Raw genomic sequence first — 144,179 nt, 5'->3', positions numbered from 1 at the left:
TGATTTAGGTAAGAAGTACAATTAAAACACTAGTGTGGTCTTTGATTATTTGCTTGAGACAAATCCTTTCTCATGTATTATTATACTATTTGTTGGTGAAATGAGATTTATTGTTCCAATCGTTAGTTATCACAATCTGTGAGTATTTGATTTCTTATTAGCTAGAAGACGAAATTATGGGTGTCTATCATTGGTTAATGATTACATAGTAATGATGAAGGAGAATGTTTTATGCAATTTCTACGTAAATCTTAGGTTCTTAGCTGCTGTTTCGTACCTTGGCTCCGTATTTCAAAAATTCTCTATTACCATGTTACAAATTCGGTTTATGTAAATTTGTATTAGACATATTGGGTTTATGAAATTGAATAATTGATGTATTGGATTATACGAACTCCTTCAAATTTATGGTATTTGAGTTGTGGAAAGTGAGATTTTTATTATAAGTGGGTAATTGAAGGTTTAGAGCCCTAGTCTTAAGAGATGAGAATTTATGATTTGAGAGTCCATATATGGATGAAATTGACTAATTTTCTGAATATATGACCCTTAGGTTGTGAGTGGATTGATTTTTCAATAAAATTCCAATTTTGTCCTTGTGGGCCAGGGTTCTCTTTTAAAGGATGTTTTTCGATTCAAATCGTATTGTGGCAATATGGGCATCATTAGCTTCGTAATCTAATGTAGATTAATTAATTGATATACTTTGATCGTTTGGAAGCTATTCAGAGGGGAAAGGCTCAAGTTGGTTAGTTCATGGCGCCCGTTCGGCTTCGAGGTAGGTTACGGGTTACTTTATGTCTAGACTCCGGTTAGCGAAACATATGTAGATAGTAGTGATTGTTGAGAAAAGCATGATAGGTCTTCAGGTATGGTGTGGAGGTGAACTCCATCTAGGTTGGTATTGTCAGCTGTTATGTGGGCTTGTCGCCATTATTGTAATACTGTTATGTGGGCCTGTCGCCATCATTGTGATATTGTTATGTGGGATTGTTTCCATGGTTGTGATTTCATGTACTTGATATAATTCTCTCTCTCTCTCTCTCTCTCTCTCTCTCTCTCTCTCTTATTATCTCACTTGTCATATGGAAGAGGGAGGTTATTACTGAGAAATTGAATATTGAATTGCATTTCATAGCATGAATCTGTGGAACCTATGATTAGGATGATTATTGAGGTTGATTTCATGCGTGGCATGCATCTCATATTCCATGTGTTATTTGATGTGATTATCACCTAGTTGTATCTCTGTCACATACTAGCTCACTCATCTCATGAAAAGGAAGGGTAATATTGATAATTGAACCGTGGACAATAATATGACTTGTACTTGTTGTTTTCATATTGGTGATATTGTTAAGACTGATATCATGCATGACATGCTTCCATATTACTCTTATGTTGTCCTGATGGTGAGGTAAGTGATTGAGAGACTTTGAGGTCTTTGCCAGAGATTTAGACACTCCGAGGTCTTTGCCGGAGATTAAAAGCAATTGATAGCCTCCAAGGTTTCTGCCGGAGAACACGAGTGGTACATGGACTTCGCGGGTCCCCCATGAGTCATGACTATGAAGCATTGCCATAGCATGTATGTACGAGAGTGGAGCGTGAGAGGTGACTACTGCATTTGCATAGCACGGCATTGCATTGCACTCTATTTGAATTGTTATTTATGTCATCGCATGGCACATTCTCTGATTGATTCTTGATTTGTGAATTATGGAGTTGTTATTTGTAAGTATTTATTTTAGAGGCTTGATGGGCTCGAGGTTTAGAGATTTCCTCCTAGGCTTATAACCTGAGATATTGAAATCCCTTGTGACTATCGTTACTATAAGACTTCCATATTTGCTAGAGTTGTGATTGTGTTTGATTACTTATCAGCGTACTTGTTAGTTGCTTCCTGTTTATATGCGTGAACTAATCATTGTCGGCCTATGATACCTACGAGCCTGGTGTTGTGCTCATACTACTCTTCTACACTCCTTGTGGAGTGTAGAGTTATTTTCAGGTGATGTTCGGAGTCTCACGACCATTTCGAGGCATTCGTTAAAGGAGTTTGGGTGAGCTATTTGAGATCTTGCAACCCAGAGTCTCTCCTTAGATTTCTGTTGTTCTCTATCCTTAAACAGAAGTCGTATCCTGTTTGAGTCTATTATCTACTTCCAATTGTAAACTCCTTAGAAGCTCTTGTACGAGTCTAGACCAGGTTTTGGGAATTTATTATAATGAAAGTATTTCTTCCACATTGGTTTAATATTTAAGCTGTTGGATTGTGTTTACATATTGTTATTCCGCGTGTTGTATCAAATTAAGGTAGTTATAGGAAGGGTTCGCCCACCAGAGGGGGTTAGTGTGGGTGCCCGCATGATCCAAGATTTGGGTCGTGACAAGTATAGGAATATGAGTTTTACACATATAAGGTATAAGTTAGTAAATATAGCATTTGACGAAGCGGTTAATTTTTAAATAAAACATAGCGGTTAATTGAATAAGTGAATTTGGCAGGCTATTCCGGTAAAGAAGTGGGCCAAGCCCATTGCCTATTCTGGCTGAAACCACGTTATAGTGGTTGTGGGAATAAAATATCAAGGTAATTGATTTTCTTAATTTGTGAAAGAAAGAAGCAGTTAGTAGAAAACTTACTGGGCATAACAATAGACAGAAAGAATGAGGATTTGCTAAGAATTGAAAAAATAATAGAGCGAATGTTGTTGTGTACAATTTTCTGTGTACCATTTTGGTTCTACTGTTTGGACTTTACGGAGGGAGTAATAAATTTGTTAGGTAGGTAGTAATGATGAGGATAAAGGAAAGTTATAGGTTAAAGTTTTGCTACAATACTATTGTCACTATTTTCGTTCCATTCTTTCTTTTTTATCCGTATGTTGGCTCAATTTATTATTAATAATTATGGTAGTGGTTAGGATCAGTAATGATGATGGCAATCATGAGTTCAATAGTATTCTTTTTTAGAGTTAGATTAGGCTATTAGAAGCCACTGTTTCATCCTTTTCTTCGTTTACTGTTGGGATATTTTACTTTGGAACTAGAATGTTAATATATTGGTAAATACCAATTGAATATTTAGTTATGGGTAAATCGAATTTCCACTAAAATTCAACTTTTTCCCTTGTGGGCCTGAGGTCACTTTTCGGGATGCGTTTTTGAGTGTCTAATATAAGCATAGCAATATGGGTGTCCTTAGTTTCGTATTCTAACGTAGATTGCATATTTGATAGACTTCGATCGTTCAGAGGCTCTACGCAAAGGGAAGGCATTGGCTTGATCGTTCGTGGCACCCACTCGGCATTGAGGTAGGTTACAGTCTACTTTAGTTATACTCTGATTAGAGAATCATATGTAGTTGTAGAAAGTGACGGGGATAGCATGATAAGCCTTCGAGCATGAAGTGGAGGCGAACTCCAATTAAGTTGGTTCTGTCAGCTGTTATGTGGGCTTGTCTCCGTATGTGTTATTTTCGGTGATTATCACCTGTTTGTATCTCCGTCACATACTAGCTCACTCATCACATGAAAAGGAATGGTAATATTGATAATTGAATAGTGGACAGTAATATGACTTGTACCTGTTAATTTTATATTGGTGATATTGTTGAGACTGATATCATGCATGACATTCTTTCCATATTATTGTTGTGATGATTGGTGAGGTGAGTGATTGAGAGACTCCGAGGTCTTTGCCGAAGATTGAGAGTGACAGAGAGACTCCGAGGTCTTTGCCGGAGATTGAGAGTGATTGATAGCCTCCGAGGTTTCTGCCGGAGAACACGAGTGGCACATGGACTTCCGTGGGTCCCCCATGGGTCATGGTTTTGAGGCACTGCCCTTAGCATGTGTGTACAAGAGTGGAGTGAGAGAGGTGAAGGTTGCACTGTATTGCATTCATCCACTCATATATTTGACTATTCATTGGTGAACTATATCTGTCTTGGTTGATTTCATGATTCCTTTTGCACTTTACTTGTATATGATATGTGACCATACCTGTTTGCTCTATGTGCTACGTGTTAGTTTCCACTTCGTCATGCATTATCTAATCATTGTCGGCCTATGATGCTTACCGGTACTAGTGTTGTACTTAAACTACTCTTGCTGCACTTTTTGTTGAGTGCAGAGTACGATCCAGGTTCCAGTTTTACACCTCGTGGCTGATACGCGAGGGTGACATCTTTCAGTCATTCAGGGTGAGCTACTTGGTCATCCGTGGCCCCTGAAGGACCTCCTCTACTTATTTCTGTTTTTGTATTCGACAAACAATATGTAGTCTTCGGGTATTTTCAAACTTATATTCCATACTATGTTAGCGCTCTTTTACCCTTTGACCAGATTTTGGGGTTGTCGTGACATTTCTAGGTATGATAAGTATTTAAGACTTGATAACTTATTCTTATTTAATTTTCAGCTTAGTTTTATTTAAAAATTAACCACTTCGTCAAATACTATATTTACCAACTTATACCTTATATGTGTAAAACTCGTATTCCTATAAATAAACTATTCACACATATTAAATAAATATTTTTCAAAAAAAGTACTTGCCAATTAAATCACCGTGCCACCAATTCCCGCAAGTCAAGAATACTCTTTAAAACTACGAAAAGGGTATTTTAGCGAAAACGAGTTAAAAAGTGCTAAACGATCAAACGGGTCGTTACAGCGTACATCCTACCTTCCTGACCCCACGTGTGGGGTTACATTGGGTATGTTGTTGTTGTTGTTGTTGAATAAGTCTCATAATATAGAATAAGTACTACAAATACCCAAAACATGGCGTCTCTAGTACAAGAACTACAAGAATAGGAATACAAGTCTGGGATAACACCCGAATACATTGTCTGGGCTAGAGAAAGACAAAAATAAAGATAGAAGAAGAATCCAGTGCCATAGATCAACTAGTAGCTCAACTCAAATCCTCAAAAGCAACCCAATAATGGGCGGTGAAGTCTCGAGCTCCACTAGTTCTAAAAACCAGATCTACACCCAAAACAGTGCAGCAAGTGTAGAGTGAGTACGTTTTAGCTTTGCATGTCCTTAGTGTCTTTCCCAATGTGTAGCTACTCTTTACCTATGGACAGAACATGTTACCTAACCTGTTCTATAAGCGTGTTTGCAGAATAATAACAAATGGTAAGGTAAAGGACACAAGATTTTTACATGGAAACCACCCAGCTATAATGTTATAAAAATCACGACCTACAGACCTATAGGATTTCCCCCACTAACTCCACTACAACTGAGCCAACGGCAGATTAAGTTGCACACTCTGCAACCTAATCCCTACAACAACATTGCTAACCAAACTCTGAATAGCAAGCTATCTTCAAGTAGTAAACTTCCTACTTGGAGTTACAATTGTTTGTATCTATTTTAATGATTCTACCTAAGCTGATAAACATAAAACTCGATAAACCAACCTAATACACAAATCTAGACTTCAAAACTGGGAAACATTATTCAGTAAAACAGCTCTATCGATCCTTCTCTATGTAATAGGGACGCAACCTTGAATTCGTGAATATGCTGGATATATCTTTAGATGGAAACATATTTTGAACTCTCTCTTTGTGTGCGCGCAAACTTCTTATTGGAAAGACCTGGTTATTTATAACATTATAGCTCCGCATGTCGGTTGAACACAAAACCATTTCCTACTCGGTCAACGACACACATGTAGGGTTTGTTTTGTACTTGGATTCTTGCCTTGTTGAGCCAGCTTCTTTTCCTTGTAGAAGGCTTGCTAATCCCTACAAATATAGAAAGGAGTCTTTCATACTTGACGGCCAAGTTCTTTCCATAATTATGAAAAACCTAGTTGCTATAGGTCTTACCCTAGAACATGTTCACGAACCTATTTCATTCACTTGGTTCATCTGCCTCTAAAGCTCTGCACTGTCTGAGAGAGAAATGTTCACAAACCTGTTTCATCATCCCTTTGTCATTCATACTTCTGACTTCTTCTTGAGTCTTCTTTTAGCATGGAGAATAAAACATATTGACAGAATTGTTTCTATAACTGTAAGCTCTGTGTCTGTCTTCTTCACATGCATTTATTAATTGCTGGAACAAATCATGTGTTCAAGCTTGACTCACTCTTTGACTTCTTATTTTTTTCTTGCTTTGTGATGGAACGTGTTTGCAGACCTTGTTCTTCGGTTAACCTCATACACATGCTTTGTCGGCAAACTCTTTAGTTGAATAATTTCTTCCTTCTAAACATTATTTTTTAAGTCTGAGTCACTTCACCTCTCATCTTCTTCATTATCTCACCACTGATCACTGCTGGTTCACATCCAATGCACCTGATGACCTGTGTCCATTCATTCCTTGAATAAGATGACTCATTTGTATAGAACAACTTGCATACTTGTTCTATTTCTTCAATGAACTGCTTCTTCCACTGAATCATCTTGTCCCCCTTTGCTGCTTTGTTCAGTTGTCTTATTCATAAATCATTCATGCTATACACTGAACATCTCTGTGCCCGACTAGGACATATTCTTCACCTCTATGATTGTCCGTACCTGATGGAATATGTTTGTGAACCTGATTCATGTCTATTACTTGCAACTGTCTCTAAACTATTACTATGATCAGGTTTTTGGACTTGTTCGATGTGCACTGCATTCTAACTCATTTAGACAACTAGTCTCTTGTTGTTTGGAACTTCTGCTTCATTCATCAAGCTGTCTAGATTTATTCAATAATTCTTGTGCATTCTCATATGTATCTAGACCTGGTTTGTCTTCTTCATGGTACCAATCAATGTGATCTTTTGTTAATCCTTATTTGCTCATTTGTCAATCATCAAAACTTATATGCATCAGTCTAGCTGATGTCAACAGTATGGGAAATCAACATGTACTCAGTGGCATCGTCGTCCAACCCTAAACTAAAACAGAGACGAGGGTTTCCAAATGCTTACTTCCACACTTAACCGCCGTTAGGTCAACGTAACAATAATTATGAGTTACAATCCTAAGCATGAGAATCCTCTAAATCCACAGGTTATTCAAATAATTATTTATGCATGATAAGTACATTTCAATCAACAATTTAAGAAAGTCATCCCATAAGAAGTTCATAGATGATATGATATGGAAATGCAATGGAATGCAAGGCCTTTCAATCACCGGTACACACGCTCCGCAATATGGAATAAGTGACCCATGGGGGACTCCTGAGGTCCATGCACCACCTAGAATCATTTTCCATTGGGTTCTTAGCCACCTTAGGCTTCCAATCTCATTACTTAGCCAATTAAGCTCACATTACCAGTCTCTAGCCAATTAGGCTCATATCACATATACTTAGCCAATTAGGCTCACATTACATGTCTTTAGCCAATTTGGCTCTTTACCATTCACATCACTCCGTCTGGAATATTTCCTATCGGACACCACATATGTATCTTCAAGTGTAATATGCATGAAATACCATATGAAAGCATGAATATGACATGCTTGACAATAAGAAATAAGGCTATATAAATAAAGGCTCATTCTTAGCTCTTTTCTACTTTTAAACGAGAGTGATGAAAACACATAATCACAATCAAGATAGGTATTAAACATAGAAGTAATAAATGAGGGATCTCATGTCCCGATCACATTTCACGTAAGAAATCTACGCTATCAGCTAATTCTCAAAGCATGGCATTCAGACCGGACTATATAACTCGATACTATACGAATACCCAATACAAGTGCTCGTCACCTCACAAGTAGTGGGAGCCCCTTAGTTACCCTATTACTCCCTCTTTATTAGTCCATTTTAATCAACCATAACATTTTACATAGAGTCAAGTAAGGTCTTAACTTGCCTTTTTTGGAGTTTGAAGTCCACACTAAAGCCTTGCCCTTTTGTAGAGCCTCTAAAAAATCCCAATCTGTTCAAATACAGATTCTATATTAGAACAGGAGTCCGTCAACAACGATATTGCTTTATTAAAGTTTCAGACCAAAAAAGTCACCCAAAATGGAAATCCTGAGCCCCAAAGGGAAAAATGTAAATTCGGCTCATAATTAGTCTACCCATGGTTTATGAAGTTTAAATATAAAAAATGAACCAAAGCCGACCTCTATTAGCTAATCAATTGAAGAAATTCCCAATTTCAACCTAGGGGTCTTAAATCCCAATTCCTTATCTCAAATCATGATCCCAAAGATGGAATTCCGTTATAATCAAAGGTATAATGATGAAAGGAGGATTAGAAACTTAACCACAAGAGAAAATCTTTTCAAATCCCTCCAAAATCTCTCTAAATCGAGGTCTCAAGCTCTAAATATGAGATAGAAATGTCTAAGTTCGAAAAGGGGAATGATCGATAAAATCTGTCAAGTGACGTCGCAGGTGCGGACAATTTCCCGCATTTGTGAGCCCGCTTCCATGCCCAAAATCTCACAAGTGGAGGTTCACTTAAGAGGGGCAGGTGCGCAGGTATGGAATCCACCCATAGGTGTGGCCTTCTGCCCATTTCCCATTCCTCGCACCTGCAGCCCACCTTGCGCAGGTGTAGCTTCGCAAGTGCACTTCTTTTTACGCAGTTGCAATGCACCATAAACCAACAAAATCAACCAATCTCCAAACTTTTAATCAACACCTGAAACTCATCTGAAACCCCTAGGACACAAATCAAATATACAAATCAGCAATAAAACATACAACGAACCTGCTCATGGACTCAAAATAGTCACAGGGGGTCGTCTTCACCCGGTGTTGATCGTGGTTAAATCCAAAATACTTCTAATGCCAAAACCTAGTTTAAAGGTCAAAAATACCCCTGAGTACCTCAAGATCCGAATCAACGGCTCGACTAGGTCAAAAATGATATTCCAAACATAATGGAATCCACAAAACTTCAAAATGATGCTTTTACCCATGATGTTGACTTTGGTCAACTAACTCTATTTCTTCAACTTAGAAAACTTTAATTTCACCAAAACCTATTTGAAGAATTCCCCACAAAAGGTAGCCGAATGATTCTACAAAGGGCTCAAGCAGAATTAAAGAAGTACTTGCATTATGAGGAGGTATTTCAGAGACAGAAGTCTAGTTTTGACTGTTTTGTTGAAGGAGACAGAAATACAAGATTTTCCATAACATTGTAAAGGGTAGAAGGAAGAGGATTCAGATCAAAATAATTCCAAATGCTAAAAGAAGTTGGGTAGAAGGAACATATAATCTATCAGCTAAGGCTATCTCTTTTTACCAGATGCAATTCTCTCAAGAGGCTGAGCAGGCTGATTCTTCTTTGTTAGATCATATTCTTGCAATGGTGACTGTAGAGGATAATGAATTCATTTGTGGCATCCTAAGCGTTGAAGAGGTTAAAAAATTTATATTTGAACTATCAGGAGACAGTGCAGGGGGTCCTGATGGGCTAACAGGTGTTTTCTATCAGTCTTGCTAGGAGACTGTTGGTGTTGATGTTTATAACGTGGTTAAAACTTTTTTTTAAGGTCATATTCTGCATAAATCTATAAATCACATAAATCTTGTATTATTGACAAAGAAGAATGAGGTTGAGACGTTTGTTTTTATATGAGGCCTATAAGTCTCAGTAATTTTATCAACAAGAAAAATTTCTAAAGTCTTGCATGACAAGATAGATAAACCAGCCTAGGCTGAATTCTGTTAATCAATTTTGTTTTGTTAAAGGGCGGAGTAACATTGAAAATGTGTTGTTGACTCAAGAAGTTGTTACTAATATCAGGTTAAGGGGAAAACCTACAAATGTAGTCTGAAAGCTTGACATAACCAAGGCTTATGATAGAGTATCATGGTTGTTTTTAACTAAGGTACTCAGAAATATGGGGTTTGCTGAAGGATGTATTGACTTAATATGGAGATTTTTGGCTAATAACGGGTATCCTGTACTTGTTAATGGTCAAGTTCATGGTTTGTTCCAATCTACTAGGTGTGTTAAACAAGGGGACCCTTTTTCACCCGCTCTTTTCATTCTGTCAGCAGGAGTGTTCACAAGAGCTTTAAATTCTATTTTTGAAGATAAGGATTTTAAAGGCTATGGGATGGTTAAATGGAGTGCCTATCTCAATGTCACGCCCCAAAACCCACCCTAGACGTGTCTGGCATCCGATGTCATGAACAACATCGGAAGAACCTTATAGATCAATAACCGTCAAGTCCATTTTTAATAATCTTTCATTAATAGTTTAAGAGATGTTATATATAACTAATTAAAGATCATGGTCATAATTTATGAAATAAAAATTAGTGGAAGTCTTATTCAACATTTAAATTAAAACCTGGCAACATGCCTTCATAAAGCATAAGAGACATCCAAGACATTAACCACAAGTTTATAACTATCTATGTAGCTTCTAAGAAAATAAACTAACTTAGGACATAGCCTGAAACTGCTAAGAAGTAATAATTGACTCAAGGAAAGCCCACGAACAAAGATGTGGGCTCACCAACAATCTGGAAAGCAACAAGTACTCCTAATCCGTGAGATCTGTCTGTACATGCTCTTATTCGTTACCTAACATACCATCAAACACAATAATGGTATGCCTTAGTACTGGGTACTTAGTGAGTGTCTTGAGACAATAAGTGATATAAGGAAATAATACAATAATGATTAATGAAATAGTTCCAATAGAATAATTTGAAATCAAATACAAGATCAATCGTACAACTCAGAATCATCAATAGAAAACCATCAAGACAAGTATGTATTTTTTCCAATTCAGTATCTATTTATTACCATTTGAGTATTTTCCATTCGAGACCAATATCATTAACACGCCACTCACAGGCGAACAAATTTGTTATCATCAATAAGGCACTCACAGACAACAAGATATGAAATAAGCCACTCACATGCAACCGAGATATGAAACAAGCCGCTCACTAGCAGATCAAACCATTTGTTACACTCCAAACCGAGGGGCATGACCGGCACCCAGCTTTACCGGCCGAATACCACCTGGTGTACATTCAACATACTCTACTTATAACAACTACAAGGAATCATATGACATATGTGTAACAGAAAGGGATCACCTGCATGCAGAAAAGGCCCAAAACAGTAATTATATATATATATATATATATATATATATATATATATATATATATATATATATATACACACACACACAAGCCGACCAAGCTGCTACTAATGTCTGCAAAAGATCACACGGCCGACAAGGCCACAACAATAGTACCAGTACCAAACTAAAGCCGCCAAGACCGCATATAATACCTATATATATAATACATGTCGACGAGCCTCTAAGAGTAAGCATAAACGTGACATAGCGATCAGGACAGTGCCCCGCCATACCTAAAAGATATAGAAAAAGCATGTATATCGTAGCATACCAAAACTGGGTAAGTTCGGAACAAGTGGAGTATGCAGACTGTCCGCTGAACTGTGCAAGCCTAATCAGATGGTCCTCAAACTACATGTTAGGACCTGCAGCACAAAATGCAGTGTCCTGTGCAATAGGTCGTCAGTACGGATGAAAGTACTGAGTAAGTAAGGCAAGAGTATAACAACTAACAAGGAAATGTAGTAGAAGAAGAACCATATGCAATGCATGCTGGAGTTTAAAATCATGAATATATATATATATATACATATATATATATATATATATATATATATATATATATATATATACATAAGTAAAAGTAACATCATTATGATCATAACGTACCTGGCCTTAACAGGACTGGGTATGAAACGTACCCCGCCATAATAAGGCTCAATGTTATCGTAACCAACTGATCAGTGGTGGCAATACATATATATAGCGCACAATAGGTGTCGTACCCAATCGATTATAGCTCAGTGGTGTTGGATTATAGCTCACAATGGAACGTTCATTAATAGTTATAGTTGGATTCGTGCCAAAGAATAAGTAGTACGAAAACCTTACATACCTTGTTAGCTTCCTGTACAATCCTACCCCGTAGCTCGACTAGTGTTACAACCTTATACGTCAAGAACTTCTCTTCTTCCACCTTACATCACTTTGAAGATAGCCCGAATTCAATAACGCATCAAACAAAATAACGAGATTTAAGCGGTCCGCAAAACTAGTATGCTGTTCTTGAGAAAAAAAGTATACTTTGCTTCCTTGAAATTAAGAAGAAGTGCTGCCACAGTTATACAAGAAATAACGTTGCTCATTCTTAGAGAAAATTGATGCTTATAATTCTCCTTAAACAAAAAAGATGACTATTCAAAGATAAAACGATACAAAAGATTACATGACACTTTCTTGTTTCACACGTGGGCCACCTAAATACATCTCTCTTTTGGAATCATAATATAAGTTGCCACTTGTTACACCTCAAAAAGTTTTCGCGTCGTTTGCGTTCTAAGTAACTAACGTAAGCTCGAAGAGGTCATGGAACCCTTATAAGGTCAATGAATACTCTTAACAAGGGTTAAGAAAGTGTCTAAAGATTCCGGGACTAAGCAAATCGAAAAAAAATAAGTTTGTCAAAAATTTGGAAAAAAATTGATAGAATTTTGGACAGATTTTTGATCAACTTTAGAGGGGTATATCTCCAGGTATATCAGGAGTTTTGAGGTGTTTCAAGAACCTAAAATGAAGTTCTTCCAGTCTAGTTTCCAACGCAACAAACCATTCGTCAATTTTGCATAGTCAATACGACATCGGAGTAGGGAGTTATGGGTGTTTTAAAACAAACAGCCAGAGGAATACAGACCTGGGCGGAAAATCCAGAAAACTCACTTAAAATCCCATTTATAGGGTGACCCGGACCAACCCGAGCTTGGCACTTATAAAAGGAGATCTACACTTCATTTTATTCATTTTTCTTCAACTCCACAACCCTCTAGAAATCTCCTAACATCTCCACACCTCTCTAGAATTTCCCACACTTCTCTCTCTATTATAAGAGTGCTCATGAAGGTTCTCCACCATTCCAAAACATTCTATACCATCACAAAAGATGATCAAACTCCAAAACCCCAAGCTAATTCAGGGAGAAGGATTGTTCTTGTCTCTACTTAATGTTGTGATGAATTTGGTCTTGGAAGAAGTTGAGTGGGGTGAAGTTCTTCTAGTGTAAGGTATGACCTCTATCCAATTTCTCATGATTAAGTTAATTTGAAGGTTTAGAAAGTCCTATAAAATAAGAGAATCATAGTAGAGAAGTTGGAAAGTATTTAAGTGAAGATGATGACTATGGAATGAATTGGAAAGGAGATTTTGGATCATTTTGAGATTAAATTGAATATAATTCATTCATTATGGTATTGTGGATATTGTTATGGTTGGTTGAGAAATTAGGAAAAATATCGTGTGGGATGTTTTATGAAGTATATTGGTGTTGATGATGATGTTGTTGATATTAGGATTGTTATTGTTGTTGTTTTGTTAGTATTGTGATTCCGGGCTAGGGATATAAACAAGGGAGATGTTGCCCGAGTTTTGGAAAATTCTAAAGAAGTTTAAGTTAAAGACTTAAGATAGGAATATGACAATAAGTCTAACAGTAGTATGATTTCTCTTGAATATAAAATTACGAGCTCGGGAGAATAAGCGATAAGTAGTAGGGGATCAATCAGGTATGTTAAGGCTAGTCCCTTTCTTTCAAAAGGCATGATTCATATGTTATGATTCCATACATGTTTTCATAACCTCCTTACTTCCAAAAGTTAGAAGTTCATGATTCCTAAAAGCATCTTATGATACTAAAGATGAGATGTTTTCTATGATGAACATGATGACGATGATCCTATTTCTAGATATTCCAAAGCTTATGGATTTGATGCTATTATGAGATTATTGAGTTTATTCTAAGATTTTCTTGATTTTATTCATTGTTGTTGATCTCACCTTATGATCATTATTCCTTCAATGTGGGATATAACGATGATGATTGTTCCATAATATAATCGGAGGTTACCGACCTTACGTCACTGTGATAGAGTTGTAGCTTTTAATTGGGCTCTCATGCATGCTTTGTAAATATGTATGTATTTTAATAACACCGTGCCTACATGGCCGATCAGTATAACACCGCGCTGCCCTATTGGCGACCGGGTAGACACACCACTGCAATGGGCAGCTTACGCCCCAGACGCGGGCTAATGATGATAACACCGTGCCTATATGGCCGGGCAGTTTACTTGTATATATTTAAATTGTTGATTTAAAAAGTTAAAGATAGCATGCATGGTATCCGCCTCAAGAGGTAATCAGATGTACAGGTTATCTTTATCTCATGTTATGTTCCATATTTCTTGATATGTTATTATTCATGCCTTACATACTCAGTACATTATTTGTACTGACGTCCTTTCTTGTGGATATTGCGTTCATGCCCGCAGATAGACAGGTAGACAGACCTGATTCTTAGGAGCTTTATCAGCGGAGTGTCAGAAAGGCTCCAACTGTCCCGGAGCTGCAGCTTATTGGTACTACTCTTTTGTACGTATATACACTTGGGCATGACGGAGTCCTGCCCCGTCCTTATGGCTTCATAGACCGGTGCATGAATCTAGATATTCTATATTCTTAACAATACGTATTGATGTACAGTACATAGACAATCTTGTTGGCTTATGTTTAAGGGCATGGTTGTTGATGATTACATGAAGACGTGCCATTATTTTTTGATACATGTTCTTACAGAGTATGATGCATATGCGCTAGTTTATGGCCCACCTAAATATGATTATGAGGTGTATGTTTAGAGGTACTCGGTAGGTTAGCTCCGGATGCTCATCATGGCCCTCTAGTTGGGTCATGACACCACCACAACATGTACAGGTGTCAAGTCATTTGTACAGTTATCCTCATAGATCCACGTGTAGGACAAAATACTTATTATCCACCTAATTCTAATTAATACCATAATTAATTCCTTACTCTCCCACTTTATTCCAACATTTAATCAATTATCCACATATTGAATTTCATGATCTCAATTCACTTAAATAGTAATCATTTTTAATACACTTCATATAGTCATTGTCATGATCATGTGACATAGCACTAGTCCATAGCCCCTTTTGGTACACACAAAATATTATTTCCAATCACCGTCATTCCACTTTCGATCTTAAATAATTTTGGGACGTCATCCTAACCACCTGTAAGCTTGGGGGTAACCTTGTTTTCTCTTACTTATGTCTTTTAACTTGCAAGTTTTCTAACACATGAAAACACGAGATGTAACACAATCGATACTCCGAGCTCGAAAACCACGGAGGCTAATCATCCTCTTGAATAGCACAACAATGGATGAACAAGGATATTCACCTCGGAGGTCAATCATCCTCTAGACTGACACAATAATAGATGCACGGGGCTATACGCCTCAGAGGTCAATCGTCCTCTGGACTGACACATTAATACTCATATCGATATGTTATGATCCATAACGGCTAATCATCCTCTAGACTAGCATAACTTGCCCATACAGACCCAAACACAAACAAGATACAAATTATAGCATATTAGCCTAATCATCAATCATGGCATAGAAGCCGAATCACAAGTCATATCATGATAACCAAATTATTCCTCATGGATTATGTTCGTCTTCCCATTATAGGGTTACATCAATTCATTTCAATTTTAGAAAACAGAATCACTTCTTTAAACAAGTTTCACGTTCAACACATTCCATTTATAGAGCATTCACATGAGATAATTAAGCTTTCCAAATATCAAGTTTAAACATCCCTTAAGGGTAATTCGAGTACAAATACCAAAGTTTTATATCTCAATATTTGAACATCCCTTAGAGAGGAAAACAATCATGAATATGTATATATAGTATAGTAAAAACAATGTTTAATGTGGGCTTGTCCCTCACGCACAAACCAAAGTCACACAAATCATTTTAAAAGAGTATGTTCAAAATGAGACATACCTCAATTCCCGCTATATCTTTACCAAACGGATTTTTTGAGCTTTAAAAATGATGCTACAATTGATTTAGATGGGAAAGATTAGAGCTTTACACTTTTCTCTTGACCTACCCTCTTTGAAAGCTAGGGTTTTAAAGCCGATTTCTTGTTCTTCCTTTCATGCAATTCACTCATGGATTCTGACGATATATAAATGATGTATATTCCCCAAACAACCCCCATAACCATACTTGAATTTCAAAAACTTACCTCTGATACGCTCAAATTATACCTATTAATGGCATAACGCGGACGTTGTCAAATATAGTAACCCAACAAGGTTGGGGTCGAATCCCACAGAGAACAATATGTAGGCGATTTAAGCAGATTAGGAATTATCACTAACAATAGCTAGACCGAACGCATCAATGGTGGTTTTTTGATAGGGTTTTGATAAAATACGGAAATATAAATTCTAATCTAGAAAGCAAGTAAATTGATCAATGGCAACAAGAATGGAATAAAGGAAACTACTTCTCAAGTAATGATCCAATATATTTCACGAATTATAAATAATAGCAAGTTTATGTTATTTAGCCTCGGATAATGACTCTAAATTAACTTCTCCCGAAGATTAACTAGACTACCCAAGTGAAGATCCCTCAAGCAATTAGGAGCATTAAGAACACCCGAATATGGCTACAAGTGGTATCGCCTATTCCTAGGTCAATTTCCATTAGATGAGGGTTAACGTCCCAAATTCATGTTAATTAGTCTATCCCAATCCCGTTTTTCCTCTTTCGAGTTTCAAACAAAATAAATGTGTGAGTCCTAGGGTAAGCTACTCCCTTGAGAAATGTTGAAGAACAAGAATAATTAAAATAATAAGAACTTACTTGACTATAAATAATGTCGATGAATAAATAAGAACAACAAGAGTATCAATCTTAATTGTCACCAAGAAATTCCCATAAACAAGGATTAAATCAAAGAAAGAATATTTACGTAGGAACCCTAGCCTCCAAACTTGTGTTTTATGCCAAAGATAATTTTACAATGCTCCCAGTTGGCTCTTTAAACGAACTAGAATAGCAAAAATCGTCAAAATCCAAGTTCTGTTCGGACTGGGCCAAAAAACCTTCAACGCGAACGCGCCACCTACTAGCGCGAACACGTGGATGACGTCAGCACCCCCTTCTCGTTCGTCCGCGCGAACGCGAGACCTACTAGCGCAAACGCGTAGAGTCACTCCCGCGGGTGGGCGCGAACGCGCAGAGTAATTTTCCACCAAAATTTCCAGAATCTGCATTAGTTTCAAGTGATCAACTTTTTTTTTCTATTTTTCGCTTGTTTTCCACACATAGGCTCTAGGGACCTCGTATTACCTGAAACATAACAAAAGCCACGTAAAATCACATAGACTTGCTTAAAAACAAGTAAAACTTATAGCCGAAAAGCGTCGATTGTGGCGTAAAATCACGCCACATCAACACCCCCAACTTAAAGTATTTACTTGTCCTCAACCAAACCATATAAAACAACGACTCAATCTAACACCTAGATATCATAGAATAACAATGTCTACATTGGTTTTGACTCTGAACTACCGGCATGCATGTTTTTCTTCCAACGACCACCCAATTTTCTATTTCAAAGCGATATACACAACTCAAGAAAGCTATGCCTAACAATGAAGCTTCACTACATGACATTACGTTATCGAGCATATTATGATGCACACAAACGCTACTTTCGGCGGTCACTTTATTTTGCTCAATCCTCATCCTTATGCCCTCACATAGACCAAAGAATGTCCCAACACACATATATAAAACAAGAATGGGACGAAGATGAAAGAGAAGAGAAAACACTCACACTCACAAAGAATTCATATCTACACATGCAAATACCATAGACTTGCCCTTATTTTCTCTGTTCTCATTCTAGGCTCGTTCAGTTGTGATCACACTAGGACTTGTTCTGGCTTGTAATGTAGGCTTAGGGATGGGTAGGATACTTTTTGGATATTAGTGACTCACCCTCCTTGAACACTACAACATCTCGTCACCTTAATTCGCCTCTTTTCTTTCCACCCCTTTATTTTCTTTCAAGTTTTCGACCTCGATGTGGTTTCATTCCTACTTAACTTGCAATTCTTTTTTTGTGACAATTTTCTGATTTTTTTTTCTTATATGCAACTACCACATCGAATCTCCACTAGCAAACTCCACCACCCCCAACTTATCTTTTTAACATCTACTCCACATTTAATTCACCCCCAACGTAGGCGTTTTGCCTCATTTATCTTGTAGCATCAAGGAGGGAACGGGTGCGAAGATGGATAAATTGCACAATGGGTGAGGTTTCATTCGGCTAGCCAAGAAAAAGGTCAAAAGGCTTAAAAAGGAAAACTAGTGATACTTTCAGCTTTTGGTACTGCTTATTTAGGCAAACTGACTATTTACACAAAGAAAGCCTAAGATCATCTCACAACCAAACTAACTTTCGGATATCAAACAAGACCAACCAGGCAAGTTCTAGATTATACATACATAAACAGAATTAAACTAACAACTCACACACACATTGGCATAAGGACAATTATTTGTACACTTGCGACCTTTCAAGCAGTCATTCATCACCACAATACCCCAATAATTATAATGTCATATAAAGAATCAATCATGTCAACCAATAGCTGTTCTAAATATGCATTTTTCAAAATTTTGAGTTGTCCAAAATTTCCAACAAACCATATCAACATGCCATCAGTTACAGAGTAACACCAAATAAGTTAAAACTACTCTATTCAACGTAAGTAACATCCTAATCATGCCAGTTTCAACAAAAAAATATAAAACCCCTCAGGAAAGGAACTCTGGCAAAGAAAAGCCGAGGGGGGTCCTAAACACATATGTACAATACAACAATACAAGATAGCCAAAAATTTGATACGCTAAAATTACACCTATTAATGGCATAACGCGGACGTTGTCAAATATAGTAACCCAACAAGGTTGGGGTCGAATCCCACAGATAACAATATGTAGGCGATTTAAGCAGATTAGGAATTATCACTAACAATAGCTAGACCGAACGCATCAATGGTGGTTTTTTGATAGGGTTTTGATAAAATACGGAAATATAAATTCTAATCTAGAAAGCAAGTAAATTGATCAATGGCAACAAGAATGGAATAAAGGAAACTACTTCTCAAGTAATGATCCAATATATTTCACGAATTATAAATAATAGCAAGTTTATGTTATTTAGCCTCGGATAATGACTAAATTAACTTCTCCCGAAGATTAACTAGACTACCCAAGTGAAGATCCCTCAAGCAATTAGGAGCATTAAGAACACCCGAATATGGCTACAAGTTGTATCGCCTATTCCTAGGTCAATTTCCATTTGATGAGGGTTAACGCCCCAAATTCATGTTAATTATTTTATCCCAATCCCGTTTTTCCTCTTTCGAGTTTCAAACAAAATAAATGGGTGAGTCCTAGGGTTAGCTACTCCCTTGAGAAACGTTGAAGAACAAGAATAATTAAAATAACAAGAACTTACTTGAATATAAATAATGTCGATGAATAAATAGGCACAACAAGAGTATCAATCTTAATTGTCACCAAGAAATTCCCATAAACAAGGATTAAATCAAAGAAAGAATATTTACGTAGGAACCCTAGCCTCCAAACTTGTGTTTTATGCCAAGGATAATTTTACAATGCTCCCAGTTGGCTTTTTAAAAGAACTGGAATTGCAAAAATCGTCAAAATCCAAGTTCTGTTCGGACTGGGCCGAAAAACCTTCAACGCGAACGCGCCACCTACTAGCGCGAACGTGTGGATGACGTCAGCACCCCTTCTCGTTCTTCAGCGCGAACGCGTGACCTACTAGCGTGAACGCGTAGAGTCACTCCCGCGCGTGGGCGGGAACGCGTGGATTACCTGCACAAACGCGCAGAGTAATTTTCCACCAAAATTTCCAAAATCTCCATTAGTTTCCAGTGATCAACGTTTTTCCTCTTTTTCGTTTGTTTTCCACACTTAGGCTCTAGGGACCTCGTATTACCTGAAACATAATAAAAACCACGTAAAATAACATAGACTTGCTTAAAAATAAGTAAAACTTATAGTCGAAAAGCATCGATTGTGGCGTAAAATCACGCCACATCAACACCCCCAACTTAAAGTATTTGCTTGTCCTCAAGCAAGCCATACAAAACAACGACTCAATCTAACGCCTAGATATCATAGAATACCAATGTCTACATTGGTTTTGACTCTGAACTACCGGCATACATGTTTTTCTTCCAACGACCACCCAATTTTCTATTTCAAAGCGATATACACAACTCAAGAAAGCTAGGCCTAACAATGAAGCTTTACTACATGACATTACGTTATTGAGCATATTATGCTGCACACAAACGCTACTTTCGGCGGTCAATTTATTTTGCTCAATCCTCATCCTTATGCCTTCACATAGACCAAAGAATGTCCCAACCCACATATATACAACAAGAATGGGACGAAGATGAAAGAGAAGAGAAAAACACTCACACTCACAAAGAATTCATATATATACATGCAAATACCATAGACTTGCCCTTATTTTCTCTGTTTTCATTCTAGGCTCGTTCGGTTGTGATCACACTAGGACTTGTTCTGGCTTGTAATGTAGGCTTAGGGACGGGTAGGATACTTTTTGGATATTAGTGACTCACCCTTCTTGAACACTACAACATCTCGTCACCTTAATTCGCCTCTTTTCTTTCCACTCCTTTATTTTCTTTCAAGTTTTCGACCTCGATGTGGTTTCATTCCTACTTAACTTGCAATTCTTTTTGTGTGACAATTTTCTGATTTTTTTTTCTTTTTTTTTCTTATATGCAACTACCACATCGAATCTCCACTAGCAAACTCCACCACCCCCAACTTATCTTTTTAACATCTACTCCACATTTAATTCACCCCCAACGTAGGTGTTTTGCCTCATCTATCTAGTAGCATCAAGGAGGGAACGGGTGCGAAGATGGATAAATTGCAATATGGGTGAGGTTTCATTCGGCTAGCCAAGAAGAAGGTCAAAAGGCTCAAAAAGGAAAACTAGTGATACTTTCAGCTTTTGGTACGGCTTATTTTGGCAAACTGACTATTTACACCAACAAAGCCTAAGATCATCTCACAACCAAACTAACTTTCGGATATCAAACAAGACCAACTAGGCAAGTTCTAGATTATACATGCATAAACAGAATTAAACTAACAACTCACACACACATTGGCATAAGGACAATTATTTGTACACTTGTGACGTCTCAAGCAGTCATTCATCACCACAATACCCCAATAATTATAATGTCATAGAAAGAATCAATCATGTCAACCAATAGCTGTTCTAAATATGCATTTTTCAATATTTCGAGGGGTCCAAAATTTCCAACAAACCATAACAACATTCCATCAGTTACAGAGTAACACCAAATAAGTCAAAACTACTCTATTCAACCTAAGTAACATCCTAAACATGCCAGTTTCAACAAAAAAAATATAAAACCCCTCAGGAAAAGAACTTTGGCAATGAAAAGCTATAGTCATCTCTGCTCACCCTCGGAGCTGGAGCTGCTGGGCTCTGGCAGGATAAAATCTTCCTCATTTTCCTCCTCCTCATTCTGTGCTCCGCATACACTCCTTAGAATACTCATCATCTTGTTCAAAAACTTGCTTTGCTTTTTGGCGTGCTCTCTTGCCTTTTTCTGCCTCCTCTCCATCTTACCCTGTTTTTCCTTTATATGCTTCAGCTCCTCCACTACACCTGCTAATGTTGGACCACCAGATCCAGAAGGATCTATAGATGTGCCCTCTCCAGATGGGCCCGAAGGGAGACTAGCCACTAGCTGCTTAATCCGAGTGTCCACCCCATGGACCTGGGTGGAGATATACTGAAAAAGGCCTGGCGGCCTCTTGCAGTGGTCGCAAGATTGGTATAACTGGAGTAGAAGCAGGCGCCCCATCCGTCGAGACCGATGCAGTAGAGGTGAACTTCCCAATTGAAGGGGCTGCTACGTCAATCTTCCTTTTCTTCTGCGCATTACCGGGCCCTCTTTTCTTCAATGGATGAATCGGTCCGCCGGCCCCTTTTCTTTGTCACCTGGCCTCGTGGGCACCCCATCAGTGGAGCACAAATAAGTGATCAACGACGGGAAGAATAGACTCATAGTCCTTTTAAGCACCACCCCTGTATTTCTCGCATAATGAGCCTCCCAACGTCAACAGGCAACCCTTCCATCACAGCACAAATTAGTTTAGCCCTATCAAGGGGCACCTGGGAATCATGTTTGGAAGGCAGCACCCTGGATGTCACAATATCTAGCCAAGTATTTCCTCAGCAGTGAACTCTGTAGAGTCAATCTTTCTTTGCATTGTGGTCCACCACTTTGGTTGCTCCCCACCGTGGAGGTGGGTCACAAACCATTGTTGCCGCATTTGTTCATACCTCTGCGCCATCTCACTGTTATCACCATCCTGCAGATTGTAGTAGGCATTGATTCGAGAAGCATTGCACAGGACATCTACGCCTCTGACTTTGACAATCGCCCGATCTGTAATGTCTGCCTCTGCAGCGTTTGCGTAGAATTCCCACACAAAGGTATAATTTTCCTTGATTGGTTCATCCCCAAACCATATCCATCTGCTCGTTACCAGCCTTTCATAGAACTCGGGCATCTTTTCTTCCAAATTTTCTGTTACAATGCCCCTCTCTTCGATGAAGCTCATTCCCAGCAGTCTATCATAGAGCTTCGAACATTTTGCTGACTGAAAGGTGGTAGTATCGTAGTATTCAATCAAGGGCACTTGGGCAACATTGGATGTTGTAGCCATTTTTCAAGTGTAAGTACCTACAAAATGAACAGACATGTCGAGCACACATATGAATACCTAAAACAATGTATAATGAGGATATTAGGCCAAAGGAATTGGTCACAAAAGCTTCGAGCAGCTCTGTGCGAGCATTCTGTTTCTGAACTGCCTAGCTTCCTTCAGCGCGTTCGCGCAATAAGGTGGCACGTTCGCGCTGTTTCACTTGTTTATTTCAGCGCGTTCCCGCAGGGTCCCAGTGCGATCGCGCTGAGTGGATATTTCAGATTTTCCAGAAGGCATTTTCACAAACAGGTTATGGGCATGATTTTTTAAGCACGTATTTTTCCCCATCTTTAGCACACAACAACACCCACTCTCAAATCACATCACTCAACAACTAACACCAATTTACATGACAGGAAATTCAACAATTTCATCAATTTTTTATGCTTACACAAGTGAAAGTCAAAACTTTCTTTCACAATTTCTAACATGAAAAGATGATAAAAACAACCCTATGAACAACAGTATGAGAGAATCACATACCTTGTGGTTGCAAGTTGAAGAATTTTTTAAGATTTGAAATTGGGTTTGAGAGAGAAGTGAGAGAAAAGGGAGGGAAATGGGGGTTATACCCCCTCTGCTTCTGTTTTGTAACGATCTGCGTACCTGGGAAATCCACGTTGGCGCGTTCACATGATCATATGGCGCGTTCGCGTTGACGATTTTTTTTTCTTTTGTTCAGCGCGTTCGCATCAACTTGTACGCGTTCGCGCAGAAGTATATGAAATACCCTTTTTCCAGATCGCTTTTTTTTTTTATTTAAAGTTAGTAAAAATAATAAAATAAACTATTCTAAAAATTTATACACGATGGGTTGCCTCCCACCAAGTGCTTGATTTAATGTCGCAGCACGATGATTACCAACTTTACCGCTTTTCTTGCCATTTGGAGCTTATGAATTGGGCGCCCAACTTGGATTCAAGTTTGTGACCACGAGCAGCGGGGGGTGGTAAGTAGATGAACAAACCACGCATAATATTTTTCATCTTACACTTCTTGGCTTTCAAGTGAGGAATGTCATGGTGCCTTCTTGATTTTTCAAATTTCAAAATATAAGGCTCTTGAACTTCTTGAATTACGACATCCTCTTTTTCCCCCGGATTGGAGTCAATACCAACCATATTTTTCAGAACAATGGTTGACTCCAATTCATTTTTTTCTTTGGCATTCCCAATAAACTCATCTTCATGATTTACCCTTTCATCTTGAGCATTGGGTAGTTCATAATGATTTGCTCATGGAGGATTTTCTTCTTCTGTCATCAAACCAAGTTGGAAACTAGTTTCCAAGTACTCTTCTAAGGCTTTTTGATTTTCATTACCCTCACCTAGCAGACACACCATCATGAGTTTGAACTCACCAATTTGGCCATGCTCACAATAAAAATCACTACTAAAAAGGTTTTCATGGAAAGATGCCATTTTTTAAAAAAATAAAATAAAACACAGAAAACAACTATGCAAATATTCACAGGTTCGGTTCAAAGCAAGTTAGCTTATTTCCTAGATTAGCCAAAATACGCCAATTGTTCCCCGGCAACGGTGCCAAAATTTGATACGCTCAAATTACACCTATTAATGGCATAACGCGGACGTTGTCAAATATAGTAACCCAACAAGGTTGGGGTCGAATCCCACAGAGAACAATATGTAGGCGATTTAAGCAGATTAGGAATTATCACTAACAATAGCTAGACCGAACGCATCAATGGTGGTTTTTTGATAGGGTTTTGATAAAATACGGAAATATAAATTCTAATCTAGAAAGCAAGTAAATTGATCAATGGCAACAAGAATGGAATAAAGGAAACTACTTCTCAAGTAATGATCCAATATATTTCACGAATTATAAATAATAGCAAGTTTATGTTATTTAGCCTCGGATAATGACTCTAAATTAACTTCTCCCGAAGATTAACTAGACTACCCAAGTGAAGATCCCTCAAGCAATTAGGAGCATTAAGAACACCTGAATATGGCTACAAGTGGTATCGCCTATTCCTAGGTCAATTTCCATTAGATGAGGGTTAACGCCCCAAATTCATGTTAATTATTCTATCCCAATCCCGTTTTTCCTCTTCCGAGTTTCAAACAAAATAAATGGGTGAGTCCTAGGGTTAGCTACTCCCTTGAGAAACGTTGAAGAACAAGAATAATTAAAATAACAAGAACTTACTTGAATATAAATAATGTCGATTAATAAATAAGCACAACAAGAGTATCAATCTTAATTGTCACCAAGAAATTCCCATAAACAAGGATTAAATCAAAGAAATAATATTTACGTAGGAACCCTAGCCTCCAAACTTGTGTTTTATTCCAAGGATAATTTTACAATGCTCCCAGTTGGCTTTTTAAAAGAACTGGAATAGCAAAAATCATCAAAATCCAAGTTCTGTTCGGACTGGGCCGAAAAACCTTCAACGCGAACAAGCCACCTACTAGCGCGAACGCGTGGATGACATCAGCACCCCTTCTCGTTCTTCAGCACGAACGCGTGACCTACTAGCGCGAACGCGTAGAGCCACTCCTGCGTGTGGGCGCGAACTCGTGGATTACCTGCGCGAATGCGCAGAGTAATTTTCCACCAAAATTTCCAGAATCTCCATTAGTTTCCACTGATCAACTTTTTTCCTCTTTTTCGCTTGTTTTCCACACTTAGGCTCTAGGGACCTCGTATTACCTGAAACATCATAAAAATCACGTAAAATAACATAGACTTGCTTAAAAACAAGTAAAACTTATAGCCGAAAAGCATCGATTTTGGTGTAAAATCACGCCACATCAGATGTATGTTGGAGGATTAACTTAAGTGGCAGAGGTATGTTAAGGCTATTCTCTTTCTTCTTTTGGCATGACCAGAATGAAATGAAACGTAAACGAACGACATTCATAACAACTCTACTCTTAGATATGCTAGAAGTTTATGTTCCTTAACCTCCTTATGATGTTATTGATCTTGTCTTATGGTTATTGATCCTTCAAGGTAAGTTATGCTAATGATGTTAGTTCCATAATGTTGATCGGAGGTGTATTGACCTTACGTCACTTCGATAGATTCAGATTGTCTTCTTATCATTCATCCAATATATATATATATATATATATATATATATATATATATATATATATATATATATATATATATATATATATATATATATATATATATATATATATGATGAAGATGATGCCCATAGAGGCTGATATGATATGATGGGATGCCTACAGAGGCTTGATGGCATTAAATACGCATATATATGTATGACCCGGCATTATATACAGACATGTATGACACGTATACTTATTATCACTGTCATAGGCATTCAGATGTATAGGTTGATTCTTTCTTGTCTCATGTCACATTAATATCTCTATTATGCTGTTTTCATGCCTTACATACTCGATAAATTATTCGTACTGTCGTCTCTTTGCCTGGGTACGATGTGTTTCATGCCCACAGGTTTTGAGATTTAGGTTGACGGCCCTCTCAGTAGGATACCAGCTCAGCAGACAATGTTGTCACACTCCACTTGTTCCGGAGTTGCCTTGTGAGTCAATATGGATATGTAGGCATATTTACGGGTATGGCGGGGCCCTATCCCGATCACTTTATATTATGTACTCTAGTAGAGGCTTGTAGACATTTATGTATAGTAAGATATTGGATGGCCTTGTCGGCCCGTACAGCATGTCCAATATGTTTATGCATTCATGTCCTTTGAGACTTGTCTCATTTTCAGTCTATGGCTTCTGTGATTCAGCAGGTTGTCTTGTTATGGCCCTCATGTCCCACCTATGTTATGATTATATTTATAGATTTATGTGTAGTAGTGCTCAGCAAGTAAGGCCCGGGTGCTTGTCATGGCCCTCCAGTTTGTGTCGTGACAAATCCTTCCTTCTTTTGGCATGATCCAAGTAAGAAAACGTAAACGTAATGTTATTCCGTAAAAAGTTCTACTCTTAGTAGTTAAGGATGTCCATGTTGTTCATTCCTACTAAATGTATTTCAAAGCATGTCTAACTATGTTCATAAGTTGTTATTGAGGCATATGATAAAGATGCTAATGTTTATAACGTAATCGGAGGTTGAACGACTATAGGTCACTTCAAAAGATGTTTTAATGATCCTAAAAGGCTCTTCATGCATTGTATGTATATATGTAAACTAGTAATGGCGTTATATATGCATATACAGTGTCTATAAAGGCATGGCTATGGTATTCCTACTTTACCACCGAGCTAGGGCCAGGTGAGCTGTTATGTATCCTTATTTACCACCGAGCTATGGCCGGTCGAGCAGTCATGTATTTACCTCCGAGCTACATTCGGTCGGGAAGTTATGCATTTACAACCGAGTTGCGGCCTAACACCGAGCTACAGCCAGTCGGGCAGTTGCATTTACCATCGAGCTATGGTCGATCGGGCAGTTATTACTGATTAGTTGGGCAGTTAAAGTTTACGATATTGATATTAGCCCCGAAAAGCGGCTCGATATAAAATAATATTGCCCCGTAGAGTGGCATCATATATAAGTATAATCATTATGCATATCATGTCTCGTAGTGGCAATTTAGAGGTTTCAGGTTAATTTTTATCCCTCGCACTGATAATGTCTCGTTGTTATGTTTCAGTTCTGTCTTACATACAGGGTGCATTATTCGTACTGACGTCCCTTTGCGGGGGGATGTTGTGTTTCATGCCATGCAGGACTAGGTAGACTGTTAGAGGACCCTCCACAGTAGGTTTTCACTTACTATCAGCTTTTGGTTGGTGAGCTCCATCTCTTTTTGGAGCATTACCAAATCAGTGTACATGTGTATATGTCTTTTGAAATTTTGGGTATGTTGGGGCTCCTTCCCGACTTATGTACTATGATGACGTTTCACTTTTAGAGGCTTTGCAAACAGTGTCCTATGTATAGTTTTGGTTGTCAGTCTATCATCATGGCCTCGTCGGCCCGTATATATGTATATATCCTTTTGGATTGCCTTTCCTGAATTAAGTTTTATATTCCCTTTTATGGATGTGTATTGATGTGGCCTCCTAAGCCTATGACGAGTCTAATAATAAGTAAGTAAGTAAGTAACGAAGGTTGGCACTTGGTTGAGTAAGGGCACCAGGTGCCGGTCGCAGCCCTCCAGTTTGGGTCATGAAACTCTCTACGTATGGGAATGTTATTGATTTTCCCCATGCCACGTTTTTATGTTTTCTACGAATTGATCAGAAATAGAGTTAAGCCTTTGTTTCATGAAAAGCTTCGAGAATTATATTCTCTAATCTATATAGTTTCATAATTGGTTCATGATTGTCATTCTGAATGTCGTGAACTTAGTACATAATCAGTATAGACTCGTGTTTCATATCCCATAAGTCCTAGTCATGAAAACTCATTATGTTTTATGAACAGTTAATCCTCTAAACTCTATAAACAGTTCATGAATCCATGTCTCAAGATAGTAATGTTCAGTATTCCATGTTATGCATTACAGTATGATTCTTAGTTCCTTAATATAAATTTTTAAATGCTGAACACCGATATTTGGGCCCGATGGCACAGTTTATGTACGTATACTTGGGACCGAGACCACAAGAGATAAACTCTCAGAAACAAGTGATTCCATATTTAGAACATGGAGTATTTTTTACTATACTTCTCTTGTTCAGCTCAGCTATCAATATGTTTCTATTTTATTTTCAGTATATTACATTTTTATTGATTTGGGCGAGCACCCCACAACTCCTTGTTCTTTTAGTTGGTTCTACGTACAAGTACAATTCAAATGTACTTACGTCCTTTTTTGCCCCGGACCTGCATTTCACGATGCCGGTATTGACTTACACGACGATGGATTTTCTCACTGGGATTCTCATATCAGCTGCTTAGTGAGCCCAATTTCCTTTGAGGCGTTATCTATCTTTCAGTTTTTCAGTTATATTAGATAGTTAGGTATGTTGGGGGCCTTGTCCTGATAAATAGCTAGTATTCAGTATTCTTTTGATGTTTCATAGACTATATCAGCAGTCAGTTAGATTGTAATCATGTTGGCTACATCTTTATACTTCATGCTTATTCTCATATTTCATATTTATGATTATTCAATCAAACTTTATAGTAGCTCGGCATATTTATAAATTACATTCCACATCAGTACATGTCCTACGTTGATTCAGCCAGCCATATGCTTCTCTCAGTCACGTACCGAGTGTCATGTTACATCCAGGCCCAAGTTCGGGGCGTGACAAAAATATTGCAATACATGAAGGGGAAATGCGTTACAATAGAGTGTTTCATGAGAGTAACATGAATATATATTTGTTGTGTCGAGTAAGATGCTCTTGGCTTCAAAATATTCCAAAGAGCTGGCTTCAGATCATTCACTACTTTGTGTGCAAGGTGGTGAAATGGAGCTATCCAGTGGAAGGTTTATAGAAATACAATACCCAATGGTGCTTTAAGAGGGAATTCAGGGCTAAACTCAGTGGCTTATTATATTAGAAATGATGAGGGTGATGTCACACCCCGAACCATGGCCTGGACATAACACAACACTCGGTGCCTTACCGCATGTGACCGAGCGAACCACATGGCTTGGTGAATCATCATGAGGCATAGTATGAGCGGAATACGACATAAACATGATGAGCCTTAATAACATTGGATTTCAAAATATCAAATAAAATACTTGTTTAAAAATATGAATATGGATTGCCATAGATAATGAGCCAAAGATGGCTATATGACTCTGAACATCGGGCATGACATAACTGTCTAGTCTATGAAACCTCTAACATGAGTCTGAACTGCTAAACATACTTACTGGGACAAGGCCCCCAACATACCTTAAATGCATAACTATCATAAAATTAAACAATGGCTAAACCCCTGAAGAAGATGGGGCTCACAAAAAACTCATACGTGGATGATCCTATGGAGTAGATTTGTCTTCTTGTAAGTCCATATCTGTATCATGAAATGCAGGCCCCAGGCAATTGAAAGGGGACGTCAGCACATTGAATGTACTGGTATGTAAAGAAACTGTACAAAATAACATGGGACATGAAATAACATGATAAGAGATGAAACTGAATACCTGTACATGAGCATGAGCAAAAATACATGTGTGTATGTATATATATATATATATATGTATATACACACACACACATGAGTAAAACATATTAAGTAGGGAGAGCATTGCATAAACCAACAACATGATATCACCATGTGGGTACGTGGAGTCTAGTACCTTGCCAGACCAGCAGAGCTCCCACACCTTGCCAGGGTTATGAGATGAAAATATGACATGAAAGGATCCAATCAATATTACATGAAGGAATTGTCCTAACTGGGCGGAGCGATCTTTATCCTACGGTGGCTAACGTAGTTTCAGGCTATCTGAGCCTTCTCGGTAATTCCTACAACTCCTAAAAGCATGAACATGATATAGTTGGCTAAGAAGCCTATGATTTTCATGAAATAACTTGTAAATGACTTAAAATTATGATTTCATGAAATAACTTGTAAACATGGTTTCATGAAATAACTTGTAAACATGGCTTCATAAAATAACTTGTAAGCATGTTCTGAAGTGATATAACATAAACATGGTTGCATATCAAATAGCTTGGAAAACATGGGTTTGAACGATATAGTTACATAATATACTTGCATGAAAAAGTGTAAAACATGTAGAGTGTTTTCTTGAAAATAACATAATGATTTATAACTTGCATGTAGAAACCTATGGGATGCAAAGTATGGGTTTTCATGGATTACGGACAGATTCTCAATAATCATAATGATGTAGCAAGAACAAAATGAAGAATTTATAATAATTTAATACATAATACAACATGGGCATGGACCAGGGTTATCATGAATATGGTTAAAACCCTAGTTTTCGTAAAGCTTCATACTTTATGGAAGAAGAAGCGTGGGGAAGAACAATGATGTTCTCACACGTAGATAGCAACCCTATATACTTGTAAACGCTCTAATCCAACGAAATAAACTGCTTCTCTGACGAAGAACACCAAAACTCTAGCTTTGAATCACTTGAGATGGATTTACCTTGGAAATCCTATGTTGTGGTTGAAGAATCATGTTACAATTCATGAATTCATGTTATAATTGCTTAGGAATCGTTAGAGCGATCTTACCTTAACGTGGGAGGATGAGAGGAGGAAAATGGCTGCCTAAGGCTTTAGAATGAAGTTGGAATGTCTAATAAATTAAATTTCGAGTTGAGTGTTGAATTTATAGCATGGGGTATTTTGGACCCCCAGGCTCGCCAACCGCGGTCTATGGCTTGCCCCTGCCTCGCTTTGGGGCGAGCTCAACGAGATTCCTTGTCCATTTTACACTCGGATAATTTTTTTGATTTTTTCAACTTTTGGACCCATACCTCGCTGGTCACGGCCCAAGGCGAGCCCTTGCCTCGCTTTGGGGTGAGCTCGGCGAGCTCCCTTGTCACTTTTACACTCAGTCAATAGTGTTTAGTTAAATGGGCATAACTCCTAGCATAGAGCTCTGTTCGGGCTCCATGATATACCATTGGAAAGCTATTTCCAAGGGCTACAACTTTAGTGTTTTAAGTTTTCTCAAATTATCAACGAATTTTCTAGAAATTAGGCTGGAAGACAGACATATCGAAAACTTAGTCGATTCTACCGAATCTTAAGAACCTCTCTATTAGCCATTTTGAGAAGATCATATCTCCTTGGGCCAAACTCCAACTGGCCTTGTTCTTATATGCTGGAAAGGTATTTCTACGTACTATAACTTTCATTAACGAACCTTTTACAAATTCTCAACGAATCAAGGGGTTATGGGTGCCAGAAAAAGGCTTGTCAACCACTTTCGTAATACGTAAAAACTTTCAATGTTTTGGCTAAAAATCTAACGATATGAGTCTAACCTTAGTTCTCTGATATGGGATGTAATATACTTAATTAGATTCAAGAACATTTTCTACACCTCCCATCTTGGTTCCATTATATTGTCATCTTATGAGTCAAACCTTAGCCCGAAGGTACGAGGTGTTATAGGTGACTTGATGCATGCTGAAGCAAGGAAAATACAAGATGGTGTCAATCTTACAATTGAAGTAATTGCTATTAAACAAGGACTAGAATACTGTGTTACTCATCAACTAACTCCAGTATGATGGAAACTGACTCAATGGCTATGAAGATGATTTTGACAGGAGGATAAGAAGTTTCTTGAGTATCTCTATGGTGGTGAATGATATAAACATGTTAAAGAGGGGACACATAGATCAAGCTGAACTTTTACTCAGAGAAGTCAATATTCTGGTAGATTATTTAACTATTATGGCTTTTCATTTTGTAGGTACACAACAGTTTAATTGATTTCAGGGCTCACTTATATGGCCAGGAAGATTTTGAACACAAAGAAGACTAATATACCAAATTTGAGATTTAGAAATACCAAGTATTTGTTCTACCATCCTAGAGGAGGCTAATTCTACTACTTTCTTGATACTACAACTTCATTGTCTCCTATATTGAACTGTACTTCTAAATAATGTCATTGCGTTTTTTAATTATGGGACTAGAACTTATTGTATATATATCTATTTCGGAAACTTTACAATTTGAGGTATTAGCATGTTTCATGCTCATTAAATTGTGGGGAATTTAAAGGTGAATACACTAAGATCTAGCCAGCCTTGTAATGTTGTATGTCTCAAAGTGTAATCTCTGGTTTTATATTACTGAAGCTGGAAGTCGATAGGAGATAATAATCTTCATCCCTGTAAGCCTGAAGTTACTTGATTTGACGATTGAACCACAGCACCTAGTGAGAGCTTTGTGGGTGTGTGAGATGGCATCAAGTCAAGGAACTTGGAGATACAACTGCTAGCCTCTTGTCATTTTCTTGTACTTTAGTTTCATTTTTCTTGTTGTTTGGCCAAGAACAGTTTTGCTGGTTGGTTTTTATTTTGTTGTAAGACTACTTTTAATTATAAATTGCCACTAAACATACTACATAGTGGTTTTTTTCCTCTAAAAAGTGTAAATATACTTGATAAGAAATGATATGTTTTTCTGACATGAAAAACAATAAGGAACCAGATACAATTAGGTTCACCTGTCTGAACTTGGTTAACCTTATGATATCTCATATGTTGAATTATTAGAGGTTATGTGTCCGCCAAATAATGTATGAAGGACCTAGTTGTGTACCAGTTCCCTTATGTTGTGCAGTAAAAGAATCAACACAAGATTTTTACGTGGAAAACTCCTTGCTCAAGGGATAAGAAAACGACGACCTACCCCAGTAGGATTTCAACTGCACTAACCGAGCAAATTCAGGTTTTGAATCTATTACAAGCTATAAGTTAACTCCCATAACCCCTCACCCTTACAATAATGACTATGCAACCCTTACACTTGACTATCCCTAGCCAAGCACACTAATACACTTAGACTCACTCCAGCCTAGTGCACCACTCAAAGGCACCCTTTGAGAATTCACCACAGTGACTAACTGTAGCCACACACTAATACAACTAAGCTAACTCTACCTAGTGTACCACCCAAGAGCTTGTAGAAGCAACATTGAGAATTTAGAACACTTACAAAAAACTTCTTTTTTATGGAAGAGTAGGTTTACAGTTTAAGCACAAAAGAACAAACACACAATCAACCTAAGGACCTAAAACATCTTCAGTTCTGGACTTGGACCTTCGGGTTGCTAAGCCTCTATTCTTGAGGAACACTTTGAAAGGTTGAGACTTGCACTTTGTGTGAAGAAATTTTTGGATTGTACAATAATGAGTCTTCTCTTGGAAGATGATTCTTTATATGCACGGAGAGAGAGAGAGAGAGAGAGAGAGAGAGTAGAGATGACCACTCAGGAAAGCAAGATCGTTGATCAATTGGCTTGGCTAAGGTACTGTTGTATAGCTGCATTGTACTTTCAGGAGGACTCTTTACGGATGCGAATATAGACTTTTAGCTTCAGTGACCAGGACCTTTATCTGGAGGAACCTGGTTCCTCACCTGTTCTTCAAACAAGTTGTAAGTACTGGATACACTGTTAGTAGCTCTACAGCTGCATTGTTGACTGAGCATGCTTGAGACCTTATCCCATCTGGTCCTTCTGAATCAACATATCCGGTCTCTCATATATGAGCAGATCCTGCAGGCATATGATCCTTCAAGGGGTATGTTATAAAAGCAGCATATGAGATCTCACAAGGTTAACCAAGTTCAGACAGGTGAACCTAATTATATCTGGTTCCGTAGGGTTTGTCATATCATCAAAACATATCATTTCTTGTCAATTTCCCCCTTTTTGATGATCATAATTTCCCTCTTTTTGATGATGACAAACCGATATCCATTGTATTCCCCTAAGGTCCAGATCCCTTACCCAGGTACTTCATTTGTTCCCCCTGAGACTCTGACCTCGAGATATATAGTAGTATTCTGGTTCTTTGAGTAAGGTTTGTCAAATCATCAAAACATGTCACGACATATCATTTCCCCCCTTTTTGATGATGATAAACTCTTAGACAAAGTCCCCCCCCCCCCCTCGAGAACCAGATTCCCACCTGTTACCCCTGCAGATCAGTCCTTCACTTGCCCAGCTTGCAGTCCTCTTTCCCTTTTTCACAGTTCCCCTTATTTTTTGCACATATCTCTCTCGCATATATCGATTATATTCTTGAGACTGTAGATGTTTGGAGAGGATGTTATATCCCGTACTTTCGCATATTCGGAAATTTTGAAATAATGGTGACTTGTGGAGACAAGGCAATATTATGACCCTAACCACTATGTATATGTTGCCTCTGAAAATTTTGACGCGAAAATATGGAGAAAGGCCAAGGGAAAAATTGGAACGTTGGAAATTAGTTTCGGGAATTTTCAAAAAATAAACCAAAGGAAATTGGGCTTAAAAAAAATAGAAAAAAATGGCCCAAAGAACATAGGTGGCCGGCCATGGTCTTGCAAAAATTAGCCCAAGCCCATGAGTAATGAATCCATGAGATAATAATAAAAAGGGGGCCAAAGTCTTCATTTTTCAAGAACCAAAAGAACCAAAAAAAAAAAAAAAGAGCAAGAACAAGAGTATAGGGGGTTTCGGCCCCCCCTTCCCTTCAAAAAAAATTTCCAAGTCTTTAGACTTTAATCCAAAAATCCCTTCCTTCTTGAATTCTTGATAAGTTTAAGGCTCTCTACAACGTGGTATAATTAGTTTGGCAAGAAAGCTCCGTTTGCGGAAAGTGGAAAATTGAAGCAAAAGGTAAGAATTTTATTCTTTTATGTTATGGAAGAAGCATATATGTTATAATGATTAGAATTGCATAGAAATCATGGAATTGTGATATGTGTGTGCATGGCCGTGTGTGGTATGGTGAAGAGGAGTGGTGAATTATATTTTAATTATCTTGTTAGTTGTGTTGTGGTGGTGTTTGTGAGGTAAATAAGGGCCTAAGGAATCAAGATTGGTATTGAAAATGGTTGTAGATTGTTATGGGAAATTATGTGAATTTAATGAAGATTTTATATAATTATGAAGGTAAGATTCTAGAATGTGAATTAATGCTATTGTTGTTGTTTTGAGAAGAAAACAATGAGATTTAGTAGTTTTGTCGCATTTGTAGGAGTTTTGGATGGAATATGGAATTGGCGGAAACACTTGAATTCATGAATATTGTTTGAAGTGCTATTGAAATATGTTTGAATAATCTTGAATTAGTTAATGGTTATGGAAAATGTTGATATTAGTTTGATAGTGTGGAGTTGGAATGGAAGTTGATGAACTATATAGAAAAGAGGATTGTTTATGTTATAGTGTGTTTTGTGGAAATTGTTGGTGTTGTTGGATTGTTGGGTTGTTGTTGTTGATATATTTGGCCGAGTTGAATTCTCGGGGATGTTGTATTTATAGGGGAGGTGCTGCCGAAATTTCGGTAGACAAGTACCAATTTAAGATTGGATGCCAAAAGCTTAATAGTAACATTTGGTAAATGAGACCATTTGTAGGTTTTGGACGAAACGGGGTTTGAAGTTTGGTAAGCGTAAAAGGCAAGAAAGGTATGTAAATCTTACCCTTCCTTCTTTTGGCATGTCTTAGACCTAATAGGTGTGAATACGAGCCTCGGGGGTGATTCTATTCCTAGAAATCTAAGTTTGGACTTGCCCCTTTTTCATTCAATCGAATTGAACTAAATACGTCATAACTTGTTGAAAGAAATGTCTAAACATCTATGACTTGCCAGATGGAACCGAATTACACTAAAACTACCATAAGTGACTCTATAAAATTTAATGTACGTGATTTGTGTACGCCACCTCTGTTGACCCGAGGTGGGCCCACTACTCCCGACTCCTTCTCTATTGCTCTGTTTGACTCATTCCACTCGATAAGTAAAGGAAACTTTTGATTATCATTCTAACAACTAATAATATCCATCTTAACTACTCCGAGTTCGTTCTGATTTGCATGCCTCTCTAAAACAAGCATTCCGCTACGAGTACTCTGACATAAGTAGTTTGATGTAAACGTTCTGACATAAGCATTTGGATATGATATAAGTATTCTGATATGAATATTTTGATATGAATATTCTGATATGGATATTTTGGTATAAGTAATCTGACATGAGTATCTGATACAAGTATTCCGATATAAGTATTCTGACAAAAGTATGCTATGAAAGAAATCCAGTACGAATATTCTGATAATACGTTTGATCAATCCATTGAGTCTTGACTTATGTGCATTAGTTTCTCACTACTCTACTCGTGCATATGCTATGATCTTCTTCGCCGAGTCCCGGGCCGGTTTATATCGTGCGCGCGTTTCCCGAGTTCCTCGCTCGAGGGCCGGGCACCGTATATGAATTCCGAAGTTAGATGTGTTATGGAGTTAGATGTGTTCTGGTTCGCTGAACCACATATGATCTGTTATTATGATATGATATTATGATTTGTGTGTCGGAGATTTCGGAGCAATACTTCTGGAGTTAGATGTGTGTGGCGCCGAGGGCAGGGCTGCGCCACGTTTTCCCCGGGTCCTGCAAAGGACCGGATACTGTTCTTGGCATGCATGGTCTATGGTTCCAGTAAGTTGTTTGGTTACTTTGTATTTCGTACTTACTTCCTGTACCTGTATTCTGTACTTTATTTCTGTTTATGATTTTATTCACTTTGTTATATGCTTTACATACTCAGTACATCTTCCGTACTGACCCCTTGTTCTTCGGGGGCTGCGTTACATGCCCGCAGGTACAGACGATCGATTTGGTGATCCGCCAACGTAGGACATCTCTCCAGCAGTTGAAGTGCTCCTTTGTTCAGGAGCCATATTTTGGGTACATATTTTACCGTTGTGCATATGTATATTCGTTCAGGGGTACGGCGGGGCCCTGTCTCGCCATATGATTTTGTTATGTTCATTAGAGGCCTGTAGACATATTGTGGGTCATGGGTCATGTTTGTTTGGTTTGGTCTGAAATCTGTGCCTTAAGCGGCCCGGTTACTATAATGGCCTAAGTGGCCTAAATGTTTGCATATGTTTGTACGTTCAGGCGATGCACATTCCGCCTGCCTACGGGTTTCGGTATGATATGTTTGATATGTCTGATATACGTGGCCGCTTAAGATGACGTTTTCCTCTGTATCTATATGAACGTAAGCGAGTGTGTATATGAGGCTCCAGTTAGGACACTAGTCATAGCCCACGGGGTTGGGTCGTGACAGAGGACATATTGAGGACCGGATTTCTCCCTCTCTCTAGTTTCACACGGTTTGAGAATCATCAAAACATATAGTCATTTCCCCCCTTTTTGATGATGACAAACTTAGAGACACTATTTATATACTGTTTTCCCTTATCATTCTTCCTCCCTTTTCTACCCCTTTATTTTCTTTCCCTTTTTGGCATCATTGAAAAGAGTAATAAAAATATATAAGCCAAAAAGAAGTTCAGTAGCATTAACTCATGGCACTAGGGCAACACAACAATAGCAACAACAACAACAACAAGTTTTAAGACCATTGTACAAATCAAAGCAATTGCCTAGATTAGATTAAGCGTATAAAAAACATAGTAGTCTTAGTCCGTGCAAAATATGATTCTTAAACTGCCATGAGTGCAATAGTCATTAAGCGATGAAATACAAAGGGACAGATATTCAAGGGGACCAGGACAGGCTCAAGAACTAAAGAAGAGTGGGGCTAGACAAGGGATTTTTCTATCTCTTAGCTAAGCGTCAACTTCCTTTCAGCACCACATAAGCTTGGTTTCTTTTTCCTTCTTAAGCATTTTCATATATCCATGATTACCACATCATCCTCAATGTAATATCGTGCATAGCGGGCGACCCAATTGTGCATATTAGGTTGGTGGAACCATAGAGACTGAACGTGTGAACCTTGCATATGTAGCATAGCCAGTGTGTAGCTGTGCCGGATCCGTTCTCATCAACTAATACATAGTAATGACCTAGACGTACCTTGGATTTTAGCGTGGCTATACCAGTAAACATCAGGCTCCATAATGTCACGACCCAACCGAAGGGCCATGACGGGTACCCGGAGCTAACCTACCGAGCACCTCTTAACATACTTCTCCTACTTATATCTAGGTGGACCACATCACTAACTCAGAAGAATCATAGTCTATATAACACCAACAACTGTGCCATATGTACAAGCCGACAAGGCTGCCAAAAATAATATACAATGACATGACCTGATAACTATACTGAACATCTAACTAAGAACATCTGTCTACGAGCCTCTACAAAGAGTACAAAACATCATAAGGATGGGACAGGACCCCGTCATGCCCATATGTAAACAAAAGAAGAATACCGGCTAAGCTGTAACTCCAGGACAAATGGAGCACTCCTGAGCAAACGTTGATAAAGCAACCTAAGGATCCAGTCTGTCTCCCTATCTACCAGCGGGCATGAACGCAGCGTCCACAAGCAAAAGGACGTTAGTACGAGTAATGTACTGAGTATGCAAGGCATGAATAACAACATAATAAAGATATGGAAGGTAACATGGGATAAGAGAGATAACCTGTACATCTGGATGCCTCTTAAGGAGGATGTCATGCATGCTTAGATTTAAAAAAAAATCTAAGCAATATATATATATTGCTGTGGAATATGAAGCCCGATCCATATATCATATCATCCCGCGTCCGGGGTAACATCATAATCTGCCCACTGCAGTGGTGTGCACATCTACGTGCCTGCCCAGCCGACTATAGCGCGGCGCTATGTGAGAAAATACATACATATATATATAAAGCATGCATGAGAGCCAAAATAAAACGTTGCAACATTATCAGAGTGATGTAAGGTCGATAAACCTCCGATTTCTATTATGGAACCATCATCATCGCTATATCTCACCTTGAAAGAACAAATGCCATAAGATGAGATCAACAACAATGAGTAAGATCAATGATCATGGAACAACTCAATAATATTATGAAAATATTAAGAGCTATAAGCTTTGGTATCTTTAGAAATATAATCAATATCATCATCAATATAGAGAATATTTGTCAACAATATCTTGAGAATCTTGAGAATTATGCGCTTCTAGCGTTTCTAGGAAATAGGACATTATTGATATCATGTATGGGTTCACAATAAGGAAATCATGCCTTTAGAAAGAAAAGGGTTAGCCTTACCTACCTTTTTGTCTCCTCAGCTACTTAATGTTTCTTCTTCCAAGTTCACAAATCAAATTCAAGAGGATTCACACTAACGCCAAGTCTTGGAAATACTCATAAGTTCAAATTAGAATAATTAATAAACTAGTGGAAATTGGGCAGCACTTCCCCTATTCCATCTACTTCCACCAAATTCCAAATCAACTGCCAAACAATAATAACACCTTCAACAATACCATGATTAAGAGATTTCCTTCAAATTATATCTAATACAATCCCAAAACGTATTCCCATAATCAATTTATAACAACAACTTCAGCACAACCCCTTATACACTTGTGTACAACACTTCCCCATCATCGTTATTACCCCTTATAAGAAGATTATACTCAACGCATTCTAATAATTATAACTCAAGTTAATTTACAACTCAAAATATCCTTAAATTCATATTTGAACTTTCTTTTTCTCTTTCTTTCCTCGATCAAGTTGTATAACAATAAAAAATCCTCAACAACATGCAATAGATGTGAAAATTTACCTTAATCACACAAGAGCAAGCTTTTGATCAAATTATTCCACTTGAGTGGAGCCTCCAACTTCAACACCAAAGGAATTCTTGGACTCTACGAACCCTAGTGAGCCTTCCAAAACTTAAATTTCTTGATTTTCACCTTTCAATCCTTGATTTCAGTTGGGTTTGGTTCAATATGTTTAGAAAAAGATTCTAGAATTTTCATGGACTTGGGAAATATTGGAAATGAGCTAAAATGAATAAGGATCAAGTATATACCTTTAATAAAAAATCTGCCACAACCTCAAATATACGATCCAATATACAGACCGTAAATCCCCATTAGAAAACACCAACCACTGATTTAATTCCATGGTGGAGATCATGGAATTTATGGTCCGTATAATATATACGGTCCGTAAATCCAAACTTTTGCCGAAACGAATTCTCATTGATTCATTGAGCCTCTGATCCTTCCAATACCTGCTAAACATGAATTTAACCCCTTATAACTATAAGATAAATATGTCTAATCTCATTTAACCTTGATAAACCCGGGGTCCAAGACTAGAACCATTAACACACGATGAATCTTAATGTACAAAACCACGAGGTATAACATCCTTCCCCCCTCTGAAAAATTCGTCCTCAAATGTTAAACTCTCAGGGATTTTACAGAAAATTCGCCAGAGTTTCCCCTGTAACTGTATCACTGTCATTTTGTCACAACAACCCAGAATATACAATGCCTCATAGGGCTATAACAACAACAACAATAATTGACCCATATGACCAAGAAATCACAAAAAGAAAGCATTACGCACCTAAAGATAATGGTGTCTCTGTCTGAATCTCCTCTGGCAGTAGAAACAAGTGTGGATACCAGGACTTCATATTTTCTTCAGCTTTCCAAGTCATTTCTTCTTTATTCTTATTTCTTCATAGGACTTTAACTGAAGCTACGTCTTTAGTTCTTAGCCTCCTAACTTGCCTATCTAGGATTACAATGGGGACTTCTTCGTAGGATAATTGTTCGGTGACCTGAACATCATTTACCTGTACAATTCTGGAAGGATCTTCAATGCACTTGTGAAGCATTGACACGTGGAAAACTGGATGGATTGTTTCCAATTCTGAAGGTAAATCTAACTTATAGGTTACTTGGTCCACTTTGCGTACAATCTTGTAAGGCCCAATGTACCGAGGACTAAGCTTACCCTTCTTACCAAATCTCATAACACCTTTCATAGGGGATACCTTCAAGAATACCCAGTCATTGACTTGGAATTCCAAATCTCATCAGCGATTGTCTGCATAGGACTTTTGTCGACTTTTGGCTATCAATAATCGGTCCTGTATAAGCTTAGCTTTCTCCACTGCCTGATGAACCAAATCTGGCCCTACTAGTTTAGCCTCTCCCACTTTAGACCATCTGATTGGTGATCTACACTTTCACCCATATAAAGCTTCATACGGGGCCATCTGAATACTGGAGTGATAACCATTATTGCACGCAAACTCAATAAGTGGCAAATGATCATCCCAACTACCTTCGAAGTCTAGCACACATGCTCTTAACATATCTTTGAGGGTCTGAATAGTGCGTCAGCTTGTCCATCAGTCTTGGGGTGAAAAGCTGTGCTAAGACTTACCTTAGTCCCCAAATCATCTTGAAAAGACCTCCATAAATTAGCTGTAAATTGCATACCTCTATCAGAGATAATGGATACCGGGACACCATGGAGTCGTACTATCTCGCTGACATCAAGCTTTGCATAATCTTCAGCTGAGTAAGTAGTTCTGACAGGTAGAAAATAAGCCGATTTCGTAAGTCTATCCACAATTACCCATATCGAATCATGCTTGTGCTGAGAATGAGCCAAGCCTGTAATGAAATCCATATTAATTACTTCCCATTTCCAAGTCAGAATTTCAATAGCTTGCAATTGTCCCCCAGGCTTATGATGCTCAATCTTTACCTACTGACAGTTAGGACATTGAGCTACAAACTCTGCTATGTCTTTCTTCATTCCATCCCACCAATAAATGGACCTAAGATCATGATACATCTTTGTCACTCTCAGATGAACAGAATAACGGGAATAATGAGTTTTCCCTAAAATCTGGTGACGTAACCCTGGGACATCGGGAACATATAATTTTTCTCAATATCTAAGAACTCCAGCTGTTGAAATTCCAAATGGTGACTTTTTCTTCTAACGGAAGGTATTTCTATAATTAATTAACATAGGATCTTCATACTGGCGCTCTTTCACCGCAACTACTAAAGATGAAGCAGCTGAATTCTGGACAGTGACTCCAAATTGCCTGAGTCCATCAAGCGAACGCCTAGGCTGGCTAGTTGTTGAAGCCCACGAGCTAACTCCCTATTTTCCGGCTGAACATCACATAAACTACCCATGGATTTGCGGCTAAGAGCATTAGCTACTACATTCGCCTTAAAAGGATGATATAGGATACTCATATCATAATCCTTCAATAGCTCCAACTATCGTCTTTGCGTAGATTCAACTCCTTGTGCTTGAAAATATACTGGAAGCTCTTCCAGTCTATATAGATATCAACGTGAACTCCATATAAATAATGCCTCCACATCTTTAATGCATGGATCACCGTAGCCAACTCTAGTGTTACACCTTGTAGATTTTGTACGTTGAGATTCGCCAGGTGCTAGTTGTTCAATTATGGACACTGGAGTTATTGTCAAAGATATATGAGATTATATGTGCTTATCTTGTGGTTATGAGGGTTCAAGCTTATGTAATAGGTCATGGAAGGATTGGAGAACAAGTGAATTAAGCATATTAAGTTTTCAGAACTTTGGAGAAAAGTTAGGTAAGATTTCATACGATAATTTTGGTCTACATGGGGAAGGGATATCTTTTAGCATATTAGGAGTTTTGAAGTGAAACAAAGGCCTAAATTAAAGCCTAAACAAAGTCTAGTTTTCAACCCAATAAACCGCGCATCGATTCGACATCGGAATCAAACATTATAAGTGTTTTAAGACAGACAGCCAGGGCAGAAATTAACTCTACACGAACGCGCCTGAAGGTTGTGCGAATGTGCAATGGACCAAGGAATAACTCAGCGCGAACGTGCCCCAAGGTGGCACGAATGCACTGAGCAAATTCTAAGTCGGTGCAAGCCGACTATAGAACATTATAAAAGGGGGTTTACCCCCTCATTTCTCATCGAAACACCCCCAAAACATCCCAAACTCTCTGGAACTCTCCTCCAACTTCTGTTCATGAAATTTAGAATGAATTACACGATATCTCAGGATTTACATTAGGACAGCGTATAGTTAAGATTATAATATCGTATTGCGAGGAATCTTGGCTTGGATTCAAGGTGGAAAGTTATGATATTGCGGTTCTAGTGAGAGCAAGGTATGAATCTTTCCCTATTGATATTGATTTAGGTTTATTATAGATGTAAAGCTATTAAATGACTGTATAACGAATTTGTTGGTTGAGAAATTGGACAAACATCGTGTGGGATGTTTTGTGAAATATATTGGTATGGATGATGATGTTGTTGATGTTAGAGTTATTGTTGTTGTATTGGTTGCTGGTGTTGTGATTTCGGGCTAGGGATATAAATAGGGGAGATGTTGCCGAATTTTGGCAGATTCTAAAGGAGTTTAATTTGAAGATTTGAGATAGGCATATGACAATAAGCCTAACAGTAGTATGATTTCACTTGAATGTAGCTTTACAAGCTTGGGAGAATAAACGATAAGTAGTAGGACACCAAAAAGGTATGTAAGGCTAGTCCCTTTCTTTCTAAAGGCATGATTTCTTCTTACAAACCTAAACGTATTTTCCATAACATTCGTATTTCTAAAAGTTAGAAGTTCATGATTCTTAGAGTTTCTAATGATTTTAAAGGTAAGATGTTTTCTATGATGACAATGATGATGATGATAATTCCACTCTAGAGATTCCAAAGTTCATGGTTTGATGCTATTACGAGATTATTGAGTTTATTTCATGAATTTCTTGATCTTATTCATTGTTGTTAATCTCACCCCGTGATACTTGTTCCTTTGCGGAGAGATATAGCGATGGTGATTATTCCATAATATAATCGGAGGTTACCGACCTTACATCACTCCGATAGAGTTGTATCTTTTAATTGGGCTCTCATGCATACTTTATATATATGTATGTATTTTAATAATACCGTACCTACATGGCCGGGCAGACACCACTATGGTGGGCGGCTTATGGATAATGATAATAACATCGTGCCTACATGGCCGGGCAAATACCACTAGTGGGCGGCGTGAGATGCTTACCCCAGATGCGGGAGGCCTGGACGGGGGCTAATGATTATGATATATGCATATGTGCATGTGAGAAATGCTTTCTTTAGAAAGCCAAGCATGCATGGTATCCGCCCTATGAGGCAATCAGATGTATATGTTATCTTTATCTCCTGTTATGTTCCATGTTTCTTGTTATGTTGTTATTCATGCCTTACATACTCAGTACACTGTCCGTACTGACGTCATTTCTTATGGAGGCTGCGTTCATTCCCGCAGGTAAATAGGTAGATGGATCTAATCCTTAGGAGCCCCAGCAGCAGAATCTCAGAAGCATTCTAGTTGTTCCGGAGCCGCAGTTATTGGTACTACTCTTTTGTATACATATACTTGGGTAGGCAGAGTCCTGCCCCATCCTAATGGATTCATGTATTTTATTTAGAGGCTCGTAGACAGATGTATGTAGCTAGATGTTCCTTAACTTTATTAGTCCTTATTGAATATATATTTTGGTAGCCTTATTGGCTTATGCTTATTGGCATCGTTGCTGATGACTATACTAAGTATGATATTCACGAGCTGTCTATGTGGCCCACCCAGAAATGCTTATGGAATGTTAGACCAGAGGTGCTCGGTAGGCTAGTACCGGGTACCCGTCATGGCCCTCTAGTTGGGTCGTGACAAAAGTGGTATCAGAGCAGTTCATCCTAGGGTATGTCTACGAGTCGTGTCCGGTAGAGTCCTGTTTATGGGTGTGAAGTGTGCCACACTTATAAACAGGAGGCTGCAGGGCATTTACAAATAATTTACCTTCTTTTTTATCTTAGATCGTGCGATAGAGCGATGTTATCAGGATCCCCTTTTTCCTAATTATGTGCTATGATTTCAGTGATGCCTGTGAAGAGAAAAGCTACAGCAGCCCAAAAGGGCAAGATAGTGGCCGAAAGATGGACTGAGCGCGAGCCACCGGCAGAGATAGAAGAGGGTGAATCTTATAACGAGGTTCCATCTTGGACCTCTCTTACTCCACCCCTACCAGAGGAGCATGACGAGGATTCAGCTCCAGTTCCAGTACCCCTAGTCCCTCCGCCAGATGCCTCAAGCCACCAGATGAAAGAGGCTATTCAGTTGCTGACCCAGTTAGTTGTCGTTCAGGCCCATCGGCAGGGGGCGGGCCAGGGTGATAGAGTAGTCATCGCAAGAGCCCGTGGTTTTATGAGCCTGAACCCTTCAAAATTTTACGGGTCAAAGTTGGATGAAGACCCACAGGGCTTTATAGATGAGATACTGAGGACGCTACGAATAATACATGCTTCTAATACTGAGTCAGTGGAATTGGCTTCTTATAGATTGCGGGATGTTGCCGTCCATTGGTACAAAACTTGGACGTCTTCGAGAGGGGAAAATGCACCTCCCCCCGTATGGCAAGAGTTCGTGGATGCCTTCCTCCGACATTGTTTGCCACCAGAGGTTCGACGGACCTGACCCGACAAATTCTTGAATCTCCGACAGGGGAATATGAGTTCGCGAGAGTACAGTCTCCGCTTTAGCTAGGTATGCCCCAACCATGGTAGCCAATATGGGAGACCGTGTACATTGGTTCGTGAGTGGTTTAGGGCCACATTTGATTAAAGAGTGTTTGACGGCCTTGCTCCAAGATGGGGTGGATATGATCAGAATTTGAATGAACAACAGCAGTTGCAAAGGGGCGAGCGTGATTCTGAAAGAAGGTACAGTAAGAGGGCCAGATCTTCCAATGGCGCTAGCGAGTTCAAAAGAAGTCAAAGGCAACAGTATTCCAGTCATATAGGATTTTGAGTCTTCCCTTGACGACAGGATTTTGAGTCCTCCCGTGACGTAGTCACAGGTATATTATCAGTATCCTCTCATGATATGTGTGCATTGATTGATCCGGGTTCTACTTTACATATATTACTCCTTATATTTCCAGTCGTATCAGGGTGAAACCTAAGTTAATCGAACCTTTTGAGGTGTCCACACCGGTAGGGGAACCAGTGGTAGCTAGACGGGTATATAGGAATTGCGAGGTTGTATTTTACAACCACCATACTATGGCTGATTTACATGAGTTGAAAATGTTTAGATCTTGAACGTATTATGGGTATGGATGGGCTGGTCTCTTGTTATACCAATGTTGATTGTAGAACAAAGATGATCTGATTTCATTTTTCGGGAGAACCAGTCTTGGAATGGAAAGGTAATACAACGTCCCCGAGAGGTAGGTTTATTTCCTATCTTAAAGCGAGGAAGATGATTGCTAAGGCCTATATTTATCATTTAGTCTAGATTCAAGACACAGAAGCAAAACCATCAACTCTTCAATTTGTCCAGTAGTGAATGAGTTTCCAGACGTGTTTTCGGACGAGTTTCCAGGCCTTCCTCTAGAACAGGAGACTGAGTTTACCATTGATGTGTTACTGGATACTAAGCCTATATCTATTCCTCCCTATCGAATAGCCCCTGCTGAATTAAAAGAGTTAAAAGCGCAACTGAAAGATCTGCTTGAAAAAGGCTTTATTAGGCCTAGTTCCTGGTGCTGTTCGTAAAAAAGAAAGATTGTTCCTTGCGGATGTGTATTGACTACAAGAAATTGAACAAGGTGACGATAAAGAATAAATATCCACTTTTAAGGATCAATGATTTATTCGATCAACTGCAAGGTGCCAAGTGGTTCTCAAAAATAGATCTAAGATCGGGATACCACCAAGTGAGGGTTAAAGAAGAAGAAATCCCAAAGACAGCCTTCAGAACTAGATATGGTCATTATGAGTTTCGGGTAATGTCATTTGGATTAACTAACGCCCCAGCGGTATTCATGAATTTAATGAATAATGTATTCAGGCCTTTCCTAGATTTATTCATGATTGTATTCATCGATGATATCTTGGTATATTCTCGAACGGAGGCAGAGCATGCAGATCATCTACGTATTGTTCTTTAAATTCTTTGAGCTCAGAAACTATATGCCAAGTTCTCAAAATGTGAGTTCTGGCTGAACTCTGTAACTTTTCTAAGGCATATTATTTCAACTGACGATATTTGAGTAGATATCGAGAAGATTAAAGCTGGGAGGAATTGGCCAAGGCCTACAACGCCTACAGAGGTCCGTAGTTTCCTGGGGTTGGTCGGCTATTACAGAAGATTTGTAGAAGGATTTTCTTTCATTTCAGCACCACTGACGAAGCTGACTCAAAAATCGGCAAAATTCTAATGGACCGACACTTGTGAGTGCAGTTTCAGAAGTTAAAGGATAGGTTGACTTCGGCTCCAGTCCTGACACTTCCAGAAGGATCAACGGGCTATGTTATCTTTTGCGATGCTTCAGGTATTAGGCTAGGTTGTGTGTTGATGCAACATGGCCAAGTTATTACCTATGCTTTAAGGCAGTTGCGGAAACACGAGAAAAAACTACCTAACTCATGACCTAGAGTTGGCTGCGGTTATTCATGCACTAAAGATCGATGTAGAGACATTATTTGTATGGTGTTCATGTGGATATTTATACGGATCATAAGAGTCTCCAATATATTTTCAAACAGAAGGAATTGAATTTGCGGCAAAGGCGGTGGTTGGAGCTATTAAAATACTATGATGTGAATAACTTATGCCATCCTGGCAAGGAGAACATAGTAGCCGATGCTCTTAGCCGCAAGTCCATGGGTTGTTTAGATCATGTTCAACCGGAGAAGAGGGAATTAGTTCGTGAGCTTCGACAGCTAGCCAACCTAGGAGTGCGCTTAATGGACTCGGGCAGTACGGGAGTTATTATCCGGAATCCAGCTGTGTCGTCTTTAGTCGAGGAGGTAAAGAAGCGCCAATATGAGGACCCCGTGTTAGTTTATTATAGAGATGCGCTTCATCAGAAGGAGAAGTCACCATTTGAGGTTCCTGCAGATGGAGTCCTCAGGTACCAAGGCAGATTATGTGTCCCAGATGTTGCAGGATTACATCCACATATTCTCGAAGAAGCCCATCATTCCCATTATTCTGTCCATCTAGGGGTGACAAAGATATACCATGATCTTAAATCTATATATTGGTGGGATGGAATGAAGAAAGATATAGAGGAGTTTGTGGCCCAATGTCCTAATTGTCAATAGGTGAAAATCGAGCATCAGAAGCCTAGGGGATTACTGCAAGCTATAGAGATTTCGACTTGAAAATGGAAAGTGATTAATATGGACTTCATCACAGGCTTGCCTCGTTCTCGGCGTAAGTATGACTCTATATGGGTGATTGTGGATAGACTCACAAAATCAAGTCATTTCTTGCCAGTCAGAACTACGTACTCAGCAAAAGATTATGCGAAATTGTATATTAAATAGATAGTGCGACTTCATGGTGTTCCAGTATCCATTATTACTGATAGAGGAGCATAATTTACAGCTAATTTTTGCCAAGAAGGTTTGGGAACATAAGTAAGACTTAGCACAACATTTCATCCACAGACTGATGGGCAGGCTGAGCGCACTATCCAAAACCTTAAAGATATACTAAGAGCCTGTGTGTTAGACTTTGGAGGTAGTTGGGATGATCATTAGCCACTTATTGAGTTTGCATACAATAATAGCTACCACTCGAGCATTCAGATGGCCCTGTATGAAGCTCTATATGGAAGGAAATGTAGATCGCCAATTGGATCGTTCAAAGTAAGAGAGACAAAGTTAGTAGGCCCAGACTTGATCCAGCAACCAGTGGAGAAGATCAAGCTTATTCAAGATCGGTTATTAACAGCCCAAAGTCGTCAAAAATCCTATGCGGACAATCATCAACGAGACTTGGAATTTAAAGTTAACGATTGGGTATTCTTAAAAGTGTCACCGATGAAGGCGTAATGAGATTTGGCAAGAAGGGTAAGCTTAGTCCCCGGTATATTGGGCCTTACAAGAATGTGCGCAAAGAAGGCCAAGTAGCTTATGAGTTAGATCTGCCTTCGGACTTAGAGTCGGTCTACCCAGTGTTTCATGTGTCAATGCTTCGGAAGTGCGCGTAGGAGATCCTTCCAGAATTGTGCCTGTAGATAATGTCCAAGTTACTGAGAAATTGTCCTATGAAGAAATACCCATTGCCATTTTGGATAGGAAACTTTGAAGACTTAGAACCAAATACGTAGCCTCAGTCAAAGTTCTATGGAGAAATAATAACAGAGAGGAAATGACTTGGGAAGCAGAGAAAGCTATGAAGTTCAGGTATCCGCATCTATTTCCACTCCCAGAAGAGCTCCAAACAGAGACATCATTAGCCTCAAGTATGTGATGCTTCTTTGAATGATTTCTTGGTCGTGTGTGGCCAATATGGGCATTGATGTTGTAGCCCTGTAAGGCATTGTATATTTTGGGTTGTTTGTGACAGGATGGTAGTGGTACAATTACAAGGGAAACTTTGGAAAACATTTTGTAGAAATTCCTAAGAGTTTAACATTCGAGGATGAATGTTGCTAAGGGGGAGGAATGTTACACCTCGTAGTTTTTGTACATTGAGAGTCGCCAGGTGCTAGTTGTTCAATTATGGACACTGGAGTTATTGTCAAATATATATGAGATTATATGTGCTTATCTTATGGTTATGAGTTTTCAAGCTCATGTAATAAGTCATGGAAGGATTGGAGAACAAGTGAATCAAGGAGATTAAATTTTCAGAACTTTGGAGAAAAGTCGGGTACGATTTCGTACGATAATTTTAGTCTAACGTGGGGAAGGAATATCTTTTACTATATTAGGAGTTTTGAAGTAAAACAAACGCCTAAATTGAAGTTCAAGAAGTCTAGTTTCCAACGGAACAAACCGCGCATCGATCCGACATCGGAATCAAACATTATGAGCGTTTTAAGAAATACCGTCAGGGCAGAAATTAACTCTGCGCAAACGCACCTGGAGGTGGCCTGAACGCGCAAAGGACCAAGAATAACTCAGTGCGAATACACCCCAAGGTGGCGAAAATGCGCTGAGCAAATTCTAAGTTTGTGCAACCTGACTCTAGAACATTATAAAAAAGGGCTTAGCCCCTTATTTCTAAACCAAACACCCCTCAAAACATCCCAACCTCTCTGGAACTCTCCTCCAACTTCCGTTCATAAAATTTCAGCGAATTACTTGAAATCTCAGGATTTAGGTTCGGACAGCGTATAGTTGCGATTATAGTATCATATTGCGAGGATCTGGGCTTGGATTCAAGGTGGAAAGTGAAGATATTGCGATTCTAGCGAGAGCAAGGTATGAATATTTCCCTATTGATATTGATTTAGGTTTAATATGGAGGTAGAGCTATTAAATGACCGTATAACGAATTTGTTGGTTGAGAAATTGGATAAACATCGTGTGGGATATTTTGTGAAATATTTTGGTATGGATGATGATGTTGTTGGAGTTAGAGTTGTTGTTATTGTTGTATTGGTTGCTGGTATTGTGATTTTGGGCTAGGGATATAAATAAGAGAGATGTTGCCCGAATTTTGACAGATTCTAAAGGAGTTTAATTTTTAGATTTAAGATAGGAATATGACGATAAGCCTAACAATAGTATGAATTCTCTTAAATGTAGATTTGCGAGCTCGGGAGAATAATAGTTAAGTAGTAGAAGACCAAAAAGGTATGTAAGGCTAGTCCCTTTCTTTTTAAAGGCGTGATTTCTTCTTACAAACCTAAACGTATTTTCCATAACATTCTTATTTCTAAAAGTTAGAAGTTCATGATTCTTAGAGTTTCTTATGATGTTAAAGGTAAGATGTTTTCTATGATGACAATGATGATGATGATGATGATGATTCCACTCTAGAGATTCCAAAGCTCATGGTTTGATGCTATTACGAGATTATTGAGTTTATTTCATGAATTTCTTGATCTTATTCATTGTTGTTAATCTCACCTCATGATACGTTTTCCTTCGAGGAGAGATATAGCGATGGTGATTATTCCATAATATAATCGGAGGTTACCGACCTTACGTCACTTTGATAGATTTGTAGCTTTTAATTGGGTTCTTATGCATCCTTTATATATATGTATGTATTTTAATAACACCATGCCAACATGGCCATGCAGACACCACTACGGTGGGTGACTTATGGATAATGATAATAACACCATGCCTACATGACCGGGCAGTCACCACTTGTGGGTGGCGTGAGATAGTTAACCCGGACGCGAGAGGCCTAGACGCGGGATAATGATTATGATATATGCATATGTGTATGTGAGAAATGTTTTCTTTAGAAAGCCAAGTATGCATGGTATCCGCCTTATGAGGCAATCAGATGTACATGTTATCTTTATCTCCTATTATGTTCCATGTTTCTTGTTATGTTGTTTTTCATGCCTTACATACTCAGTACACTGTTCGTATTGATGTCCTTTCTTGTGGATGCTACGATCATGCCCACCGGTAGATTGGTAGACGGATCTGATCCTTAGGAGTCCCATCAGCAGAATCTCAGAAGCGCTCCAGTTGTTCCGGAACCGCAGTTATTGGTACTACTCTTTTGTATACATATACTTGGGTATGGAAGAGTCCTACCCCATCCTTATGGATTCATGTATTTTATTTAGAGGCTCGTAGATAGATGTATGTAGCTAGATGTTTCTTAACTTTATCAGTGCTTGTTGTTGTATATATTTTGGTAGCCTTATTAGCTTATGCTTATGGGCATCGTTGTTGATGACTGTACTAAGTATGATATTCACGAGTTGTCTATGTGGCCCACATGCTTATGGAAGGTTAGACCAGAGGTGCTCAGTACGCTAGTACCGGGTACCCGTCATGGCCCTCTAGCTGGTTTGTGACATCTAGATCATGGGTTGGGTAGTTTTTCTCATGCTTTCGTAACTGCCTTGAAGCATAAGCAATCACTGTATCATGCTGCATCAACACACAACCTAGTGCAATGCCTGATCCATCACAACAGACAACATAGCCCTCCGATCCTTCTGGAAGTGTCAACACCGGGTCGAAGTCAATCTGTCTATCAACTCCTGAAAACTGCGCTCACAAGCATCCATCCACTGAAATTTAGTTTCTTTCTGAGTCATCTTCATTAATGGTGTAAAGATGGAAGAAAAACCTTCTACAGACCTTCTGTAATAACCTCCCAAGTCCAAAAATCTACGAAATTTAGTAGGTGTTGTGAATCTTGGCCAAGTCTTCACAGCTTCAATCATGTGGGTATCCATCCGAATACCATCTTCTAAAATAATAGGCCCTAGAAAAGTTACCGAATTCAACCAGAACTCGCATTTTGAGAACTTTGCATATAACTCCCGAGCTTGGAGAATTTTAAGGACAGAATGTAAATGATCCGCATGTTCTACCTCAGATAGAGAATACACCATAATATCATCGATGAACACAATCATAAACGAATCTAAGAAAGGCATGAATACACTGTTCATCAAATCCATAAATACCGTTGTAGCGTTCGTTAACCCGAACGACATCACCTGAAATTCAAAGTGACCATATCTGGTTCTGAAGGCCGTCTTTAGAATATGTTTCTCCCTAAATCTAACTTGGTGGTACCCCGATCTAAAGTCTTTTTTGATAACTATTTGGCGCCCTGCAATTGATTAAATAAATCATCAATTCTTGGAAGGGGATACTTGTTCTTTATCGTCACCTTATTCAGTTGCCTGTAGTCGATACACATCCGTAAGGAACCATATTTCTTCCTTACAAATAATACCAGTGTGCCCCACGGCGACGAACTAGGCCTTATAAAGTCGTTCTCAACAAAATCCTTCAACTGCTCCTTTAACTCTCTTAATTCTGCAGGTGCCATTCTATATAGAGGAATAGATATCGGCTTAGTATCTGGTAGCACGTCAATGGCAAAATCAATCTCCCGTTCTGGTGGAAGACCTGGAAGCTCGTTCGGGAATACATTCGAAAACTCATTCACTATCGGAACAAATTGAAGAGTTATCTGCTTTGCTTCTATATCTTGAACCTGAACTAGTGATAAATACATCCCTTAGCAATCATTTTTCTTGCCTTGAGATAGGAAATAAACCTACCTCTTGGAGATGTTGTATTACCCTTCCATTCTAGAACTGGCTCTCCTGGAAAATGGAAACGAACTATCTTCATTCTATAATCGACATTTGCGTAATAAGAAGCCAACCAATCTAATCCCATATTAACATCAAAATCTACCATACTGAGCTCAATCAGATCTACCATGGTACGATGATCACAAACTATAACCACACAATTCCTATAGACTCGTCTAGCTATCACGGGGTCACCAAGACACTTTGAAAGGGTTAATTGGCTCAGGTTTAACCCTAATCTGACTGGCAATATAAGGAGTAACATACGACAATATAGACCCTGGATCTATCAATGCATATACGTCATGAGAAGATACTAATAATATACCTGTAACTACATCAGGTGAAGACTCGAGATCCTGCCACCCAGCTAATGCATAGATACGATTTTGAGGATTACTCGACCTGGACGCTCCCCCTCTACCTTTACCACGGCCCGCTGGTATTTGTGAACTCTGCCCCACGGGGCGTACGGATGATAAAGAACCGGCTGCTAATCCCGAGGTTGAATCATACCTCTACCACCTCTCGATGTACAGTCGCGCAGCATATGGCTTGTCTGACCGCAAGCATAACAAGCATCTGAACCTAAGCGGCAATGTCCCGAATGTAGCCTACCACATCGAGTACACCGTGGTAAAGGTGGTCTCATCTGACAGAAATCACCCCTGTACTGAGAACCCGATGCCCTAGAAATCTGACCTGGTCCTGAATAGATAAGGTGGTCAAATCTCTTGCCTGCAAACCGCAGAGGTGCACTAACTGCTGAATGACCGGAGCGTCTGGAATACTGCCCCGTCTGACTCCCTCCAAGCTCGCTGACAGCACCTGAGGATCTATCCCTCTTACTATAACCCCTGTTATACTCATTTCTCCGCTATTGCTGTCCTTTTTCCAAATTTTGGGCATAGGCCTGAATACGAGAAATATCCATACATTCCTAAAGTGAGGCCGTCAAACAATCATCAATCAAGTGTGGTCCCAAACTATTCACAAACCGGTGAACTCTATCTCCCATATCAGCAACCATAGCTGGAGTGTATAGAGCCAAGGAAGGCTATACTCCCGAGCACTCATGTTCCTCTATCTGAGGTTCATGAACCTATTAGTTGTAGCCCGTCGAACCTCTGGTGGCAAATAGTGTCCGAGAAAAACATCTAAAAACTCTTGCCATATCGAGGAAGGTGAATTTATCCCTCTAGAAGTTATCCAGATACTATAACAATGAACCGCCACGTCTCGCAATCTATAAGAGGCCAAATCTATCGACTCCACATATGAAGCATGCATTACCCGCAATGTCCTCAATATCTCATCAATAAACTTTTGCAGGTCCTTGTCTAGTTTTGACCCAAATAATTTTGGGGGGTCCAAACTAATAAAATCACGGACTCTAGTACTGACAGCTCTAGCACCATGACCAGTACCTTGCCGCTGAACTTGAGCGGCTACTAACTGGGTCAGCAACTGAATAGCCTCCCTCATTTCTAAGACTGAGGCATCCGGTGGAGGGACTGGAGGTGTTGGAGCTTAAATTGAGGCTCATCTATGCTCTTTTGGAGGGGGCGGAGTATGAGTGGATCGGGATGGAATCTCATTCTGGGACTCGCCCTCCTCTAAATTTGAAGGCGGTATCATCTCAGTCCTCCTGCCTACTACTGACTTACCCTTCGAACCGCTGAAGTTTTTCTTTTCACCGACATCGCTGAAATGATGACACACGATTAGGAAAAAGAGAATCCTGATAACATGGCTTTATCGCATAATCTAAGAGGAGAAAGAAAGGTCAACCATTCCTAAATGCCCCACAGCCTCATGTTTATAAGTGTGGCGCGCTTCACACCTATAAACAAGACTCTACTGGACACGGCTCGTAGACACACCTTATGATGAACTGCTCTGATACCATTTTTGTCACGACCCAACAGAAGGGCCATAACGGGTACCCAGAGCTAACTTATCGAGCACCTCTTAACATACTTCTCCTACTTATATCTAGGTGGACCACATGACTAACTCAAAAGCATCATAGTCTATATAATCACCAAAGACAGTGCCATATATACAAGCCGACAAGGCTTCCAAAAATAATATACAATAAATTAGCCGATAAATATACTGAACATCTAACTATGAGCATCTATCTACTAGCCTCTACAAAGAGTAAAAAACATCATAAGGACGAGACAAGACCCTGTCATGCACATATGTATACAAAAGAATAATACCGGCTAAGCTGCAACTCCAGGATACATGGAGCACTCCTGAGCAAACGCTGACAAAGCAACCCAAGGATCCTGTCTGTCTACCTGCGGGCATGAATGCAGCGTCCACAAGCAAAAAGATATCAGTACGAGTAATGTACTTAGTATGCAAGGTATGAATAATAATAGAATAAAGATATGGAAGGTAACATGGGATAAGAGAGATAACATGTACATCTGGATGCCTCATAAGGCGGATGACATGCCTGCGTAGCTTTAAAAAAAACATTTTGCATACATCGGAACATGTAGCCCGATCCATATATCATATCATCCCGCATCCGAGGTACCATCATAATCTGCCCACTGCAGTGGTGTGCACATCTACGTGCCTGCCCAGCCGACTATAGCACGGCGCTATGTCATAAAATACATACATATATATAAAGCATGCATGACAGCCCAAATAACGTTACCACTCTATCGGAGTGACGTAAGGTCAATAAACCTCCGATTTCTATTATGGAACCATCATCATCACTATATCTCACCTTGAAAGAACAAATACCATAAGATGAGATCAACAACAATGAGTAAAATCAATGACCATGGAAAAACTCAATAATATTATGAAAACATTAAGAGCTATAAGATTTCGTATCTTTATAAATAGAATCAACATCATCATCATTATCATCATCAATATAGAAAATATTTGTCCACAATATCACGAGAACCTTGAGAATTATGAGGCTCTAGCGTTTCTAGGAAATAGAACATTAAGGATATCATGTATGGATTCACAATAAAGGAAACATGCCTTTAGAAAGAAAAGGGTTAGCCTTACATACCTTTTCATCTCCTCAACTACTTAACGTTTCTTCTCCAAGTTCAAAAATCTACATTCAAGAGGATTCACACTAACGTCAAGTCATGGAAATACTCATAAGTTAAAACTAGAATAATTGATAAACTAGCAAAAATTGGGCAGCACTTCCCCTATTTCATCTACTTCCACCAAATTCCAAATCAACTCCCAAACAACAATAAAAACTTCAACAATACCATGATTAAGAGATTTCCTTCAAATTATATCCAATACAATCCCAAAAATTATTCCCACAATCAATTTATAACAACAACTTCAACACAACCCCTTATATACTTGTATACAACAGTTCCCCATCATTATTATTACCCCTTATAAGAAGATTATACTCAAATCATTCTAATAATTATAACTCAAGTTAATTTGCTACTCAAAATATCCTCAAATTCATGTTTGAACTTCCTTTTTCTCTTTCTTTCCTCAATCAAGTTGTATAACAATCAAACATTCTTAACAACATGCAATAGGTGTGAAAACTTACTTTAATCACACAAGAGCAAGCTTTGATCAAATTATTCCATTTGAGTGGAGCCTCCAATTTCAACACCAAAGGAATTCTTCGACTCTACAAACCCTAGTGAGCCTCCCAACACTTGAGTTTCTTGAGTTTCACCTTTTAATCCTTGATTTCACTTGGGTTTGGTTGGATATGTTTAGAGGAAGATTCTAGAACTTTCATGGACTTGGGAAATTGTAACATCTCGGATCTTCGGGCTAAGGTTTAATGCGTAAGATGGAGGGTATAATGGAATAAATATGGTAGATATAGGAAGTGTTTTGAAAACTAATCAAGTCATAAGAAGAGTCTTTGGGCAAACGAAAGTTGGAAGCTACCCTATGGAGCGTGTTTTCAAGTGAGTTTGCACCATGTCTCACTTAAAATGAGTATACGGAAAAATATATAAGGAATTTGGGAAAACGTCCTTCTTGAAAGTTGTAGATCATTGAAATAAATTTCCAACGATGTATTATGGAGGTCAAACAAACATCTGTAAAAATGGTTATGCCTGTTTTACAAAAATAGTGTTCTGCCGATTTACGGTAGAATCTAAGCCGTAAAATTTATACGGGCCGTAGATTTGGGGCGTAAAACAGGTCCAGAAATCCCAAATCACTGTAATATATTTATGGTAGCATCTAAGGACCGTAAATCTTTTACAATCCGTAAAATGGGGCGTAAAACTAGTCCGACAGTAATTTTAAAACTACGTTTTAAGGCTTTTTCACTTCATTCTTCACATCCCCAAGCCCTAGAACGACCTCCTACCCTCTCCCATCATCAAGAACACCAAGGTAAGCCTATTATAATCATTCCAAGTCAATTCTAATATATATCCTTGTAATCTAATAAAGAAATCATCATTCCTAACCTAGGGTTTTCAAGAAAACCCATCTCAAGGTTCAAGATTCAAGATTTTGAAAATCTTCTTCAAAGTTCAAGTCTTTAATTCAAGTTTTGGAGCATTACCAGGTATGTAGAGTTTCTATCCACGTGTGGGAACATCTTTGTTCTTCCCCATGTCACGTTCTTCCATGATCATACAAGTTACACCAAAACTAGGGTTTAGCCATGTTCATGATAAACCTAAGTACATGTACCATGATATACTACAATTGTATGATTACTTCGTTATTGTATTCTTAATAGTCCCTTTTGGCTATTGAGAATCTGTCTGTAATCAATGAAAACTAATACTTTGCATTCCATAGGTTCGTACATGAAAGTTATTAAATATAATGTTTATTTTCATGAATATCCTACATGTCTACAAGTTTTCATGCAATTATATTATATTATTATATCCATGATATGATACAAGATACTCATGTTTAATACAAGTCATGTTTTATGAAATTCATTGGATTCTTAGCCAACTTTATCATGTTCATGTTTTGGGGAGTTGCACAGATTACCGAGAAGGTTTCATACCTGAAACTACATATGCCAACGTATGATAAGGATTGCTCTGCCCAGTAGGATGATTCCTTCATATTTTCCCCATTGAGGGATTTGGATCCATTCATGTCATGTTCACGTCTTCTAGCAGAGATCAGACGTCACGTGTTAACGTGGTGGTTACATGTCGGTTATATTAATGCTCTCCCAACATAAAATGTTTTTACCCATGTTATATATGTATTTATGTCCATGTCAGATACACATTTTCATGACCAAGTTTCAATTTCAGTTTCAACTCTCATCATGTCATTTCATGTGCCATGTTTATTTCATTCAGTTGCTTTACATACCAGTACATTCAATGTGCTGACTTCCCCTTTCTATTACCTGGGGGCCTGCATTTCACGATGCAGGTACGAATTTACAGGATGATGGATCTACTTCATAGGACCACCCACGTATCAGCTTTTGGTGAGCCCCACCTTCTTCGGGGTTTAGTCATTATTTACTTTATGCTAGTTATGCATTTAAGGTATGCTGGGGGCCTTGTCCCAATAGTTACGTTTAGCAGTTCAGACTCATGTTAGAGGTTTCATAGACTAGAAAGTTATGTTATGTCAGACGTTTGGAGTCGTATAGCCATCTTTGGCTCATTATCTATGACAATCCATATTCATGTTTTCTTAAAACAAGTATTTTATTTGATATTTATGATATCCCATGTTTAGGCTCATTATGTGTATGTCATATTCCGCTCATGTATACCTCATGATGATTCACCAAGCCATGTGGTTCGCTCGGTCACATGCCGTAAGGCACCGAGTGTTGTGTAACGTCTAGGCCGTGGTTCGGGGCGTGACAAAGCTTAGTATCAGAGCCCTAGGTTCAAGAGCCTTACGGAGTCTATGAAAACGTCTCCAGTGGAGTCACTTTTATATGTGTGTGGCACCCACACATATAAACAGTTGACCACCAAGACATTTAAGATTGTCTCACTTCTTTCAACTCTAGATCGTACAATAAAGCTATGTTCTCATAAATCACTCGAACTCGTGAGTTGTTTCCCATTCTACTGAATACGCCTCGTCTTAATGGATGAGGAAGATGTAAATCTAATCATTATCGATGTGTTGCTTTTAGATGGAGTTATCAGGAATTAATCTAACTCGTGGCATGAAGCTTAGAGCAGTAAGTAACATTCTTTTTCCATCAAATCATGAACGTATCGAATGTGTAAGCGGCAAGAAGGAAATTCGAGACCCAAGACTTGCCAAATAGTGCATGGTGTGTTTATCAAGTGTTAGTACCATTTGAAAGACAAATTTCTGTATGGTAGCACACATGGGTTATATACCCTATAGAATAAGTTTATTTGGACTCTTTGACCATGGAGTTATAGTATAAAGATGATGGTTTAGATTTAAGACCCTACGAGGTAACAAGTTATGAAGTTAACCGCAGTAGGCATAAATTGTCGACAGTAGTTTTGAGCAGGAAATAGCCTAAGAGCAAACCACCTATAATACTAGAAAGTCTCGACTTTTTCAGGGATATATTTTTTTGCCATATGATCCATGCACATGACTAATAAGGGACTGAGTACGGTAGGAAAACCACAAGCAGACGATATTGGATTTTTAGGAATAGTTTTAAATTATTTAAGCTTATTCAGATCAGACCAAGGGAGTATGATGTTAGTAAGTTACTAAAAGAAGCAGATATTACTATGAGATAAAAGATATGACAATTCCCTCTTAGGTTATGTGATTAAGCATTTATTCCCGATGTGTATAGTATGATATAAATTTGAAAGTGTATAAGGAGTTTGGGGTTAGTTGTTCCAATTTCTCGTTTGAGATAGATGAAATTCCCTAAGTCTCACTACAAAAAAACAGCGTTTAGTGACGGACGTATTCCATCGCTAATCAGCATATATCTGTTGCTAAACATGTGTTGCGACGGATTAGAGACGGAATGTCGTCTGTTACGATTTTGCGCGTTGTAACCTATTAGCGACGGAAAAATGAAATCCGTAGCAAACTTAGCGACAGAGTAGCGACGTATGAGATCTGTTCCACATTATAGCAACGGAATATTTTGTTGCTATTGTTATGAATTCCGTGACTAATTTCATATTTCATTTCGTCGTTTTAGTAAATTAGCGACGAAAATCATTGTCGCTAATCCGTCGCAAAATATTAGAATTATTTGTGCCTGCATTTAGCGACAATACAATGTTTGTCGCAGTCTGTAGCCTACTGTTTTCCCTCTAGCAACGACCAAAATTCGTCGCAATTCTGTCACAAATATTTTTCTTCCAATTTGTTTTTTTTTAAATACACCTGTTGAAACATACTAAATACAAATTAATAAATACCCTTAAAAATGACTGACATTCACATAAAATAATATTTATAAAAAAGATTCAAAATAGATAGCGGAATCCTAATCGTTAAGTCCAAAACACCGACAACACCAAGCTATCAACTACCAAAAGAACCCACACATCCATCAAGTATTGTTAGTGCATAATTTTGTTCTTTCTAGCAAAAAGCAGATAACATAAAAAACTAATGCATGGGTGAAGGACTACTATCATCATCAGAAACGAAAGGATCAACATCGTCAACATTAGCAGTAGTAGGAGGAGGCACTATGGGTGTCACAACTGATGGTTTGTCAATAGGAGTATTTGGATGATGTGATGGTGAAGAAATCACTCTGCGTGCCTTCTCAATTCCGAAGTTGTAAACATCTGCTTTGTAGGTCAAATAACCCCATAGCGCATACTCGGGTGCCATGTATCCTCTGCAGTTATTAACATACAATTATGTTACAAATTTTACCTAACCATACTACTGATAAGATAAAGGCAATAAAGAAATCTAGTTTGGATTTTACATCAGAACTTACATTGTTCTAGCAACTCGAGTGCTAATATGGGTATTATCATCTACAGTAAGTCTAGCTAGCCCGAAGTCCAAAATTTTGGGATTTAGATCTCTATCTAGCAGTACATTAGTAGCTTTAATGTCTCTGTGTACAATTCTAAGGCTTGATTCCTCATGAAGGTAAGCCAGACCTTTAGCAATCCCAACACAAATCTTGACCCTTGTTGGCCAATCAAGTATCAATTGACTTTTCTCTGAATCTAAAGTTGTCCATACTAAAATGTTAATGGGCATTTCATAGAGATCGAACTGGTAGTAGTTTAGAAACTTTTCTTAAAAGAGAAGGTGTAACTTACTAAATAATGCGCAAGCAAGGCTATTATTTTCCAAGTATTCATATACGAGCAGTAATTCAGTCCCTTCAATGCAGCAGCCATGCAGATTAACAAGATTCGGGTGCTGCAAACAAGAAATCATGCCAATCTCATTTAAAAATTCACGATCCCTGTCTTGATGAATGCGAGAGCTGCTTCACTGCAACCAAAGTACCATCAGATAGCCGGCCCCACATCAAATATTTGGTCAGAGTTCACAAACAATAATGATAAAGAAGATACTACATTACTATTGTTACCAGAATAATACCTTGAAAACTGCGCCAAAACCACCTTCCCCTATCTTGTTAGAAGCATCGAAGTTATTAGTGGCAGCCTTTATTTGCTTTAAAGTATAAGAAACGGTCTGCGGCTCCATGCCCTCTAAATCTGTCATGGAAATATAGACTTTACTGGTTAATCATCTATTTACAACTCACAACTTCTGGATATGGAGTTTCGTTGATCATCATTTCATTACAATGTGCTCTTTCATATCAGTAAAGCATGGATCATCAGCCTAGTCACAAAATTTGTTGGTTAACGTTACTTCTTTCTAACACTCGTTCAATGATCACCTGTTCTCTGTTTCGTTTTGCATTGCAGATAGCCTTTCCTCCAAAGTGCGCTCATTAGCAACAGGAAAATGCATGCGGCCACTACTCCAACAATAATATAAGCAGTAACACTCTTCTTATCTTCCTCTGAACAAGATCCAAAAGCTGCACAGAAATGAAGACAAGATTATTAGTGTATACAGAAGTACGTGTAATAGCAAAATGAGATTGAATCAGTTAAGAGTCAACCAGTTGATTAGAAAGAACTTCAACACGCATATGTCATTCATGGGAAAATAATAGCAAAGTCAATATGTGTGCGCTCATCCAAATAGATTTCCTCCGTTTCTAAACCATCAGCTTACGAACAACATCATTATAAATGGTGAAATTTTCCCCCTTGACATTACTACTAAAAAATATACAGCCTCCATCCCTTTTAGGCAGAGATAATGGCAAACACAACTGCTGTACTTAAACAGTTCTAATATTAGTATCGAACTTGTCTGCTGCAAGCCCGAAACTTGCAAGGACCAATTAACTTGGCTTTTGATTGTTCATTCAAATGAATAGCTAATAAGAAATATAGTGCGTGTATATAAAAGAGAGGCAAATAATTTCAGAATTCCAGGGAAGTAAAAGCTACACTCATCAAGAATTACGAGAGCTTGTAGCATCATAGATCAGTAACATACTAATACTTATAGTTGGTACAGAACCACACGCAGATCAAGCCAGGTACAAATTTTAATAGCTTAATTCAAAGAAAAATTTCCAATAATAAATTAGGAATGTTATTGAAAATTTACTCTTTCAATCATTCAAGCAGGCTGATTTAAAGTTCACAGATTGGCTTTTGATGCTGATAATGTTTTACTTGTCTCAAAATAAATGTCGCAACTCTGAAGAAACCAAAGCAAATCAACTGTTCAGAGAAATACCCCACCAGTTATCTTTTGCAACTTCAGAAGCCAACTGGTGTTCAAATAGCACGGTGAAAAATGGCAAGAATCAGAATTCCCCACATATTGACATGGATCATCTTAGATAGCAGACAAATTATATTTTACAACGGAAGTTTATAAACATTGTCAACCTCACAAATAGCCTAACAGAGCATGTAATCATGCACTCCATTGCAGTATTTCTTGTAGAAGCAAATAAATTATCATGTATGAACATGGTCATATGATATGTACGATCTCTAGAATATCTCTGTGGGACTTCAAAATGATACATGTCTTTTTGTGTTAGTTTTTTACAGAGGCATGCATAAATACACAATATACTTGAAGGAAACCGAAGTGATAAGTGTAATAGTAGATACACTATGATATTCCCCTTAAAATGATGAAGGTTGAGGAACCTTACTTGGTTTGAGTGAAATAGCAGATATTAGCGGACCGTAATGTCCTCTAGATGGAATTCTAGTAGTTCCTTTGCCAGCCTAATAAAATCGGATCTCCAAAGTATTATCTGTGACACTGGTGTTAAAATGCCTAACCACGGGCCTTAGAACTCCATCAGCCTCATTCACAATATTGAAGTCTTTCCAAACTAATTTCTCCTGAAGTAGAAAGAATATTGTGTAGGTACCTTGTTGAAAGTCAGGGGAATCAATTCAATGAGATGTTATAATATATTCAGATTAATAGTATACGATATTCTTCCAATTCAAACATCTAAGTATAAAGGAAAGATAAAATTTTGTATTCTAGTATTATAAACTTCTATATAAAGAGACTCTACTTTCTTATTATTGATCTAATACCTTCCATCTAACGCTTCCGGCCAGACAAAGTTTTTCATTTTTTTTAATTTTATTTTTATTTTTTTAATAATTTTACAAGGCTTTTCTCTTTGCAGGTCCAGCAGCACCACTCCTTTCCTCTCTCTTCCAGGCTTCAGCCATCTTTTGGGCAGCACGTGCCAAATATCAACAGTCCTATTATTTGTCCAGCTAGCGGATGTGTCACCATGCAGACAGCACAATCTCGCTTCGTAGAGAGTGTTTCTATTGCGACTAGTACAGAAACGTGTTTCTAGTCAACATCGGGTCAGAGTCATGTGAATATTAATCATCACCAAGTCAAATACTGTTGATTGCCAGCTATCCAATCAAGCTGGCACGGTGCTTGCTTCTCATTAACCATCTAGTTAAGCTAGCAACATGAATGCCCTCAAATTCAATAGTAACTCCTACTCAATTTTGTCTGAGTAGCAACCTGTCACTTTTCACTTTTGATTTGCAAACTCGAGTTGCTTTATCACCTTGAGTTTGGAAGGCTTGTTGAAGGAGAATTAATGCAGTGATGTGTTAAAATATATTCTAGGTTAATGGTAGAGTGCATTTTTTCTAAGTCTGTAGGGGTAACTTCCCATATGTAATAATCCTTATTTCATTTAGGTTAGCTTACCATATTAATAATTGTCTGAACTTCTATATGTGGAGGCATTATATGTCATCCTACAACCAAATCCAATACAAGTTCTCTTTTTCTTTCCTCTATTTTCACACATCTAACGTAGATTAACAGTATAGAAATTTTGCTATTCGAGTGACGAAAAGGAAGGCCAAGTGGCTAAAGATATATTGTCAGATTCTTGCTACTGTTGGATTTCATATTACATATGAAATTGAATAACTTTCCAGAGAAGTAAAGAACATACTTACACCAAGGACAAGTGAAATCCTTCGTACATGGAAGAATTCTCTTTTTGTAGAAGTTAAAGCACAAAAGCAGTTAGACTCAACTTTGAATCAGATAGGAAAGCAACCACTTCTAAAGCTCAGTTTCATCAGAAATCAGAATTTTAAGTTTTCAGAATAATAAGGAGAATCATCTTACAAGGGGCTTACTGCTGCAGAGCTCTTGTACAAGTTCAAATACAGATTCCTGTAGAAGGAATAATTATCAGAACCAAAGATGCTTATGATTATCCAATAAATAACTTAAGAGCATGAATTAACAAAAATGGACCTTTCCTTACATGTTTTGCTGACAAGCATTTTGGTCAGGTCCTTGCCAGGTAAAATTATTGTAGGAAAGATCACTGCATGCAACGGATGTTGTTAGATGGCTTCTTCCCGATTATGAACCAAGCAATTGTGAGATTCACATGAAGACAAAAATGTGGAAAAAATAATGCCAACGTGAACGAGTCAAAATTCTTTTCGCATGCCACGGCACAATCACTATGTTTATGAATAAAAACTGTGACATGTTCCGCAAGGACTGAGCCCATCATACACCAACAGAGATTGTTATGAAATTAAAATATTAATAAATGTATACTTACACATTTATTCCATTCTTCAGTATTGAGTCTGGTGTATCTCCACTGAGCATGTTGCCAATAAGAAACCTATGCAGAGAACATCAAGCAGTTACGGAAGAGCAAATCTGGAAGTACAAGAGTGTGTTATACACTTCATACTCTAATTTTCTTATAGAAACATAAAAAGGACGTCACTTTTGAGAGAATCCACTCTTTGTAATTCAACTTACACAAACTTTAGCATACTTATAGAACTAATATTGTTTGGGATTTCTCCAACTAACTTGTTGAAGGTAACGTCTCTGCAGAAAATTAAACAGAAAATCATGATTATAAAGTACTTATCAGAAGGAGGAAATAAAGATATGAATCTGTGCGCACAAACTCTTACAACTGCCACATGTATATTGTAGGAGCAAAATATGTAAGAGTCAACTCTATATGTTAGACTAGAGAATGTACAGGAGAGATACAAGAAGTGGAAGGATGAGACGTTTAATGAAAAGCAAAGAGCAGCATAAAACCTCTTGATATCAGGGTGTCATATACTAATTAAGAAGCAGCCGCCTTGTTTCCCTATCAACCTCAATTATCTTTAAGAACTGGAAATGCTAAACATTTTCAAGTCACACAGAGCGAACTAGCTGTGATAAATTTCAACCTTCCATATAAAGAAATTAAAAGGGGCTTTATATTTCCAATGATTTCCCAATTATTTTTGACTGGAGAATGTAGTGTTAACTGAAAGAGGAACCAATAAAGGACAGTAAATAGTGTGACCTCAGAGCATCCAATGGTTACAGACAGCGGGGGAAGACAGGAAACAATGTAAAAGCTTTCTCTCAATTTCATACCATGCATTTTTAATGCGGCTGAAGAAGTTTGAATGTGGTAGAAAAATAATTACGTGTCGCATACCACCAAAATTTCATTTTGCCAAACAGTAAGTCCATAACTTACAATGTTTGCAGATCCTTCATCGCCCAAATATATACAGGAAGCTCTCTCGAAAGGCTGCAGTTTCGCAATACCCTTTATCCATTTTTAATTAGCTTAACGAAAGATAGGATGCTTAATAGCACACTCTAACTGTACAATGGTTTCCACATATCGGTATAATTTGACCTACAACGTTTGAATGCCCGCGATATCACTCAGTGAAGGAAATGTCTGAGCTGGTCCACCTATGTCACTGATCCTCCTGTATACAAAATTGACCATGAGAGAACTAGCAGAGAGTAAATGCTCTACAAGAACCTAATGAAAAATAGTTAAGTAATGTCGAAAAGTTCTATACTTACAAATCTGTTAACTTATTCAGAAGAGATATGTTTGATGGAATGGGACCCTCTAGTCCGGTGGCATGCATCTCCCTTCATATATCGTCAAGAAAAAGTTTAGAAACTCTACCAATCTTCTTTTTTGAAATTCGGGAGGTATTTCCAAAGATCTTACAGTTTGGTAAGTTGTTTCCAGTTCTGTATGAAATCTGGAATCTGTCCACTGAAATTGTTATCATTTATCCTACTGTTTAGAAAAATTATACTGTGAGATATTCTATTCCACGAAAAATATAGGAGCTAAAAGAATCTGGGCTAGAATTTATGTCTTACAAATCTGTTAAATTTACGAGTTCAGAAAATGAAGTTGGCACCTCTCCCACCAATTGGTTGGAGGATAAAAACCTGAAATTAGAAAAAGGAATAATCACCCACTCATCTATGCATCAATCATTCACGTGCCAAATGTCAATTATTCACGTTACACCATAAGCTACAATTACCTTTAGAGTTTTCATTGTTATCAATTCTGATGAATCAATCTTCCCGGCATTTATCAGCTTTGCAATCTTTCCCAACCCAACTGGCTGCATGGAGCACATAAACAAGGAACAATTAAACAGAAGATAACCACTAACATTAATCCAAAGGTTTACAACCATCAGTGGTTTCACTATCCAAATAAATCTTCACATATCTTTACTCAATCACAAAATAATATTAGTAACGTATTTACCATATCATCCAAAAAAAGGGACTTTTAGTAACAAAAAGTTGTGCCTGACATGATAATTGGATAGCACTTGTATGGTGCAAACAACATATTTAGGTAGAAGTTGTACTAATATCTATACAACCTTTACTCACAGCACATCATCCAACCTATCGTACATCCAATCACGCTCTAGATTATTCATGTTCCTATTAATGTTGACATAAACAAAGCAATCAAATTAATGTGCTGTCTTCATATCATTAATACAACCGAATGACCTCTAAATGGAAGAACAAGCTGAAATAACTTAGTGAAACAGAACATATCATTCACCTTTTAGTTAAAAAAAATGACAAACTGAAACAAAGATGAAACTGAAACAAAAACAAATCGAGAAGAAACCCAGTTCACTAACACTGATTTCAAATCACAGAGTACAAAAAAATCGAGTAAGAAACGCAGTTCACTAACACTAATTTCAAATCACAGAATATAAAGAATGTTGATTTCTTCAAGCTTTTTCTCGACATGCAACGAATTAAAACAAACTTTAACCACCAAATAATATTATCCTACAAGATTTAGCACAAACAAAGGTCGAATTTCCATTTTCATCAGATTTTGGCCCAAATAGAGATTCCCAACACTTAACCTTCAAATAAATTATAAACCCAACAGTTTTCAAGACACCCAACTTCGATTTTAGCCAAAAAAACACTTGAAGACACTCTGTCCTTTAGATAATAAGCAAAAAAACACAGATATCTTAATTTCTATTTTAGATTTAATGTCAGAAAACACAAAGAAGGAGATAAAGAAGAAAGAAACTGCCCATAAAACATAGAAAAATCAAAACATACCTTTCCTTTAGATAAAAGATGCAGCATAAGAAGAGAAAAACACAATATAAACCCTAGATTCACATTATTTTGATCTTTGTTGTGCTCTCTCTCTCTCTCTATGTTAGCAATTTCGAACACTCTCTCTCTATATCTGTGTTGGGTGTGTTTGAACTGAAATGAAATACATGTTTACCCTAGGAGATATCTTTTTTTAACACTTAACGACGGAATAGCGACGGATATTATATTCCGTCGCTAAATAATACATTGATTTCTTTTAATGATTAATATTGCGACAATTTTTTCCATTGCTGCAAATATATAATTTTTTTCGAGAAAAATTAAAAGGCCTAGCGACGGATTTTTCGTTGCTGAATCTGTCGCTAAATAAAAATAAAATTTGTCGCGCCTCTTCTGTTGCTAAATCTGAAGTGAAATTTAAGGCGCCAATATTTCGCGCTAATCATTAGTGACGAAACTCAGTTTTCGTTGCTAATCCGTCACTATATAATAAGATAAAATTTTAGTTGCTTTTCTCGCGACAAAATGAGCAATCCGTCGTTAATTAGCGACAGAATATGGTTTGTCGCTAATATTCTGTCACTAAACGCTGGTTTTTTAGTAGTGTGTGATCCATGTCTATAGTTCAGAAAGATAGTATACAACCCTAGAATAGAGTCAAATGAGGAATAAAATTTAGAAATAACCTTATGTTTCACTTTAGTACTCAGAAAAGAATTAGAGAACATGATGCTAGCAAGTGGTTAACAGAAGCATAGTAAGTAAGTTTGAGTAGATACAATGAATAAGAAATTTTCAGCAGAGTTAGTAGAAGTACGATTTGAGTTACATAGTCAAGTTAACACTAGTGAGTAGGTAACTGTCTAAATACACCAAAGGCGTGTTAGAACCCAAATGGTTTAAGTTAAATTCGAGGTATAGAAATGGGCGAAAGAAGAAAACCATCTAAGCAGTAAGAGAACAAGCTACAGAAGAATAACCTTTAAGAGTTATCAGAAAAGAGTTTTCCCCAACACTGACAAAGCAAGTATGTCAGTTATGTACATTAAAAATCCGTTCATTTAAGTAATCTAGTTTTCCCAGTAGTAAGACTTGCTTGAAATAAGCCGAAGAAATGAGTCATTAGTGTTTTAGAGGAAATTAGCGGAACCACTAGATGACCACTTATCGCTAAATCGAGGGATCCACAGGCTTTAAATGTCAGCTTTTGAACTAAGGGGGAGATCGTGCGATAAGGTGCTGATATAGATTATGTGTTTTGTAAGTTGATAGGTGTTAAGGAGATTATGTCAGAGGATCACAGTTTCATGTATCCAAGATAAGGTGCGTAGAATGTGATTTTTGTCATGTCGTTGAGATCAAGTACTAGGTAATTATGTTATGAGATAAGGTTTTAGATCGAATAGCGGGTTTTAAGGGTGTGACGGTTCCAATTCCAGACTAATTCATGCACTATGTGGTACTAATGCCCAGATGTACTCAACTCGTGCCTTTCGTACCTATATCATGCCCATTTTAGAGCTTTACACTTCACGTTTAAGATACAAGAATTAAGACTACATACGATAGTAAGCTATGCAAGGGAATTTCCTTTCATGTTTTGCACATAAGGTTGTTCTCCTGTCTAAAGTTAAAAACTGCATTCATGTCCCACATATTTATTGTGCTTTTATACCCATGTCCACGTTCTAGATTCTAAGTGATTTTCTATTATGATGTTGACGTTGATAAGGATCGAAGGGAAGGTAACATAATAGTTCAAAGACTAAGAATCCTATGGAACCCACACCTATTCCTTGGAAAAGAGGAGAATGCCTTGGGTAAACAACTTATTTCGACATTAATGATATACTACCTATGTTTTCACGTACTCATGTCCACGCTATATTAATTCGAGCATCCACCTATAGAAATAGCATAATAATGATGCTGGTAGGCAATAATGAGAGTAATTCAGGATGGATGTCCTATCCACGATTCTATGTAACGCATGCTTATGTTCCTCTAGCTAATGTTTTACGATCATGATGAAATGATTCCCTTTTTCTTTCGCTAAGTATCTATGCCTTGTTATGTTCAAGGTGTCATTCTACCCATGTCTTAGATGCTCGAAGAATGAATTATTCCTACCTATAATCCATTCTTTCATGAACCTTATTTATAACAACAGCGTTTACTCACGATGATAAGAGTAAGCTGTGTTGATGTTACATCCTGAAACAATTTTGCGCTACCAAGATTGTAGATGGCATAGTATGAGCTCAAAGAAGAGTAAAGTCATACAAGGATTAAGGATGAAGATTATATTATATGAGTAGTACATGGGAAGTTAAGCAAGTCGTAAGAAGGACCCTTAAGCCAAATGTGGGCATAAGCCTTCCAAAAAGGATAATTTAAGGAGATTTTATCGGATGATCTGATTTGAAGAGGCCAAAACGCTATTATAAGTTTGGAGTTTGGAAACACACCAAAAATGAAAGTTGTAGATAATTGAAATAGCTTTCCAACCATAGGTCGGGGGCCCTCATTCGATATCGGGATCAAATGTTATGCGCATTTTAAGATAGGCTGTCAGGGCAAGAAATTAACCCTACGCGAACGCGCCAGAAGGTGGTGCGAACACGCAGGGCAAGACCCTGCAACTCAGCGCGAACACGTCACGTGGCAGCGTGAATGCGCTGAGTAAATTTTATGTCGGTCCAAGCAGGACCTGGACCGTTATAAAAAGGGGTCACCCTCCTCATTTCCTCATCCAAAACACCCCAAATCCTCTCTAATCTTCTGGAAATTTCCCCAAACTCCCAAGACCCACTTTTAAGCCAAAATTAGGTATAGTTCCCAAATTCCGGTCCAGACGGCATATAGTTACGACTACAAAATCGTATAGTGACGCGTTGTGGCTTAATATTTAGGTGGAGAAGTGAAGATATAGCAATATTATTGAGAGGAAGGTATGAATCTTTTATTATTAATATTAATCTTGGTTCCTTTACGGAGATAGAGCTTTTAAATAGTTATAAAATAATTTGGTTGGTGGAAATATGGGATAAACACCATATGGGATGTTTATGATGTATTTTGGTATTGAGAATATTATGGTTGATGTTGGTATTGTTGTTTTTGTTGTTAGTTGCTGAATTGAGATTTCGGGCTAGGCATATAAACAGGGGAGATGCTGCTCGATTTTCGACAGGATATAAAATAGTTTGATTTGAAAACTTAGGGCAAGTGTGCGGTAATGAGTCTGACGTTAGTGTGAATCCTTTCGAATGTAGATTTACGAGCTCGGGCGGATAACCATAGCTAAAAGGAGGTCGAACAGGTATGTTAAGGCTCGTCCCTTTCTTTCAAAGGCATGATCCTATGTTATGTTTCCATATATATATATTTCCCTAACCTCCTTGATTTCAAAAGTTAGAAGTTCATGATTCAAGGCATGACTCCTTTCATGATAAGCCATAAATGTTTTCCAAAATGTTCGTATTTTCCAAACCAGAGATTTATGATTCTGTGAGCTCTTATGACAACAACGATGAACATGCTCTTACCATGATAATGATGATGTCAAAGATGATGATATTTCTATGATAATGGTAATTTTATGATTAAGGACCCCAAGCTTATGATTTCAATGTTATAATGAGAATGTTGAGTTATTTCATGATTTTCTCAATTTTATTCATTGTTGTTGATCTCGCTTTATAATAATTGTTCCTTCAAGGTGGGATAGAGCGATGATGATTGTTCCATACTATAAATCGGAGGTTACCGACCTTACGTCACTCCGATAGAATCGGAGGTTACCGACCTTACGCTGCGGATAATACATGCCTCGAATACTGAGTTAGTAGAATTGGCTTCGTATAGATTGCGAGATATGGCCGTCCAGTGGTATAATGCTTGGATATCTTCGCGAGGAGCAAATGAACCTCCCCCAGTTTGGCAAGAATTCACAGGAGCGTTTCTATGACATTATCTACCACCGGCGGTCCGACGTGCCCAAGCGGATAAACTCCTGAATCTCAAGCAAGGGAATATGAGCGCCCGGGAATACAGCCTCCGCTTTAATTCTTTAGCCAGGTACGCCCCAGCCATGGTAGCCGACATGGTAGATCATGTGCATCGATTTGTGAGTGGGTTAGAGCCACATTTGTTTAAGGAGTGCTTGACGGCCTCACTCTAGGTTGGGATGGATATCGCTCGCATTCAGGCCCATGCCCAAAACCTGGAGGAACGGCAGCAGCCGCAGAGAGGTGAACGTGATTTTGATAGGGGGCGCAACAAAAGGGCCAGATCTTTTGGTGCTGGCAGTGAGTATAGAGGAGGGCAGAAAAAACAATATTCTAGGTATTCAGGCCAATCAGTGGCCAGCGCACCTCCTCGATTCGCGAGTAAAAGATTTGATCGTCCTATCTATTCGGGACAGGCCAGAGTTCTAGAGTTTCAGGGTCCCAGCATAGAGCCGATTCTAGCCGGACGAGATCACCCCTACCACGGTGTACTCAGTGTGGCAGGGCACACTCTGGACAGACTCCAGTAGGTCGTGGCCGAGGCAGAGGAGGAGCACCCAGTTCAAGCGGCTCTCAGAACCGTATATATGCACTAGCAGGACGACACGATCTTGAATCTTCCCCAGATATTGTAACAGGTATATTATCGGTATTCTCCTATGACGTGTATGCATTGATTGATCCAGGTTCTACTCTGTCATATATTACTCCTTATGTCGCTAACTGCATTGGGATGAAACCGGAGCCGATTAAACCTTTTGAGGTAGCTACACCTGTAGGAGACCCAGTAGTAGCCAGGCGGGTATATAGGGATTGTATGTTCGTAGTTTGCGATCGTCCTACTACTGTAAATCTACATGAGCTGGAGATGTTAGCTTTTGACGTTATTATGGGTATGGACTAGCTAGCCTCCTGTTACGCTAACGTTGATTGTAGAATGAAGGTGGTCCGATTCCAGTTCCCAGGAGAACCAGTGTTAGAATGGAAAGGCAATGCGGTGTCTCTGAGGGGTCGATTTATCTCCTACCTCAAAGCGAGAAAGATGATTTCCAAAGGCTACATTTATCATTTAGTTCGGGTTTAAGATATAGAAGCAAAACCACCAACTCTTCAATCCTTTCCTGTAGTGAATGAGTTTCCAGACGTGTTCCCAAACGAGCTTCCAGGTCTACCACCAGAGCGGGAGATTGAGTTTACTATCGATGTGTTGCCTGATACTAAGCTCATATCTATTCCCCCATATCGAATGGCCCCTGCAGAATTGAAAGAGTTAAAGACGCAACTGAAGGATTTGCTTGAAAAAGGCTTCATTAGACCCAGTTCATCGCCATGGGGAGTGCCTGTGTTTTTTTTGTAAGGAAGAAGGATGGTTCTTTACGTATGTGTATTGACTATAGACAACTGAAAAAGGTGATGATAAAGAACAAATACCCACTTCCAAGGATTGATGATTTATTCGATCAGTTGTAGGGAGCCAAGTAGTTCTCAAAAATAGATCTGAGATCAGGATACCACCAAGTGAGGGTTAAGGAACAGAATATCCCAAAAAATAGCTTTTCGAACCAGATATGGCCATTATGAGTTTAGAGTGATGTCATTTGGGTTGACTAATGCTCCAGCGGTATTCATGAATTTAATGAATAATGTATTCAGGCCCTTCTTGGATCTATTTGTAATTGTGTTCATCGATAATATTCTGGTGTATTCTCGATCGGAGGCAGAGCATGCAGACCATTTGCATACTGTTCTTGGAATCCTTCGAGTCGGGAGTTATATGCCAAATTTTCAAAATGTGAATTTTGGCTGAATTCTGTGACTTTTCTGGGTCATATTATTTCCGCTGATGGTATTCCGGTAGATACTCAGAAGATCGAAGCCGTGAAGGATTGGCCATGGCCTACAACTCCTACAGAGATCCGTAGTTTCTTGGGTTTGGCCACTTACTATAGAAGATTTGTAGAAGGATTTTCTTCCATCGTTGCACTACTGACGAAGCTAACTCAGAAATTGGCTAAGTTTCAGTGGACAGATGCGTGTGAGCGCAGCTTTCAAGAGCTAAAGCATAGGCTGACTTCGGCCCCAGTCCTGACACTCCCCGAAGGATCGAAGGGCTATGTTATTTACTGTGATGCTTCAGGTGTTGGACTGGGTTGTGTATTGATGCAGCATGGCAAAGTAATAGGTTATGCTTCGAGGCAGTAGCGGAAACACGAGAAGAACTACCCGATTCATGATCTGGAGTTAGCAGCAGTGATTCATGCCTTGAAGATATGAAGGAATTATTTATATGGTTTTCATGTTGATATCTATACAGATCACAAGAGTCTCCAATATATCTTTAAGCAGAAAGAGCTGAATTTTCAACAGAGACAGTGGCTAGAGCTACTAAAGGATTATGATGTTGACATCCTATACCATCCAGGGAAAGCAAATGTTGTAGCAGATGCTCTTAGCCGTAAATATATGGGCAGCTTGACGGATGTGCAGCCATAAAGGAAGGAGATAGTTCGTGAGATTTACCAGCTAGCTAGCCTTAGAATACGTTTGGCTAATTCTGGAGATAGTGGAGTTTCTGTTCGAGAAGTTGTTGAGTCCTCTATCATAGAAGAAGTAAAAAGATGTCAGTACGAGGACCCTATTCTGGCACAGTATAGAGATACAGCTCTTCAAAAGGAGAAGACCCCATTTGAGGTTACACCTGATAGAGTACTACGGTATAGAGGCAGATTGTGCGTACCTGATGTTGCCGGGCTACGACGGCAGGTTATGGGTGAGGCATATTATGCCCGTTATTCTGTTCATCCGGGGTCAACGAAGATGTATCATGACCTCAGATGCTTATACTGGTGGGATGGCATGAAAAGGGACGTAGCGGAGTTTGTTGCTCAATGCCCAAATTGCCAACAGGTTAAGGTCAAGCATCAGAAGCCCGGAGGGTTACTGCAAGTTATAGAGATTCAAACTTGGAAATGGAGGATATTAACATGGACTTCATTACAGTCTTGCCTCGCTTCCGACGTAAGTATGATTCTATATGGGTAATAGTGGATAGACTCACGAAGTCAGCCATTTTCTGCCAGTCAGAATGACATACTCAGCAGAGGTTTATGGAAAGTTATATATCAAAGAGGTAGTGCGACTTCATGGTATGCTAGTGTCCATTATCATTGATCGAGGAACACAGTTTACAACTAATTTTTGGAGGTCCTTCCAAGAAGGTCTGGGAACGTAGGTGAGACTTAGTACAGCGTTCCATCCACATACTGGCGGGCAGGCGGAGCGCTCTGTCCAAACCCTCGAAGATATGTTGAGGGCATGTGTGCTAGATTTTGGAGGCAATTGGGGTGATCACCTTCCACTTATTGAATTTGCATACAACAATAGCTATTACTTTAGTATTCAGATGGCCCCATATGAAGCTCTGTACAGGAAGAAGTGTAGATCGCCTATTGGATGGTTTGAAGTGGGAGAAACAAAGTTAGATGGCCCAGATTTGATTCAGCGAGCAGTAGAAAAGGTCAAGGTTATTCAATAATGACTACTAATAGCTCAGAGTCGTTAGAAATCCTATGCGGATAATCGTCGGCGAAACTTGGAATTCAAAGTCAATGATTGGGTATTCTTGCAAGTATCACCGATGAAAGGCGTGATGAGATTTGGCAAGAAGTGGAAGCTTAGTCCTCGGTATATTGGACCTTATGATATTGTGCACAAGGTAGGACAAGTAGCTTATGAGTCGGATTTGCCTCCAGAATTCGAATCAGTCCATCTAGTGTTTCACGTATCCATGCTAAGCAAGTGTGTGTTGGAGATCCCTCCAGGATTGTACCTGTAGATGATGTACAAGTCACTGAGAAGCTGTCCTATGAGGAAGTACCCATTGCTATTCTGGATAGGCAAGTCCAAAGGCTTAGAACCAAGGACGTGGATTCAGTCAAAGTCTTGTGGAGGAATAATAACAGGGAAGAGATAACTTAGGAAGCTGAGGAGGACATGAAATCTAGATAACCGCATTTATTACCACTCCCAGAAGACGTGCAGACAGAGTCATCAGTGCCCTATGGTACGTGAGGTGTCTTTAAAATAACTTCTTGGCCGTGCATGGCCATCTCAATATAAATGTTGATGTCCGATGAGGCATTGTATATTCTGGGCTGTTATGACAGGACATAGTGGTACAATTACAGGGGAAACTTTGTCAGAATTTTTGTAGGAGTCCCTAAGAGCTTAACATTCGAGGACGAATGTTCCTAAGGGGAGAGGAATATTAAATCCTGAAAAAATTTCGCGCTACCAAGACTATAGACGGCTTAGTATGAATTCAAAGAAGAGTAAAGTCATACAAGGATTAAGGATGAAGATTATATTATATGAGTAGTACATGGGAAGTTAATCAAGTCGTAAGAAGGACCCTTAAGCCAAATGTGGGCATAAGCCTTCCAAAAAGGATAATTTAAGGAGATGTTTTCGGACGATCGGACTGGAAGAGGCCAAAACGCCATTATAAGTTTGGAGTTTAGAAACACAACAAAAATGAAAGATGTAGATAATTGAAATAGATTTCCAATCATAGGTCGTAGGCCCTCATACGATATCGGGATCAAACGTTATGGACGTTATAAGATTGGTTGTCAGGGCAGGAAATTAACCCTGCGCGAACGCGCCAGAAAGTGGCGCGAACACGCTGAATAAATTTTAAGTAGGTCCAAGTAGAACCTAGACCGTTATAAAAAGGGGTCACCCCCCTCATTTCCTCAGCCAAAACACCCCAAATCCTCTCTAATCTTCTGGAAATTTCCCCAAACTCCCAACACCCATTTTTAAGCCAAAATCAGATATAATTCCTAAATTTCGATCCAGACGGTGTATAGTTGCGACTACAAAATCTTATAGTGACGCTTTGTGGCTTAAGCTTAATGTGGAGAAGTGAAGATATAGCAATATTATCGAGAGGAAGGTATGAATCTTTTATTATTAATATTAATCTTGGTTCCTTTATGGATATGGAGCTCTTAAATAGTTATAAAATAATTTGGTTGGTGGAAATATGGGATAAACACCATATGGAATATTTATGATGTATTTTGGTATTGATAATATTATGGTTGATGTTGGTATTGTTGTTATTGTTGTTGGTTGCTGAATTAAGATTTTGGGCTAGGCATATAAACAGGGGAGATTCTGCCTGATTTTCGGCAGGATATAAAATAGTTTGATTTGAAAACATAGGGCAAGTGTGTGGTAATGAGTCTGACGTTAGTGTGAATCCTTTCGAATGTAGATTTACGAGCTCGGGCGGATAAGCGTAGCTAATAGGAGGTCGAATAGGTATGTTAAGGCTCGTCCCTTTCTTTCTAAGGCATGATCCTATGTTATGTTTCCATTTATATATTTCCATGACCTTTTTGATTTCAAAAGTTAGAAGTTCATGATTCAAGGCATGACTCCTTTCCTGATAATCCATAAATGTTTTCCAAAATGTTCGTATTTTCCAAACCAGAGATTTATGATTCTCTAAGCTCTTATGAAAACAACGATGGACATGCTCTTACCATGATAACGATGATGTCAAAGATGATGATATTTCTATGATGATTATGATAATGATGATTTTATGGTTAAGGATCCCAAGCTTATGATTTCAATGTTATAAAGAGAATGTTGAGTTATTTCATGATTTTCTCGATTTTATTCATCGTTGTTGATCTCGCCTTATAATAATTGTTCATTCAGGGTGGGATAGAGCGATGATGATTGTTCCATACTATAAATCGGAGGTTACCGACCTTACATCACTCCGATAGAATCGTAGCTTTTCTTTGGGCTCTCATGCATGCTACGCATATTATATATCTACCTATCTATATATATATATATATATATATATATATATATATATATATATATATATATATATATATATATATATATATATATATATATATATATGGGGTTATGGGAAAAGGGTGAGGCGTTATATACGCATAGCCACCTAATCAGTTGGTATATCATGATATCGTCTCGGATGCGGGATGCCCGGACGCGCAATATGTGGTTAAATGGATCGGGACGTTCGTTCCTCGGCACTATTATATTATATATATACATACATATATATATATATATATATATATATATATATATGGATCGGGTTGTACGTTCCGCAGCAATATAATATATTTATTGATCAGGTTGCACGTTCCGCAGCAATATATATATATACATGGATCGGACTACACATTCCGCAGCACTATTATGATACCTATGCATGAGAAAGATTTTATGAAAGGCTAAGCATGCATGGTATACGCCTTAAGAGGCACTCAGATGTACAGGTTACCCTTCTATCTCATGATATGCTCAATGTGTCTTATTATATTATTTTTCATGTCTTACATACTCAGTACATTACTCCTACTGACGCCCTTTCTTTTATGGACGCTGTGTTCATGCCCACAGGTAGACACGTAGACGCACCTGATCTCTAGGAGCTCCATCAGCGGCATCTTGAGAGCGCTCCAGTTGTTCCGGAGCTACAGCTTATTGGTACTAGTCTTATGTATATAGTTGGGCATGGTGAAATCCTGCCCCATCCTTGTGGATTTATGTATCTTATTTAGAGGCTCATAGACAGATATACGTGGATAGATGTTTTGTAACTTTGTCCGTCCTTGTTGTTGTATAATATTTTGGTAAAACTTATTGACATATGCTTACGGGTATAGCTAGTGATGACTATATTGAGTAAAGTATGCACGAATTGTCCACGTGGCCCACCTGGTAGCGAGAATGGAATGTTAGATCAGAGGTGTTCGGTATATGGTACCGGGTACCCGTCATGGCCTTGAGTGGGGTCGTGACAGTTGAACCATGTCCTATTCTTTCGGTATATCTAAATCCTAAAGGTAATGTTTTATCCATGCCCTATGTCTCTGACTCAAGAGTGAAGCCTACAAATTGTGCTCCATGCAAGTCACACTTATGCCTTAGTCTTACTTCAATGCTCATGAACTCAAGTCCATAGGCCATGGTATACAGGTACTCATGTAAGCGCCATGTTTTTCAGGTACCCATGTCCCATGTCATGCTACTCACGTATTCATGTTTTATGCCATATTAATCCCGTCCCATGAATGTTCCATGTTACGTCCTTCGGTTTGATGTACGCATGCCACGTTTATGTTCTAAGACGAAGTGTCTCCTATGATTCGCACGAATAATCCTTTGCTCTCAATCCTCTATGATCTGCTCACTATAATAAGCAAGATATGCCAAGGTTGTCACACCCTAACCTTATTAGGGTGTGATGGGCACCCGACCCCATATTCGGAGCCGAGCGAACCCTCAGAGTCTGATTACATACATACTCTTTTCAGATTTTCAAATCAAATCACATGAAACATACAGTAAGGCTTTCAGAAACTTTCTTTCTATCGTTCACAAATCAAACAAAATCTGTAGACATATGGAATCTGTAACATATCACAAAATATCACATCGGCTGATGAAGCCGATTAAAAACTAATTTTCTGTACCCACGACTCTGTCTGCAAAGTCTCTAACACAAAACAGAAATCACAACTTATGTACGCTCTGACTCGACAACGCTCCGGAGGGAAGTGGAGCTCGCCAATCCCGCTGAAACACCTCCTAGTAAAGTCTTCTGCTCATCTGGGTGTACCTGCGTGGCATGAAACGCAGCCCCCGAAGAAAGGGGTCAATACGGAATATGTACTGAGTATGTAAAGCATGGAATAAAATGAACAGAATCACAAGCGAAACAAATAATACAGAAGATTAGTACAGGAGTAAGTGCGATATGAAAATTAATAAAAACAACTTACTGGGAACACAAACCATGCATGCCAAGAACGGTATCCGGTCCCTTGCGTGGCGCCACCCTGCCTTTGGCGCCAGACACATCTAACTCCAGAAGTTTTGCTCCGTAATCTCCGTCACAAATCATAATATCATAACATAATAACATATCATATGTAGTTCGGCGAACCATAACACATCATAACACCATAACACATCTAACTTCGGAATACATATATGGCTCCCGGCCCTCAAACGGCGAACCCGGTGAACCATACGCACGATACATACCGGCCCGGGACTCGGCGAAGGAAATCATGACATATGCACGAGCAGAGTAGTGAGAAACTAAATGCACATAAATCAAGACTCGATGGAATAATCGAACGTGCTATCAGGATATTCGTAGCAGATTACTCAAACAGAATACTTATATCAGAATGCTTATATCAGAATACTTATGTCAGAATACTTTTATCAGAATACTTATGTTAGAATACTTATATCAAAATACTCATATCAGAATACTTATATCAGAATACTTATGTCAGGATACTTGTATCAGAATACTTATGTCAGAATACTTATATCAAAATACTTATATCAGAATACTTATATCAGAATAGTTACGTCAGAATGGGGAATACTCATATCAGATTACTCGTATCGAAGTACTTATATCAGAGAGGGCATACGAATCATAAAAAACTCGGAATTAAGGAGTAGGGTTACCTCAAAGTACATATCATAACTTACTTGGCTCTAAGACATGCCAAAGAAATAAAGGGTAAGCCTTACATACCTGTTCCACGTCCTGTTAGCTATGCTTATTTTTCCAAGCTTGTTAGTCTACATACAAAAGAATTCACATAATCATTAAATCCATTGTCATTCACTTGTCTTAACTTCTCAAATAAATTCACTTATATTCTGCCAAAATTTCGGCAGCATCTCCCCTGTAAATATACCATCCCCGAGAATCTAACTCGGCCAATTTATCTATACAATCCGAGAATTCAACTCGGCCAAACCAACAACAATGCCAACAATTATTCTAGCAACACTGCAATATTCAAAATGATCCAATCAACATACAATGCCGCCCACACCTTACCAACTTTAATGAAAACATTAGCAACACATTTTCTCTCATACTAGATTCATAACCATATCAATAACCACACATTAACAACGTCATATTCATACAAATACGAGAATTCATACTAATGTCACATTGACTTTCACAACAATACCACAATGATTACAACTTCACTCCAAACCAACAAACCTTCATTTTCCTCGTAGATTCTACATCGACAACCATCAAAGTACTAAATAAAATTGACTCGTTCTTCTTCTACACCACACAAGAACCCCGCGGATACAACACCACATGCATATTTCCATAAATTTCCATCTTTTCTATGCATTATAACAACAAACAACATACTACATAAAATTAATTCAAGATCTTTATTCACTATAACACACGCACGGCTACACTCCACGACACGCATATTTTCATATATTTCATCCTTTCCTACACTCTACAATACTCACAATCATCCATACACATGAAAGAGAATTGAATACATACCTTTTTACTTAACTTCTGCTTACTCGGCAAGGCTCCAAACTTGCACAACAAGTGTTCTACTTCTTCCAACAATCACTCCAAGTTAAAGAGGACGTGCTAATTAGTTGGAATGCTAGGAAAGAATATTTTTTTCCTTGATCACCTTCCATGACCCATGTTCGGCCATGGTGGCCGAACCTCTCCCCTCTCCTCTTCTTTATTTTTCTTCTTTTTCTCTTCTTTCTCTCCAATTTCTTAAATTAAAAAGATGACCTCTCATATATATATACTTAGCTTCTTCCAATATCATATGAGCACATGGCCTTCTTCTCCATTTTTCTAGAGTTTTCTTTAAATTAAAATAAAGATGACAAATTTTCTTATTTTACCATAACTTTTCCATATTTACAAAGAAGACTAATCTCTTCTTTCTTTTCCTTTTTTTTTTCTAGAACTTTCTCAAAATGACAAATATGACCACTTGTCTTATTATTATTTAAACTTTAATCCATACATATTTATAAGTAGCACCATTTAATAAAATGTGACCATATGCCACACGGCCAACATAGCTCATTCAAGAAGGTTCTTGAATTATTTGTGAAATTCTCATTTTGCCCCTAGACTTTCCTCAATATTACCATGAACCATTTTGCAAGTTTCCCTTTTTGCCCTTGGCTTTTCTCAATATTTCCATACTAATAATATTCATAAATAATACTCCCCAACAACTTGTGCGTTAAAATAATTTCGAAAAACAGTCTTGCCGCTAATTTTTCGCAAGTACCTCGGATTTTTCGAACGTACAAAATACGGGCTATAACAAAGGTATTCCTATCTATGTTTAAGAGCAAACAAGAGTTCCTTTCTTGCACCCTATGGTGCTTAGCTCAGGAGTATTCTACTAAGATTCAACGTATTCATGTCATGCCAATGCTAGAGCTTTATGAATACCTATGTTAGGATCAAATTCTTGTTATATGACTCAAGTCTGTCGCATTCGCACAGAGTTGCGCTTACTTTCAAAGCCTGAGTCATACTCTTATCTCATATTATCGTGGTGACATACGAATGTCTATGATCAAGTCCTCAAGTGTCCAAATCCTACCCACGCTTAGTATTTAACCCTCATGTTGTGACAATCATGTTTTTGACATTCAGATCCCATGTTATGATATCCATGTTTACACGTATTCCTATCTCATGATAGTTTAGCACTCATGTATTCATATCAGCCAGTCTTCATATATTTATGTCCCACGTCATGCGCCTTACGCCCAGGCAATCATGTCATGTTTGTGCCTATTTCTAGTACTCATGTCATTCGTGCCTATCGATTCTCTTCCAAACCCTATGTATAGTAATCATGTAATCATTCAGCCAATATCTGTGTGTTCAGGCCAGCTCAGTATTCATGTTAGCTACATTCAAGATTCACTAATCACGTTATGTCACATTATGCGTAATAAGATACCCTATGAGTTGTGTGTTGGTACTTTAGTTAGTTGGCAGGCATTTGAGAAATATTGTGAGGGTCTGAATTATGAAGGAAGTCCTGCCATAAATTTTGTAGATTCCAGAGTTAGTAGCGATTCTTAATCACTAGTCATAAATCGAGGACAAATGTGTCACGATTCTCATTCATGTAGGTACTACTCAGTTTCATGTTCCCGTGTACATGTTTCTATGTAATCACGTATTCAATTATCATGATCCATAACCATGTTCCCACATAACCATGTCAAGCTCTTATGTTTTATGTCATGTTTCTTACACGTTCATGTATTCAAGCCATGTCTAGTCTCATTCTTGATCATGACCCATCATTCGAGGACGAATGATCCCAAGGGGGAGATATTGTAACATCTCGGATCTTCGGGCTAAGGTTTAATGCGTAAGATGGAGGGTATAATGGAATAAATATGGTAGATATAGGAAGTGTTTTGAAAAATAATCAAGTCATAAGAAGAGTCTTTGGGCAAACGAAAGTCGGAAGCTAACCTACGGAGCGTGTTTTCTAGTGAGTTTGCACCATGTCTCCCTTAAAATGCATATACGGAAAAAAATATATAAGGAATTTGGGAAAACATCCTTCTTGAAAGTTGTAGATATTTGAAATACCTTTCCAAAGGTATATTATGGAGGTCAAAAAGACATTTGTACAAAAAGTTATACCCGTTTTACTAAACTAGTGTTATGCCGATTTACGGTAGAATTTATGGGCCGTAGATTTGGGACGTAAAACAGGTCCAGAAAGCCCAAATCACTGTAATTGATTTACGGTAGGATCTAAGTACCGTAAATCTTTTACAGTCCGTAAAATGGGGTGTAAAACAGGTCTGGCAGTAATTTTAAAACTTCGTTTTAAGGCTTTTTCACTTCATTCTTCACATCCCCAAGCCCTAGAACGACCTCCTACCCTCTCCCATCATTAAGAACATCAAGGTAAGCCTATTCTAATCATTCCAAGTCAATTCTAATATATATATATCCTTGTAATATAAATAAGAAATCATCATTTCTAACCTAGGGTTTTCAAGAAAACCCATCTCAAGGTTCAAGATTCAAGATTTTGGAAATCTTTTTCAAAGTTCAAGTCTTTAATTCAAGTTTTGGAGCATTACCAGGTATGTAGAGTTTCTATCCACATGTGGAAACATCTTTATTCTTCCGTACACCATGTTTTTCCATGATTATACAAGTTACACCAAAACTAGGGTTTTAGCCATGTTCATGATAACCCTAAGTACATGTACCATGATATACTATAATTGTATGATTACTTCGTTATTGTATTCTTAATAGTGCCTTTTGGTTATTGAGAATCTGTCTGTAATCCATGAAAACTCATACTTTACATTCCATGAGTTTGTACATGCGAGTTATTAAATGTAATGCTTATTTACACAAATATCCTACATGTCCAGAAGTTTTCATGCAATTATATTATATTATTATATCCATGATATGATACAAGATACTCACGTTTAATACAAGTCATGTTTTATGAAATTCATGGGATTTGTCACGCCCCGAACCATGGCCTGGGCGTAACACGGCACTCGGGCCTTGCTTGCATGTGTCCGAGCGAACCTCATGGCTTGCTTGTCAACATGGGCATCAAAACAATATAATCTATATGATACAATTTAAATAAATCATGAAAATGTAATTTGCGGAATAAAGTCTTGAAATTATCTCATAGCATGAAATATCATGGAAACACAATAGTTTTCAAACATAAAAGCATAACTGACTCTGTGAACTAACATATGTCTATGAAACCTCTAAAACATGTCTGAATACTAACTACCAGGACATGGCCCTGGACTACCATAAACTGAATACTAATGCAGACTCCATGTTGAACCCCAAGAGAAGTGGGGCTCACCAATAAGCTGATATCTGAAGTGATCCTACTGCGCAGATGTATGCTCCTAAAAACCGATATCTGCACCGTGATTTCACGAAATAACTTGTAATCATGATTTCACGAAATAACTTGTAACATGGTTTCATGAAATATCTTGTAATATGGTTTCATGAGATAACTTGTCACAGTCTTGCAAACATGTTCTTGATTCATGAGTAATAACAATAGTTCATAATTATATATATATATATATATATATATATATATATATATATATATATATATATATATATATATATAATTGACTTGAAAACATGCTTGTAACTTGCTACATAAAATCATAAAGTTTCATATAAACATAATGAGAACACATAAGGAAGAATTCATGGATTAAGCTAGGGTTCCTAATAACCGTAATGGAAGATTAGGAATACAATAACGAATATAGATACAAAATTCATGTACATAAATACATAAATACGGGCTACCAATATGTTGGTTTTAATGCCCTAGGGCTTGAACTTCATGGATATCAAGAAACGGAGCATGGGGAAGAATGTAGACATTCCCACATGTGGATGGAAGTTCTACATAACTTAATTGCTCCAAAACTTGAATTAAAGACTTGAGCTTTGAAGAAGATTTCCAAAATCTTGAATTCTTGAACCTTGAGATGGGTTTTCTTGAAAACCCTAATTTTAGAATGATAATTTCTTGTTTAGATTACAAGGATAGGTATTAGAATTGAGTTGGAATAATTAGGGCAGGCTTACCTTGGTGTTCTTGATGATGGAAGAGGGTAGGAAGTCGTTCTAGGGCTTGAAGGAATGAAAAATAATGACTTGAACTGGTATGGACGAATATATACTGTCCTGTGAAATTGCAGTTTACATCCAGCACAGTGCTGGCCGTATTTCAGTTTACGGGTCGTAAACTGAAATACGATCCGTATTTTGCAATACGGACTGCACTGCGTCTCTTCAGTAAAATTTTCATAACGCTTTGCACAAATGTCCGTTTGACCCCCATAATATACCGTTGGAAAGGTATTTCAAAGCTCTACAACTTTCATCAAGGAAGTTTTCCCAAATTCCAAATACGTTTTGAAATACGGGCCGTAAATAGAAATACGGTCCGTATTTAACCATGTGACATCAAAATGCCAAATTCCAGAATGTTCAGAAATTCTTGGTTTCAGTTTATGATCACTATTCATGGGTGTAAACTGAAATACGGTCACTGTTCATGGGCGTAAACCACCGTCTTACAACTGAACAGAGAAATTCTAACTCTCACATTCTTTATCTGATTTTCTAAGTCTAGGATCATGATCAAAGTTCAAGTTAAAGGTACGGAGTGTTACAATATCTCCCCCTTGGGATCATTCATCCCCGAATGATGGGTCATGGTTAAGAATATGGCTGGACATGGCTTGAATACATGAACATGAATGAAACATGACATAAAACATAAGAGCTTGACATGGTTACGTGGGAGCATGATCATAGATCATGAGAACTGAATGCGCGATTACATGGAAACATGGTTACTGAAGCATGAGACATGAAACATGAGCGCTGGATACATGACAGGAGCGTGAAACATGAGACATAACATGACATGGACTACAGAAAGTTACCTTGAAAGTTCTCTGCTTGTTGTTCAAACAAAAATGGGTACTTGGATTTCATATCCTCCTCGGCTTCCCATGTAGCTTCCTCAACCTTCTGGCTCCTCCACAAGTCTTTCACTGAGGCTACTTCCTTAGTTCTCAACTTGCGAACTTAACGGTCAAGAATGGCTACGGGGATCTCCTCATAAGTCAACCCATCCTTAACTTTTATAGTATCAGCCGGAACAACCAACGACGGGTCTCCAACACACTTCCTCAACATGGACACATGAAACACGGGATGTACAGCAGCCAAATCTTGTGGTAACTCAAGTTCATAAGCTACTAGACCGACCTTTCGTAGAATTCTGTAAGGTCCAATATATCTGGGACTTAGCTTCCCTTTCTTGCCAAATATCATAACACCCTTCATGGGTGAGACTTTAAGGAACACCCAATCATCAACTAAAAATTCTAAGTCCCTTCGCCTCACATTTGTATAAGACTTCTGGCGACTCTGAGCCATTTTCAAACGCTCCTGTATTAACTTGACTTTGTCCATAGCCTGATAAACCAAATTTGGTCCTAACAACTCTGCTTCACCAACTTCAAACCAACTAATTGGTGATCTACACCTTTGCCCATACAGAGATTCAAACGGTGCCATCCCAATGCTAGCATGATAACTGTTATTATAGGAAAACTCGATAAGAGGCAAGTAATCATCCCAATTACCTTTGAAATCCAAGACGCATGCTCTCAACATGTCCTCCAGAGTTTGAATAGTACGCTCTGCCTGGCCATCGGTCTGCGGATGAAAAGTTGTGCTAAGGTTCATCTTGGTACCCAATCCTTTCTGAAAAGATTTCCAGAAGCTCGCTGTAAACTGAGCACCACGATCTGAAATAATGGGCACTGGTGTCCCATGCAATCTGATGATCTCATTAACATACAGCTTGGCATAATCTTCTGCTAAATCTGTGGTCTTTACTGGCAGGAAGTGCGCCGACTTAGTAAGCCTGTCAACGATCACCCAAATAGAGTCATATCTCCTGGCTGAGCGAGGTAGACCTGATACAAAATTCATATTGATTATTTCCCATTTCCAGATAGGAATATCAATATTCTGAGCCAAGCCACCAGGTCTCTGGTGTTCGGCTTTCACTTGTTGACAATTCGGACACTTAGCAACAAAATCCGCCACATTCTTCTTCATATCGTTCCACCAGTAAATATCCTTAAGATCATGATACATCTTACTGGAACCTGGGTGGATGGAATACCTGGAATTGTGAGCTTCTGACATGATTCGCTCTCTGAGCCCATCTACACTGTTTCTCCTTGACTTCAACTACTAAAGAGGAAAGAGCCCTATTCTGAACAACCACACCACCATCCTCGGAGTCCAAAAGTCGAACTCCAAGATTGGCCAAACGGTGAACTTCCTTTGTCATAACTCTCTTATCCACGTCCACGTGGGCTAAACTTCCCATGTAACGCCGACTAAGAGCATCAGCTACAACATTCGCTTTCCCCGGATGATAAATAATATCCATATCGTAATCCTTAAGCAATTCGAGTCATCTCCTTTGCCTAAGATTCAGCTCCCTTTGTTTGAAGATATACTGCATGCTTTTATGATCTGTGAAGATATCAACATGCACTCCATACAAATAATGACGCCATATCTTAAGTGCAAAAACTACAGCTGCTAACTCTAGGTCATGAGTCGGATAATTCTTTTCGTGAACCTTGAGCTGACAAGATACATAAGCTACAACCTTACCATGCTGCATTAAGACACATCCGAGACCAACTCCCGAAGCATCACAATAAACCACGAACCCTTCGGTTCCTTCTGGTAAAGTCAAAACTGGCGCAGAAGTCAGTATCGTTTTTAATTCCTCGAAACTACACTCACAGGCATCTGACCACTGAAATTTAACTTCTTTCTTCATCAGCTTGGTCAATGGTGCTGAAATAGACGAAAACCCCTCTACGAAACGTCGGTAATAGCCTGCTAGACCCAAGAAACTGCGGATATCTGAAATTGATGCGGGTCTGGGCCAATTCTTAACGGCCTCAATCTTCTGAGAGTCAACCTGAACACCCTCACCAGAAATCACATGACCTAAGAAGGCTACTGATTTGAGCCAAAATTCACACTTAGAGAATTTTGCATACAACTTGCGGTCCTTAAGAACCTGAAGAACTATACGAAGGTGTTCTGCGTGCTCGGCCTCACTACGGGAGTAAATGAGGATATCATCTATGAAGACAATGATAAAGTGGTCGAGGTATGGCTTGAAGACTCTGTTCATGAGGTCCATAAATGTTGCTGGGGCATTGGTCAAACCGAAGGACATGACACAGAATTTGAAATGACCACATCTGGTTCTAAAGGTTGTTTTAGGAATATCTTGTCTCCTAACCTTAAGCTGATGGTAACCTGATCGGAGATCTATTTTGGAGTAACATTGGGCAACCTGAAGCTGATCAAATAAGTCATTTATTCGTGGAAGAGGGTATTTGTTCTTGACCGTGACTTTATTGAGCTGGCGATAGTCAATGTACATGCGCAAAGAACCATCTTTCTTGGGAACGAAAAGGACTGGGCACCCCATGGAGAGACACTGGGTCGGATAAAACCCTTGTATAAAAGATCTTTGAGTTGAGCCTTAAGCTCACGTAATTCAGCTGGAGCCATCCTATAAGGTGGAATAGATATAGGTTTCGTACCTGGGAGTAGGTCAATTGCGAAATCAATTTCCCTATCAGGAGGGATTCCGGGAAGATCCTCGGGAAAGACTTCTGGAACTCATTAACAACAGAGACTGACTGAAGAGTTAGGGTCTGGGAAGATGAATCCCTAACCCGAACGAGATGATAGATATAACCCTTAGACACCATCTTTCTTGCCTTGAGGTAAGAAATAAACCTACCCTTAGGACTCACTGAATCACCCTTCCACTCTAAGACTGGCTCATTAGGAAACTTGAAACTCACAGTTTTGGTTCTACAATCAACTGACGCATAACATGAATATAACCAGTCCATGCCCATGATTACATCAAAATCTACCATTTCTAACTCACATAGGTCAGCTGGAACAACATGGTGATAGACTCTGATTGGACAGCCCTTATAGACACGTCAAGCTATGACTGACTCACCAACTGGAGTTGACACTTCAAAAGGTTCTTTTAGCTTTTCAGGTTCAATACCAAATTTCCTAGCAACATAAGGGGTGACATAGGATAGGGTGGATCCAGGGTCCATGAGAGCATAAACATCGAAACTGAAAACGGTGAGTATACCTGTGACAACATCATTACGGTTGTCGATATCCTGGCGCCCGGTCAAAGTATACAAACGGTTTGGGCCACCGCTTGTGTTGTCGGATCTAGCTGGTACACGTCCTGCCTGAGTTTGGTTATTATGAGGAACTGATGAATTTACTGACTGAGTCCGATTACCTCCTGTGCCCTGTTCGACTGAAGGGCAATTTCGCTGAACATAGCCCGGCTGGCCACACCCATAGCAAATATTTGATCCAGAGCGGCACTCCCCAGGATGCCTCTTCCCACACTTAGCACAAATCGGATTGGTGAAGTTACTCTGAGTCACACTGGCCTGAGACTGGGAGCATGACCACCTGAAATTCTGTTGACGATTATCATTCCTGAACTTGGAAACTGGAGCACTTGCCGTGGACGGAGTAGGTCCGGCTGACCTGTTCTTAAAGAACTTTCTATTTTCATTACCGCTGAACTGTCTGGTAGACTTGGCCCTCTTGTTGAACTCCTTGTCTTTCTCTTTCTGCAAGGCTTCCTCCTCCTTCAGCCTTGTCTCATTCCCCTATACGAAAGCAACCATCTTGGAGATAGTCATTCCCCCATTATGTGCGACAATATTGGCCCCATCGTACAAATAGGGATCAAAACCTCCAACAAACCTCCTCACTCTTGCCCTCATATCTGGTACCATATATGAAGCATGCTTAGCCAGACTGATAAATTCTAAGTAGTAGTCTTGAATTGACCTACCATTCTGTTTAAGCTTCAGGAATTGCTCAGCCTTAGCTTCTCTGACTTCTATTGGCATGAAGTGGTCTAGGAAGGCACTTGTGAATTCATCCCATGTAGCATCAGGTGCATCCTCACCTCGGGATAATTCCCAAGATTCAAACCAGGTGTTAGCAATGCTCTGCAGCTGATGAGCTCCAAAAGTAGCTGTTTCGATTTCCGTAACTGTCATAATCCTGAAGATTTTCTGAAGAGCATCGATGTAGTCCTGAGGGTCCTCATCTTTCTTTGTCCCCGTAAAGACTGGGGGATTCATCCTGAGAAAGTCCTTAGTCTTAGAAGACTCTCCATTACCTCTTGAGCTTGACCCAGACTCCTGATGTTGGGCCTGAGCTGCTACCAGCTGTGTGAGCATGTTGATAGCACTCTTAACATCCCCATCGGAAGCACTAGGAGGTGTAACGGTAGGGGCGGTTGGAGTTGTTGCCTGAGTCGGAACAGTCTCTTCATGAGCTGCTTCCACGGTAGCCCTTTGGCTGGTGGTTGTGTTCCTCTTCTTGTACTTTCTTTTGTAAGGAATTTTCTGAAAACACGTACATGCACGAATTAGGAAGATATCCTAAAAGTACTGCTCTAACTGCACGATCTAGAATATAAAAGAATTGAGACATTTCTGAATGTCTTGGTGGTCAACTGTTTATATGTGTGGGGCCCTCACACATATAAAAGTGACCCTACTGGACACGGTTTCATAGACTCCCTAAAGACACTTGAACCTAGGCTCTGATACCAAGCTTTGTCACGCCCCGAACCATGGCCTGGGCGTAACACGGCACTCGGGCCTTGCTTGCATGTGTCCGAGTGAACCTCATGGCTTGCTTGTCAACATGGGCATCAAAACAATATAATCTATATGATGCAATTTAAATAAATCATGAAAATGTAATTTGCGGAATAAAGTCTTGAAACTATCTCATAGCATGAAATATCATGGAAACACAATAGTTTTCAAACATAAAAGCACAACTGACTCTGTGAACTAACATATGTCTATGAAACCTCTAAAACATGTCTGAATACTAACTACCAGGACATGGCCCTGGACTACCATAAACTGAATACTAATGCAGACTCCATGTTGAACCCCAAGAGAAGTGGGGCTCACCAATAAGTTGATATATCTGAAGTGATCCTACTGCGCAGATGTATGCTCCTAAAAACTGGTATCTGCACCGTGAATTGCAAGCCCCGGGAAAAAGGGACGTTAGTACATGGTGAATAGTACTAGTATGTAAAACCTGCTGAAATGAAGAACATGGCACAACATAGATATAGGATATGAACTGAAACTGAATGTAACTTGAACATGAACATGACACGTGAGTGAAGTCTTAAAACAGTAATCAATAGAAATACTTGTATGTAAAACTACTTGTAACGTGGGGAATGCTATAGTATACCCGACAACATGGTCTGGTACTTGCGTCCTACCAGCAGAACACTCACAACCTTGCCAGGGATATGAGAATTAAGTAATAATAAGCATGTAAGGATCGCAACTGCATAATGAAGGTGTTGCCTCCTTGCTGACAACTCTTATCCTACGGTGGCTACGTAGTTTCAGGCTATTTGAGCCTTTTCGGTTAACTAAGCAATTCCCAAAACAAGAACATAATATAGTTGGCTAAGAAGCCCATGATTTTCGTGAAATAACTTGTAAATAACTTGTAATCATGATTTCACGAAATAACTTGTAACATGGTTTCATGAAATATCTTGTAATATGGTTTCATGAGATAACTTGTCACAGTCTTGCAAACATGTTCTTGATTCATGAGTAATAACAATAGTTCATAATTATATATATATATATATATATATATATATATATATATAATTGACTTGAAAACATGCTTGTAACTTGCTACATAAAATCATAAAGTTTCATATAAACATAATGAGAACACATGAGGAAGAATTCATTATTCGTGGATTAAGCTAGGGTTCCTAATAACCGTAATGGAAGATTAGGAATACAATAACGAATATAGATACAAACTTCATGTACATAAATACATAAATATGGGCTACCAATATGTTGGGTTTAATGCCCTAGGGTTTGAACTTCGTGGATATCAAGAAACGGAGCATGGGGAAGAACGTAGACATTCCCACATGTGGATGGAAGTTCTACATACCTTAATTGCTCCAAAACATGAATTAAAGACTTGAGCTTTGAAGAAGATTTCCAAAATCTTGAATTCTTGAACCTTGAGATGGGTTTTCTTGAAAACCCTAATTTTAGAATGATAATTTCTTGTTTAGATTACAAGGATAGGTATTAAAATTGAGTTGGAATAATTAGGGCAGGCTTACCTTGGTGTTCTTGATGATGGAAGAGGGTAGGAAGTCGTTCTAGGGCTTGAAGGAATGAAAAATAATGACTTGAACTGGTATGGACGAATATATACTGTCCAATGAAATTGCAGTTTACGTCCAGCACAGTGCTGGCCGTATTTCAGTTTACGGGTCGTAAACTGAAATACGGTCCGTATTTTGCAATACGGACTCCACTGTGTCTCTTCAGTAAAATGTCCATAACTCTTTGCACAGATGTCCGTTTGACCCCCATAATATACCGTTGGAAAGGTATTTCAAAGCTCCACAACTTTTATCAAGAAAGTTTTCCCAAATTCCAAATACGTTTTGAAATACGGGCCGTAAATGGAAATACGGTCCGTATTTAACCATGTGACATCAAAATGCCAAATTCCAGAATGTTCAGAAATTCTTGGTTTCAGTTTACGATCACTGTTCATGGGAGTAAACTGAAATATTGTCACTGTTCATGGGCGTAAACTGAAATACCGTCACTGTTCATGAGCGTAAACCACCATCTTACAACTGAACAGAGAAATTCTAACTCTCACATTCTTTATCTGATTTTCTAAGTCTAGGATCATGACAAAAGTTCAAGTTAAAGGTACGGGGTGTTACAGGATTCTTAGCCAACTATATCATGTTCATGTTTTGGGAGTTGCACAGATTACTGAGAAGGCTTCATACCTGAAACTACGTATGCCAACGTAGGATAAGGATCGCTCTGCCCAGTAGGACGATTCCTTCATATTTTCCCCATTGAGGGATTTGGATCCATTCATATCATGTTCACGTCTTGTACCCTGGCAAGGTACAGGACGGCTTAGCTGGTCAGGCAGAGATCAGACGCCACGTGTTAACGTGGTGGTTACATGTAAGTTATATTAATGCTCTCCCAACTTAAAATGTTTTTACCCATGTTATACATGTATTTATGTCCATGTCAGATACACATGTTCATGACCAAGTTTCAATTTCAGTTTCAACTCTCATCATGTTATTTCATATGCTATGTTTATTTCATTCAATTGCTTTACATACTAGTACATTCCTGTGCTGACGTCCCCTTTCTATTGCCCGGGGGCCTGCATTTCACGATGCAGGTACAGATTTACAGGATGACGGATCTACTCCATAGGACCACCCACGTATCAGTGTTTGGTGAGCCCACCTTCTTCGGGTTTTAGTCATTATTTACTTTATGTTAGTTATACATTTAAGGTATGTTGGGGGCTTTGTCCCGACAGTTACGTTAAGCATTTCAGACTCATGTTAGAGGTTTCATAGACTAGGCAGTTATGTTATGTCAGACGTTTAGAGTCATATAGCCATCTTTAGCTCATTATCTATGACAATCCATATTCATGTTTTCTTAAAACAACTATTTTATTTGATATTTATGATATCCCATGTTTAGGCTCATCATGTTTATGTCATATTCCGCTCATGTATGCCTCATGATGATTTAGCAAGCAATGTAGTTCGCTCGGTCACATGTCGTAAGGCACCGAGTGTCGTGTTACGTCCAGGCTATGGTTCAGGCGTGACAGATATGTTATAAATGAGCTAAATTGAATGATGGTCGAGTATATAACTTAAAAAAAAATCTGCCACCGCCTTAGATATACTGTCCAATATACGGAGTGTAAATAATTTACGGTCCGTACATTTGGACCGTAAATCCCCAATAGGAAACTCCAACCACTGATTCAATTCTACGGTGGAGATCATGGAATTTAAGATCCGTGTGATATATACGGTCCTTAAATCCAACCGTAAATCCCAACTTTTGCCGGAACGTATTCTCATCGATTCATTGAGCCTCTAATCCTTCCAATACCTGCTAAACATGAACTTAACCCCTTATAACTATAAGATAAACATATCTAATATCATTTAACCTTGATAACCCCGGGGGTCCAAGACTAGAACCACTAACACACGACGAATCTCAATGTACAAAACCACGAGGTGTAACACATAATGTGGCACATCTTGGTATCTATCACAGTACCTGGCAAGGTGTTTACATCCTTGTTTGTCATGTTAGGATCATTGTGATTTGCAAGGAAGAGATGTGTATGATGTCTCTTTTGCACTACCACAAGGGTTACTCGTGACAAATACCTTTCTTCTAATGGATTGCATACCTTACGAATTGCATCCATTTCTTCCCTAATATGTTCCTTCCCCTTCATCAGTTAGTCATTAGATCCTTGAGCAGTCACTATCCAAGTAAACATTATTAAAATAATTTTTGACTGCCTCATCTCCCTCCAGTCTTCTTCCTTTTTTGGGAAACTGGGTTAGTCAACTCTTGATTTCTTCTCAATCTTTTGACCAGTCTCAAATCCACCCCCCCCCCCCCCCCCCCCAACTTTTCATAGGAACATAAGGTCCATCACAAATGATGTCCCACAGCTTAGATCATCAGCCATGAAAAGTTATGCCTTCTCCCCTTCCACCATCCATGATATTCTCTATTGGGTCTTGGTAGTCTTGTGATAGATTCTCCTTTCTCAAGTCTCGGTGAACTAGCCATGATGAAGAGCTTCTCTAGGTGTTAACCTTTTAGAAAAAATCGGCTCTGATACTAATTGTTAGAGGCTACCAAATAATGTATGAAGGACCTAGTTGTGTACCCGCTCCCTTATGTAGTGCAGTACAAGAATCAACACAAGATTTTTACGTGGAAAACTCCTTGCTCAAGGGATTAAAAACCATGACCTACCCCAGTAGGATTTCAACTCCACTAACCGAGCAAACTCAGGTTACAACTCTATTACAAGCTAGAAGTTAACTCTCATAACCTCTCACCTTTACAATAACGCTTATGCAATCGTCATACTTGACTACCCCTAGCCGAGCACACCAATACACCTAGACTCACTCCAGCCTAGTGTACTACTCAAAGACACCCTTTGAGAATTCACCACAGTGACTAAATTTAGCCACACACTAATACAACTAAGCTAACTACAGCCTAGTGTACCGCTCAAGAGCTTGTGGAAGCAACCTTGAGAATTTAGAACACCTACAAATAGCTTCTTTTTATGGAAGAGTAGGTTTACAGTTTAAGCACAAAAGAATAAAGACTCAAACAACCTAAAGACCTAAAACATCTTTAGTTCTAGACTTCGTCCTTCGGGTTGCTGAGGCTCTGTTCTTGAGGAACACCTTGAAAGGTGGAGACTTGCACTTTGTATGGAGCAATTTTCGAATTGTGCAAGAATGAGTCTTCTCTTGGAAGATGATGTCTTTATATGCACGAAGAGAGAGAGAGAGAGAGAGAGAGAGTAGAGATGACCACTCATGAAATATGGACCGTTAATCAATTGGCCTTGTTGACGTACTACTGTACAGCTGCATTGTACTTTTCAGCAGCACATTTTATAGTTGTGGATTTGGACTTTCAGCTTTAGTGACCAGGACCTTTATCTGGAGGACCCTGGTTCCTTATCTGTTCTTTGAAAAAGTTGTAAGTACCGGATACACTGTCAGTAGCTCTATAGCTGCATTGTTGACTGAGCAGGCTGGAGACCTTATCCCATCCGATCCTTCTGAATCAACATATCTAGTCTCTCATATATGAGCAAATCCTGCAGGCATCTGATCCTTCAAGGAGCATGTTAGAAAAGCAGCATATGTGATATCATAAGGTTAACCAGGTTCAAATAGATGAACCTAATTGTATCTGGTTCGTTAGGGTATGTCATGTCATCAAAACATATCATTTCTTATCAATTTCCCCCTTTTTGATGATGACAAAGCGACATCATTTGCATTCCCCTTAAGGACCAGATACCTCATTTGTTCTCCCTGAGACTCAAACCTCGAGATACATAGTAGTATGCTGGTTCTTTGAGTATGGTTTGTCAAATCATCAAAACATGTCGTGACATATCACTACTACTCTAGGAGGAAACCTTCCTTCTTCCGAATCCTAATAACCACATTTTCTTGCCTGATAAGAACATGCAAACAACATTGGCCCAAATTTTCAATCAACATAAACAATCCATGAAAATACACTCACCCCACTCTATGAAAACTTGTAAAAATGTTGACTAACATTCAATATAACGGAGTCCAAGCCGTTAAATGTAGGGCATCAATTCCTGACACTTTCTATTCGAACCATTAGACATTGGATTCTTTGACATTTTCTTCAGCGATTCGGAGTCTCGATATTATTCACCTTCAATCGAAATAAGAGGAACAACGTCAGAATCCTAGCAGAGAATTTTTTATTTTTTTAGGTGACCTAGGTTCAAATTTTGGGTATAGATTAAAATGAGGGAGAGGTAAATAATCGGGTGGGTCAGGTTGAGTAACTTTTTTCTACTTGGCATTAGATGTAATTAAAAAACCAGGGAAAGTATTTTAAATAGTGGTAAAAGGGTATTGTCTGTCGAAAAGGGCAAATATGGTCTAATAATAATAATAAATGTCATGCCTCACACCAAATGTATCCAATAATCGGATGATGTTGATTGCAAAGGTAGTGCTTTAATTTTACCAGTACAATGGAGTATTTTATTAATAATTTGAATAGAAAGAACACCATGGATATCAATTGTACACACTTGCTTTGTGGTCCCTTCGGGGACATCCGATAAAAAAAATACTTGCTTTGAGAATTCTTCAAAACGGGACAAACCAAAGGAAAAAAGAAAATGAAAATAAAAAACATGAAGAAACAAATTTGACCATTCTTGATCATTATCAAAATATGATAAAGCTCCTGCCGCCTAATACCAATTAACTATAGAAACTTTTAACAAAATATTGTAGAGGGCTACATTAGTTTACCCTCCCACACTTCTTCCTTATCTCTCCCTTGGACCCGGTCAATGGACTAATATCTCCCATCTTGCTCATGGCTATAGCAAAATCAGAGTTGAATTTGGATGGTTTCTTGCTGTAAATGTTTACCAGAGAATCTGTAGATCCACCATTGTAGAGCACTTGATCCGAGTGAAGAAGTCCCTTCTTGTTGATAAGGTTCTTATAATAGTCATTGTCAAAAAAGTTCGGTGTCTTAGGGTCTAGTGGTACCAGATTCCTGTCCCCGGATCCCGTAGTTCTGGGGCACCTCCCTTGTCTTATCTTTGCAAAGGAAGCATCAATGTTGCTCTCGTTATATATTCTTGTCCTAAATGTTACACAACTTGCTTGACCAATTGTGTGTGATCCTATGAAAATTTAACAAAATTAAATAAGCATTCAACTTCTTTATACTAATAGTTGTGTCTTTTAAAGGATACTTATAGATAATTTTATTTAATAATTGAAATATAGTATAACTTAAAGATAAGATATGTAACCTATTATAACAGGTTATACTTTAATGATTGTGTAAAACAAATTATTATAAGTCAAATTCATTAATTAGTAGATTGAAATAACATAATGTATTATTAGTACAATTTACTTTATTGATATTTATACCTGATAAGGCAACCATATCCTTGGCAGAAAGACCAACAACTTTGAACCTGTTGATGAGATTACCAAGGGATGATGTTGCAAGTGGGAGTCGGCCATCATTGGCTTTTGAGAAGCTTGCAGTTCTTGAATCTCTCCTTCCAAGTTTCACCTCCCAACTAGGTCCTCCAAGCTACAGTAAGAGAAATCTTCCATCATTAGCATAATTTAGAAGAAAAAAAAATGAAAGGAAGAAGGAGAAAATAAGCTCCGACTGATCTAACTTAAGGTAGTATTATGTCGTTTATAACTCAGGTTATGCAAGGATTAAAATTCCATGGAGTATAATGTAAGAATTAGTAATGTGTGAATTGAAATGATATGGATTGTAATGCAAGGATTGTTTTACATATATTATTTCTTGTATAATGTAATTTTTAAATTTGTGTTTGTTAATTTTTTTTTTTTTTTTTAAATTATGTACCACATGAACTTTTGATTTTCAGTCATTAGTAAACATTGCATCGCTAATGTTAAATTGTATGCAAAATATAAAAAGGACAACAAGACATTATACTGTAACACTATACATTATGATGCATTATATATGCCATGAAACAATTAGTTTTACCAGAACAGTGGAGTCACGAGCAGCGATGGCTAGAATATCAGCGCAAGAAACAATACCGGGACACACTTTTTCAACTTTAGTTTTGATATTGTCAATGACATTATATCCTCGAGCAGAATTGTTGTTGGGAAGAGCAGTTTGCTCTCCTCTAAATGACGGAGTGTCATCAAGGAGTATTGATCCATCACAACCCTGTAATAACAAACGGAGGGACACAAAAGTGTTTAGATAGGGAAGGTTCTTGCCGGCAGCAAAAGCAGTAGTAACCATAGTTAATATCTGTTGGTTTATAACATAAATATGGTCCATTAAATAACTTAAGGGACACATGTAATCATTTAAAAATAGGACGGGGACTAGAGAGGACCATAAGCCAGTATCCTGATAATGTTGATAACAAACAATGCCCTCTCTAAGATAGAATAACAATATTACTATTAGTTGAGTAAAATAAATATTTTCTTTAAGAACGGTTTCTTCAGACATTATTTAATATTTGTAACTACACAAAAGAGTGTAATTTTTTTCTATTATAAAGAAGTTGTAATTTTTAGTTTTCTTTAATATTTTTTATACATAGAGGAGAGTGGAAGGTAAAATAGAAAAATGAATTACAAAATGAGAAATCAAACTCACACTAATAATATATAAGTTCAGGTGATCAATTAACTGGGCAATCTAAATAACCCAGTATTCTTATAGTTTCTTAATAAGTAAATTTTGTTTCAAGATAACTTCTAAACTTAAATCAAATCGATTTAGGTTTATTACTATAATACCTTTGATACTTTGCGCTATACCTTTTATTTTGGACAATAAACAAATAGATAAGTTCAATATTACTACGAAAGAAACATGAGCGGGGGGCCCCAATCTGAAGGAAAAACAAAAAGAGACAAGACATGACAATTGAAGGTGACAACAATAAAATTATGAAATCGAGAGGGAGTGAGCGACGCGGGGAGGAGGAGTGAGAAAACTCAGTCAAAATGTTTTCCCTACATGGCAGTTGTTCAAAATTTTGAAAAGTCTAGGAGTTATAAATATATTTTCCAAAACTTTGAGACATACCAAGAAATATTTAAATACTTCAAAGATTTCGCTTAATCTACATTGTTGCATTCACCATCGTTTAATTAAGGGAAAGGGATAAAAATGCTCCTCTACTTTAGGAAAAGGGCTAAAAAATTCTTCGTTATAAATTTGAGTCAAAAAATACTCCTCCCGTCATTAAAGTTTTCAAATATACATCTATCTTATGAAAATCTTCAAAATAAGCCGATTTGATTTTTAAACCCGCTTCATTTAAACCCGACCCAACTACATAAACAGGAGCGGGTAACCCATATGTGTTTTTTATTTAGTTGGGTCGGGTTAAATGGAGAGGGTTTAAAAATGAAACCGGGTTATTTGGAAGATTTCAATTAAGACAGGGGTATATTTGAAAACTTTAATGACAGAAGGGGTATTTTTTACCCAACTTTGTAATAAATGATATTTTTAGCCCTTTTTTCAAAGTAGATGGGTATTTTTGACCCTTTTCCCTTTAATTAAATAGCATAAAACTTCAAACTTTTAATTTGATAGTCGTATCAAAACAAAATTACATACCTAACTCATGATAGGAACGGAGGAAGTTGTAGTTAAGTATTATTTTAGCTCATTTAAATAAATTAATCATGGGCATTTCACTTGCTGATCACCTCCTTATATTTAGCACTTATGAAGATGCCTATTAATTACTTTCTGTCTTTACCAGCCCTAGATGGCTTGTTAGAGCAATCTATTTAGAGTACATATATAGATTGAGAATAAGTGTAATTTTATTATAGATCCACATATTATTATTTTTTAAAATTTATATACATAGTTTAATCAAGCAATAATGAGTGCAATTGAGCGACAAAACCTTCCTATCCACGTTTGCTTGTCAGGAGATTAACATAATAAAACACCAAAAATGGAAGTAAAATGATGAAGTAATAAAACGAAAAACCATGTTGTTGGGTGATTAAGCGGTACAAAAGTTACTTGGACAAAGCAATCGTGGAAGAAGAGGCGAAGAAGGGAAGCACCCATTCGCTTCTCCTTCGCCACAGCTGCCCTAACTCCAGAATTTACTGTGTTAAGTAACCTGGGGCAACTCTTAGAGTAGAAAGTCGTGGATAGCTTAGCAGAGGTGCTACCCATTAGGAGAATGACGATCATGGCAATGACTGTTGAAGAAGAAGCCATTATTAGTAAGTGCAATTAATTAACCACACTCTAGCTATGCAGATCTAAGAATGTATTGAGAACGTAGACTGCAATAATACTGCCATATATAGGAAAGAAGAATAAGCCAATAGTGTACAAAACAGTTTGGCCAATAATGTACAAAATAGTTTGGCCAAGGCGGCTAATTAAATTGCCCCACCAAATAATGCATGGTGCAAATTTTCTACGTCTAAATATCAAATGGCCAATGAGGGACAAACAAGCATTCAATTTGCTAACGCGAAAACAGTCGTTTTTGAATCTTCTGTAGACATATCCCTCAATTTGTCAATTTTGGCTAATGATTTTACTACTAATACAACTCTGCCGCCTTTAACTTTAGCTGATTAGTTGTTAACTTATCTTGTTGAGATGCCATGAAGGATGGGACGTCCAACATTATTGAGACCCAATGTATAATTTTCCCTTGGGGCGAGCGGCACATGTTTAATTTAGAGACCAATGAGGAATTTCCTTCTCCTAGTCAAGGAGCTGCTGGACCATTCAAGATAGTACAATATTGTTTTTGGTAGAGGATTTAATTCTACTACTTGATAACAATATGTTGTCAACAATTATGGTGCCTAAACTAAGAAATGCTAGCTAAATGCGGTTATTATGAGCTAGTAGCCTAGTAGGGTGTATAATATAAGAGTATGAATTTGTCTAACTCGCAATAATTACTGGGAAAACAAGTAGGAAGGAAATTGTCTCCGTATTGACTTGCGTGCATGAATCGGGTTTCTACTGTTAAGTTCTACGTGAAGAGAAATCAGTTGAAAACTAAACCTAGCAAATCTTGACTAATATGATATAATGCAAAAGAATCTGCGTAATTATATCTGACAACTCACCCCTACATTTTGAGCACTTACGCTCTAATTCATGTTTTATGTCTTTGTATAAGTCAATCTTACCATTTGAAACTTGTTGACATGATTTAGGTTATGACCCGAGAGACTCGGGTGAGTTTTGGCACCATTGAACCTTGTTTGAAATTGCAGATTTTTCTTCTATCATGCGTTACTGCAATCGCACGGTAAAGAGGACGTGATCTCCGTGACGGGAAAGTCTTCCTAAGCCTTATCATGGTAAGGACGCGAGCAGAGGCGGATCCACCCTTTAGGGTGGGGTGGCATGGCACCCTCTCGATTAATAAATTTTTTATATACTTATGTTGTAATCTGCTTAAATTAGGTTAAATAATTGATACTGTCACCCCCAATCGTAAATTAGAAAAAGGTGTCACGGCTGGCTGACACAAGTTTGAATCTATCTTGAACATTTTTCGACTCCTATTTTTCTTTGCGCTGTTTACTTCCTTTGTACCAGTAATTCCCTTTTCGGCCCTCCCGATTTTCTATTTATCTTTTTATTATTTATATTGTCTTTCCTCTTTTCTATTATTTTATCTGTGATCTCTAGCGATAACACACAAATGGAAACTTCAAAATCCCTTAAATTAAGCATTTATCTTAATCTCAAATATGTGAGTATTTAAATCGAAAAACTTGGGTCTCAATGGGAATTTTGGATTGAGATCGAAATTCAAACTTTTTTTTTAATAATTTCTTTTGTTTATTACTCCTTCCGTCTATGTTTACTTGTCTAGATTTGACTTGGGACACTCTTAATAAGCAATAAATAACATGAGAAATGAATTGAAGTACTTAATAATAAAATGAGAAATGTATTAGAGTACGTTTAATTTCAATTTAAATCACTAGAAAAGCGCAAAAATGGACCTTCTTTAAACTAGATCAAGAAACGAAGGAGAAAGACAAGAAAGACCAAGAGTAAGTTTTTCAGACAATAGAATAGGTAATAATTTCTTATCAAGAATTTTAAGTAGAAGAACGCCAGAAGAAAATAACCAACAACTAAGTGAGGTAATAGATGTATACCGAGACATACAGATTTTCCAATAAAATCAATTAAAACTACTAAATTCAAAGACTTTATACAACATAGGACAGTTCTCAAGAACAGCACAATTATATAGACATTATAGAGAAGAGCAGTTGTCAGCCATAGGAACTAAAGTTACTACTATAAATCTAATAAATCCAGAATCCTTAAGACAAATAAAAAATACTGGAAGGATGTTAATGCATATGGGATTAATAGTAATAGGATTAAAAGGATTAACTAGAAAAAATTTAGGAACTAAAGTCCTAATAGTAATTTACGATGATAGATGGTCAGACATGAAGAAGTCAATAATCGGAATAACAGAAGTAGATATGACAAATAATGGAGGAATTTTTTATATTAGTCCAGACTTTATAATTTATCTAGTGGAATTTGGAAGACATATAAAAATAGGAATACAGACTAAAGGATATGAAGAAATGTCTAATGGTAATAATTTATTAATGTGTGTGGGATTTTTAGGAAAAATGACTAATAATAGTAATACCAAGTTTAAAATTAAAGTAGAAGATTTCGTAGAATTAATGGGAAATAGAGGAATAAATTTAATTAAACCCATAAAAATAAATCCTGAAGAATATGTAGGGTTAGAATGAAAATTAGAAGACTTTAGTAGAAAGAAGATTCTACAGCCAAAGTCACACCTAATGTACACTAATTCTAAAGGAGAGACATCTATAAGATTTAGCAATTATAATTATACACCACAAAGAGGCATAGAAGAAGAAAGTACTCTAGATGAAAATGAAACTACTGAGTCAACCCTTATGAACATAGAATTAATACAAGAATAATTTGAAGTAGACATAGCTATAGAAGAAGCAAAAAGGCTTTATAAAGAAAATAAAAATATAAGTTTTAGATGTAAAGGATGTAAGTTAGGAGATCTAAAAATAGAAGAAACTATAAGTCACTTTAAATTATGTGAAGCTAGAACTGATAATTGGGGATATAGAGTAGAACATATATACCAAAAGAAATCAGAAGCTTTCGATAAAATATTAGAAGATATACAAGATAGTGATGAAGAAATAGAATTAGACTCAATAATAAGCCAAAAAGAATTAATGGAATCTAGTACATCTAATTCTAGTCCATTTCAAAGAACAACAGGAGAACAATACACAGTAGACACGAGCACAGGAAATGTACCTAGAAGAAGAGTTTTTAGAACAGCAGGAGAACCTATAGACAATATAAAACCATCAGGAAAAAGAATGCCTATAGAAGAACCTATTATTCTCCAAGAAGGAGGTAATAAAGGAAAGATATTAAATATAGCAGCTCATGATCCACAAAGATGGAATTCAGTAATAGACCTTTGGAAAGGAATAGTAGTAGCAGACTATATTAAAACTTATAATGATACAAATGCTGAAACTATAAATAAATACTTAGAGACATTTTTAGGAGAATCAGCTAAAGCTCTATGGGAAGCATATAAAGAAGATTTTCCGACGGAATTTCAATACTTAGTATCCATGGGAGCAAATCCATACAATTTTACTAATAAAATACATACTTTAATTACAGGAGAAAATTCAAATAGTGGATTAGTAATACTACAAAGAAATGCTTTAATTAAATTAGAACAGTTAAGTATAAGTAGCTGGTTTCATATTAAAAAAAAATTAAATGATTATTTTTATTATTGCACAATTAGTGGAAACGCTTTTGATCAAGAACTAGGAAAGAAATTATTTAATAAACTACCAGGAGCTCTAGGAAGAGAAATAGAAGACAGATGGAATAAAAGAGACGGAGTAGTACAAAATCCTAATTTAAAATGGTCAATAGGACATAGAATACAACATATAATGGATATACTACAAGAAAAATGCACGCATATACAAATACAAAAATAATTAAAACAAAATGAAATGAATTTTTGTAAAAGCGTGGTATACACTACTCAGAGTTACGATAAAGACAATTATAAAAAGAAAAAGTATAAAAAGTATAGAACCCAATATAATAGAAAGTACCCTCAATACAATAGAAAGAAATATTATCTTAGAAAATCATCAGCTAGAAAACCCTATTTAGACAGAAATAGACATATAAGAAAATACAGAACAGATAGAAATTACAAAAATAAACTGGATTGCTTTACTCTTGGAAGTGTAGAACACTTAGCAAATACATGTCCAAAAAGAATAAATAATAAGACACGAAATTCACAGCTAATTGAAGACTTTCAAGAAACCTTAATAAATGTAGATGAATATATGTCAGACACAGAAAATATATATTCCATAGTAAGTGTAGATACGGAAGAAAAAAATTAAAACAGACTCATCAGACTCAGAAGCAGAAGAATTAATTAATGAAACAGGATTAGAAAAACTAGATCTAGAACCAATTCAAATGGATAATTTGGCAAATATATCAGAAGACTGTAGCCACGACTTTGAAAGAAATAAAGGTTTAGATAGTAATGCATGTTTCTCTTGTAAATGGTTTCCTAGTAGAGATAAAAGGGAAAAATGTAAAAATTGTTTTATCGAAGGATGTATCATGTGTATAGAAAACGAATTTAGGACAAATATACACAAAGAAGAAAGACATAAAAAAAATAGAAGACCCTACTATTAGTATAAGAATAATGACATTAGAAACTAGAATGAATGAATTAGAAACCAGGTTATATAAATTAGAAAAAGGAAAATAAAAAGAAGCAGATAGCGAAGATGAAGAAATAGGTTTGTCTAATATACAACCTCTAAGAACAATACCATAAGATTCAACAGCGGAACTAATGAGCATAGAAGACCATGGAGCCCTAGTATGTAATGAAGATAAAAAATTAGGAACAATAAAAATACTTACAAGAATTAAAATAGATGACTATGAAATAGAGACATTAGCATTAGTAGATTCGGGATGTACTAAATGTATAATAAATAAACGAATAGTTCCACCAAATTTAATAAAGGTTGTAGATAAACCAGTTGCAGCCATGCAAATGGATGGAACTCATAATATATATAAACATTATGTTCATAAGGCATACATTAGCTTTATCAACACTTGTTCAGAATTTTATAAACCTAGTTATAAAATGGATAAAATATGGGTAAGAGACTTGAATATAAATATAGACTTTGTCATCGGATTAGACTTTATGTTACATAACAATGGAAGTTGCATGATTACAAGAGATGGAGTAATTTTTCTAAAAAATATTACTCATACACCAGTACAAGCTCATAAAACTGAAACTAGAATCAGACATAAGAAGATCTCTACTCCAGACCAAAGAAGCCTGCAAAAGAAAGAAGAGAGTTGTTGTAAGGATTGTCAAGACAACAATACATGCTGCAAAAACAAAAGAGAAATAAAGAATTTAATTCTAGAAGAAGAAGAAATACTAGACGACGATAATATAATAGGAAAAAATTATACTTTAATAGACATAGAAACAAAATTATATAATTTTAAAACGGGGATAGAAAGGATAGGAGTAATAAAAAACCAAAAAGATTTAGATAATATAATAAGAATACTAGATGAGATAGAAATTATAGGAGAAAAACCTTTAAAACATTGGAAAAATAACAAAATTGTATGTAAATTAGACATAATAAATCAAGAATATATAATTAAAACAGCCTCAATAGAAGCAACTAACCAAGATGTGGAAGACTTTAAAGTACAAATAAAAGAATTGTTAAATTTAGGAGTAATAAGAAGATCTACTTCTAAATATAGATCTGCCACATTTATGGTAAGAAATCATAGTGAGATAGTAAGAGGAAAAGCTAGAATGGTAATAAATTACAAAAGACTTAATGATAACACCAGAACAGATGGATATAAGTTACCAGACAAAACAGAACTAATAAATAGATTACAAAGTAAAAAGATCTTTAGTAAATTTGATTGTAAATCAGGATATTGGCAGATACGAATGCATGAAGAAAGTATATAATGGACTGCATTCACCTGTCCTGAAGGGCATTTCGAATGGTTAGTAATGCCATTTGGATTAAAGACAGCTCCACCAATTTTTCAAAGAAAAATAGATAGTATATTTGGAGACTACAAAAGATTTGTCCCAGTATATGTAGACGATATATTAGTATTTAGTAAAGACATGAAAGAACATTTAGGACACCTACAGACAGTATTTAGATTATTTGTAGAAAATGAAATAATAATTAGCAAGAAAAAAAATGAAATTATGTAAAAACCATATAAACTTTGTAGGAGTAGTGCTAGGAGATGGAAAAATAAAATTGCAACCTCATATAGCTAAAAAGGCCTTAGAAATGCCAGATAAATTAGATAATGTTAAAGAATTACAAAAATTCTTAGGAATAGTAAATTATGCTAGAAGTTTTATAAAAGACTTTGGAAAAATAGCGGGACCATTATATTCGAAAACGGGATCAAATGGTCAAAAACACTTTAATACAGAAGATATTAGATTAGTACAAAAAATTAAAGAACAAATAAAAAATATTCCAGACTTAAATATGCCCCTAGAAATAGAATATTTAATTATAGAAACAGATGGAAGCTTCGAAGGATGGGGAGCAGTATTAAAGGAAAAACCAAATAAATATAGCAATAAAAGTGAAGAAAAGATATGTGCTTATCAAAGTGGTAAGTACCGAGAAAAAGGAAATATGAATAGTATAGACGCTGAAATTTTAGCTGTAATATATGGCTTAAATAGTTTTAGACTGTATATACTAAATAAACCAGAAATATTAGTAAGAACATACAATGAAGCTATAGTCAAATTCTATCAAAAGATTAATGATAAAAGTAGCAGTAGACGAAGATGGTTAAACTTTATGGATACTATTTCAATTTATAATTTAACATTCGAACATATAAAAGGAAAAGATAATAACCTAGCAAACCAATTAAATAGATTAGAAATCACATCTAACTGATTTTCTATTTGAACAACATGAGACCATCAAGTTCTCAGACAGCAGACAAGGGAAAAGGCATAGCCTCAACCCAAGACACTTACAGACAAAAGGTACTAGGTAACCTTCATTTTAGGCCTACATCTGCATTAGACAAAAACGCCTTAGAAAGAATACATTTTGGAACCAATAATTTAGTATTTTTTCCGCCATCTAATTTAATTTTTAAGGTATTACCAGAATATGTAATAGACAAACAACATACATGTTTAGTAGACAATTTGTGGATATCACATAACAAAAAAGACTAGTCATTTTGTAGCCACTCTAAATGCACTTTGTCAGAATTTTACAGACAAAAATCTAGATAAGAAATTTAAATTTTATGTTGTAATCCATGATAGAACTAATGGTATTTTTCAGACCTGGATAGAAGTTTTAGATTCTATTAAAGATATAAGAAAACCTCTTTTTAAAGGCTTCAATGATTTCACTGAGGCATTAGACTATGCTAGAGGAGTGTTGGGTCCAAACTACTATATTTCTCTAGCTCTCAGACAAAATCCAGATAGAACCCCTCAGTACAATATACAAAAAGACACAGACAAGGTAATTCTTTGCGATCACTGCTCTACTATGACTGAGACTGTCAGAAGACTTAACCAACAGAAAGAGACACTTATCCACGAAAAAATGAAACTCTTGGAACAAGAAAGACTGTTAGAACAAAGACTACAAGCAGTTAAGTTCGAATTAGTACAATCCCAGAGTTCTCCATCTCAGACAAAAATGGATGAGACGGGTGTGCATTCCCCAATGAATGCAAATAGATCCACTGTATCGGATAAAGATACAGCTAGTCCGGTTCAAACGGTAGCCGGTAAAGACTCATCAAATCCGTTGATGGCTGTCACTTTGCCAAAAAGTGAAGATGAGGGATGTTCATCTCTCTAGACAAGACGAAGACTACCAAAGACACTAACGCAAGGAGCCACTTCTTCAAAGAAAAGCATACTTGCAAAAAAGAAAAAAAAATGACAACATAGAAAGTATAGTCAAAGAGACTTTGGAAAAAAAAATTCCAAACAAAAGCAGAACAAGACAAGCATATAATTAAGAATCCTAGTCCAGAATTATCTCCAAGTCCAAGGATGTCACCAGTCCATAGTTCACATTAAGGAGATATGGTAAATTTTCAGAACAGTGCATTTCAAGATTCACAGGACCCAAACGACGACGATTCGGGAATGAGTTTTGATTCTATTGCAGTACATAATTTAGACACATAAAAAAAAGAGTTTTATATATATGTGTAGAAAAAATAATCAGACAAAAGTAGTGGAGGAAAATAGTTATGATAAGACAAAAGACTGAGAGATTCGTTGAACAAAAGCAACGGCTAGAAGACATTTGCAGAAAAAGAGAGCTTATTAAAAGTAGCTTTAATAAAGCAACCACAGTAAATGGACAGATCAGCAAACGGACAAGCAAATAAGTTTTCTTTTGAAAAAGTTATCGTGACAATGGGGCCCAAAGAGCACCAGGCTGAACTCAAAAGATTCTTCAACATTTTGAAATCCGGAGTTGAAGTCCGCCAGACGCCTATAAATAGAAGCATTTGTGAAGAAGCAAAGACATCACCAACAAGAACACCAACCACCTCTATCTAGAAAACTTTCATATTCCCCTTCTCTTTCATCAAATGCTCCAATCCCTTGCCCAGTCAAAAACCTTTGTAATATAAACTCCTATTGTAAAATAGTATTAAGTTTTTAATACCTACCCCCTAGTGTGAAGTAGTTTTTGGGGTTCCCCAAAAGGAAAACCTCTCTCCTTCTTCAAACCATGTAAGTTTATTTACTATATTTTTTGTACTAATCTCCCTATTATGTAAATTATTTTGTGATTGTATAAATATTATGTTTAAGTAATTACTTCCTTGTCATCATGAATTTGTTATTATTAGTATATGGTTATTCTCTTAACTCCTTAATAACCTCGATGGATTAACCTGTAAATTTCTAGGTCTTAAAGGGACCGTTTTAATGTCCAAATGATAAAGGACGATGTTGGCCGTGGTTACCGGGGTGTGGTTAAAGAAGACTGTTGTTAAGAACAAAGGTTAAGAGAAAGAGATGAACAGTATAACAAGATTCATGAAAAAACAAAACCTAAAATTTTGGGAGATAGACAGAAAATTAGAAATATAACTACATGATAAGAGGAAATATAGGAGTGAGGAAGTACCAAGTAGGATTGTTTAAAATTTATTTGAAAACAACATTATTTTCCTACTTTGTCCTTTGAACTTTTCTTATTGAAAGAACTTATTGAAAAATTTACTACCCCCCTCTAAGAACTTATTGAAATATATATATATATATATATATATTTTTTTTTTCAAACATCCGGGGCTCCTGTTCCCAACCTTGGTTGGTCTAGTAATCCATATGATCATAAGCAGTAAAGGAAATCTCTTGAAGAATCTTCTAGTTCTTCAGTATATAACCCTGTGAATTCTCAATTATTTTCACATCAAATTTGAATTGGGATGGCTAATCGGTCATGACTGGTACCTTTTAGTAAAATTTTAGTTTACTGTCGCATGTGATTCCATCATCATGCTCATATTTGTGTTGTACAAACAAGAGGAAAGCAGGGATCTTTCCAATTATATTTATTACTTGTTATCAGTGTATAAATATGAAGATACTAAATATTCCCACCATTTATAGTCTCAAAATGCCCACTTTGGCGGATACCTTTGAACTTAATATGTTTATTTAAGACTAAATAAAATACCTAAATTTTCGTGGAGCCCTCCCTTACCAAGGTTGGTTATGGCGTTCACCGGAGTAACTATCTTTCCAAGATTATGCGGTATGGGCGATTAGGGATGAGCATTGTTGGTAAAGGCATCCATGACGTTCTCTATTAGTGACATGAATGTATTTTGTGCAGTTATCATACCTACCACAGCCTTCTCATGCTCAGAGCCTTTCTTTCGGTACATCCTCGCTATTTTGGAATGAGGTCATCGACCCCTTCATGGAACATACCGATATCTATAATATCCATCATTGCTCTTACTCAAGTCGTCAGAAGTTCGATCTACACCCGGATGTCTGACACGATGTCAAGACCCAACTCGTGGGTCAAGCGAGCACCCACGCTAATCCCCCTGGTGGGCAAACCCTTCCCTTAACTTAATTTAAAGAAAACATGCGGAAAATAAGGTAAATCATAAGTAGCGGAAATACAAAACATAACCCCAATATATCTGGTCTGAAACACAGTACAAGAACAACTATCATAAACAAATCTAATGAATACTAAGTCTCAAAAATTCATAAATGTAGTTGTCTATGAAACCAAAGTAGACAGATAAGCAAGGAGGGGATTCTGGGCTGCGAATCTGGCAATGCTCACCCCGAAATTGTTACGCCTCTCGTTTTCGTCGTAAGAAAGTCCATGGCTTCCTAGTGGTTAGTACCCTTAGTATGGAGATCCGTACCCGAGTTTTTGAGATGTTAATTGCCTTACCTCGCGTATACCGAAGTGCCCACATATGTTCCTTGCAATACCATAAGATTAGAAGTTAAACGAATTGAATCGATGCGAGTCAGAGCGACTCATGAAAGCCTGCAAAAATAAGTCTTCTTTGATGGGACGTCAACATATCGATGAGCTGTCGTTTTACGCTGTCGATGTGCGGCAGCACCTGAAGTTTCAGGTGGAGATCGACGGAGCACGTCGACGGGTCGTCGACCCTCCCGTCAACTCGTACCGCTGCAACTTTCTTGTTCCACTTATATACATGAGGCCTCACATTTTAATTCCTTATTTTCATTCCCAAAATAAAAGGAAACCCTAAGATATTTCCTCTCAATATTTCCCATCCAATTAGAGGAGTTTTAGCAAAATTCGAGCCCTGTGAACCCAAGCTAGTGGAAGGAAAGTTGTTCCTAGGGTTCCATTGAAGTTGTTGAGTTTGAGAGTTGGAGTTGAAGTTTGATTTTTGGAGTTCTAGTCCCTTCAAGGTATGTATATGATTCCTACCTTTGTGTTTGAGTTAACTATCATGAGTTTTAGTAGTTCAAGGTGAAAGAGATGGTGTTGTGGGGACATAACCTAGTTTGTTGATATGGTTGCCCTGTGTACTGATTTTAATTAGATTTTTGGAGAGATTATTACTTGTTGATGTTTCCATATGTTGTTGTTGTTGTTGTTGTTGTTGTTGTTGTTGTTGTTGTTGTTGATGTTATTATGGATGTTTGGGTTGAATTGGAAATTGAGGGATTGTTAAGTTTACAAATGAGATGTGTCCGAAATTCGTTAAGTTCTTTTCGTATTTGAATTGGATAGTAAGTGATGTAAATGATCTAATTGTGGCATATGTTATCTTGATTGTAGACTTACGAGTTCGAGAAGTAGACGTTGGACGATTAGGTACGCTTCCAGGTATGTTAAGTCTATCCCTTTTATTATTTTGGCATGATCTTTATCATACGAACGAACAAAGTAAGCGAGCGAGTTCCAAAGACTCTACTCCAAGATGGTATAGGATTCATCGTATCCTTGATTTCCTATGTTTTATATCTATGGCTTCCAGAGATCTTATGTTGCCCAGAGTAGTTCAGAGTATTCTTTTCTGAGTCTCTCATGCATTTATTTATATGTATGTATTTTCTCACACTGTGCCACGCTATAGTCGACCGGGCAGGCACGTAGATGTGCACACCACTGTAGTGGCCAGCTTATGAGATTACCCCGGACGCGGGATGACATGAGATATGGATCGGGTTGTACGTTCCACAGCATCAGCAAATATACTATATATATACATATGATTTTAAAAGAGAGCATGCATATCATGCACCACAGAGGCATTATCAGATATTGAGTTTAGCATTCATGTTTCAGATACTTTTCATGATTATGGACATGTTGTTCTTACGCCTTACATACTCCATACATTACCCGTATTGACTCCCCTATTGCTCGGGGGGCTGCATTCATGCTCGCAGGTTCAGGTAGACAGACAGGCGGTCCAACTCAGTAGGATCCCCACCCAACGACAGTCAGTGCACTCCACTTGGTTCAGAGCTGCAGTCTATTTTTGGTATGCTATTTTTGATATGTGTATATATATGGGTATGACAGGGCCCTATCCCGTCCTTTCTACAGCTTTGCATTCTATTAGAAGTCTGTAGACAGTTGTATGTAGTTGGGGTGTTGAGTAGCCTTGTCGGCTCTTATTCTTTTGTTGGACAACATATGTGGCAGCCTAGTCGGCTTGCATTGTTGTTTTCAGTATATATATATATATATATATATATATATATATATATATATATATATATATATATATATATATATATATATATATTTACAGGTGGTTGTAAGTTCTCGATGCCTGGTTCATGATATTGTTCTTGCAAGAGTTAGTATAGTTCAGTTATAAGTCTTATTCGGGCCACCCTGTCATTCAGTGAGATCCAGGTATAGTTATAAGGGTGTCTGGTCAATAGAGGTCAGGCACTCGTTGTGACTCATTGGTGTGGGTCGTGACAGAAGTGGTATCAGAGCAGTTCCGTCCTAGGGTTGTCTGCAGCTCGTGTCTAGTAGAGTCTTGTTTGTGGGTGTGTTGTGCACCACACTACACTTATAGACATGAGGCTATCGGACATTTTGGATGTTGTCATTCTTTCTCTCTTAGATTGTGCGATAGAGTCGTGTGTTAAGAGTTCACCTTCTAATAATTTGTTCTGATTTCAGCGATTCCTCGAAAGAAAGCTATAGCTACCTAAAAGGGAAAGGGCATGACCGGTGAGGTTACTAGCTGTACTCAGCGGAAAACCAGGGCTGGGGGCGAGTCTCAAAGTGAGACCCCATCTCAGACTTCGTATACCCCACCTCCAGCACCTGTCCCAATGCCTTCAGTCCCTCAGCCAGATGCACCGGGTCAGGATATGCGAGATGCTATACAGTTATTGACTAGATTGGTAGCCGCTTAGGCTCAGTGTCAGGGAGTTGGTGTTGATCAGGCAGACCGAGCTAGTAGTGCGAAGGTTAAGAATTTTCTTGGTTTAGATCCCTCAGAGTTCTTCGTGTTAAAGCAGATATGGACCCCCAGGACTTTATTGATAGCATGCAAAGGACTCTAAGGGTCATGCATGCTAATGAGGTTGAGTCAGTGGAGTTGGCTTCTTATAGGCTCTGTGATTTTGCAGTGCAGTGGTACCAGGCATGAGAGCTATTTAAGGGACAGAATGGCCCTCCAGCCATCTAGCAAGAGTTTTCAGATGCTTTTATTCGTCATTATTTGCCGCCGGAGGTTCAGCGAGCTTGAGCAGATAGGTTTTTACATATTCAGCAGGGCAGCATGAGTGTTCGAGAGTATAGTGTGCACTTTGATTCATTGACTAGATCTGCCCCAGCTATGGTGGCTGAGATGGAGGATCAAGTTCATCATTTCATGGTCGGTCTCGGGCCGCATTTGATTGATGAGTGTATGACATCTGCATTGCAGCTAAGTATGGATATTTTCGTATACAGGCGTATGCACAGAATCTAGAGGATCGTAAGCGTCAGCGGAGGACAGAGCGTGAGCGGGATCGGGGTCATGGCAAGAGAGCTAGATCTTTAGATATTGCTGGTGAGTTCAGAGAAGGACAGAGACAACAGTATTCCCGGTATTCATTCCACTCAGCAGGGAGTGCACTTCTACGGGTTTCAGGCTCGAGGTTTGATCGGTCTTCTTATTCTGGAGCGGGCCAGAGTTCCAGAGCTACGGGCTCTCAGCACAGACTGAATTTAGGCTAGGTGAGACCATCTTTTCCACGGTGTACCCAACGTGGTAGATTACACTCTAGAAAATGTCGATTGGGATCAGATGCTTGTTATGCTTATGGCCAGCCAAGTCATGTGATGAAGGAGTGTTCGTCGAGAAGTAATGTAGGTATTGTTCAGCCTACAGGGTCCGTAGCTGGTTCTTCTTCACCTATATTCCCTTCAGGGCACGGTTCTCAAATACCAATGGGACGTGGTAGAGGAAGGGGTGAAGCATCTGGTTCGAGCAGTCCTCAGAGTCGCATCTATGCATTAGCTGGTAGATAGGATCGTGAGTCGTCTCTTGATGTTGTTACAAGTATATTATCAGTTTCCTCCTGTGATGTATATGCACTGATTGACCCATGTTCAACCTTATCATATGTTACTCCATTTGTCGCTGGCAAGTTCGAGATAGAATATGAGTCGATCAAACCTTTGGAGGCATCTACGCCAGTCGGTGACCCAATTATAGTTAGGCGAGTCTATCGAGGTTGTATAGTTATAGCTTGTGATCGCCATACCATAGCAGATTTGATTGAGTTAGATATGATCGATTTTGATGTTATTATGGGTATGGATTGGTTGGCTTCCTGTTGTGCTAACGTTGATTTAGAATGAAGGAGGTTCGATTTCAGTTTCCAGATGCGCCAGTTTTAGAGTGGAAGGGTAATGCTGCTTCACCGAGGGGTAGGTTTATTTCCTACCTTAAAGCAAGCAAAATGATCAAAAAGGGGGTACATTTATCACCTAGTTTGAGTTCAGGATGTACAAGCAGAGTCACCGGCCCTTCAGTCTGTTCCTGTGGTCAATGAGTACCCAGAGGTGTTTTCAGATGAGCTTCCAGGCATTCTGCCAGAGCGAGAAATTGATTTTACTATCGATCTATTACCAGACACTCGGCTAATATCCACTCTTCCTTATAGAATGTCACCTGCAGAGTTGAAAGAATTGAAGGAGCAACTGAGGGATTTACTCGAGAAGGGCTTTATTAGGCCCAGTACATCACCGTGGGGAGCACTGGTATTATTTGTAAGAAATAAAGATGGCTCCTTGCGAATATGTATTTATTATAGGAAATTGAATAAAGTGACTATAAAGAATACGTATCCACTTCCGAGGATTGATGATTTATTAGACTAGCTGCAGGGTGCCAGATATTTTTCGAAGATAGACTTGAGATCGGGGTATCATCAGGTTAGGGTGAAGGAGAAGGACATTCCAAAGACGGTATTCAGGACCAGACATAGGCACTATGAGTTTCGCATTATGTCATTTGGGTTAACTAATGCTCCAATTGTATTCGTGGATTTGATGAATCGTGTATTCAGACCCTTCCTAGATGTGTTTGTGATCGTGTTTATAGATGATATTCTTGTTTATTCTTCGTCAGCGCCTGAACATGCAGATCACTTATGTGTAGTTCTTAGAGTTCTTCGAGATAGAGAATTATATGTGAAGTTTTCTAAGTGCGAGTTCTGGTTGAACTCCGTGACTTTTCTTGGTCACATTCTTTCAGATGAAGGCATTAAAGTGGACACTCCAAAAACTGTGATCAAATTGCCAAGGCCAACGACACCAACAGAGATACGCAATTTCTTAGGTTTGGTAGGATATAATAGGAGGTTCGTAGAAGGATTTTCTTCTCTTTCAGCCCCGTTGAACAAACTGACTCAAAAATTAGCTAAATTCCTGTTTTGACTCTTCTAGAGGGAACAGAGGGCTATGTAATATATTGTGATGCTTTAGGTATTGGTTTGGGATGTGTATTGATGTAACATGGTAAGGTTGTTGCTTATGTTTCTAGACAGCTGAGGAAGCATGAGAAGAATTATCCAACTCATGATCGTGAGCTAGCTGCAGTGATCCATGCCTTGAAAATGTGGAGGCACTACTTATACGGTGTCCACGTTGATATCTATACTGACCATAAGAACCTCCAGTACATCTTTAAGCAGAAGGACTTGAATTTACATCAGAGGCGATGGCTAGAGTTGCTAAAGGACTATGATGTTGATATTCTGTACCATCCTGGAAAGGCCAATGTAGTAGCCGATGCTCTTGGTCATAAATCCATGGGTAGCCTGTCATATGTGCAGCTAGTGAAAAGGGAGATAGTCCACGAAGTTCATCAATTAGCTAGCCTTGGAGTTCGGTTGCTAGACTCAGGTGATACAGGAGTTACTGTTCAGGACACAGTGGTGTCATCTTTGGTACCTGAGATAAATGAGCGTTAATATGAAGACCCCATTCTAGTTCATTACTGAGATACGGTTTCTCAGAAATAAAAGACGCCCTTTGTGATCTCAGGGGATGGAGTAGTCAGATATCGAGGTATATTGTACGTTCCTAATATTGCAGGGCTTCATCGGCAGGTTATGGGGGAAGCCCACTATTCTCGTTATTCTATTCACCTGGGCATAACAAAGATGTACCATGATATCAAGGGAGTGTATTGGTTTAATGGTATGAAGAGGGACATAGCGGAGCTTGTCGCTCAGTGTACGAATTGTCAACAAGTCAAGATAGAGCACCAGAAGCCTAGAGGTTTATTGCAGGCTATTGAGATTCCGACATGGAAATGAGAGGTAATTAATATGGATTTCAATACAGGTTTGCCCCGTACTCCGTGAAAGTATGATTCAATATGAGTCATAGTTGATAGGCTTACAAAGTCAGCCCACTTCCTTCCTGTCAGAACTATTTATTCAGCTGAGGATTATGCGAGGCTCTACTATAGAGAGATTGTAGGACTTCGTGGTGTTCCTACAACCATTATTTCAGATAGAGGGGCACAGTTCACAACTAACTTCTGAAGATCTTTTCAGAATGGATTGGGGACTCAGGTGAGTCTTAGTACTGCATTTCATCCGCAGATAGATGGACAAGCTGAGCATACTATACAGACACTTAAGGATATGCTGAGAGCGTGTGTGATTGACTTCCGAGGTAGCTGGGATGATTATTGGGCTCTTATTGAGTTTGCACATAATAACAGTTACCGTTATAGCATTCAAATGGCTCCTTATGAGGCTTTATATGGGCGGAGATGTAGATCACCCATAGGATGGTTTGATGTTGGAGAGAATCGGCTAGTAGGCCCAAATTTAATACAGCAAGTGGTTGACAAAGTGAAAGTGATTCAAGAAATATTACTAGCGGCACAGAGTTGACAGAAATCCTATGTAGATAATCGGCGATGTAAGCTAGAGTTTGAGGTGGGCGATTGGGTTTCCATGAATATCTCACCTATGAAAGGAGTGATGAGATTTGGCAAGAGGGGTAAGTTGATCCCTCAATACATTAGACCATATAGAATCATTCGCATTGTGGGTAGGGTAGCATATGAGTTAGAGCTACCTTCTGAGCTGAAGTCTGTACATTCGATATTCCATGTGTCCATGCTCCAAAAGTGTATAGGAGATCCCTCGAGAATTGTACCGGTAGATGATATCCAGGTGACTGAGCATTTATCATATGAGGAGACCCCAGTGGCTATATTAGATAGACAAGTTCGTCGATTACGAACTAAGGATGTGGCTTCCGTTAAAGTGCTTTGAAGGAATAATAATGTTGAAGAGATGACATGGTAAGCAAAAAATGATATGAAGACCAGATATCCACATTTATTTTCATCTTCCGAGGAGGTTTAGACTTTTTGTATGTGATATACTTTTGGCTAATTTATTTTGGTTGTGTGAGGCGATGGTTGTTACTGTTTTGTGTAGCTTTGTGATTGGTCATGTGTGGCCCTGTGTGGCAGTATTTTAGGTTGTTATGTACAGGTTGGATTGGTATATTTACAGGGGAGACTCTGCCAAAATTTTATAACTTATGACTTGTATGAACATTCGAGGATGAATGTTTCTAAAGGGGGGGGGGGGGGGGAAGAGAATGTTACGCCTCTCGTTTTCGTCGTAAGAAAGTCCATGGCTTCCTAGTGGTTGATACCCTTAGTATGGATATCCCTACTCAAGTTTTTGAGATATTAAGTGCCTTACCTCGCGTATACCGTAGTGCCCATATATGTTCCTTGCAATACGATAGGATTAGAAGTTAAACGAATTGAATCGACTGAGTTGGAGAAACTCAGGAAAACCTGCAAAAATTAGTCTTCTTTGACGGGCCATTGACACGTCGACGAGTCGTCGTTGCATGCCGACGAAGTGCGGTAGCCCCGGAACTTTCAGGTGGAGATAGAAGGAGCACGTCGACGCGCCGTCGACCCTCCTATCAACCCGCACCGCTAGAGCTTTCTTGTTCCACTTATATATATGAGGCCTCACATTTTCATTCCCAAAAATGAATGAAACCCTAAGATATTTCCTCTCAATATTTCCCATCCAATTAGAGGAGTTTTAGCAAGATTCGAGCCCCGTGAACCCGAGCTAGTGGAAGGAAAGTTGTTCCTAGGGTTCCATTAAAGTTTTTGAGTTAGAGAGTTGAAGCTGAAGTTTTATTTTTGGAGTTCTAGTCCCTTCAAGGTATTTATATGATTCTTACCTTTGTGTTTGAGTTAACTATCAAGAGTTTTAGTAGTTTAAGGTGAAGGAGATGGTGTTGTGGAGACATAACCTAGTTTGTTGATGCGGTTGCCTTGTGGGCTGATTTTATTAGATTTTTGGAGAGATTATTACTTGTTGATGTTTCCATATGATGTTGTTGTTGATGTTATTATGGATGTTTGGGTTGAATTGGAAATTAAGGGATTGTTAGGTTTACAAAGGAGATGTGTCTGAAATTCGTTAAGTTCCTTTCGTATTTGAATTGGATAGTAAGTGATGTAAATGGTCTAATTCTGGCCTATGTTATCTTGATTGTAGACTTACGAGTTTGAGAAGTAGCCGTTGGACAATTAGGTACTCTTCGAGTTATGTTAAGGTGTCCCTTTTATTCTTTTGGCATGATCTTTATCATACGAATGAACAAAGTAAGTGAGCGAGTTCCAAAGACTCTACTCCTAGATGGTATAGGATTCATCGTATCCTTGATTTCCTATGTTATATATCTATGGCTTCTAGAGATCTTATGCTGCCCAGAGTTGTTCAGAGTATTCTTTTTTGAGTCTCTCATGCATTTATTTATATGTATGTATTTTCTCACACCGCGCCGCGCTATAGTCGGTCGGGCAAGCACGTAGTTGTGCACACCACTGCAGTGGGCAGCTTATGAGATTACTCTAGACGTGGGATGACATGAGATATGGATCGGGCTGTTATGTTCCATAGTATCAGCAGATATACTATATATATACATATGATTTTAAAAGAGAGCATGCATATCATCCGCCGCAGAGGCATTATCAGATATTGAGTTTAGCTTTCATGTTTCAGATACTTTTCATGATTCTTATGTACATGTTGTTCTTACACCTTACATACTCGGTACATTACCCGTACTGACTTCCCTATTGCTCGGGGTGCTGCGTTCATGCCCGCAGGTTCAGGTAGACAGACAGGCGGTCCAGCTCATTAGGATCCCCACCCAGCGGCAGTCAGTGCGCTCCACTTGGTTCAGAGCTGCAGTCTATTTTTGGTATGCTATTTTGATATGTATATATATATATACATATATATATACATATATATATATATATATATATATATATATAGACGGGGCCCTGTCCAGTCCTTTCTACAGCTTTGCATTCTATTAGAGGTCTGTAGATAGTTGTATATAGTTGGGGTGTTGAGTAGCCTTGTCAACTCTTAGTCTTTTGTTGTATAGCATATGTGGCAGCCTAGTCGGCTTGCACTGTTGTTTTCTGTATATATATATATATATATATATATATATATATATATATATATATATTGGTTGTAAGTTCTTGATGCCTAGTTCATTGTTTTTCTTGCAAAAGTCAGTATAGTTCATTTATAAGTCTTATATAGGCCACCCTGTCATTCAGTGAGATCCAGGTATAGTTATAAGGGTGTCTGGTCAATAGAGGTCAGGCACTCGTTATGACTCATCAATTTGGGTCGTGACAGGAATCTCCTGGAGTAGGCATCGGGTCACTCATGAGGCTTAGATGTGGATCCTGTAACAAACTTTGCACTCAAAGGAAGAAATCACTATAACAAACTCTGCACTCAAAGAAAGAAATCACTCAATAGCTCTGCAAATCGCCCACAACACTCTAGGTTTTGATTTTTTTCAATTGAAAGAATGGTTCGAAATTGGGAAAGATATACAGTTTCTATTTAGCGATTCTCACATCTGGGGATACCTTGTTCGTAGATGAGGACTCGCCTTCGCGAAGAGTCGCTCTCATACACGGTGCCACTTGACATCTCACATCCTCATGTCCGCGGGCCAAGTCCCACAAAGGCGAATACATGTCCGCAGAAGTGGGACACTAAAAACCAACAAAAATCTGGTTTTCACCAAGTTCAACCCAAAACGCGACATCTATCCGAGACATCCCAGATACAAACCAAATATGCTTTCAATTGTAAAAACACGCTACGAACTCACCCATGCCGCTGAGATTCCCAACATACGTCATGTTGACCCGGTCAAACCCCAAAACCCCAATATCAAGTTTCCAACCAAGCGGCCAAAACTCTCCTTAGCGCCTCGACAACCGAACTAACCACCCCACCAAGTTATAAACAACTCTTCGGACCTCATGGAATCGACAAAAATCTCAAAAAAGTTTGTTTACCCAAAAGTCAACTATTTGTCAAAAGTTTTCACTTTAAGCCTCTAATTTCCTCAATTTTCAACCAAGACTCGCCTGACTACCTCGGGGACCGTTCCACCCATACCCACAAGTCAAACATGCTCTAACGGAGCTAGGGAAAAGGTCATCAGGTGCAATCAATAAAATGGCTAAACGACCAAATTGGTCATTACATCAGAGACTAATTAAATAACTATTCGTCCTCGAATGTTGAAGAAGTGGAATGAAAGTGTCACGACCCAAACCGATGAGCCGTAACGAGGGGCCTGACCTCTAGCGACCAAACACCCCTATACTCGTATCCGAAATATACTGAACATCAAAGGCCCATGAATGGCACAACTAATCTCATAAAAAGGAAACATCAGAACTCTGTACAATCTGCATACGTATATACGCAATCATGCGGAAGAATAGTGCAAGCCAATTAGGCTGCTACATATACTGTACGCAAAAGAATAGAAGCCGGCAAGGTTACATCATCTGACTAATACATACAACTGTCTACAGACCTCTACTGGAATAAAAGCTGTAGAAGGGACGGGACAGGGCCCCGTCATACCCATATGCATATACATCCAAAAAAGGGCATACTAAAACGGACTGTAGCTCCGGATTGAATGGAGCGTACTGACCACTGCTAAATCTAGAGTTCCTACTGAGCTGGACCACTTGTTTGCCTCCCTGTACCTGCGGGCATGAACACAGCCCCCCGAGCAACGGGGAGTCAGTACGGATAATGTACTGAGCATGTAAAGCATAAGAGCAACATCATATATATATATATATATATATACACATGGGAATCATGAATAAGATCTGAACTCATCAGCTGAAATGACTGACTGCATGTACTTGTATGAACTAGTTTCTGCATGAATATGTATATCTAACAATGCCTCTGTGGGCGCATAATACGCATGCTCATGCCTATCAATGAAGGTCATGCATTTATATATAGGTGCATATATAACGCCTGATATATGCGCGTATATAACGCCTGTTTCTTTTCTCATCTCGTATTGGCCTCTCTGCGGCCATCATCATGTACATTGCTGCGATACCTGCAGCCTGATTCTTATATCATCATATTAGTACACCAGCTGATCAGGTGGTAATGCGTATATAATGCCTGCTCCTTTCCATACCCCATATACATATAATACTTGCGTATATAACGCCTTCTGGTCACGGGTCAACATATATATATAAATGAATGAAATGCATGTATAACTGTATACATAAAACTGGACCCATGAACAGAAGGAATAATCGTAAAGGGGTGCATGAACATCAAAGACTGTAATACTCCTAATACTTCTAAGAGTAGAGTAATGTGGACTCGCTTACTCGCTTATTGGATCGTATCATAGGATCATGCCAAAAGAAGAAAAGGGTAGCTTAACATACCTCGGCGTATATCAAATCGACCAACTCCTACCTCTCGACTTGTAAATCTACAATTAAGACAACACAGACCTTCATTAGACTAGGTACTTCACTTGCTAACCCCCTTTTGATGCATAGAGGGCTTAGCGAATCATGAACAACATTTCTCTCATAAGCTTAACAACTCTTCAACTTATTATTCAATCGCACCTTAACTACAATACTCACATCAACAATGACAACACATATACATATCAAAATATATGTAAACCCGTTTCCAATCATCTCTTAAAACAACCCTATATCACTACATTGCTCTTCATCAACTTAACACTTCCACAATTACCTTCTCTTCACTTAGAATCACTAAAACTCTTGATACTCAACTTAAATACAAAGGTAGAAATCATTTACATACCTTGAGGGGTCAAGAATCACTCCAACTTCAACTCCCTAAACTCCACTCTTGAAGAAACCCTAGAAGCAACCTTTCTTCTTCACCATCTCGGGTTTACGGGGGCCGGGTCTCATCAAATATTCACTAATTTGATGGAAAAATATTGGAAGGGAATATTTTAGGGTTTTCTGATTTTTGTAAAGAGGAAAATGTGAAATGAAGTCGTGACCCACATATTTATACTTGGAAGCAAAAAGGCTACAGCGGTCCAGTTCGATGAGCGGGTCGATGACCCATCAATGTGTCGATAGTCCGTCGACCTGCGCCTGCAGAATGCATGGCTGCGGAACCCTATCGACGCCGCACAACGACGGCCCGTCGATAGGTTCGACGACCCGTCGATCTTGAATTGTTTCCTGCAAGTTTTTCTTATTCAGCTCAGGTCGCGTCGATTCAATTCGTTCAACTTCTAATCCTATAAATCACCAGGAATACTTATTGGTACCATTTCACATAGGGTAAAACACTTTCTATCTCCAAAACTCGGGCTCGGGTCTCGATTCCCAAGGCATACCCAACTAGGAAATCATAAGTTCTACCACTACGAAAGCGAGGGGTGTGACAGAAAGAAAGGTACCTGAATCGATAAAGAGCTGGGATATGGTACGCATATCGGACTCAGTCTCCCAAGTAGTCTCCTCAATTGGACGGTGCTTCCATTGCACCTTAACTGAAGCTATCTCTTGTGATCTTAACTTTCTAACCTGCCGGTCCAATTTGGCTACCGGCTCCTCCTCGAAGGACAGTCTGATCAAACAACACTCAGTCCCAATGTTTGAATAATATTTATTCAGCATGGACACACGGAACACCGGATGGTGGCAAATCTAACTCATAGTCCACCTCACCGACACGACGAAGAATCTCAAAGTAGCTGATAACCCTCGGGCTCAACTTGCCATTCTTCCTAAATTGCATCACACCCTTCATGGACGAAACCTTTAACAGAACCTGATCACTAACCATGAACTGCAAATCTCAGACCTTCCGGTCAGCATACTCCTTTCACAGCCGATCTTCTAAAATGAGAACTGACTCCGCTTGAGTCTCTTAATTTAATTATAACCATACCTCTGAACGAGATCGATTGGTTCCACACCTATCACCCTGAACAACACAATCCTTTAGATGTACCCACAAATCATTGCCCATTTTGTACCGGTAAAATATTCTGATTCTACTAATCTTTCTTTCACCTTCCAAGGCCGTCCTTCGCCCCAAGATTCCTTAGAAACATGCAGACGCACACCACAAGCCCAAATCATGACTTTCTTTTGCCCGAAAAGAATCCTTGCTTTATCAGAGAAAATTCTAACAGTTCCATCAAGACTGATCTTATCTGAGCCGATTGTGCAAATTCCAATTCTTTTAGTTTCATTTCATCGAGCTAAAGCTACTGAATCGTCTTCCAACTATTCCGTTTCTCATAAGTCTTCAAATATCATCCTACACACCTGACCCTAGAGCTTACCTTGCCGTGCCAAATCTGTAAAAATGTAAACTGGTCAACCCAAATACCTCTCATAACCATTTGTGCATCGTCAAAACATCATCAAGTATCTGCACAGACCATTAGAAATGCCCGTAAGACTGCCATAAAAAAATATTATCAAATCTCCTCTTAACTCTAATAACACCTGGTAACCTTGCCTTACCTCTACCCCAAGCCAAAATCTATCAAATCTTTAGATATGAGTTACTCAAAAAGCCATAAATCTTCTAGTCGTATATCCATAAACTACCCGACATTAGATGCACCAACCTGATCTAGTTCTAATGCACCTTTCCCTAAATGTCACCAATGATCATCCGAACTGTCTCGAAATTTTTATAATATGGACCGTAAGTCTTCCATAAGTTTGTGGTGACCCAATATAATTTTTTTTACCTGAATACTCACCCTCGTTCTGTCGTTCCCAACCTTATAAGCCAAAAATTTCCTGAGTCGTTAATTGAGCACTGATGAACTATACGTTATGACTTTATATCTTCCTGTTCCTCAACTCGCACTAGTCACCCAAATAAAATAACTTAATGGAATCTAATTACATCAAACTCTCCTCTTTTCACTTTCACCAAACTCGTTCATAATCCCTAATACTCGAATGTAAAGCCTATGGCTCCGGACTTCACCTTTCATAACCATCAAATCTGTGAGTGTAATACCCGATTATACCCTTAGCAAATCCAGAATTATCAAGTCTTATAATCCATGTGCCTTTAACGCCCAATTACTCCCAAGTCCTTCATATTCGAAATACTTCAACATACTATCTAACCATCATTTTGACACAAACTGCTACCACTGACATAGTCTTACCTCGAAATTATACCCTAAACTTTCCATCGTAGCTATTTCTTCTTATCAATTAAATTTATCCCACTCTTTCAATGATACCCGAAAATTACCCACCTTGGTATTATACAACTCTCCTTCTTGTCAAACTTGCCACACACGTCATCCAATATATGCACTTCTTGTTTCATTATCCGCAAAGTCCTATAGCACTTGCCGTACCCCATGTTGAATTGTCCATAGACTTATTTCCTCAATTATACTTATCACCTTTACACTCTATCTGAATGATATAATATACTATCGCCATAACCCGTACTTGATTAAAATAGTCACGCTGTTGTAAGTGTGAGTCCTTTCCTTTTCTGAAGATGTACCTTACTCCCTCCGACTCAAGATCACCCATGAATCACCTTACTTCATCAATTCCCATATTCCATTTCAAAGTCACAATCACCACTACTGACCGAACATCACTCCAGCCTACTCAAGAGCGTACCACAATATTATAAGTCTTGAAAAATAGCCGAGTCAATCCTGAAGATAGTAGTGATAAGATTCGGCTTGTGGAAGACTCGAATTCAAAAAACAAATGCGCGGAAACTAAAAATGAGAAGAAATCAAAGATGAGAAGTGAAGAAATAGGGATGAGAATAGAGGGATAGAAGCAAGACCCAATTAGGATTGGATTTATGGGCAAACATGGTTATATGAAATTCAAACACTCTCAATTGAATTCAACCTAAAAGAACCTATGCTATTTGAAATCAAGGCAAGAGAAATTCAAGTGATATCCACAAACGAACAACTCTTCATGAAATCAATGGAAAATGGGTTCAATAGCCAACAATGAAATCTAGCATGATTAACTATCACTAACACTAGATTAACATTAAGTCTACCAAACAAACTATCACTACATTTAGAGTATTCATCTCGATTCAACATAATCTAAGTAATGAAATAACTAAGTGTAGTATTTATACTACTATGCTAAAGAAGACTAGGCTAGTTATTAAAATTACCCTAGTTATGGATGATGGCTTAAAGTTTGAGAATAGCCTCTTTGTATGGCTAGCCACCATTATTCCCCTCTATCTTATCTTCACTCCACGTGACTAAGCAATTATCCATACATCATACGCTCACCTAGAAGCTCCTCAAAGGTCTCCAAGGAATCTTTTTGCATCAACATGGCTTGTAGGGATTGGAGTTCCTTGGTTCGGCCTCGGGTGAGGAAAATTGAATCATGTGTGCTCCTCGGGATCGTATCATCCTCCCCTTCTTGAAAATGATTCGTCCTTGAATCCGAACCTTGCAAAATATTGGAGATAATGAGCACACACCCCCTCACAAAACACACAAGGTAATCATCATAAGTCAAATGATAATACCTAAAGTAAGCAAAGTATGTAACCAACACACTAACTGGATCGCTTTTATGATATAACCAAGCATCATAAAGATATAGAAAGTGTAAGTATCCAAATAATGCCCATGACACTTGGCTATTCAAGACATTTTGACAAAAGGGTAAATCAAAGGATCCAATGCATTTAGGAAAACAAGCATGCAAGTTCTCATTGGCCCTAGAAATCAAAGAGCACATATCTCCCCTTAAGAAACAAGTAATATCCTTCATGGCTAAGTGTAATTTCACAAGAAAGTCCATCCCAAGTCAAGGGTCTATTCACTACACTAGCCCACCTCATGAAAGGAATCACTCTAAAGTCAACACCGGGGTCAAATACAAAGCTATTCCCCACACTATTTTGCTCGCATATTCTACGCAAGCCCACAATGAAGTCAAGTAATAACACTGGAATAGAATCACATAATTTGATAGAAGCGCTACTACTATACTAATCACACAAAGAAGTTACCGCCATAGCTTTAGAATGTACCTCCATAGCTTTAGAAAGCCCAAGAATAAGCATGAGCCACGAATACATACGGTCCTTGAAGGAAGTACAAGATGTGACTTCATACCAAATTGCTGCCCAATGAGTCCTCCTCCAATGGTTAGACTCTCCAAGACTCCTCCTTTGAGGAAACTTCAAAAACAAGTCAATCAAATAATCAAGTTTATCAAAAGACTGAATTTTCTCTTTAGGCTCATAGAACCTATGCCAAGCTTCGAATAGCATCTCCTCACCATTTAGGCTAGAAGATCTAGCATAGTCCTTTCAAAATGTAGGTTCCTTTCCATGCACATTACTTCCCTTCTTGAAAGGGCACTCACTTTTGGAAGATTTCTCCAAATTCGATGTTGGTCTATCAAGTGGGTCACAAACCCTCAAGAAGAACTCTTCGTCATCGGGGATGGTGTCAACAACTTCATCCACCCCATGCTTGTCATCATGACCAAGCACATCATCATCCCATAGTGGGTTACAAAACACTTTGTAGCCTCTAAGTCAGCATTATCTTACATCCCTCTAGGTACATTAATTCCACAAGTCATGTCAACATAAAATAAGACATTATCTTTAAGGAGAGAATAATCAATAAACAATGAAGAGTCAAAGCATGCAATCTTATTCTCGAAAAGGCAAATGTCACCTTTCAACATATTTTCATTTACATGACTATCGACAAGATCAATTACATTAACATCATCACTAATTTGAGGGGCATTAAGCACATCATAAAGTTCCTCAATTAGTGGACCATCATAGCAAACAAATTAATCATCACAAGTATCCAGACTAGTTGGATGCAAATCAATCTCACTAGAAGAATTAATTCGATCATCACTAGGATCAACTAGTGTGTGAGCTATCAAATCACATGACAATGCACTAACATTCAAATCACAAGTGTCAAAATTAGGTGGACACAAATTGAAGCACAAGAAGGATCAATTCAGTCATCAATAGGATCAACTAGTGTTAGGACACCCCTATCACCAACATCGTCAATGAGCTTTAAAGAACTAAGCTCAACACCTGGTAAAGACTCATTAAGCTCATATAAGGAAAAGCTATCATTCACACTCTATTTAACAACATTATCAATCACATCATTTTGGAGTGTTAAGTTTAGCTATTTTACCTTTAAGTGCACACAAAGTATATTCTTTACCGTCGTTTTCAACTTTGGAGTCCATTTGCTCCTTCGGGAAGCATTCAACTACCTCATGAACTTTTAAAGTTTGAGGCTCATCATTCGGTTTGCTTGCAAGAATACCTTCACCATCTTCAAGAAAACTAGAGAAGAACGAAAAGTTGCAAAAGTTAGGATTAGATTGTGACAACTCTCTCACATCACTCCACACAACCTCTCTTTTTTCACCTCTAGAGTTGTCACTTTGCACTTCCTTACTTCTCTAAATCTTTTCTCTCTCAATGTCATGGGAGTTGGGACAAGTGTCAAGTATTCTTTGAGAAGGGTTAGGTGAATCCTTTACCTCTAGCTTCCATTTCACTTCACAAGAAGTGGCTTTTTCTTCTTTCATTTGTTGCTCCTTGCGTAAGCGTTCCCTCATAAGGTGGAAATGTTCTCCCATTACTTTGAGCTCTTGGTCTATCCATTCCAATTGTGACTGTTTGGGATCATTCACCATAGGAAGGGTCCACTTGCACTTGCTTCTTCTTTAGGGAGTATGGGCAGTAAGAGCAATCTCCCATTTTTGTCCACTATATACTTGCACCATTCTTGCTCATATGGAACCCTATGTTCTTGGAACCAAGGATTTTCCCAACACAAGTGACAATTGTCTAGTGGAAGTACATCACACCAATTTTCCTCTTTGTAGTTTCCACGGGTAAAGAACACCTTCGCGCTCCTATCAACCAAGTACCCTCTTTGATGATAGTAAGGGTTCTGTTTCATCACACATTTTATACATAATTCTTCAACCGCTTGAGGGGCAAGGTAGTTGTCATAGCTACCATCATCAAACATAAGGACATACCCCGCACTACTAAGTAGACGGACTTTCGTCTCAAGAATTCACCTATTTGGGTCTCTTCTTCCTTGAAACATTGCATTTTCTTTAGTTCTATCACTTACCAATAATTACCTCCTACCTTCTATATCATAACAATATTGAGAACATGACACATTTGTATTATGATAAGAAGCATGATACATTATATTTCTTTAAGTAGGAACTGTACACTATTTTCTCTTTCTAGGACGACTCTGTCACGATCCAACCGGAGGGCCATGATGATTACCCGGAGCTAACCTACTGAGAACCTCTTAGCATACCGCTCATACTTATAACATAGGTGGACGACGTGGCTAACTCATAAATATCATAAATCATGCCATATGTACAAGCCGACAAGGCTATCAAAAGATATACAAGATAGGAACCAGTGGGGTCACTGAACATCTAGCCATACACATCTATCTACGAGCCTCTATAAAGAGTACAAAATACAATTAAGGACGGGAAAGGACCTCGCCATGCCCATATGTACACAAAAGAATAATACTGGTTAAACTGCAACTCCAGAACAAATGGAGTGCTTCTGTACAAACGCTGATGAAGCTGTCTAAGGATCCGGTCCGTCTCCATACCTACCTGCAGGCATGAACATAACGTCCATAAATAAAAGGACGTTAGTACGAGCAATGTACTGAGTATGGAAGGCATGCATAATGACATAATCAAGATATGGAAAGTAATATGAGATAAGAGAGATAACCTGTACATCTGGATGCCTTTTACGGCGGATGTCATGCATGCTTAGCTTTTTATTTTTTTTTAAAGAAAAAAGAACATTTTCATACATACATATAGATATCACTGCGGAACGTGAAACCCAATCCATATAAAATATCATCCCGCGTCCGGGGCATCCCGTATCCGGGGTAACATCATAATCTGCCCACTGCAGTGGTGTGCACATCTACATGCCTGCCCAGCCGACTATAGTGCGGCGCGCTGTGAGAAAATTCATACATATAAATAAAACATGCATGAGAGCCCAATAAAAGCTATAAGTCCATCAGAGTGACGTAAGGTTGGTAACCTCCGATTATCATTATGGAATCATCATCATCGCTATATCTCACCTTGAAAGAACAATTATCATAAGGTGAGATTAACAACAATGAATAAAATCAATAAACATGAAACAAGCTCAATAACATCATAATGACACCAAAACTATAAGCTTTGGTATCTCTAGAAATGGAATCACATCATCATGGAGAACACATATAAATAATATCATAAAAACCTTGAGAATCATGAGTTTCTAGAATTTTTAGGAATAAGAATATTATGGATATCATGTATGGGGTCACAATAAGGGAATCATGCATTTAGAAAGAAAGGGTTAGCCTAAACATACCTTTATGTTTCCTTAACTACTTAAAGTTCTCTTGCCAAGCTCGCAAATCTTCATTAAAGAGGATTTACACTAAGGTTAAGTCTTGGTATCACTCATAAGTTCAAACTAAACTAGCTAATGGGGGTAGTGGGATTTGGGCAGCGCTTCTCCTATTTTATTGACTTCCACCAAATTCCAAATCAACTGCCAACAACAATAACAATATCAACAAACTCCCTAACTAGGAAGCTATATACAATTTACACCTAAAATAATCCAAAACTACCTTCCAAGTTTCATTCACAACCAACAATTATAACACAATGTCACATAACCTTTCCTACCATAATTTCCTTCACTTTTATAACTTATTAACCTCCAAATTAACTCAATATAAGAAAGAAGAAAGAGAGAACATACCTTAATCTTGAAGAACCTAACTTCCCAACTTTTTTTCAACCCAAAACCACCATAAAAATTAACTTAGGAGCAAGGGTCATCATCACTCATGGACTAGCTTAGGGTTTCAAAGCTTGATTCTTACTTGAATTTCTCTTAAGAAGTGTATGTGGATATATAGAGAGGGTAGAGATAGCTTGAAAGGTCTAGAAATGTTTGATTTTCGGTGTAACAAATGATCCAAGTCGTGGCCTTTTAATAGATATAGGAGAGAGTAAATTTCCACCGACTGCGGTTCGCGGCAGGGTTGACGGTCCGTCGAACTGCGACATCCTCTGTAACTTGGAGAGGTTTCGACGGGAAGGTAGACGACCCGTCGACTGTCTGTCGACTTGACCGTAGAATTACTCTACTGCAAAACTCAGATTTTTCTAGTTTATTTCACCTCCAATCTTCGAATACTTGCCATACACAACTTAATGTTACACCTCGGAAAATTTCCCGTTGATGCACAGTGAATGGGATTACGAAGCGCACGAAGTGTATGGTATTTCAATAAGTGAATAATGACATTTGATGACCCTAAGTAAGATTTCAAAGACATCCAATGTTAGACAAGAAAGTTGCCAAGAGAAGGCGAGGCATACGATAGGTATCGGACGAGAATTATGAGTAACAAGTTGATGATGGCTTAATGATGTTTTGGGGAAGAGTTGTAATGCCCCTTAGATTGTTAATGAAGTGTTGAACAAGTGTTAAGAAGATCCCATAAGGATTGGAGATCAAACGAAGTAGCGAGAACAAGTTTAGTGGACTGATGGGTTATATGGCTCATTATACGGACCGTATAATGTTATACGGACCATATAATGGACCGCAGAACCATCACATTGAAGATCACTCACTGGTTGGATTATACGGTCAGTTATACGGACCGTATAAATTTATACGGACCGTATAACTGGACCGTATAATGGTCACAAAGACGAGTGTATGAGAGGTCCATTTCACGGTCACTTATACGGACTGTATAAGTTTATACGGACCGTATAACTGATCGTATAAACGTCCCGACAGATCAGATTTTGGGTTATTAAAAGAGGACCAAGTTCATTATTTCATTTCCACATTTCACCCCTTCTTTCTAAAATATCTCTCTACATTTATTTCTCAAGTATTCAAGATATATTAGTGCTCAACTACATCAAGTTAAGTAAATCAAGTGTAAGAAATCCATTAAAGTTCATCCAAAGCAAGAGATCCAAGTGAAGGTGAAACTAGGGTTTTTCTCAAGTGAAGTGTTTGCACCCAAGATTCATTCCTACACCATCTAAGGTAAGTTTTATGACATTTCCTTGTTGTTTAAGGTATTTGAAAGTTGAAACACTTGGATTATATGAGGAAATAGGAAATGGGTCATGAATGTAGGGATAGTGTCACTTTTGAGTAAAAGGTTGGATTGAGTTATGATTCTTGATACATTATGATTATAATCATGTTATAAATGACATTGAGAATGTGGAATAGACTTTGTATATGAATGAACGAAATTGTGTGATATGACCAAAGATATGGGTGACTTGAAGTGAATTGAGGTATATGGATAATGTAGGAGAATAAAGACCATCGTTATGATATTGTGAATGTATTATTGACGTTTGGGAGTTGATTTACGATATGAAGGAATGTAGTAGAAACAAAGGAGATGCTGTCCAATTTTCTCTAGGTTTAGTCATGTATGCTAGATATCTATTTTATAATGATAATATGACTTTAATGAAGGGAGAAATGTGTAGCTTCGGAGGAGAACGTGCAAGTGTAGAATAGTTGAGCGGAAAGGTATGTAAGGCTAACCCTTCTTTCATAAGGCATGGTTCTTTGGCCAATCATCTAAGTCTTCTATAGGCCTATGACGTATTCCAAACGATTATATCTTCAAAAGCTACTAAGCTTATGATTCTCGATATGTATTACGATTGTACTAAGTTTCTCGTATGACGAGTAATCCTATAAGGTTAGATGTAATGAACGAAGATGATAGTGATAACGATAATGACAATGATGATAATAGCGATGACAATAACGATGATGATAATGATAGTGATGATAGTAGTGAGATGCTTATGAGCTATTAAGTATGTGTATCTATGTATGATTATTATGGAACTCCGAGCTTATGAGGCCGGGTAGAATATGTATCTATTTACGTAATGCGCGCACACCTCTGCAGAGGGTACGGATAACCCTGAAGCCTTGGTAGGGCCAAGTAGATGTAACCCTGAAGCCTTGGTAGGGCCAGGTATGTGTAACCTTGAGCCTTGGTTGGCCAAGTATGTATGAAATACCGATCCTTTAAGGTCGGGTATGCTATGTAAACGCTATGTATATGATATGGTTATGTATATGATGTAGATATGAGTATGAATACGAATATGACACGAATATGAATAAGACTATGTATATGAATACGGTGATGAACGCAATGTAAATGAGTACGGATATGAGTACGGATACAGATATGGATGTATGTGCACAAATGCGCATTAGAAATGGAAAGCAAGTAAGTGTTATGACGATGATATCATTATCTCCCATCCTATGCTAATTCGTATGTTGTATATTGTGCTTCTATACTGATATTGATGATGCTTTACATACTCAGTACATTCTTTGTACTGACGTCCTTTTCTTTGTGGATGCTGCGTCATGCCCGCAGGTGCACAGGGAGACAAACTTGATCTATAGCTACATTCTCAGGGACTACATAGTAGAGCTCCATTTCATTCGGAGCTATAGCTTTTGCTATTGATTCTTTTGTGTACATAGTTATAGGCATAACGGGGTCCTGTCCCGCCTATATGATATGTTATACTCTCCTTAGAGGCTCGTAGACATGTTTATATGGTTAGATATGTTTGGCCTTGTCGGCCTATATTTTGTGTATCATTTTGTAGCCTCGTCGGCCTGTATACATTTATATGGCATAGATGCCAATGATGATATAAAGGTATTGTTTTCCAATGGGACTAGTATGATTGATGAATAGTAATGTATGCTTAAATATATGGCTCACCTAGATATAAGTGTAAAGGTACGCTAAAGGGTGCCCGGGTGGGCTAGCACCGGGTGCTCATCACAGCCCTTCTAGTCGGGTCGTGACAAAAGTGGTATCAGAGCAGTTCAGTCCTAGGGTGTGTCTACGAGCCGTGTCTAGTAGAGTCTTGGTTATGGGTGTGTTGCGCGCCACACTTATAAACAGGAAGCTGCGGGCATTTTAGGAATAAATGACCTTCTTTCTTCATGATAATCGTGCGATAGAGCTATGATATAATAACTTCTTGTTCCTTAACCGTGTGTTGTGTATTTCAAAAATTCCTGTAAAGATAAAGGCTACAGCAGCCCAAAAGGGCAAGACAGTTGTAGAAAAGCGGACTGAAAGAGCACCGCCACCGGTAGTAGAGGAAGGTGAGTCCCAGAGTGTGGCTCAATCTCAGTCCTCCCGTTCAGTACCTATATTAGAGGAGCGTGAGGGAGCCTCAGCCCCAGCTCCATCACCTCCGGCTCCTCCACCAGATGCTTCAGGCCAAGATGTAAAAGAGGACATACATTTGCTTACTCAATTGGTTGCTGCCCAAACTCAGCGGCAAAGCACAGGGCAAGGTGATAGGGTTGTATGTGCAAGGGCCCGTGACTTCATTTGTTTGAACCCTCTGAAATTCTTTAGGTCAAAGCCGGATGAGGACCCTCAAAATTTTATTGATGGTATGTTGAGGACGCTTCGGTTGATATATGCTTCGGACACCGAATCAGTGGAGTTAGCATCATATAGATTGAGAGATGTCTCGATCTATTGGTACACAGTTTGGATGGCTTCACGGGGAGCCAATGCACCTCCCCTGGTATGGCAAGAGTTTGTTGATGCCTTCCTCCGACATTATATGCCTCCAGAAGTTCGGCGAGCTAGAGCCGATAAGTTCTTGAATTTGAGGCAAGGTAGCATGAGTGCTTTAGAGTACAGTCTCCGCTTTAATTCTTTGGCTAGGTATGCTTCGGCCATGGTAGCGGATATGGGTCACCGAGTGCACCGATTTGTGAAAGGCCTAGGGACAAATTTGATGGATAGGTGCTTGACTGCGTCCCTTCAGGACAACATGGATATTTCACACATTCAGGCCCATGCTCAGAATTTGGAAGAAAGTCTACAACAACAAAGAAATGAACGCGAGCATGATAGGGGACATGGCAAGAGGGCTAGATCTTCAGGCCCGATGAGCGAGTTCAGAGGTGGGCACAGATAGTAGTTTACTAGACACTCGGGCCACTCTATGACTAGTGTGCCTCCACGATTTTTAGGCCAGAGGTTTGATAGATCTACTCATCCAGGCCGAGTCAGAGTTTCTCAGGGTCTCAGTTCAGAGGTGATTGGGGTCAGACGAGGCCATCCGTACCATGATGTTCCCAGTGTGGGAAGTTACATTGGGGTCAGTGTAGATCGGGTTCAGAGGTTTGCTATTCATGTGGTCGAACAAGCCATATTATGCGAGATTGCCCCTCAGTTCATGGTAGAGGGAGGACCCAGCCTTCAGGGTCAGTAGTCAGATCTTCATCTTCTATGCGCCCGATGGGGCCAGGTTCACATGTGCCAGTCGGCCATGGTAGAGGCAGAGGGAGAGTTCCCAGTTCTAGTGATCCTCAGCACCGTATTTATGCTTTGGCTGGACGCCAAGATCTTGAGTCTTCTCCTGATGTGGTCACAGGTATATTATCGGTATTTTCTCATGATGTATATGCTTTTATTGATCCACGCTCCGCATTGTCATATGTTACTCCGTATATTGCGGGTCAATTTAGATTTGAACCGGAGTCGATCTAACCTTTTGAGGTATCCACACCTGTTGGCGAATCGGTAATAGCTAGCCGAGTATATAGAAATTGTGTAATTGTGATTTGCGATCATCGTACTATGATTGACTTGCATGATTTAAGAATGGTAGACTTTGATGTTATTATGGGCATGGATTGGTTGACTTCTTGTTATGCCAATGTTGATTGTAGAATGAAAATGGTTCGTTTCCAGTTTCCGGGGGAACCAGTTTTAGAATGGAAAGGGAATACTGCGTCACCAAAAGGTAGGTTTATTTCCTATCTAAAGGCAAGGAAAATGATCACAAAAGGCTGCATTTATCACCTAGTTCGGGTTCAAGATGTAGAAGTGGAACCGCTGACTCTTCAGTCAGTTCCTGTAGTGAATGAATTTCCGGATGTGTTTTCGGAAGAGCTTTCAGGCCTTCCTCCTGAGCGGGAGATTGATTTCGCTATTGATGTGTTGCCAGACACTAAGCCTATATCTATTCCTCCTTATAGAATGGCTCCCGCAGAATTGAAAGAGTTAAAGAAGCAATTGAAAGACTTGCTCGAAAAAGGCTTTATTAGGCCTAGTTCATCCCCGTGGGGAGCACCCGTATTGTTTGTCCGAAAGAAAGATGGCTCCTTGTGAATGTGCATTGATTATCGGCAATTGAATAAGGTCACAATTAAGAATAAATATCCTCTTTCGAGGATTGATGACTTGTTTGATCAATTACAAGGTGCCAAATGGTTTTCAAAGATAGATTTGAGGTCCGGGTATCACCAAGTGAGAGTTAGGGAGAAAGATATCCCTAAGACAGCCTTCAGAACAAGATATGGTCATTTTGAGTTCCGGGTAATGTCATTTGGGCTAACCAATGCACTGGCAGTATTTATGGATTTGATGAACAATGTGTTCAGGCCCTTCCTAGATCTGTTTGTGATTGTATTTATCGACGATATCTTGGTGTATTCTAGATTCGAGGTAAAACATGCAGATCATTTACGTACCGTCCTTAGAGTTCTTCAAACTCGAGAGCTTTTTGCAAAATTTTCTAAGTATGAGTTTTGGTTGAACTCAGTGACATTTCTGAGACATATTGTTTCAGCCGATGGTATTCGGGTAGATAGCCAAAAGATTGAGGACGTGAAGGCTTTGCTAAGGCCTACAACTCCTACGGAGGTTCGTAGCTTTCTGGGCTTAGCAGGTTATTACAGGAGGTTTGTAGAAGGTTTTTCTTCTATTTCTGCCCCACTCACAAGGTTGACCCAGAAATCAGCAAAGTTTCAATGGACAGATGCTTGTGAATGTAGTTTCCAATAGTTGAAAGATAGATTGACTTCTGCCCCAGTCCTGACACTTCCAGAGGGATAGGAAAGATATGTTGTTTATTGTGATGCTTCAGTCATTGGGCTAGGCTTTGTATTGATGCAACATGGTAAGGTGATTGCGTATGCTTCAAGGCAATTGCGGAAACATGAGAATAATTATCCAACCCACGATCTAGAATTGGCTGTCGTAATTCATGCGTTAAAGATATAGAGACATTATTTATATGGTGTCCATGTGGATATTTATACAGATCATAAGAGTCTTCAGTATATCTTCAAGCAGAAGAATTTGAATTTGTGGCAACGACGATAGTTGGAATTGTTAAAGGATTATGATGTTGACATTCTATACCACGGAAAGGCAAATGTTGTAGCTGACGCCCTCAGCCGTAGATCTATGGGAAGTTTGTGTGATGTACAACCAGAGAAAAGAGAAATGGCTCGTGAGCTCCAGCAGTTAGCTAGCATAGGAGTTCGAGTAGTGGACTCAGGTAGCAGGGGACTACCATTCAGAATTCAGCAGTCTCGTCGCTAGTAGTGGAAGTAAAAGAGCGACAATACGAAGATCCCATGCTAATGCATTACAGAGATACACTCCCTCAGAAGTAGGAGTCATCATTTGATATTGCCGGAGACGGAGTTCTCCGATGTCGAGACAGGTTATATGTTCCTAATGTGGCAGGTTTACGCCACCAAATATTGAGAGAAGCTCATTGTTCCCGTTATTCTATCCACCCCGGAGCAACGAAAATGTATCATGATCTTAAGTCTATATATTGGTGGAATGGGATGAAGAAAGACATAGCAGAATTTGTAGCCCAATATCCCAACTGTCAACAAGTAAAAATCGAGCACCAAAAGCTGGGCAGATTGTTGCAAGCTACAGAAATCCCAACTTGGAAGTGATTAACATGGACTTCATTACAGGCTTACCCCGTTCTCGACGTAAGTATGGTTCCATATGGGTGATTGTGGATAGACTCACTAAGTCGGCTCATTTCTTACCAGCCAGAACGACGTATGTGGCAGAAGACTATGCAAAGCTCTAGTTAAAGAGATAGTGCGACTTCATGGTGTTCCAGTATCTATTATCTCAGACAGAGGAACCCGGTTTACGGCTAATTTCTGGAAGTCCTTCCAAGAGGGTTTGGGGACTCATGTGAGCCTTAGCACGGCATTCCATCCACAGACCGATGGACAAGCTGAACGTACCATTTAAACTCTTGAGGATATGTTACGGGCATGTATGTTAGATTTTGGAGGTAACTGGGATGATCACTTACCACTCATTGAGTTTGCTTACAATAATAGTTATCATTCTAGCATCCAAATAGCACCGTATGAAGCTTTATATGGGCAAAAGTGTAGATCCCCAATTGGGTGGATTGAAACAGGAGAGGCTAAATTGATAGGGCCAGACTTGGTCCAGCAAGCCATAGAGAAGGTTAAGCTCATACAAGATCGGTTGTTAGCAGCCCAAAGTCGTCAAAAGTCCTATGCGGATAATCGTCGAAGGGACTTAGAGTTCCAAGTCAAAGATTGGGTATTCTTGAAAGTGTCGCCAATGAAGGGCGTTATGAGATTTGGCAAAAAGGGTAAGCTTAGTCCCTGATACATTGGGCCGTATGAAATTGTGCACAAGGTAGGCAAAGTGGCTTACGAATTAGATTTACCTCCTGATTTGGAGTCAGTTCATCCAGTTTTCCATGTCTCGATGCTTCGTAAATGTGTTGGAGATTGTACTAGGATCGTCCCAGTAAATGATGTTCAAGTGAAAGAAAGGTTAACTTATGAAGAAATACCCATTTCCATACTAGATAGGCAAGTACGGAGGCTTAGAAACAAAGAAGTGGCCTCAATTAAAGTTTTGTGGAGAAATAATAACCGACAAGAGATGACATGGGAAGCAGAAGAAATCATGAAATCCAAGTATCCGTATTTATTTCAGCCCCTAGAAGAAATCCAAGATGAGATATCAAGATCATAAGGTATGTATGTTTCCTTTAATGCTTTTGGGTTGTGTGTGTCCATATTCTATTGCTATTATGTTGTGGCCCTGTAAGGCATTGTTATTATGGGTTGGTGTGACAGGATGATAGTGCCATATTATATGGGAAACTCTGGCAAAATTTTTATAGAATCCCCGCGGACTTAACATTCGAGGACGAATGTTCTTAAGAGGGGAATAATGTCACACCTCGAAAAATTTCCCGTTGATGCACAGTGAATGGGCTAACGAAGAGCACGAAGTGTATGGTATTTCAATAAGTAAATAATGACATTTGATGACCCTAAGTAAGATTTCAAAGACATCCGATGTTAGACAAGAAAGTTGCCAAGAGAAGGCGAGGCATACGATAGGTATCGGACGAGAATTATGAGTAACAAGTTGATGACTGCTTAATGATGTTTTGGAGAAACGTTGTAACACCCCTTAGATTGTTAATAAAGTGTTGACAAAGTGTGAAGAAGATCCCATAAGGATTGGAGATCAAACGAAGTAGCGAGAACAAGTTCAGTGGACTGATGGGTTATACGGCTCATTATACGGACCGTATAATGTTATACGGAACGTATAATGGACTGCAGAACCATCACAGTGAAGATCACTCACTGGTGGGATTATACGGTCAGTTATACGGACCGTATAACTGGACCTTATAATGATCACAAAGACGAGTGTATGAGAGGTCCATTTCACGGTCACTTATACGGACCGTATAAGTTTATACGAACCGTATAACTGATCGTATAAACGTCCCGACAGATCAGATTTTGGGTTATTAAAAGAGGACCAAGTTCATTATTTCATTTCCACATTTCACCCCTTTTTTCTAAAACATCTCTCTACATTTATTTCTCAAGTATTCAAGAGATATTAGTGCTCAACTACATCAAGTTAAGTAAATCAAGTGTAAGAAATCCATTAAAGTTCATCCAAAGCAAGAGATTCAAGAGAAGGTGAAACTAGGGTTTTTCTCAAGTGAAGTGTTTGCACCCAAGGTTCATTCCTACACCATCTAAGGTAAGTTTTATGACATTGCCTTGTTGTTTAAGGTATTTGAAAGTTGAAACACTTGGATTATATGAGGAAATAGGAAATGGGTCATGAATGTGGGAATAATGTCACTTTTGAGTAAAAGGTTGGATTGAGTTATGATTCTTGATACATTATGATTATAATCATGTTATAAATGACATTGAGAACGTGGAATAGACTTTGTATACGAATGAACGAAATTGTGTGATATGACCATAGATATGGGTGACTTGAAGTGAATTGAGGTATATGGATAATGTAGGAGAATAAAAACCATCGTTATGATATTGTGAATGTATTATTGACGTTTGGGAGTTGATTTACGATATGAAGGAATGTAGTATAAACAAAGGAGATGCTGTCCAATTTTCTCTAGGTTTAGTCATGTATGCTAGCTATCTATTTTCTAATGATAGTATGACTTTAATGAAGGGAGAAACGTGAAGCTTCGGAGGAGAACGTGCAAGTGTAGAATAGTTGAGCGGAAAGGTATGTAAGGCTAACCCTTCTTTTATAAGGCATGGTTCTTTGGCCAATCATCTAAGTCTTCTATAGGCCTATGACGTATTCCAAACGATTATATCTTCAAAAGCTACTAAGCTTATGATTCTCGATATGTATTACGATTGTACTAAGTTTCTCGTATGACGAGTAATCCTATAAGGTTAGATGTAATGAACGACGATGATAGTGATAACGATAATGACAATGATGATAATAGCGATGACAATAACGATGATGATAATGATAGTGATGATAGTAGTGAGATGCTTATGAGCTATTATGTATGTGTATCTATGTATGATTATTATGGAACCCCGAGCTTATGAGGCCTGGTAGAATATGTATCTATTTACGTAACGCACGCACACCTCTGCAGAGGGTACGGATAACCCTGAAGCCTTGGTAGGGCCAGGTAGATGTAACCCTGAAGCCTTGGTAGGGCCATATATGTGTAACCTTGAGCCTTGGTTGGCCAAGTATGTATGAAACACCGATCCTTTAAGGTCGGGTATGCTATGTAAACGCTATGTATATGATATGGTTATGTATATGATGTAGATATGAGTATGAATACGAATATGACATGAATATGAATAAGACTATTTATATGAATACGGTGATGAACGCAATGTAAATGAGTACGGATATAAGTACGGATACGGATATGGATGTATGTGCACAAATGCGCATTAGAAATGGAAAGTAAGTAAGTGCTATGACGATGATATCATTATCTCCCATCCTATGCCAATTCTTATGTTGTATATTATGTTTCTATACTGATATTGATCATGTTTTACATACTCAGTACATTCTTAGTACTGACATCCTTTTGTTTGTGGACGCTGCGTCATGCCCGCAGGTGCACAGGGAGACAGACTTGATCCATAGCTACATTCTCATGGACTACATAGCAGAGCTCCATTTCATTCGGAACTATAGCTTTTGCTATTGATTCTTTTGTGTACATAGTTATAGGCATAGCGGGGTCCTGTCCCGCCTATATGATATGTTATACTCTCCTTAGAGGCTCGTAGACATATGTATATGGTTAGATCTGTTTGGCCTTGTCGGCCTATATTTTGTATATCATTTTGTAGCCTCGTCGGCCTGTATACATTTATATGGCATAGATGCCAATGATAATATAAAGGTATTGTTGTCCAATGGGACTAGTATGATTGATGAATAGGAATGTATGCTTAAATATGTGGATCACCTAGATATAAGTGTAAAGGTACGCTAAGGGGTGCCCGGGTGGGCTAGCACCGGGTGCTCGTCATATGTGGGATAATTATGTAGAATCTTATTATAACCTTGACAATAACCCCACTTGCTAACTTTACGTCAGCTATCTTACGACGAAATTCAGCTTATAAAATACGGGGTTTAACATTCTCCCCCCTTAAGAACATTCATCCCCGAATGTTAAACTCTTAGGGATTTTTCAAAAATTTTGCCAGTGTTTTCCCTGTAACTATATTCCTACCATCCTATCACAACAGTCTAGAATATATAATGCCTCACAGGGCTACAATAATATCAACATTCATAATGTCCCACACGACTAAGGAATCATAAAAAAGAAAGTATTGCGCACCTGAAGACAGTGGTGTTTCTTCTTGAACCCCCTCTGGTAATGCAAATAAGTGTCAATACCTGGACTTCATATTTTCTTCAGCTTCCCAAGTCATTTCTTCTTTATTCCTGTTTCTCCATAGGACTTTAACTGAAGCTACATCTTTAGTTCTTAGCCTCTGAACTTGCCTATCTAGGATTGCAATGGGGACTTCTTCGTAGGATAATTATTCGGTGACCTGAACATCATTTACCAGTACAATTGTAGAAGGATCTCTAATGCACTTGCGAAGCATTGACACATGGAAAACCGGATGGACTGTTTCCAATTCTGAAGGTAAATCCAGCTCATAGGCTACTTGACCCACTTTGCGTACAATCTTGTAAGGCCAATGTACCGAGGACTAAGCTTACCCTTCTTACCAAATCTCATTACACCCTTCATAGGTTATACCTTCAAGAATACTCAGTCATTGACTTAGAATTCCAAATCTTGTTCGCAATTGTCTGCATAGGACTTTTGTTGACTTTGGGCTGTCAATAATCGGTCCTGTTTAACCTTAACTTTCTCCACTGCCTGTTAAACCAAATCTGACCTTACTAGTTTAGCCTCTCCCACTTCGAACCATCCGATTGGTGATCTATACTTCTGCCTATACAAAGCTTCATACGGAGCCATCTAAATACTGGAATGATAACTATTATTATATGCAAACTCAATGAGTGGAAACTGATCATCCCAGCTGACTCTAAAATATAACACACATGCTCTTAACATATCATCGAGGGTCTGAATAGTGCGCTCGGCTTGCCCATCAATCTAGGGGGGGGGGGGTGAAAAGATATGCTAAGACTCACCTATGTCCCCAAACCATCTTGAAAAGACCCCCAGAAGATAACTGTAAACGCGCACCTCTGTCGAAGATAATGGATACCGGGACACCATGCAGTCATTCTATCTCTCTGATATAATGGTTGCATAATCTTCAGCTAAGTAAGTAGTTCTGACAGGTAGAAAATGAGCTGATTTCATAAGTTTATCCACGATTGACCTTATGGCGTCATGCTTGCGCTGAGAACAAGGCAAGCCGGTAATGAAATCCATATCAATTACTTTCCATTTCCAAGTCAGAATTTCAATAGCTTGATATAGTCCCTCGGGCTTATGATGTTCAATCTTTACCTGCTGACAGTTAGGACATTGAGTTACAACCTCTGATATGTATTTCTTCATTCCATACCACCAATAAATGGACTTAAGATCATGATACATCTTTGTCGCTCCCGGATGAATAGAATAA

General features: G+C 38.4%; 1 protein-coding gene, 1 long non-coding RNA gene and 1 pseudogene across 2 annotated transcripts; 1 reads left to right on the top strand and 2 right to left on the bottom strand.

Annotated features, from left to right (window-relative positions):
* The first annotated feature begins 34,590 nt into the window (after nucleotides 1-34,590).
* On the top strand, nucleotides 34,591-37,205 carry LOC132599624 (uncharacterized). Its single transcript, XR_009566901.1, has 3 exons — nucleotides 34,591-35,096; nucleotides 35,840-35,890; nucleotides 37,085-37,205. It is a non-coding gene; the product is annotated as an uncharacterized LOC132599624 (long non-coding RNA).
* A 23,540-nt stretch (nucleotides 37,206-60,745) lies between these two features.
* Nucleotides 60,746-91,394, bottom strand: LOC132643903 (probable LRR receptor-like serine/threonine-protein kinase RFK1; annotated as a pseudogene).
* A 6,216-nt stretch (nucleotides 91,395-97,610) lies between these two features.
* LOC132643567 (peroxidase 4-like) lies at nucleotides 97,611-101,463 on the bottom strand. The gene is made up of 4 exons (XM_060360022.1): nucleotides 101,192-101,463; nucleotides 99,161-99,352; nucleotides 98,554-98,722; nucleotides 97,611-98,297 (listed from the first exon to the last, which is right to left on the bottom strand). The coding sequence occupies exons 1-4, from the start codon at nucleotides 101,393-101,395 to the stop codon at nucleotides 97,906-97,908; spliced, it is 957 nt and encodes a 318-aa protein (XP_060216005.1). The 5' UTR covers nucleotides 101,396-101,463; the 3' UTR covers nucleotides 97,611-97,905.
* Nucleotides 101,464-144,179: the final 42,716 nt, after the last annotated feature.

The sequence above is a fragment of the Lycium barbarum genome, chromosome 6 (assembly GCF_019175385.1).
Source record: "Lycium barbarum isolate Lr01 chromosome 6, ASM1917538v2, whole genome shotgun sequence".
NCBI classification, from domain to species: domain Eukaryota; kingdom Viridiplantae; phylum Streptophyta; class Magnoliopsida; order Solanales; family Solanaceae; genus Lycium; species Lycium barbarum.
This window is presented reverse-complemented; position numbering and strand designations above follow the sequence as displayed.

Coding starts and splice junctions, on each gene's coding strand:
- LOC132643567 (XM_060360022.1), bottom strand. CDS start 101,395: ATGGCTTCTTCTTCAACAGTCATTGCCATGATCGTCATTCTCCTAATG. Junction 99,353..101,191: donor TCCACGATTGCTTTGTCCAA/GTAACTTTTGTA, acceptor TTGTTATTACAG/GGTTGTGATGGATCAATACT. Junction 98,298..98,553: donor GGATATGGTTGCCTTATCAG/GTATAAATATCA, acceptor AAATTTTCATAG/GATCACACACAATTGGTCAA.